This window comes from Eptesicus fuscus, chromosome 6, assembly GCF_027574615.1.
Source record: "Eptesicus fuscus isolate TK198812 chromosome 6, DD_ASM_mEF_20220401, whole genome shotgun sequence".
In the NCBI taxonomy this organism is placed as follows: domain Eukaryota; kingdom Metazoa; phylum Chordata; class Mammalia; order Chiroptera; family Vespertilionidae; genus Eptesicus; species Eptesicus fuscus.
The window spans coordinates 105,748,968-105,888,279 of NC_072478.1; the positions used below are offsets into that span (position 1 = coordinate 105,748,968).

A 139,312-nucleotide genomic window follows, 5' to 3' on the forward strand; every position below is an offset into this window, starting at 1 on the left:
GTTTTATGTGACGTGTATTTTACCACAATTTGAAAAAAGAAGAAGAAGGCTGTGGAGAAAGGAAACTTGGGAGTGAGATTACCACTTTAAAGAGGCCTGTTCAGCCCTGGCCGGTTTGGCTCAGTGGATAGAGCGTCGGACTGCGGACTGAAGGGTCCCGGGTTCGATTCCAGTCAAGGGCATGTACCTTGGTTGTGGGTACATCCCTAGTAGGGGATGTGCAGGAAGCAGCTGATCGATGTTTCTCTCTCATCGATGGTTTCTAACTCTCTATCCCTCTCCCTTCCTCCCTGTAAAAAAATCAATAAAAATATATATTTTTTTAAAAAAAAGAGGCCTATTCATACACCTATGGGTACTCACTCGGTAAGAGGATTTGTCGCTGCTCTTTAGAGATGGAATTATGTTATAAATTATTGGGGAAGGGGAAAACATCTGTGCAAAGAAGATCATTTAATTTCTATCCTTCTGTTATCCAGAATAAAAGAAGGTGATAGATTTTCAAGAGCTATGCCTTCTATTGCTGAAACATTTTCCCCAAACTTTTCTAGAGAAATACACCGAGTGGCCAGATGATGATGATCTCTGAATGCATAATAATCTGGCCACTCAGTGTATATCCTATATAATAAAAGGCTAATATGCAAATTGTCCCCTTGACCAGGAGTTTGACCAGCAGGCAGGCCGGCCAACCGCCCATGTCCCCTCCCTCTGGCCAGGCTGGCCGGACCCCACCCATGCACGAATTCATGCACTGGGCCTCATACACATACACACACACACACACACACACAAACACACACACTGAGTGGCCTGATTATTATGCGTTCAGAGATTATAATAATCTGGCCACTCAGTGTATGTGTAAGTGGGGACTCCTTAACAGATACACTATAGTTAAGTAAGTTGTTCACAAGAGAACAAATCCATTTTATTTATTCACTTTTCATCAAGTTCCCATCCTTGGACGCAGCACCCATGGCTCTGTGTCCCATGGCCTGAGCAGGAAGGCCGCTTTGGGATTTAGCACAAACCGCCCGTCTCCCTGAGCACCTTTCCCCAGGTGACCTGGCCCTGTTCGGTGTGCCCCCAGGAGTCACTGTGATGATTTCTGCTTCGTACACATAAGCACAGCTCCTGCCCGGATCGAATTCAGTTCCATCCCGAGCATACACACGTTCAGTTTTAAGAAGAGCTGTGTGCTCCCTCTGGTTCCGGAGACCCCGCTTAGAGCAGCACAATGGCCTTGGAGCACAGCCTTCCAGACACATCTGTCCTTACAGAGTCCTGTTCCCTCCACAGGCCCCCAGGCAGGCCTAATGGTTGCCAGATGGGCGGGGGGTGGGGGATGGACGAAAAAGGTGACGGGATTAAGAAGTAAAATTGGTAGTTACAGAATAGTCATGGATGTAAACTATAGCATAGGGATATAGCCAATAATCCTATATAATGAAAGGCTAATATACAAATTGACTGAAGGGCGGAACGACCAGTCGCTATGATGTGCACTGACCACCAGGGGGCAGACGCTCAATGCAGGAGCTGCCCGCTTGTTGTCAGTGTGCTCTCACAGGGGGAGCGCTGCTCAGCCAGAAGCCCTGAGCCGGGCTCACGGCTGGCGAGCGCAGCAGCGGTGCCTGGAGCCCCTCCCACCTCCGTGGCAACGCTAAGGATGTCTGACTGACAACTTAGGCCCGCTTCCCGTGGGGAGCGGGCCTAAGCCATCAGTCAGACATCCCCCGAGGGCTCCCAGACTGCGAGAGGCGCAGGCCAGGCTGAGTGACACCCACCCCCCCCCTCCGCTCCAGTGCACGAATTCTGTGCACCAGGCCTCTAGTATTCTAATAACTGTGTATGGTGTCAGATGGCTTCGAGATTTATCAGGATGATCACTTAGTAAGTTACATAATATCTAATGACTGCAGTGTACACCTGAAACTAAGAAAGAGTGATAAAATTTTAAAAGAAGAAAGAAAAGAAGGAGGAGGAGGAGGGGGCGGGGGAGGAGGAGGGAAAAGAAAAGAAGTGAAGCCAGGAGTAAAGACTTGAAGGGTGAAGGAGTGAGCCAAGGGGTGGGGGGAGGGTAGGAGGAGAGAGGGAGGGAGGAGGAGGTAGAGTGGCCCAAAGCAGCGCAGAGTGCAGGCCTGCAGCCCACCGTGAACCTGGCCTTGGGGAAGGTCAGGTGGCGGGTGCGGCTGGAGTCAGACAGGAGGCCAGAGCGGCGGTCGGGGAAACAGGGAACAGAGGACACAGGCCTGGGAAGCAGAGTTGGGACTTTGACTTTTAATCTGAGTCCCACGGAGAGGCAGGAGCTTTTGTGCCAAATATCAGATCCATCTCCACAAAGTAGCGAAGACAATGCCCCGAAGCTGCGTCCCCGGGCTGAGTGCGGCTGGGCACCGGAGCTGCGTTCCCCGGTGCTTACATCACACCGGGGCCCGAGGCTCCGGGGGAAGCTCGAGGAGAGGAGGGAACAGCCCAGCAAGAAAACGTGACCAGTTACGAAGGTAAGACCCGCGCTGGGATGGCAGAGGACTTTCCATTCCGTATCGGATAAATCTGGAGTGCTGGCATTTAAAAAGAATGAGCATGGCCGTAGCCGGTTTGGCTCAGTGGATAGAGCGTCGGCCTTCGGACTGAAAGGTCCCAGGTTTGATTCTGGTCAAGGGCACATGCCCGGGTTGTGGGCTCGATCCTCAGTGGGGAGCATGCAGGAGGCAGTGGGTCAAGGATTCTATTTCTCTCATCATTGATGTCTCTCTCTCTCTCTCTCTCTCTCTCTCTCTCTCTCTCTCTCTCCCTTCCTCTCTGAAATCAATAAAAAAATATATATTTTTTTAAAAAGAATGAGCATGTACTATCTCTGTAATCAGAAAAGGCAATGAAGGTGTTTTAATGGAATATCTAGGACACAAAGTCTCTCTCAAAATTCAACAGTAAGGAAACAATCTACATAATAAAATAAATAAACAACCTAATTTTAAAATGGGCAAAAAACATGCACAGACATTTCACCAAAAAGGATCTACAGATGCAAATTAGCACATGGAAACGTGTTTAACGTCGTTAGTCAGGAGGGAAATACTGCAAGTGCAGACCGCGGGGAGACAGCACGATGCATCTACCAGACCGGCTGCGATGAAAGAGCAGCAGTACCGCACGCGGTGAGGAGGTGGAGGAACGGGTCGCACACACACTGCTGGTGGGGATAGGAAACGGTACAGTCCTCAGTGTGCTGGTCTGGTGATTTCTTACAAAACTAATACGCACTGACCATATAAGCCAGCAATTATACTCTGGGCCTTTATCCAGAGAAACGGAGATCTATGTTCACACAAAAACCTGAACGTGCACAGCAGTTTAACCTGGAACCAACCAAAATGTCCACGCGCACGTCAATGTTTACACAAACTGTGGCGTATCTATTCCGTGGGATACGATGCACCAATAAAAGTAATGAAGTGTTACTACACTGCAGCACCCTGGAGGAACTGCCAGGGAATTACGCCCAATGGAAAAAGCCGATCTCCAAAAGGGACAGACTGTGTGATGCCAGAAAACAGACTAGGGCTAGTGGTTGCAGGGCTGGGAACGGGGCAGGGAGCAGGGTAGGGAGGTCCCGAGGCACCTGCGGAGTCTGGTGGTGATGGGCAGCTCTGTCTTGTGATATAGAAAGCCGGGTGGAGGTCAGGGACCTCCCTGTGTATTTTTGGCAGCTTCTTATGAGTCTACTATTATTATCTTTAATCCTCACCTGAGGATATGTTTTTATTAATTTTTAGAGAAAGAGGAAGGGAGAGAGAGAAACATCGATGTGAGAGAGAAACATCAATTGGTTGCCTCCTGTACGTACCCTGACCAGGAATCGAACTTACAACCTAGGTATGTGCCCTGACCAGGAACCCCCAACGGTTTTGGTAACAGGACAATGCTCCAATCAACTGAGCCACCTGGCCAGGGCAAACCTATAATAATAATAATAATAATAACAATAATAATAACAACAACAATAATAATAACTTTTAAAGATATGTTTTGTTTCATTTTTTATTTGAGAGAGGAAAGGAGAGGGAGAGAGAAATAGAAACATCAATGATGAGAGAAAACTCACTGATCTGCTGCCTCCTGCACACCCCTATTGGGGATGGAGCCTGCTACCCGGGCATGTGCCCTGGCTGGGAATCGAACTGTGACCTCCTGGTTCATAGGTCGATGCTCAATCACTGAGCCACATGGGCCGGGCTATAATTTTTTTTTTTTAACTAAAATAATTATATCGGGGCAGATAGAACGTTCCTCTGGTTTAACAAAACCCACTTTCATCAAAAATGTTCAAGTCTTTCTTCCATTTTCATTTAGCATATATTTTATGGTGATGGATTCTCTGGGACTTGAATGAATTATTTTAAACGTATCTTTTAGCGTAGTATGTCTGTAACAGTTCCATCATCCGATCTGATGGGTTTTTACTGGGTAATTCCGACTTCTGTGTATGCCACTGATTCAGGAGGGGCGCACGAATGCATGCAGATCCCTGGGCCCCCCCCCCCCCCCCCCCCGCCTGTCGGGATCGGCGGCCTGGGGACCGGGCCTGGCCATCCGTCCTGCTAGGAAGCACTTCCAGTGGCTCCTACGGCCAGGCCAGCTTGAGAGCTTCTGGTTCAGTTTATGCAACTGAAGTCAGAGAAAGCTCCAAAGAAAACAAGTAGTTTGCGTGGTTGGGGATAAAATACTGGGGAATCGACCAAAGTGACAACGACCTTATGTAACTTTCTGATGTGAAGAGCGAGCACAGGTCTTCCAAATGTCAGATATAAGAAAGAACCCGAGGCGGACAGAAGTCCCTCAGGAGTCATCATTGACAAACTCCCGTCTAGGAACTGCAGGGCAAGGCGTGTTCACTCGCTGAGCCTCATGTTCGACAACTGTCCTGGCACACAAAGGAGAAAAGGGGCAAGACGGGTGCAGGCGGGGGCATTCTGGCTGCCCGCCGCCGTCAGCACGGTGCCCAGGGCCAGTCAGGCCGGCGGGAACCCCCGAACGTGCATCAAGGGATGAAGGGATGTAATCTGCCCACACGATGGAACATTATTCATAGGAGGTGGGTGTCTTACCTCCAGTAAAAAGAATGAAGTCTTTTTTAAAAAATATGTCTTTATTGACAGAGAGAAGAAGGGAGAAACATCGATGTGAGAGAGAAATATCGATTGGTTGCCTCCGACATGCACCCGGACCTGGGACCGAACCCGAAACCCGGGCATGTGCCCTGACCAGGATCAAACTGGCGACCTTAGGGTGCACGGGACGATGCCCAGCCAGCTGGGCCACACCGGCCAGGGCTGACGTCCTGAATCATGCGACAAGGTGGACACTCCTCGAAAACACTGCCAAGTGAAAGACGCCAATCACAAACGCTCACGTTTTACATGATTCCATGTGTAAGAAACACCCAGGTAAGTGAATCCACCGGGGATGGCTGCCAGCCGGAGGTGACATGCAGTGCATCCGCCTCCTGGCCCGTCTCCCCGGGGGGCGACGGAAGTGTTTGGAACAAGACAGAGGTGCTTGACCAACACTGTGAATGTTCTAAACGCCACCCAGTCATTTACTTTAGAAATAAACATTTAACATAAAAAGTTAATTTATGTTATGTAAGTTTCACATCAATTTAAAAAATTAAACAATAGCCCTAGCTGGTGTGCTCAGTGGATAGAGCGTCGGCCTGCAGACCGAAGGGTCCCGGGTTCAATTCCGGTCAAGGGCACATGCCCGGGTTGCGGGCTCGATCCCCAGCAGGGGGCGTGCAGGAGGCAGCCGATCCAGGATTCTCTCTCTCATCATTGATGTTTCCCCCTCTCTCCCTCTCCCTTCCTCTCTGAAATCAATAAAAAAAAATATTTAAAAAAAATAAAAATTAAAAATTACACAATAATGTAAAGATGTTCTGTGGGCCAAAAGGAATCTGTTTAAGGAAAGCATCAGCTTACCCCTCACTCCTCCCAAACTGAAATGGACACATGCCTCTTGCCCTGAATAACTCTCTCAGATATTAAAGCTCATGCAATTTCTTCCAACTTCTAGTTATTTTTAAAATATGTTTTTATTGACCTGTAGAGAGGAGGGGAGAGGAACAGAGAGACAGAAACATGGATGAGAGAGACACATGGATCGGCTGCCTCCTGCACGCCCCACGCTGGGGATGGAGCCTGCACCCCGGGCCTGTGTCCTGACCGGGAATCGAACCGCAGCCTCCTGGTTCATGGGTCAACGCTCAACCACTGAGCCACCCCGGCCGGGCTCCTCCGCGTCTAGTTTTATTGAAATGTCAAATGGATAGAGGGACAGGCCGTCCGAAGTGAGAACGGATTACAGCGGAGCTCTTGATGCTAAGGTACCGGTCAGTTCAAAACCTCCGCGGCACTCCAACTCCAGCCAGCGGGAAGCATGCACACGGTCACCTGGCGAGGACACAAGCTCTGTTTTAGGTGGTTTGGGTCCCAGCAGGCCTCGAAGCTCCTGTCCAAATCCACACGGCAGACCTTCTCCAGGCCCCTGACCTTCAACCCAGAAACGGATTGAACCCCCTGAGCTGAACCGACAGGTACACAGGGTTCACCGAAGAGGTTAGCGGACCATTTCTTGAACATGAACTTCGGGGTGGGGGAGATGCATTTTGGGTCCGGTGTATGCTGTTTATCACTGACGAAGGCAAGCTTTCTGGTTAAAGAAGAGCAGACACAAGGAGGGAACGAAGGGCTGCTTCCAGAAGGACGTCCCAGCAGCCCTGTTATTCCTCTCTCCTGCTCTCACCCCAGACAGGTTCACGGAACAGACGTAGCGCCTGCCTTTTCCAGATTGAAGCTATTTAACAAGCAGCTATTTTTGCTAATCTTTTGGATTAGTCTCTAAAACTGCCAGAGAAACAGCGCCTTAAAATGGAAATGTTTCTGCCTTGGAACTTTCCGTTGAAAATAGTCATGATCCGTTTAAAAAAAATAACGCCGCCTAGGAACCCAAAAAGACTTACCTCAAAACTGGTCCGGCTGCGGAAAAATAACCGCTAAGCAAGGAGCAAGCCCTGGGCCAGGCCCCGTGTGAGAAACCAGAGCTGAAGACCCTTCCAGAAGGATGAGCTCTGGGCGGCAGGACAGACCAGCTCCCGGCTTCGTCGGCTCTGGTTCGAGGGTGGAAAGCGGACGCGGGCACCAGAGCAGAGGCACCGGGAGCAGCAGCCAGCCCGTGGGGCCACGTCACACAGGCACGCCCCGCACAGCAAAGGAAACCACGGCCGAGCCAGAAAGCAACCGGCCCCACGGGAGAAGCCATTTGCAAGTCATCTATCTGGGTGAGGGTTTCATATCCCAAAGTATAAAGCGCTCAAACGATAGACAACAAAGGAAATCTGATGGAAAAGCGGGAAGAGGCGCTGAGCAGCTTCCCGGAGACGTGCAGAGGGCCGGGAGGGCGCGTCCGTGCCCGCTCTGCGCGGCCGCATCCTTCGCCGTCCCGTTTGGCAGCAGCGCACCCACCAGCAGCAAGCCCAGTGCCTGTGGTCCCCCGACTTGTCATCTCAGGCTCCTGGGGTTTTGCTTACGTCAGAACTTACAGTAAATTACTTCGAGCAGCAAAGCAAACTCTGGCTCCCGTTTCTTGTCCTGTTTGTTTTCATTTTGTTCGTTTTAAACAATTGGGTCCCGGTGAGAAGGGTCTTTCTTGAGCAAAGAGAAGAGGAGGGGACGGCCCCGGGGCAGTGCTAAGGGCTGTGGCAGGAGCTGGCCATCGGTCACAGAGCTGATCGGAGGGTTTGGTTCAGACAATGCAGTGAGGGTACTGGTCAGGCACAAAGCAAGGCCAGACTTTTTATTTTTTTATTGTTTGTATCGATTTGAGAGAGAGAGAGAAAAACATCGATGAGAGAGAATCTTTGATCGGCTGTCTCCTGCACACCCCCAACTTGGGATGGAGCCCACAACCCGGGCATGTGCTCTGACCGGGAAGCAAACCAGCAGTGACCTCTTGGTGCAGTAACGACGCTCAACCAACTGAGCCACGCCAGCTGGACAGGCCGGACCTCAGTCTGTCTGCTTTACAGGGCAGAGACCGAGCGGCTGAATTCACCTGCGGCTGGGGGTTCCGCCCTTACGAGTTGGAGAGACGAGGAGCTCAGGGGTACTCAGGTCTCTAACGGGATCTAATCAGGAACGACTGGATCTCAAATCTGTACCTTGGGAACCACGGCCCCTGGCGCAGGCCTGGCGGCACACGGCCGTGCTCAGCAAACCTTAGCGGCCAGTCTGCTGGGCTGAGGGGAGGCTGCTGTGAGGACGCCTCCGTGTGGGCAGCGGGATGTGCAGTGGACACGTGTCTGAGAGCCACTTCCCCAGCCCTGGGCTGTCTCCCCGGCCCCCGGGGACAGCGCGGCTCTTACGGGCGGTCTTGCCTTAATGCTGGTTGGGTGTCACTTTCCTCCCCAACCTGTGGATTCTCAAGATCCACTCCTGTCTGGCTCACCTGATTATCCATCCCTATAGTCAGGCATGCCGTGGCAACGAAATGGAGACTCGATTCCTTTTTTTATTTTTTTTTTTTATTTTTTTTCAGAGAGGAAGCGGGGGGAAAAGAGGGACAGAAACATCAATGATGAGGGAGAATCATTGATCGGCTGCCTCCTACACGCCCCACACTGGGGATCGAGCCAGCAACCTGGGCATGTGACCTCCTGGTTCAGAGGTCGATGCTCAACCACTGAGCCACACTGACCGGGCAGGACATTTGATTCGTAACTGCAGATCCTGGGAAACCAACGTGACTACGGCGGGGCGTTTCGAGCCGTGGCCTGCCTGCTTCGGTCTGCTGCACGATCCATCGATCGATTGCAATCACAGGTTGGGTCTTGGAGCCAAATCCTGTTGTCCGCCCTGATCATCGGAAGGATAGGAGGGTGTTTCCCTGATGAGACCACCTCCCCTCCCCGCTTCTACGGCCCCGGGAGCCCAGGCAGAGGCGGGGGGAGGGGAGGGCATCGGCCCTCGCCTTGGCCCATGTTCCCCTTGTCATCGCCCAAACCCAGCGGGTCTCCCCGCTCCGGCCGCCCCGTTCGGAAGAGCGTGCCTTTGTGTTCAGGCCGAAGAAGCGACCTTCCATCAGCGCACCGACATCCCCCCGTGAAAGAGGACAGACAAGGCACATCCTCCCGCCGCCTCCCGGCCGCGGCAGCTGGCAGGAAACGCTCTCTTCCTGCTGTGGCTGTGGGATCCATGATGTCACAGGGGGACAGGTTCCAAATCCTATTTCTGGAGGCGCCGAGGGGGAAGGCCAAGCCCAGCCTCCAGCTGGAAGGACCTCAAGGGTTCCCCGCTGAGCCCGCAGACCTGCGGGCACAGCCACCGCCGAGGCCGGCCTCCCTCCCTCCGGCTGCCCTCTGTCTCGCGGTTCGGTTCGAGTCCCCCAGCGGCTCTCCAGGGGGCAGCACCGGATGTTCTCATGAATCATCTCAAGTCCAGCGAGCGAGGTCAAGCTTTAACCCTGAGCGTGCATGCCTCGGAGTGGCTGGACGGCGGCGTCTCCCCGCCGAGAGCCCGGGCCTGGGCGACAGCCTCAGAGGTGACGTTTTCCGAAGGCGCGAGCTGAACAGACGTACGACAATGGCTCCGGGACAATGGAATGCCTAGCATTTAAGAGCGTTCAGGGGCTCTGCGTCTGAAGGTATGTTTTCTAGCCCAGCTGGTGTGGCTCGGCGGGACGGCCTATCACCGTGCACCCAGGTAGCCGGTTTGATTCCCGGTCAGGGTTGCGGGCTCCCACCCCTGGGGGTGTTCGGAAGTCAGCCGATCAATATTTCCATCTATCTCTCCCTCTCCCTTTCTCTCTAAAATCAATAAAAACATTTTTAAAATAAATTTTTTTTAAATAAAAAATAAAATTAAAATGTATTTTAAAAATGCTACAAAATCACATAAAATAAAGAGAAGGGGAGGGTGCCTCTCTCTCCGGGAAGACCCTCCGTGTGCCTGGCACTGTGCCAACCCTCCCATCTCTCCGACAACTAGGGAAGGCCTCGGTGTCGTGGTTCCTTTGTGTCCGCCCCGCTGGGCTGCGGGCCGCCCGGGCAGCTGGGGACACGCTGTTTCTGGGTGAGTCTGGGAGGCGAGAGGGAAGAGGTGAGTGTTTCTGAGACCTGCCCAGACCAAAGTGGGCGGGCACCATCACCCACTGAGGGCTGCGGCGGACACAGGGGGACCAGGGGCAACTCCTGCCCTGGGGCCGGGACGCCTTCTCCCCGCCCTTGGACGCAGCACGCCCTGCTGGTCCCTGAGTGCTCTGCCCGCAGCTCCCGACTCTCAGCTCTCGGCTCTCAGCTCGTGGACGGCGTACCTGGCCTAGCCCAGCCTCTCCCCGCAGCAGCCAGTTCCACAGGGAGCGTCCTCACTGATCTCGGCTGTTTCCCCGGAGAACCCTGGCTGACACCCTCATGAATAAGATAAAAGCGAGACTAAGACAATTCCTTTTTGTCCAGCCAAAGCTCACAGAGCATCATGTGGGAACGCGTGATCTTTCCTCCCCACGTCAAGAGAATGGTGTTTTGTCTTCTATTAAAAGGGGCTTAAAAGCAAAAATACCACGTACTCTTGATATAATAAAGCTCTGCAAACCCTGAGGCGGGGCCTGGTCAGTGTGACAGGCTGCCCAGCAGCATCTCTCCGGTGACAGAAACAGCCTCGCTGTCCCGTTAGTTCAGCCGCGCTGCCCAGGGTTACCGAGCACTGGACGGTGGCCAGCGTGAGTGAGGAGCTAATATGCACGTTTTATTTACGGTGGGGCCTCGGTTCTCTAGCTGAGTTCGTTCTGGAAGGCTGTTCGAAAACCGAATCGTTTTTTTCCCATTAGAAATCATGCAAATTGAACGAATCGTTTCAGATCCCCAAATGATTCCGCTTTAACCTTCCTTATATACAGTACATATCTAATGTACTGTTTAAGCTATAAATTAACATTTTAAAAACAAGGAGATTAAATTGTAAATGAAAATTTAACAAAAAGGAAATGAAATGTATAGTAAAAAAAAAAGGAAGTTTAATAATAATAAGCAGCAACAAAGCAAGAAACACACAAAAATATTCACAAGACAATTTCCTGAGATGTTAACAGGGTAAGGTGACTCCTACGCGCATATTCTCTCCTTTTTTGTCGCCTGAGAGAAGCGTGACATACAGGTATCCGCATGAAACGGTTGTCGGGTTGAGAAGCAAACTGTTCGAGATGGGAGATGTCCGAGAACCGAGGTTTGATTGTGTTTCAATTAAAATGTAGTCACATGAGATTAGTACCTAATTGTTCAGGCACAATTTTCAAGATCCATTCATCTTTTTTCTTTTTAAAAAATATATTTTATTGATTTTTTTACAGAGAGAAAGGGAGAGGGATAGAGAGTTAGAAACATCGATGAGAGAGAAACATCGATCAGCTGCCACCTACACACCGCCTGCTGGGGAGGTGCCCGCAACCAAGGTACATGCCCTTGACTGGAATCGAACCTGGGACCCTTCAAGTCCGCAGGCCGATGCTCTATCCACTGAGCCAAACCGGTTAGGGCCACCTTTTTTCTTTAAAAAAAAAATAAATATTTGTATTGATTTCAGAGAGGAAGAGAGGGAGAGAGAAACATCAATGACGAGAGAAAATCATTGATTGGCTGCCTCCTGCACACACCCTACTGGAGGTCGAGCCCGAAACCCGGGCATGTGCCCTGGACTGGAATCGAACTCAGGACCCTTCAGTCCGCAGGCCGATGCTCCCTCCACTGAGCCAACCAGCTAGGGCTTTTCTTTCTTTCTTTTTTAAGTCCTGGACCCCGGGTGGGAAAGTCTGAGGCTGAAGAGGCTGGCACCGCCCGGGGCTAGTGAAGTCCTCGTGTGGAGCGGAAGGCAGGCCTTCCGGCCTTGAGGGGCTCAGGACCACACAGCCCAGCCTCCCGGGGACCAGCTGCGAGGCCGTCCCCGGATCTCCAAGGCCGAGCAGCTTTTCCACATCAGGCGGAGAGACGGAGCGGCGGCCTCGCAGCTGGGCCCCAGGAGGCTCAAGCGGAAGCAGCTAGCAGAGGAAGCCTGCAGCTTATCCCCACAGCCGGCTTTCTGTTAAGTCTTAAGTGGTGCCCAGAACATTTCCAAGAAATTAAATGGCTCGGGAGCTATTTATACATACCCTATTCTCACAAGTTATCTTTTTTCTTTCTTTTTTTTTTTTTTAATTCCCTGATCTTTTGCAAAAATGTACCGGAAAGAGCAATAATTCATTAACATTGCAGAATAGCAGTTGCCAGGAGTTTAAGATCCCGATGTTTTAAGAAAGTTTCACGATGAGACACCAAAGCAATCTCAGGTTGTGATTTCTGGAGTGAAACACGGACGTGTTCGCAGAATTCCCTACACGGGCCTCCAAGGGGCTCGCGCGTGGGGTGCGGGCTCAGGACGAGGCCCTGTGGCCTGAAGGGAATCAGGACTGACCAGACCCTTCCGCAGGGGACCCTGGGGGTCAGCTGCTCGATACAGTGTGAAAATGTGATTTCCGACTGAAAGTCACTCTCCAAAATAAAACACAAATCCACCACGGACGGTTTCTCACACCTTCGTCTTGTGTTAAAGCACCATCTATGGGTGCTGAGTTAGCTAGCCTCTTGTAAGGTTTGATCTATCCGTCACCGAGCTTACCAAACCACCCTGAGCTAACTCCCACCTTTTCATGTTCATTTGGATAAATAACTAGACAGAATAAAGGCCTTCCCTGAAGCAAGACACTCCCTACGTGAACACGTGGCTCCCTCTTGTGGCCAAAGCGAACCTCACACGCACAGGCTAACGGGGCTGTCTTCATGCCTCACCTAGTCCCCCAAATGAAGCAGCTACATTAAAATTAGCCTCAATTGCCCCGGCCAGCGTGGCTCAGTGGTTGAGCATTGACCTATGAACCAGGAAGTCACAGTTCGATACCCAGCCAGGGCACATGCCCAGGTTGTGGGCTCGACCCCCAGTGAGGGGCGTGCAGGAGGCAGCCAATCAATGATTCTCTCTCATCTCTGATGTTTCTCTCTCCCCCTCCCTTCCTCTCTGACATCAATTAAAATTTATTCAGTTATTGATCAATAAAAATACTTTTAAATAATAAAGTAAAATAAAATAAAAATACCCTGAATTACTAATGTGACTAAATGCACACCATGCAGGCAGCAGCGTCCCAGCCACTGGGGATGGCTTCAGCCGCGCACCCCCAGAGGGAGGCGAGATGGCCCAGTGACATTGGCGCAGGTTACCAAAGGCCATTTAATAAACTTCACCTTCTCACGATGCATTTCATCTCATGTGCCAACTAAAGCAAAGATGCTTATCTCCACAGCTCCGCAACCAAGTGTGACCTCATCGGAGCCTGTACGGATGAACTGGTTTTAAAAGAAATCCCAGGTTCTCCGGTCACGCCAACAGCCAAGTCAAAGCCTTGGGAGCATGGGAAGGGCGCTGCACTATCTGCTCTGAGAAAGAAGGGGCCTCGGTGGGAGGTAAGCCCTCCAGCCTCTTACTCACCTGGGCAGGGAGGTCCCTTGGCCCGAATGAGTCTCATCTACAGTGACGTCGGCATTTCCGTGCCCTTCTCCGGACCCCCCTTCCCCCTCCCAACAAACCCAACCCAAAGCCACCATCTGTTAAGCATCTGAGTAGCGAAGGGCAAAACTCACACAGCATCAAGGTCAGGTCTGAAAGCGAGTCCAAGAATTTTACCCATTTTGTGGTCCAGAGACAGACTCATCGCCCCCGAAGCAAGCTGGCGGGAAAACAGCGGCATTTTTGGTAGAACAGTCTCCATATTAAATGATGCAAATGTTAAAAAACAAAGCGGGTGATTCTGACCTCCTGGGCCCTTCCAGACCGTGTGACGAAGGCAGGGCGTAGGGAGACAGTATGTGAAACACAAGCACAGGCGCCCCTGGACTTAAAGTGGGGTTCCCTCCATAAACGCGCCCAAGTTAAAAATACTGTAAGTCCAACAGGCATTTAATACCGCGCTGCCGAGTGTCGGCTGCTGACTCCGGATCACGGGGCTGACCGGGCTGCGCTTGCTGCCGCTGTCCAGCATTAGGAGCGAGTAACGTAAGCATATTGCTAACCCAGGAAAAGACCAAGATGCAAAATTTGCCTGGCCGGTGTGACTCGGTAGTTGAGTGTCGACCTATGAATCAGGAGGTTCGGTTTGATTCTGGGTCAGGGCACACGCCTCAGTTGCAGGCTCGATCCCCAGTAGGGGGCGTGCAGGAGGCAGCCGATAAATGATTCTGTCTCGTCATTGATGTTTCTATCGCTCTCTCCCTCTTCCTTCTCTGAAATCGATAAAAAGATATTTTCTTAAAAAAATAATAATAGAGAACAACATAGACTGATGAACAAGAACAGACCCGGAGACAAGGAAGCATCAATCAGACTGTCGGACCTCAGAGGGAAGGTAGGGGAGGGTGGGGATAAGGGGGAGAGATCAACCAAAGGACTTGTGTGCATGCAGATGAGGCGAACCAGTGGTCACGGACAACAGGGGGGTGGGGACATGCGTGGGGAGGGGTTTGGGATGGGAATGGGGGGATGAGGACAAATACGTGATACCTTAATCAATAAAGAAATTTAAAAAATAATAATAGAATTGTTTAAAAATATGCAAAATTCAAACACCTATTACTTTCGAAACATCATAAAATCAAAAGATCGTAAGTGAAGCACTTAAGCCAGGGGCCATCTGTACACACACTTCACATGGGCCCGAAGGGAGTCTGGCTGATGTTCTTGGTGAGAATCCTAATAAAAGGGGGAAAGGAGCAGCAGATTCTCACAGAAACTCAAGGTGTTTAAACGTTCTTAAAGCCACGTACCCCCAAACCTTGATCTCAGTGGAGCAGGAAACGTGAACGCGGACTTGACAAGGAGCCTTCCTGCCACTCCCCCGATGCAGGGAGCAGAACCCTGCTCCTCTTTAGAAAATCAATGGTCATGAGAACCATCTACTTCACTGCAGGAGTTTCTAAGTTTTTTATCCTCTGTAGGCCTGCAACCTCATAATTGCTTCAAGACCTCAGCACTCATTCCAATGTTAAAAGAGAAATTATGACTTCCAAATGAAAATAACTAAGTCCAAGACTTTGTTTCTAAATTTAAAATGAATGTGCTGTTCTATCCTGAAGAGCAGAACCCATGGAGGCAAAAAAGGAAATGCAGATAAACCTAAGAACGTCTTAGACAAGCTTCCCTTCGTTTTCCCTGCCAAAATGGCACAACTAAAGTATTTCAAATGAGTGACTCCTTTTGTAATTCAACCATGAAGCAATTTATCAAAATATCTTGTTTCTGTACTAACTGCCTCAAAAAGAAAAATGTTTACTGACCCAGAACATTCCACCCAGACAGGAACTGGACACAACCCAGCACCAAAGGGGAACATTTCAGCAACGTCTTCGTGTACTAAGAAATTAATGTGAAGAAAAAGTTACTGTGAACTTTCCCCCCAAATGGCTCTTAGGGGAAAAAAAGCACACCTTATTCTAATATAACTACACGAAAAAACATTTCAAATTTATTCATTTAGCATTTGAAGCCAAATGGGAAATCCCTGTTTTTTCTTTGCAATTGGTTGAAAAGTTATATACTTGCAATTTATAAACCAAAAGAAATAAAAGGAGTCATGGAAAGTTCTATCCCAATGGAGCAGACTTAGTTTAAAAAAAAAAAAAAAATAGGGTCAGGCGAGAAAGGCTTCACAGAACAGCTCTCGTTTTAAAACCCTGAAATGTGTCCTCGGCTCCTTTCACAATCCGTCAGTGACTGCGCCGGAGTGCCTGCCGGCTGGGCCTGAGTTGCTCAATAAGACGCTGTCCTTTCGGACCGGCTGGCGACTGTTCCCTCCCCAGGACTCCCACTTTGGGACTCGGAGCTCCACCCCAAGGACCACACAGCGCAGATTTCGCCCATCCCAGGAGGCCGAGCTGCGTGCCCAGGAGCTTCCCGTGGTTTTCCGAGCTCTGCCCTGGCCGCCTAGTCTGGCCACTGCGCTGACAGACTTGTACGCACGAGGAAGGCAGCATTAATGAAAAGACCAGGTGAACCGAGACTGTACGCATAAAATCAGACACTTACTGTGCTAAAGAACAGATTTTATTTCTCATTTCCCCAAAACACTAAAAGCACATGGCACGGTGACCTAGCACACAATATAGACTGATATACGCAATCCATCGTCCGGAAATGGCTGTCTGGCTTTGGACTCCTTACAAATGTAGGCTCCCAATGACCTCTGTCCAAGTTACCCACAAACAACACAGCAGGAGAGGCCGCGGGAAAACCCCCGCTGAGAGGCACTAACTCCTGGGAGCGGCCAGCCTGCCGCAGGGAACCACGAGGGGCCTCCCTGCTGGGCCTCACGCTCGCTTCCGTCTCAGGTGACGCTGCCAGGGTTCCCGGTTTGAGAAAGGTTTATTCTAAAGGAGAGCTTGATATTGCAACTTTCACCGTAGGGCCTCCATTAAAATTTCATTTCAAGTGGGAGGAAAGGAAGGCGAGAAAAGAAATCAAATTTTTCTCCCGACCAAAATGATTCTACAAAATGCAGCACATCATCAACTCAGCAAGGCCGCGGGCAGGCAGAGGGGCCGACGTCAAACACCCACTTCCTGGAGACGGTCAGCCAGCCAGGGAGACAGCGTCCGGGACAGGAGCCCTTCGGACGGGTGATGGTCTGTAAGGGACTTGAAGTCACATCTTTACGGTCTAATCTGACATTGATGCAGGTTATGATCCTGTTCTCCCCGAAATGGCCTCCCGATCCTGCAGGGCTTTCAAGCACAACTTAAAACACGCTCAGAACTGTCCTTCCACGCCACCAGCTTCCCACGAGTTCAGTCCCACTCGCTGACGTCCGTCAGGACACAGGAACCCGGGCAGGAGCCTCGGCTGCACTGCTCGCTTCAGGCAGAATGGGAAGGAATCATTCTAGGACAACTTGTAAATGAATCTCACTACTTTTATTGTGCAGCTTGTACCTCAGCCACGGCATAATGGCTTGGCTCCTTCAGAAGCCTGCCCAGCCCAGGAGCCGGGGCCGGCGGCAGGTCCGCGGAGGTCCGGGGTGCGCTCGGCAGCACCTCCCTGCGCTCTGCTGTTTGCTCCGAGGGGCCGGGGAAACGCGCTGCCACCACTCGGGAGTACTTCGGGCCGCGCTGTGGACAGGCCCGAACGCCGGCCAGGCGGGTCCCGCTCAGGGACTCTCCCCTCCAGGAGAGCCCCTGCTGCACCCGCAGAGACTCCCGGTCCTGACCGCAAGCCGCATGGCGGTCCTGCCCCCCCAGGCTCTCCTCTGCGGCACCGGCCTCTGTGGCTGTTGGTGGGCCTGGGCCCGCCTCCCAGCCAGTCCCTCACCAGGGCCGCCCCGACACCACAGGGCACCCCCGCACGGCACTCCTCCGCAGGAGCAAAGGACAGATCCACAGTCTTGCCCGGAGCCGCCGTGGAAGCCGAATTTCTTCTTAATGATTCTTTCCAACATGCAAGCACTTCGGTGCCACCGTGAAGCCAGGCCTCACGCAGGTCACTCTTCATTTCCAATGATGCCGGCTCACTTGGTGAATTCCCATGAACAGCCCCCGCAGGCGTCTTCGCCCAGGGAGGGACGCCTGGTGGGCGCGGGCTCTCCTGCGTTCGCTTGGCCGAGTCCCCGCGCGGCACTTTGGCGAGGCAGGTGCCCAGGGTCCCTGTCCCGTCCCTCATGCTGCGTTTCTGCTGCGGGGCCCACGGACACGCCTGTGCCGGCCGGCGGGAGGTCCTCAGTGGATCTCGATATGAACCTGGAACAGACAACCACATGGAAGTGTCACAGTGGCGAGGAGTCCAAGTCACACACAGCTACTTCCTAACCAACGGGAGGTCTCGTACGTGAGCCCCACTTTTGACAGAAAACAGGACAACCTGCCAATGAAATGACAACGAAAAGAACAGCACTGCGGTAACGCAGCTTCCTGACAGCACTTTAAACACAACCACGGGTTTGTATTTTCCACGGCAGCAGTGGTTTGCTTTGGTTTCATAAAAGGCTGCCCTCCCTTTGACCAGGATGGGGCTGGACGAGGCCATGGCGCCGTGTCCTCGCTGAGACGGCGCTCGGTGGCTCCGCCGTGACGAGCCACTCCAAGGAGCCGAGGCCGACGATCCTTACGGGCCGGTGTTCACCAAGCCCTCCCTCTGAGTGACACGGACAGAGCCCACGAGCGAACAGTCGAGAAGCAACACCACAGGCACCCAATTCAGAGACAAAGCTGTCACCGCGAGCAGCAGCCGCAGCGAGGGTGGCCGGCTGTGGGCGTGGAGCAACAGAGGCCGGCGGCTCACCAGCCCTGGGAACTAGGAGACCCTCTAGCCAGTGACGGGCAGCCTTCTGAGCTTGGTGTGTCAGACTTCGCCAAAAAACTGAGCATAACTCGGGTAGTGTGTCACTTTGAGGAAAAAACATTATTTCGCAAATGTTTCATCCTCAGGAGCAGCAAATGTTTCATCCTCGGCATGCGGCCGCCTCAGTGGCCGCGTGTCATCAGAAATGGCTACGCGTGTCAGTGCTGACACGCGTGTCATAGGTTCGCCATCACTGGGACTCTAGGCTGTAAGACTGCCTCCGTGTGCGAACTGTTTTAGAAATGTAAGGCGAGCCCTAGCCGGCTCGGCTCAGTGGATAGAGCGTCAGCCTGCGGACTGAAGGGTCCCAGGTTCGATTCCAGCCAAGGGCACATGCCTGGGTTGCAGGCTCGATCCCCAGTGGGGGGCGTGCAAAAGGCAGCCAATCAATGATTCCCTCTCATCATTGATGTTTCTCTCTCTCTCTCCCTCTCCCTTCCTCTCTGAAATCAATAAAGAAATATATATTTTTTTAAAAAAGAAATGTAAGGCGAGCACACCGAGAAGAAATGAAACAAGTCTGTGGAGGCTGGAGGGGAAGGCACAGGGCCAAGGATGGGGAGCCGACCGGGGAGGCACGGCCACCGGTGAGGCACAGCCGCCGGCACAGGGGCTTGGACGGCCGCTGAGGGGTGGGAGACGCAGGATCCCAGCCGCATGCTAGCTTGCGTTTCAGATGAATTACTCTGGCTGCAGGGCGGAGGCTAGACTGGAAGGAACCGCATGAGGCCAATTAGGAGGCTGTGCCACAGCGCAGGGAAAGGACGGCGTAGGGCTGTGAGAGCAGAGGAGAGAAAGTACTTGGTTATGGCTGACCCGATGCAGAAGAGGGCGCGATAGCCCACAGGTTTCTTCTGGCTTTAGCTCTGGGTCACCAGGGGCCACTCACTGAAAATGGGGAGGCGTTCAGATAGGGACACACCGAGACCTGGACGGGGGCTTCGCTGAGCAGCTAGACTGATAAAGTCCTCATCTCGCCCTAGCGGTGTGGCTCAGTGGATGGAGCATCGAGCTGCAGACCAAAGGGTCCCAGGTTCGATTCCGGTCAAGGACATGTACCTTGTTTGCAGGCTCCTCCCCGGCCCAGGCCCTGGTCAGGGCTCATGCAGGAGGCAACCCATCGATGTGTCTCTCTCACATCCATGTTCCTCTCTGTCCTTCCCTCTCTCTTCCACTCTCCCTAAAAATCGATGGGAAAATATCCTTGGGTGAGGATTAACAAAAATAAGTAAATAAATAACTACATACATCCTATCCTATCCTATATAATAAAAAGGTAATATGCAAATCGACCAAACGGCAAAATGATCAGTCGCTATGATGCGCACTGACCACCAGGGGGCAGACGCTCAATGCAGGAGCTGCCCCTGGTGCTCCGTGTGCTCCCACAGGGGGAGCACTGCTCAGCCAGAAGCCGGCTCAAGGCTGGTGAGCGCCTCCGCAGCAGCGCTAAGGATGTCTGCCTCCCCGGCGGGCCTAAGCTGTCAGTGGACATCCCCTTAGGGCTCCCGGACTGTGAGAGGAGGCCGGGTTGAGGGATCCCCGCCCCCGAGTGCACGAATCTCGTGCACCAGGCCTCTAGTAAATATATAATAAAGACCTCATCTCAAGAGAGGTCAGAGCTGGAGGACGGCACTCTGAGGCCAGCCTTGGGAGGCGGTATCGCACGTGAACACGGTCATGCTGAGGGCACAAGGCCAGGATCTCCAAGACCTAAAGACCAACAGACCAGGGCCACCAGGGAGGGAGATGCCAACTGCACTGAGTGCTTCGAAAAGAGGGGTTACACACGTGTGTTCCTGCACAAACAGCTTAGTGAGCTCCAGGCAAACCTCGAAAACTACACACAACCTTCTAGCCGTTATGGGGTGAACCCGCCTCAAGGAGCATGGGAGACTGTATCAGAACATGTCTGCTTAGTTCATTTCTATCTCACCCCCTTTTAACTTTTTTTTTTTTACATTTAAATATGTTTTTATTGATTTTTTACAGAGATGAAGGGAGAGGGATAGAGAGTTAGAAACATCGATGAGAGAGAAACATCGATCAGCTGCCTCCTGCACGCCCCCTACTGGGGATGTGCCCGCAACCAAAGTACATGCCCTTGACCGGAATTGAACCCGGGACCCTTCAGTCTGCAGGCCGACGCTCTATCCACTGAGCCAAACTGGCCAGGGCCCCTTTTAACTTTTTCTATGCTTTATAATATATACCATATTTTGGTAGAGCAAAATATATAGTTTATAAATAGTATATATAAACAGGGTGTCCCCCCAAAAAGTATACACACCTTAACAGTGGACAGTTAAATTGATGTTTCTTTCTTTTCAGATTTAACCCACTGGAATTAATAATGGGAGCCAAAGTGTATATACTAGTACATTTTTTGGGACATACTTTAACAGCTGATAGCTCAATTTTGAAAATGAAATATACTTTAATAAACACTGCCTTTATAATTATGCAAAGTGTGTGTATACATTTCTTGGGGACACCCTATATATATCTGTGGGGTGTGCACAAAACTTTTTGCTAGCAGTGTGACCATCCTACCTAATAATCCTACCTAATAATAGACAAATATGCAAATTGACCATGCCTCCAACACACCCACAAGTCATGCCCACTATCCAATCAGAGCGAGTATGCAAATTAACCCAACCAAGATGGCTACAGCCACAGAGAGCAAGGTTTCCTAGGTAACAGAGGAAGCCAAGCTTTCCGTCTGCCCTTGCCAGGCCTAAGCCTCCACTCAAGCTACAAAGTTTCAATTATAGAAGGTAAACAAATTCAAACAGAAATGGTGGCAGAATGGAGCTTGCGAGAGCAGGCCAGGGTTGCCCCCAGCAGCAGGGGAAGCAAAGCTTTCCGCACACCCTGGCCGGGCCCACCGGCTTAAGGCTACAAAGTTTCAATTATAACCCCAACACAAATGGCTGCCAGCCTCAGAGGGAGCCCCAGGCTTGGCTCCGCTCCAGGCTACAAAGTTTCAATTGTAGAAGGAAAATAAATTCCAGATACCAGGGCCTCTGCTTGGGTTGCCAGGGGGCGTGGCCAACCTGCAAATCACCACAGGCCCCTCGCTCAGGCCGCCCCACGCCCCAAGGGAACCCCACCCTGATCAGGGACACCCTTCAGGGCAAACCAGCTGGCCCCCACCCCTGTACCAGGCCTCTATCCTATCTAATAAAAGAGTAATATGCAGATTGATCATCACTGCAACACACAATATAGCTGCCCCCATGTGGTCAAAGATCCTGCCCCCATGTGGACACAAGTTGGCCACCACAAGATGGCCAGCAGGAGAGGGCAGTTGAGAGGCACCCGGCCTGCAAGGGAGGGGAGTTGAGAAGGACCAGGCCTGCAAGGGAGGGCAGTTGGAGGTGATCAACCCTGCAGGGGAGGGCAGTTAGGGGTGACCAGGCCGGCAGAGGAGGGAAGTTGGGGGCAAACAGGCTGGCAGCAGAGTGGTTAGGGGGTGATCAGGCTGGCAGGCAGAAGCGGTTAGGGGCAATTAGGAAGGCAGGCAGGCAAGCAATTGAGAGCCAGCAGTCCTGGATTGTGAGAGGGATCCCAGATTAGAGAGGGTACAGGGTGGGCTGAGGGACAACCCCCCCTCCGTGCACGAATTTCGTGCACCAGGCCTCTAGTTACTCTATATACAACTGGAAAATATAAAGCAATATACAAATGTAAGGTGCAATCTTTCTTAAGTTGAGATATAAATGACATAACATTCTATGAGCTTCAGGTGTACAACATTCCGTATCTGTGTATATTGCAAAATGATCACCACAATCAACATACATCACCGTAGTTAGAGTTGTGGTGTTTTTGTTCTTGTGATGAGAACTTTTAAGAGGTGGAATTCTTTTTTATTTTAATACGTTTTTATTAATTTCAGAAAGGAAGGGAGAGGGAGAGAGAGCCATCGATCAGCTGCCTCCTACATGCCTCCTACTGGGGATCAAGCCCGAAACTAGGGCATGTGCCCTGACCAGGAATTGAACCAGTGACCTCTCAGTGCATGGGACAACGCTCAACCACTGAGCCATACCAGCCAGGACAAGAAATGCAATTCTTCTTTTTTAAAAATATATTTTTATTGATGTCAGAGAGGAAAGGAGAGAGAGACAGAGCTAGAAACATCAACGATGAGAGAGAATCATTGATTGGCTGCCTCCTGCATGCCCCCTTGGGGATCGAGCCCGCAACCCAGGCATGTGCCCTTGACCAGAATCAAACCCGGGACCCTTCAGTCTGCAGGCTGATGCTCTATCCACTGAGCCAAACCGAATAGGGCAAGAGATGCAATTCTTGTAAGTGTGAATTCTGTCTACAACTCAAAACAATACTTTAAAAATTTACCAAGTCAAATATAATTAACTTCTCTTGACAGACTCTCTCAAATTAACTTCCAAACTATGTCAAATCTTACATTTAGTTTACTAATTTGAAATATACTAAGACTGAACATTTTCCTGAAATAGAAGCATTCCCTAATATGCCTTTAATACATTTTAATATAGGTTTTAAAAATTCTTAAGAAAAGCAGGTCATTTAATATGGGCCAACTCTCAGGAAAATTAGTTTCTAACCACTTCTATTATGTCCTTGTACAAGGACTGAGTACTGTTCAGAAGATGAGGTATTCCCAGAATTGTGCTAAAACGTTTTAAATAAGGCACCATGCATGGAATCAATAAAGTAATGATGTATTTAAGGACAGAATACATCTTTTGCTGAAGATCTTCTAGTTCTTCAGTAAGTTCCGTGATAAACTATGTACTTAATTCTATTAACAGAAGCTCCAGCTCAGGGAAGACATTGGCTCTGAGCCCTCCTCCAGCCCGCTCGCTGACATCAGGCTGTCACACGCACTACTTCTATCTGAGAGCCATACAATTTCCAGACAAGCCATTTATAAAGCATTTTTGTAGTTTATTCCACTATATTACACATATGTTGGTACACCACGTTGTACCAAATAAAGCACACATGATCATGTAATGAACTCTCCTTGGCCCCAGCTATGCCATCACCTCCCGCTCCCGTGTTACGCCTATAACGTAATAAGCAGCATAAATCATGGCGCACAACCTTATCCCCCAAAACTGAGCCACTAGAATGAAGGGAGGCGTCTATTTTAAAGCTCAAGACTGTATGATTCAGGAAAACTAAAGTGCAGGACTGTGAGTGGACTCCTGAACTAGTTCTCCCCCTCCTCCCTTCCCCCCAATGTATGGCAAAGGTTGGAAACGGAACCCAGAGGCTGGAGCTGGTGAGGGGCGCAGAAAACACGCCGGTCTGGTGCGGCCAGGTCCTCGGTGCCGCCATGAGAAGTCACCTTCCACGGAAACCCCTCCCGCGGGAGGCAGCTGGGCCTGCGCAATGGCCTGACCCCATTAGGCAGCGGCACCTTCCCTTCCCTGACCTGCGCTATTAATGGCCTCGGAACCTGCCGGTCTGGATACTAAAAATATCCCGGCCTCGAAGCTTCTCAATCCCAGCTGGCCCGGCTGCTCCCGGCACGGCTGCTCCCGGCACGGCTGCTCCCCGGGGCCTGGCGGAGACAGGGCCACGCGAGCGGGGCTGCTCGGCCGGGCGGTGCCAGCGGGCTTGGAGCAGGGTCCTGCCGATGCCGGCGCGCAAACACACGGCAAGACCATCCCTGCCTCCGCGGCTTTGAGACGTGACCATCATTCACCTTAACACCTCGCACCCGTGACTAATGATCAGGCCAGGGTGTGGCTGAAACTGATTCCGCAAACTGCTCCCCAGCTTCGGGCGAAGCAGGAAGGACTCCGTCCTCTACAGCAAGCTGAATCATGACCACAGGAAGCACCCCAGTACCAGCTCCTGCCACTCACTCGTCACTGAGCACGTCCCGTCACCCCGGCCCTCAGAGAGCCAGCTGTGCGCTCTCCTGAGCCACCACCCGCTTCCTCGTCCCATCACCTGGGTGCCAGGGGTACGCGGCTCACGGCTCACACCTCCGGCTCACACCTCCGAGTGGACTCCTGAACTAGTTCTCCCCCTCTAGGGAAGGGAGGAGGGGGAGAACTAGTTCAGGAGTCCACTCGCTGGGGACCCGGGCCACGCCCTTTCCTCAGAATGTGGAGGCCCCGACGTGTGAAAAAGCACCAGCATCTTTCTGACCGGACCCAGAGCATCGAATGAACAGCAGCGACCATGGCATCCAGAGTGTCAGGGAGCGAGTGACAGATGCTGCCCAGGGGATCTGTAGAGCAGGACATGGAAGTGTCCACCTTTTCGTGGGTAACGGGCCACTTATAGCCATTACCAGCTCAGGTTAGGGAAGGGAAGGTGAGAACTGTCTTTTCCAATCCTTTGCCGGTGTTAGAATTGGGCTGTTTTTATTGTTGTCGAGCTGAGTTCTTTCTATATCTGGATATTAATCATCAGATACAGCGTTTGCCAATACTTCTTCCCACTCTGCGAGTTGTCTTTCTCACTCTCTTGATAGTGTCCTTTGATGCACAAACGGTTTTAATTTTGATTAAGCCTAATTTTTTGTTGTTGTTGCTTCTGCTTTTGGCAAGAAATCACTGCCAAATTCAATATCATGGTTTTCCCTGTGTTTTCTTCCCGGACAGTTTTACAGTTTTGGTTCTTAAGGTTAGGTCTTTAATCCATTTTGAGTAAATTTTTATATAAGGTATAAGGTTAGGGCCCACCTTCATTTTACTTTTTAATATGAAAAAAATAAAAGCTTTAAACTTGTTTTGCTTTTTTTAAAAATATTTTTTTTTTTATTGATTTAAGAAAGGAAGGGAGAGGGAGAGAGATAGAAACATAAATAATGAGAGAGAATCAGCTGCCGCCTGCACACCCCACACTAGGGATCGAGCCCACAACCCCGGCAGGTGCCCTGACCAGGAACTGAACCGTGACCTCCTGGTTCATAAGCAGACGCTCAACCCCTGGACCACGCTGGCCGGGCTACACGTGCTTTCCTTTACTTACATGTGGTGGGTAGGTTTTAACATAGCACGTATCGATCTAACTCGTACACTTTAATATCTGCCTGCACTTGTAAGACTTTAAAAACCTCCCTGACCGGGTAGCTCCGTTGGTTAGTGTTGTCCTGGCACACCAAAGGTGCGGGTTCGATCCCCGGTCATGGCACAATCAAGAATCAACCAATGAGTGCATAAATAAGTGGAACAACAAATCCATGTTTCTCTCTCTCTAAAATCAATTAAAAAAAACAACAACAAATTCGTCCAGCTGGTGTGGCTCAGTGGTTGAACATCTACCTATGAACCATCCCGGGTCAGGGCACATGCCTGGTTGCAGGCTCAATCCCCAGTGAGGGGTGTGCAGGCGGCAGCCGATCAATGATTCTTTCTCATCATTGATGTTTCTCTCTCTCTCCCACTTCCTTCCTCTGTGAAATCAATAAAAATCTATTTAAAAAATAAATAAACCTGAGTCAAGGATACAGGTGTTCCCTGTAGCCCCCTTTCAGATTTTACTAGGTTGAAAGTGTTTCAGTTTATGAACCGTGATTAAAGCATTCAGTTGACAGAAAAGATTCCATAGTATTTCTATGCTTCCTATGTTTGGTATTTATCACCCCAAAGTATGTAATTGTTCACTACCTCAGAAGCCAGGACAAACTATGTTTAACTGAGCTCCTGCTTTTGACTTGGTCCATTAAGCTTCTGCAAAGCTTATAAGCTTTTATAATGTTTTCTTAATCGTCTATAATTTCCCCCAGTTCTCTTCTAGAAACCTGATGTAAATCGAGCAACAGAATAAAATTCATGTCAAACTGCAACTGACCCTGGGACTAGGGTTTTGGAATCTTTACTAATTTTTGAAGTTGTTCAGTCCTAAGGTCATTTCATCAGAGTGGAAGCCAAAGTCCTTTCAATGCCTATAAGACACCACGTGAGCTTACCCTACACTTCAGTCTGAATCGCCTGCCACCTTCCTTTTTAAGAAACATATTTGTATTGATTTCAGAGAGAAAGGGAGAGGGGAGAGAGAGAGAGAAACATCATTGATCGGCTGCCTCCTGCACACCCCCCTACTGGAGATTGAACCTGCAACCCAGGCATGTGCCCTGACCGGGATTCGAACTGTGACCTCCTGGTTCGTATGTCGACACTAAACCACTGAGCCACACTATGCGGGCTCCTGCCACCTTCCTCCTCAATGGCCAGCTTCCTACTGCTCCGGAACACGTGAGGCTTGTGCCAGCTACAGGGCCTTCTCTGTGCAAAGCGCAGTCCTCTTCTGACCCAGACATTTCTGAGGCTAAAAGCCCTCACCTCCTTCAAAGTTTTGCTCAAATGCCATCTTATCAGTGAGGTCCCCTCTGACTGCTTCCCCACCCTTACCTGCCTTCCTGAACTATTTTCCTGGTTGGAACGAATGAATGTGGTTTTCAAGTGATGGAGCTACGGATTTAGACAGTCATTCAGAAAAAGACGACTATGAAGAGCAGTCAGAAGCGGAATGAGAAGAGGGAGGGGCCGAAGGGAGGTTCTCAGGCCTGGTCAGCACAGGGCAGGGTGGCATCGTAGGAACACAAGGACACTTGACAAGGCCGTCTGACAGCTATCATCGACCTGCACATGCCTTCTGCTCTCCAGCGGCTCTTTTTTATTCCCTCCCTCTTAGGCGTTGTAAGGATCTGGGGGAGCGGGGCTGACACCTGATTCTCCCTGCAGGCCACACAACGGAGGTGTGGGCAGGGCTTATCAATTACAATAGGCTCCCAGCGCAGTTTCCTACCTTGCTTTTACTACACTCAGCAGTTCATGTGAATTCTGTGTTTTCACTGCCATGTATTTCAGATTCTGTACAAATAAGTAGGATGCTAATGGCTCTTGATTAAGGCTTGCTTACACACAGCATTTTAAGATCATAACCCTTCTCGGTTTATAAAACCTTTTGCAGCTGTTTTCTCATTTAATCATCTTTCACAGGAAAGAGATGACAACCTCCTTAAAATGTGCTGCTGCCCTCCAAATGAGTTGGGGGTTCTAAGTAAACCCGGGGGAAATGGAGTCCTTTATTCCTTATTGCTTGCAAAACAGATTCCAGCGCCCGGGCAATGGAGGGCACGGGGACGGTGTTCTGAGTCAAAGGAAAGTGGGAGCCAGGCGGACCCCTCACTCAGACTCTGTTTTCTGCGGCACTTCCCTTTAGCAGAGGCCAAACAATTAACCCGCAATTCAGGTACGTTAGTGATTTTCCACAAACGAACAGAAACCCTCAACCTGCAGGGGAATTTAAAGCAGCAGATGTGAATATTACAGTAACAGAGAGACACCCCGCTCCCCCGTCCCCCTCAGCATGTGACCTGGCCGCGGCTGCACTGGATGGAGCCGAGATCAAACCTAAAATCCCCACACTGTTCTGAGCCCTTCCCTGAGGTCCCTGGCGACAACCTTGTATGCCCCCCACCCTCCCCACCCACCCCTGACCCGACTACAAGGGCCCACGGTGGACTCTAGAGCATTCGACTCCCATGATGCACTGAAGCTGTGCTGCACCTGGACTCTCACGTGGCATCAAGTCCACCAAGCGCCCTGCGATGGGCTTGGGGACCGGTGCGCCTAGCTCTCCTGACTGTCCACGCCGCTGGGACAGAGCCAATTCCCTCCTTCGAAAGGCACTGCCCCTCAACCATCAGCCTGTAGGTCCCTCGTGATGAAATTTGTATCGGAATAACCTCTGCAGGTTACTTCACTGCCCTCCACACAGTGAGATCTGGATTCCTTACTTCCTTATCGCACAGGAAACTGACAAGCCTGCGGCGCTCTCGCAATGCAGAGAGCAGGTGCAAGATCACCTCCACGGGGCTGGTGACCACGCAGGTCCTCTCCGAGATGAGAGCTGAGGAGGGAAAGGCACCAGCACCCAAAAAGCCGGGGAAGAGCACGCAACGTGGCGCAAAACTGCAAATGGCCCTGGACGGTGTGGCTCAGTGGATAGAGCGTCGGCCTGCGGACTGAGGGGTCCCAGGTTCGATTCCGGCCAAGGGCATGTACCTTGGTTGCGGGCACATCCCCAGTAGGGGGTGTGCAGGAGGCAGCTGAATTGATGTTTCTCTCTCATCGATGTTTCTGACTCTCTATCCCTCTCCCTTCCTCTCTGTAAAAAATCAATAAAATATATGTAAAAAAAACAAACACAAAACTGCAAATGTCCTGGGGCAGGACAGGCTTGGTGCGGGCAGCCGGGAGGTCGGGAGGTCGGAAAGTGTGAAAAAGAAAAGGAAGCAAGAAACAAGCTAGGGATCGTCTAGAAAGAGGAAGCGAAGTCAGGTCTGCATTCTGAGTGCAATGCCGAGTTCCGTTTTGGTTCTGTTTCTGGGAAGAATGACACGACCTTCCACCTGGAGGAAACAGACGGGAGGCGGAGCGATGGTCCAGGTGAGTGGCCGTGGTGGCCTGGAGGAGACAGGTGGTCTGACATACACGTGCACAGAGAGAAAGGTGACTTTTTAATGGTACAAAACTAATTCTCAGCGTTATGTACTAAGTTTTCTTTCACAGTCACGTATGACAACACACGTAGAAAGGAGTAATTCTCAACCTGACAACTTTTCGTTCCACTAGAAAAAGGCATCTGTAATTCAAGGGATGTAGAAATGTCAGTCGTTTATAACACAGGCGGTCTCCAGGTGCCGTGTGTGTGTGTGTGTGTGTGTGTGTGTGTGTGTGTGAGTGTGTGAGTGTGTGTGTGTGTGTGTGTGTGTGTGTGTGTGTGTCTGCGGTTTCCCATCTGACTTGTTGCTGGCCTCTGAACCTTCGGCGTCTCTGCCTCCTCCACCTCCTCCTCCCTCATCCTCACCCTCACCCCACGCCCACCTCGCGGCCAGGGTCAACGAGAGGCATCTATCAGAACATGAGTTAACATTCATTCACCCGATTTCAATTTCAAGGGTCATTTTCTCCGAAGCTTCTTAAGTTTGGGAACTACAACAGTCAACCATTAAAGCCACTGCCCCCCCCTTCGCCCCCCCAATCCAAATTTGTCACTTTCTGGGCAAAATTTCCTCTTCAGGGCCAGGCCTTCCCAGCCCGTGCCAGCAGCATCCCCACCCCACCCCGCTCCCCCACCCCCGCCCCCGCCTCTCCGCGGACCCGCGCCCGGGCAGCCGGCCCTGAGCCAAGGCGAGCGCTCCCGCTCCCGCCCCCGGCCCCGCCCCCGCCCCCCGCCCCGGCCTTGTGTGCAGAGCGGGGACAACAATGCCCGCAGCGGGCTTGCTCCCGCGGGGCGGCAGGAGACGTGCGCGGAGCCGGGCAAACACTCAGCATCCGGACTGGCAGCCGCGACAGCACCTGTGTCGCCCCGGGCGCGGTGGGCGGGCCCGCGCGGGGAGGGTCGGGGAGAGGGGCCGGCGGGCGCGGCGCACCCACCTGCAGGCGGACGTTGAGCATCATGGAAGCCACGATGTAGAGGTAGGGGAAGTTGATGCGCAGCCGCCAGGCCAGGTCGAAGAAGATGAGCAGCGTGCGGGTCAGCCCCTTGCAGAAGACCCCATAGGAGCGGGCGGCGGCCGAGCGCGAGAGGCGGACAGCCAGGCCCGACAGAGCCGCCGCCATATAGACCCGCGCCCGCCGCCGGCCCGCCGCGCACTGCCCGGCCGCGAGCCCGAGCTGCCCGGCGCCCTGAAGCCCGCCGCCCGCCCTCCAACAGGCCCCGCGTCGCCCCCGGGCCTCCGCCCCGGCCGCTGGCCCGCGCTCTGCGCGCTGAGGGAGCGAGGGAGGCGGCGGCGAGGCGGCCGGCGGGCGGGCCGCGGGGAGGGCAGTCCGCGCGTCACCCTGTGGGAAGCGCCGCGGGGAGACACCGCCCGCTCCGGGCCCGGCCGCCCCGCCTGACGTCACAATGCCCTGCCGCGCCTGCGCGCCACGGCCCCGCCCCAGGCCCCGCCCCCGGTCACCTTCCCGCAGGTGAGTCGCGCATGCGTGGGCGGTGTCTCCGGGAGGGCGGCTGGTGTGCTGGCTGTGGCCGCCCCCTACTGGTGAGCCAGAAAATAACAACAAAGGGAGGCCAGGAAGAGGGAACTGGAATTGGAGAGGCACTCAACCCTGAACGCACTTGGTGCTCTGTTCGCTTAAAAAACCAGCAGGAGAGTAAATGTTATGTTATGAGTCTTTACACAGTTATAAAAAGCAAACAAAGCGAAGCTTCTGGGGGCCAACGGACAGCACATTCGCCCCCTGTAGACCGCTTGTGGTCCCAGCCATTCCTGTTCAGTGTCCACTTATATAAAGTTTGATTTTTTTTTTTATCATTTTTATATTAGTTAAAGCCCCTGATGTGAAAAGTAAAAATATTAAAACTTCCAAAACTTCTGCTGGTCTGGGTCTTTGGGACGGGGGGTTGGCAGTGAGGGTTTACATTCCTCCTCAAGCATATAGGTTCCTAGCAAAGGTTTGTGTAGTATTGTATGTCATTACTTCTGCCTACCAAGGAGCAAGTCTGGGCATTTGGTACAGGAGGGACAAAAGAGTTTCACTGGTAATGAAATGCAAGCCTTAGGTCCTTTAAGGTAGCAAGAACAGAAAGCAAGTGTGAAAGTGGATCTAAATGTAAAAGTCCTTTGCCCCAAAATAAGTTTGCAATAATTTTTAAAAGTCATTTTAAAATTCTCAACATTAAATGAATTTACATTCAAAATCATTTTCTTATAATCTTCATTTTATTCATCTATAATCTATTTAGCATTATAGTTTCTCTTTTTTCTTTTTCATGTATATTTTTATTGATTTCAGAGAGGAAGGGAGTGGGAGAGAGATAGAAACATCAATGATGAGAGAAAATCATTGATTGGCTGCCTCCTGCACACCCCCTACTGGGGATTGAGCCTACAACCCGGGCATGTGCCCCTGACTGGAATCGAACCGGGGACCCTTCAGTCCTCAGGCCTATGCTCTATTCATTGGGCCAAACCGGCTAGGGCTATTGTTTTTCTTTAGATGTCTACTGTATAAAAGAATTGTTCTCTTTTTATAAAAAAAAATATTTTATTGATTTTTTTACAGAGAGGAAGGGAGAGGGATAGAGAGTTAGAAACCTCGATGAGAGAGAAACATCCATCAGCTGCCTCCTGCACACTCCCCACTGGGTATGTGCCCGCAACCAAGGTACATGCCCTTGACCGGAATTGAACCCGGGACCCTTGAGTCCGCAGGCCGACGCTCTATCCACTGAGCCAAACAGGTCAGGGCAGAATTGTCCTCTTTAATGCTCAGTCATCCTATATATCCTATCCATTGTATTCCAGGTCAAGACGATCTTAAATAAATATTTTGGAGTTTTTAGCCTTGGACTAGTTTTACTATTAAAGAAACTAGAGGCCCAGTGCACAGATTCGTGCACCGGTGGGGTCCCTCAGCTTGGCCTGCGGGGATTGGGTTGAAACCAGCAGTCCAACACCACCTGCCACTACTGCCTGCCGCTCCCGCTCATCCTGGCCCCGCTGAGCCTGCTGTGGGCTTGCACCCAGTCAGTCCCTGTTGGGAGAGGCTCGCCAGCCATGAGCCCTGTGTCTGGCGCCCATCGGTCAGCTGAGCGCACTGACCACCAGGGGGCAGCTCCTGCACTGAGTGTCTGCCCCCTGGTGGTCAGTGTACGTCATTAGCAACCGGTCGTTCAGTCATCCAGTCATCTAGTCCTTGGGCTTTTATATATATAGATATTTTTCAAAGTATTGGCACAAACCTTTAGTTTCCCTTATTTTTCAGCCTTATATTTCCCCACATGTGTTGTTGACACTGAGAAGCTCACTTCCCTTTTCTTGTAAGCTATTTTTGCCTTTCAGTGCACAGTGGATACTGTCTTTGAGGACCCCAGAGCACATGCCGCTGAACTATTTATTATTTTTTCAAGCTACCCTTCCAAAAAAGCAAAATGAAAACTTCTTTATACAGTTTTTTTTTTAATATATTTTTATTGATTTCAGAGAGGAAGGGAGAGGGAGAGAGAGATAGAAACATCAATGATGAGAGAGAATCACCGATCGGCTGCCTCCTGCACGCCCCACACTGGGGACCAGCGGCAACCCAGGCACGTGCCCTGACCGGGAATCGAACCCCGACCTCATGGTTCAAAGGTCGATGCTCAACCACTGAGCCACTCCAGCCGGGCCTTTATACAGTTTTTAGGAAAATAATTGAAACATTTTAATGGCTAGAGTCTTATAGGAAAATTTTGCCCCAATCAATCTAACAATGAATAAACAGGTTTGGAAGTCAGCTGAATTTATTCTGAAGCCTGTAAAGATTTTCACAGGTGGAGAATGGGCTGTCCTATTCATTAGAATTATGCTCAAAGACCAGATGGGCTGTGTGGATTTGAGGGGTGCGTGCGTGTGTGCGTGTGTGTGTGTGTGTGTGTGTGTGTGTGTGTATGTGTGTGTGTGTGTGTTCCCTGGCTACTCATTCCTTTGTCTCTAAATGCCATTGAGGCCCTGAGGCATTTTTAACAAGCCATTTAAGTGCCATAAACAATGACAAACAAAATTCCACAAAACTAAACTGAGCAAGGTGAGAAGCCTGTTGTAATTAGACATAATGAGAGATCAAAGAGAACACAAAGGAGAGCAAACAAGACTTCCGGCTTAATATATACCTATCAAGGTTAACTAGCTCCAAGCCATCCAGTAGGCTGGTGAATCAGTCTAACCGCTTCATGTAACATTGAACTCAGCCCCTCAACTTTCTGGCCTCTCTGGGAAGTCCTTCTGCTAATTATAATTTGAAAAACTAACGGGCAGAACTAATTATAAGTCAGTGTGAAAAGTATTTTCCTACAGGGAGAAGAAAAAAGGTTGAGGCAAATAAGGAAATTTATTCACCTTTGACCGTCAGGATCCAGGGGATTTGCCTACAATCGTCCCTCCTGTGATCAGAGCAGCAAAATGAATGAATGAATGAATGAATGAATGAATGAATGTAAAGTCTTTTTCCTTCCAAGTTAACCTGGTAAGAAAAGCACAGGGGAGCCAGGTTCCAGTTCATCAGCTTCCCAGCTGGTTCTGTAAATGAGGACCAGGACCCCATCCCACAGAGTTTCTGTGAGAAGTACAGGAGAGCAGGTCTGCACAGCATCCCGCACAGTCCTGGGTGGAGGGAGGGCGCCCGGGAAGTGTTCGCTATTTTCCTAAGCGGAGCCTTCGAGCCCTTTGAATGCACGTTTAATGGAACCATTAATGATCATTATAATTAGTAATCTTACACTATGGACCACAAGCAACCCAAAGAATGAGGCAACTTGATTATGCTGCTGGAAGAGAGGATGGACACAGGGATCCAAAATGTTGGTCGGAAATTATTTCTGTTCCTTTGCTCATTCCCACGGAGGCTTGGCAGGGAGGGGTGGATGTAAACAGGTGAGCTCAGTTTCCATGCTGAGAAAATGCAGGTTTCCAGTCTCCCACTCAAGGGCTCTTTCCAGGAGCCTGGTGCATTATTTCAACAGATCGAGGTCAATGGGAGTCATTGACACATTTACTAGTGTGGGGTCGTTCTTAGTGAAAGGAGTAAGAGGACGAAAAGTATGTATTGAAAGACACTATTTACATATACATGCAAATATATGTACTAGTGGCCCTGTGCACGAAATTCGTGCATGGGAGGGGTGTCCCTCAGCCCGGCCTGCACCCTCTCCAATCTGGGACCCCTTGGGGGATGTCCAACTGCCGGTTTAGGCCCGATCCCTGTGGGGCCTAAACCAGCAGTCGGACATCCCTCTCACAATCTGGGACTGCTGGCTACTAACTGCTCACCTGCATGCCTGTCTGATCGCCCCTAACCACTCCGCCTGCCAGCCTGCTTGCCCCCAACTGCCCCTCCCCTGCCAGCCTTCTCACCCCCAACTGCCCCCGCCACCAGCCTGATCACCCTCAACTGCCCTCCCCTCCTGGCCTGATCACTCCTAACTGCCTCTGCCTCGGCCCTGCCACCATGGCTTTGTCCAGAAGGATGTCCGGAAGGTCTCCCGGTCTAATTAGCATATTGCCCTTTTATTAGTATAGATTTCTAGGGTTGTGGGGGTCTTTTGTTTGTTTATTCTTTAAATAAAAAAATAAACCATGAATTTGTTTTAAAGTGGTTACATGTAGTGAGGGAAGGAATAGGGACAAGGATATAGACCTAAAAACTATACTTCTCTATTTAGAGAAGAAGTTGAGTTTGGAGCCATGTACATGTTTTACATAATTATAAAACAAAATTTAAATCCCTAAAACCCCAGAGCGAAATGGAACCAAGGAACCTGTATATCCAATCGGTGGATCACACTCAGAGAGGAACCATTCCAGGAAAAAGCTCAGCTGTCACTTGACTGTACAACAAAAACTTGCAATACACATCTAAACTGTTTTCAGTGTCGTATTGGTGGTGGTGGCATTGGTGTTGTTTTTCTGAAATATTTGTGTTTGTACTGAAATGAGTATTGTGTTGGTGTTATTGAAAAGGGGTTTGGGCACGAGAGAAAGGAGTTTCCCTATAAGCTTGATGAAGTTAAACAAAAATGCTATAATCCTGAATTGGAATTGGAATTTTGCCGTGAATTTATATGTATTTATCTTAAAAATATGAGTGTGTGTATTTTCCAGTTCTACTCACTGAGAAGGCCTCGGTATAGTGGCCAACCTAATAGCCGTGAGCGCCCCCAGAGCCCAGTGGAATCTCCAAATACCATTTCCCACTGAAAGGCAGATAGCCAATCTGGGGCAGACAACGTACAAGATGAGCCTTGAACTTGTAAAGAAGTCCTCATAGACTGAGTCAAAAAGACTCCGGAGCCAACTTAAAGAGGTTCCCACTGGCCAAAAGTGAGCCTATTTGAGCACCAGTCAGGAAAATAACTACCGTGGGATGAAACATCGCGAATATGGGCAAATCCCTGCGTTCATTATGGTATTTGTAGTAGGTTCCTAGGGCTTCCATACAAGTTAACACAAACCAGATGAAAACAACAGAAATGTATTCTCTCAAAGCTCTGGAGGCTACAACTTCAAAATCAAGGTGCTGGCAAGGCCATGTGCACTCGGAAGGCCATGTCCATTCTCCATCGGAGAACCCTTCCTGGCCTTCCCAGCGTCCAGCGGTTGCCAGCACTCCTCGGCGTCCCTTGGTTTGCAGCTCCATCGCTCCAGTTTGCCTGTCTTCACGTGGCCCCCTCGGAGTGTGTACCGGTGCGTCCTCTTCGCTGCCTGTAAGGACACCCCCTAGTCACTGGATTTAGGGCCCACCCTCTTCCAGCGTGGCCTCGTCTTAACTAACTCCATTTCCAGACAATGTCACATTCTGAGGTCCCAGGTGGGCATGACTTTTCTAGAACACTGTTCAACCCAGTACAGTACTCACTTACTAAACCAAACAAAGAAAACAGCCTCACTGGGCACCTTTGAAAGATGCTTGAAGACAAACTCATTTTTGTAAAATAGTAAATAAAGGGGGGAAAGGAAATATATATCCTATTTTACTTGAATAAACTTGCACTAGAGGTAAGCAAGTAGTTGATAAGGGTATGTTCTCTTTGCAGAGGGGTCCAGCCAGTGTCGCTCAGTGGTTGAGCGTCAACATATGAACCAGGAGGTCACGGTTTGATTCCTGGTCAGGGCACATGCACAGGTTGTGGGCTGGATCCCCAGTAGGGGGCGTGCAGGAGGCAGCTGATCAATGATTCTCTCTCATCATTGATGTTTCTGTTTCTCTCCCTCTCCCTTCTTCTCTGAAATATATATATATATATATATATATATATATATATATATATATATATATATATATATATATGTAAAACAGGGATGCTAGATTCAGAATATCACCATTTTGTAGCCTTTAATGAATTAATGAATCTAGCAATGATCATTGATGACTGTTAACATCACAAAATGAAACAACTAGGCATGTAACTCTTGATGAAATATAATGGGGGGGGGGGCGGAATTGAACCTGGATCTGTCAGGCCTGTAGATCTAATTACAGAGGGACATATTGGACATCCACAATGATGCAGCCAGCAAAATCAAGATTGTGAAACTAAAAAAAAAAAAAAAAAAAAAAAAGTACTTATAAAAAAAGACAGTGAAAGGGAACTGATACATTTTAAAAGAGACTTGAGACATTTCTCTACATTTAAATGTCAACTGTAGATAAGGGGGTGGGAAATGGTCATTCTCCATGGCCCTTCGTTACTAGTATTCATTGTTGTTGTTGTTTTGTTGTTTTTAAATATATTTTATTGATTTTTTACAGAGAGAAAGGGAGAGGGATAGAGAGTTAGAAACATCGACGAGAGAGACACATCGACCAGCTGCCTCCTGCACATCCCCCACTGGGGACGTGCCCGCAACCAAAGCACATGCCCTTGACCGGAATCGAACCTGGGACCTTTCAGTCCACAGACCGACACTCTATCCACTGAGCCAAACCGGTTTCGGCATTCATTGTTGTTTTACACACCTTTACACTTGGGAGTCATTTCTTACTCAGTAATAGGTGAAGATTTAAAAAGATACCAGAATCCCTACCTAGGCTGGGCCATGGAGAGCTCAGACCTTGGAGCAATGAAGTTTTGAGCAAAGAAACTGACTGACTTAGATGCTGGCCAAAGGCAGGGGCTGTCAGAAAGGGTAGTGAGAAGGGGAAACGATGATGTCGGCCACAGGCTTGTGACTGTGGAAATGGGGAGTGTACACAGTATCCACCCGCATCTCCTTGCTTGCATATCATATTATTGTTCTTTAAAATCTTTCAGATCTCTTTTCTTATCCTTTTCCTCGTTTAAAAACAAAACAAAACACTTTTAAGTATTTTTATTGATTTCAGAGAGGAAGGGAGAGGGAGGGAGAGATAGAAACATCCATGATGAGAGAGAATCATGGATCGGCTGCCTTCTGCACGCCCCACACTGGGGATCAAGCCCACAACCCGGACATGTGCCCTGACCGGGAATCAAACGGCAACCTCTTGGTTCATAGATCAACGTTCAACCACTGAGCATTGGCCAATGAACGGCCGGGCGTTTTCCTTCTTTTTGGTGTCAGACTCAAGTTGGTGTCAGACTCGAGTTGGTGCCGGTTAAACTTAGGTTTGGTCCGCAGGTTGCAAACATCGAGGTGGGACTGAAGGAAGCTGTCCTGACTCGGAGCCATGGCAGCGCCTGCACCTGATTCTGTGTTTCTCTCCTGAGGACGGTGCGTGTGTGCTTGCTGAGAGTGAGATTATGACGGCCACATTATGATGGATGGGAACATTAAAAATATTAGATGTGTGCATGTGAGTACCAGGCAGCCAGATGGCATGGGGTGGGTGTGGCAGGACCTGATCATTGTCCTTTGGGGTCCACTCTTCTCTTCCTTAGGGGGGGGGTCATAGAATTTTCAGCAGGGCCTATATTTCCCAACCTGCACTGCAGCTTTGTGATCAGGTGACGAAGTTCTGGCCAATGGGATGCAAGGAGTGGTTTGTCTTCCCAGAATCATCCTAAAAGACGCCTGAGCACACCCTCCTTGCTGCCTTTCACCTTGTTTCTTGGTCCTGTGCTTGGAACTTGGATGTGCCTCTGGAGCTCCGTCTTGGGACATTAGGGAGGAGCTGGGCCATGAGACTCCCTGGGTAACAAGGACATCCTGGCCCGAATGACTTACCTCTGGATTTGTACACAGGGAGGGGGTAAACCGACCTTGTTTAAGCCGCTGTCTCTTAGGTCTCTGTCATGCGCACTGAGCCTAATCCTAATGAACACAGTAGCTACCCTTCGGTTTTGCCTGCCCAGCCACAACTTCCCATTCTTTCGGGGGGACTTCCTCTACCCCATTCCTTGCGGTTCTGGTGGGCTGTGAGTCACCGGGTCCCTCCCTCCCGTTTTCCCCCCACAGGATGGGTAGCTAACCAAACCACACCCACCAGAATCCCCCTCCCTTTGCCAGGAGGGGAAATCTGAGTGGAGTGGCATCCTCAGGCAGGTGGGTCTAAGTTCGTGTGACATCAGTGTCCCCAGCATGGCCCTGGACCCCATCCTTTCTGAGTCCTGATTACTCCACTTTCCCTGTGGTTCTGTGAGCTCACCAGTGTTCTTCACGTTCCTCTCTCTCTCTCCCCCGAATCCAGAGGAGCTTTCTGTCCCCATCACCCCAAGAGCCACAGCTGAGGCTGCGCCATCAGCACGCCCTTTGCCTCCCCATTCCTTCACCTCTGGTTTGCAGGCGTCCCCACCTGGAATCCCTGACACGCCTTAGTTCCCGTGTTCCCATAACAGATCGCCCCGTAACCCAGCGAACGGATACTAGTAAATGCTGTAGGACAACAACCGTTTTATCATCATCCCTACTGCTCGGGGGTGAGTGGGCACAGCCAAAGGGCGGCTCCCTTGGGAGGCTCAGGTGTTTGCAGTCGGACGGTGGCTAGGGCTGCTGTCATCTTGAAGGCTTCCTGAATTTTCCCGCACAGCCAACAGGATGGCCAACAGCTCGACTCCATTCTGACACTAACTACCCGGAGTTACCGTCAGATTCCACGGGTTCCTGTGCTCGGTCCCACAAGATGACCCCACTTCAGAGGCCAGCCACCAGTCATGGGGGCCATTCAGACTTCTGACAGCCTGGCTGTAAGTTCAGGGGCTCCCTCAAGCCCGGTTCAGGTTTGATAATTCACTGCAATGACATACAGACTTAGGAAACCACTATACTTATGACTACTGGTTTGTTATAAATGAACAGCCAGATGAATGGGATACAATGGAATATTATTTAGCCTTAAGAAAGAAGGGAATGCCACTATTTGTGAGACAGGTGCTGAGCGAAATAAGCTAGATGCAGAAGGGCAAAGACTACATGATACCGCTTTTCTGAGGAATCTAAAATAGTCGAACTTATAAAAGTAGAGATATTATACAGGAAGAATAAGTCCTAGTGAGCTTCTGTACAGCATTGTGCTCATAGTTAACAATACTGTTTCATATACTTAACATTTTAAGAATGCGGGTCTTGTGTTAAGTGTTCTTATAACAAATAATAATAAGTAAAGAGGCAGAAACAGACAGATACAGAGAACAGACTGGTGGTTGCCAGTAGGGAGAAGGGTAGGGGGACTGGGTGTAAAAGGTGAAGGGATTGAGAAGGACAGATTGGTAGTTACCAAATAGTCCTCAGGATGTAAAGTATAGCACAGGAAATACAGTCCATAATATTCTGATAACTGTATAAGGTGCCAGTTGTGGGCCGGAAATATGAGGGGCATCACTTTGTAGATTATATGACTGTCTGACCAATACGCCGTCCACCTGAAACTAATACAAAATAATACTAAATGGAAACTGTAATTGAAAACAATTTTAAAATTAATTTTTAAAAAACTGGAAGAAAATTTAGAACAACGAAGTATTAAAACACACGTACACACACACACACACACACACAAAGTAAAGGAGGCAGGGGGAACCTTTCGGAAGTGATGGGTATGTGCGTGACACAGACTGTGAGAATGGTTTCACTAATGTATCCTTGTCTACATACTCATCTTGTATCCATGAACTAGGTGTAGCTTTTGGCCCGGCCGGGTAGCTCAGTTGGTTAGAGCATTGACTGGATACTCCAGGTCATGGGTGCCACCCCCAATCAGGGGACATACCCAGAAGCAAGCAGTGAATGCACAGGTGAGTGGAACAACAGAGTGACCCTTCTCTCTTTCTGTAGGTCAATTCTACTTCTGTCAGGTGCTGAAAAAACAAGGTCCGAGGCTGGGGAGAATGAGAGTTAGAATCCTTGCGAATTCTGGGCACACCACCCTACCAGCACCTAATACGTTTACCAGCCCAGAAGTTCCCGCACCCCCCTGTGTCAGGGTTTTCATATGGAGTTCCGTCTCACAGGCAGGGCTGATTAAACCACCGGTCACCTGGTTGACCTCCATCCCCAGTCTCTCTCCCCTCTGTGGGGGCAGGGAGTGCTGCTGAAGGTTCCAGCCCTCTAACACAGGTTGGTTTATCTGGCGCCCAGCTTCCACCCTGAAGCTATGTGGGGACTGGCTTTGAGTCACCTCATTAGCATAAACTCAGGTACGGTTGAAAAGGTTGTCTTGTCTATGAGTCATAAAAGACACTCCTGTCACTCGGGAAATTCCAGGGGTGTTCGGAGCTCCGTGCCAGGACCTGGGGACAAAGACCAAACATATTTCTGATTGTACTGCACGTCCTCACTCGAGGCTGCGGCCACCGAAGCTGGTATTGGCGGGGCCCTCGGCTAGGCTGTCAGTCAGAGCGCCTGTGTGTGGTCTTGTCACGTGGCCTGGCCTTCCTCACAACTGATGGCTCCAAGAGCCAGCTTCCAGGAGAGCCCGGGGAGACCCCTGGCCCACCACTGCCCAGACACTTCTGCCCCAGACACAATGGGAGGATGTCAGTATCACTTTGTAGGAAGGACAGGTACGATAGAGACCTCATTGGTTGCGGCCAACTTGGAAAACACCATTTGCCACGACTAGAGAAACCCACCCAATAGCTGGCCTTCATTCCAGGCCGAAGACCAGGTCCTCCTTTGGGCCAGTCGGAGTTCTGTCACTTCTTTTTTTTTTTTTTTTTTTTTTTTTTTTTTTTTTTAAAAATATATTTTTATTGATTTCAGAGATGAAGGGAGAGGGAGAGAGACATAGAAATATCAAAGATAAGAGAGAATCACTGATCGGCTGCCTCCTGCATGCCCCCTTCTGGGGATTGAGCCCCCAACCCAGGCATGTGTCCTTGACTGGAATCAAACCTGGGACCCTTCAGTCTGCAGGCTGATGCTCTATCCACTGAGTCAAACCAGGTAGGGCTTTTTTTTTTTTTTTTTTTTTTTTTTTTAATTTCTTTATTGATTAAGGTGTCACATATTTGTCCTCATCCCCCCATTCCCATCCCACCCCTCTCCCCACGCATGCCCCAATCCCCTGTTGAACTTAACCGTTGGATAGGCTTATATGCATGCATACAGGTCCTTTGGTTGAACTCTCCCCCTCCCCCCCACCCTCCCCCTACCCTCCCTTATCCTCCCTCTGAGGCCCGATAGTCCGATCGATGCCTCCTTGCTTCTGGTTCTGTTCTTGTTCCTCAGTCTATGTTGTTCATCATTTCCCCTAGATGAGCGAGATCATATGTCACTAGATATATACTAATAAGAACTGAATGTGAGACGAGCAATAATAGTTATGCTGACAGGCAAATGAATCAATCTGTAGCGAGCTTCCCCCTGGACCAACAGTTCTTTTGAGACCCAATTTCGATGTCCAGTAGTTCCCTATGTGTACATGTCAGCACTGACCCCTCAGCTCTGGATGGTGGACAAATGGTGGTAATGGAGGTCCGACTCCCTCTGGTTTGGTCTCGGCCGAACCCAGGGGCACGGCGTCACCCGGACTAAGGGGCACGTGGCCTCACCCATACCCAAGGGGCGCGTGGTCTCACCCGGGCCTGGGACCCAGCCTCACCCGGATGGATCCAGGGGCGCACGGCCTCACCCGGACCCAGGATCTGGCTTCACCCGTACCCAGGGACGCTTGGCCTCTCCCAGACCCAGGGGCACGTGGCCTCACCCGGGCTTAGTTGCACAAGGCCTCACCTGGTTCCAGGGACACATGGTCGCACCCGGACCCAGGGATGCTTGGCCTCTCCCAGACCCAGGGCCACTTGGGCTCACCCGGGCCTAGGTGTACGAGGCCTCACCCGGATCCAGGGACACATGGTCTCACCCGGACCCAGGGATGCTTGGCCTCTCCCAGACCCAGGGCCACTTGGGCTCACCCGGGCCTAGGTGCACGAGGCCTCACCCGGATCCAGGGACGCATGGTCTCACCCGGACCCAGGGACGCTTGGCCTCTCCCAGACCCAGGGCCACTTGGGCTCACCCGGGCCTAGGTGTACGAGGCCTCACCCGGACCCAGGGATGCATGGTCTCACCCGGACCCAGGGATGCTTGGCCTCTCCCAGACCCAGGGCCACTTGGGCTCACCCGGGCCTAGGTGCACGAGGCCTCACCCGGATCCAGGGACGCAAGGTCTCACCCGGACCCAGGGACGCTTGGCCTCTCCCAGACCCAGGGCCACTTGGGCTCACCCGGGCCTAGGTGCACGAGGCCTCACCCGGATCCTGGGACACATGGTCTCACCCGGACCCAGGGACGCTTGGCCGCTCCCAGACCCAGGGCCACTTGGGCTCACCCGGGCCTAGGTGCACGAGGCCTCACCCGGATCCAGGGACACATGGTCTCACCCGGACCCAGGGACGCTTGGCCTCTCCCAGACCCAGGGCCACTTGGGCTCACCCGGGCCTAGGTGCACGAGGCCTCACCCGGATCCAGGGACACATGGTCTCACCCGGATCCAGGGACGCTTGGCCTCTCCCAGACCCAGGGCCACTTGGGCTCACCCGGGCCTAGGTGCACGAGGCCTCACCCGGATCCTGGGACACATGGTCTCACCCGGACCCAGGGACGCTTGGCCTCTCCCAGACCCAGGGCCACTTGGGCTCACCCGGGCCTAGGTGCACGAGGCCTCACCCGGATCCAGGGACACATGGTCTCACCCGGACCCAGGGACGCTTGGCCTCTCCCAGACCCAGGGCCACTTGGGCTCACCCGGGCCTAGGTACACGAGGCCTCACCCGGATCCTGGGACACATGGTCTCACCCGGACCCAGGGACGCTTGGCCTCTCCCAGACCCAGGGCCACTTGGGCTCACCCGGGCCTAGGTGCACGAGGCCTCACCCGGATCCAGGGACACATGGTCTCACCCGGACCCAGGGACGCTTGGCCTCTCCCAGACCCAGGGCCACTTGGGCTCACCCGGGCCTAGGTGCACGAGGCCTCACCCGGATCCTGGGACGCATGGTCTCACCCGGACCCAGGGACGCTTGGCCTCTCCCAGACCCAGGGGCACGTGGCCTCACCTGGGCCTAGGTGCACGAGGCCTCACCCGGATCCAGGGACCCATGGTCTCACCCGGACCCAGGGACGCTTGGCCTCTTCCAGACCCAGGGCCACTTGGGCTCACCCGGGCCTAGGTGCACGAGGCCTCACCCGGATCCGGGGACACATGGTCTCACCCGGACCCAGGGACGCTTGGCCTCTCCCAGACCCAGGGGCACGTGGCCTCACCCGGGCCTAGGTGCACGAGGCCTCATCCGGCTCCAGGGACACATGGTCTCACCCGGACCCAGGGACGCTTGGCCTCTCCCAGACCCAGGGCCACTTGGGCTCACCCGGGCCTAGGTGCACGAGGCCTCACCCGGATCCAGGGACACATGGTCTCACCCGGACCCAGGGACGCTTGGCCTCTCAGACCCCGGGGCACGTGACCTCACCCATGCCTAGGTGCACGAGGTCTCACCCGGATCCAGGGACACACGGTCTCACCCGGATCCAGGGACGCCTGGCCTCCCCCAGACCCAGGGGCACGTGGCCTCACCCGGACCTAGGCGCACGAGGCCTCACCCGGATCCAGGGACACACGGTCTCACCCGGACCCAGGGACGCCTGGCCTCCCCCAGACCCAGGGGCACGCGGCCCCACCCGGGACTAGGTGCACGAGGCCCCACCCGGATCCAGGGACACATGGTCTCGCCCGGACCTAGGGGTGCGTGTCCTCTCTCAGACCCAGGGGCACGTGGCCTCACCTGGACCTAGGTGCACGAAGCCACCCGGACCCAGGGGCGCGTTACCTCTCTCAGACCCCTGGTCGCGTGGTCTCACCCGGATCCAGGGGCTCACGGCCTCACCCGTACTCGGGACCCAGCCTTACCCGGATCCAGGGGCCCACGGCCTCACCCGGACCCAGGGTTCAGATTCGCCCGGACCCAGGGGCACATGGCCTCACCCGAACCCGGAATCCAGCTTCACCTGGACCCAGGGGCGCGTGGCCTCACCCAAACCCAGGGGCGTGAGGCCTCACCTAGACCCAGAGGAGTGTGACCACATCTGAGCCCAGAGGCTCGCAGGCTCGCCTGGACTCGGGTCTCAGCGGGGTTTCGTCTTCTTGATCCCAATTCCTGTTGGTCAATTCCCTCTCAGCAATTCCTTCGGTCATTTTCTCAGAGCTCCAGGGCGGCTGCCGCAGAACTCGTTGGGCGGCGGGCTCGGCAAGGCTCTGGTGTGCCCGGTGCCCGGCGGTGGGCTGGTCCGGTGTCGCTGCGTCGGCCCTTGGGTCTGCAACGGTGGCCAGTCGCTGAGCGTGCGCACCTGGCCACTTCGGGGCATTGAGATTCTTGAAGGACTCGGAGGTCAGCAAGCACGGAGTCTCCCTCCCCATGTCTCCCAGGGGCTCGTCTGTCCGTGCTCGGCAGCGAGTGGAGCCGTCCCCTCAGCCGGAGACCGCCGGGGGAACTGCGCCGAGCACGTTCCAGGCCACCATTGTGTCGCCTGAGCCATAGTTCTTAAAGTGTGGACTTTGGGTCACTGGCATCAGCATCATCCTGCGTACCCCTCTCTTTTATTCTAGTTGTAGAGCATCTGCTCAGCCAGCCCCCCGGTCTTTCTGGCTGGTGTCTGCTCTGCTCTCCCGTCGTAGTCTCAATATTGTTGTGGTAGGCAACGATCAGGCTGCCGCCCTATGTCTCCATCTTGGTCCTCCTTTGTAAAGTTAAGTCTTGATTGTTGTTGGTGTCACTGGGAGGAATTGTCCTCCAGGCCAATTGGCCGTGAGGACCCTCTTTGTCTATATAGGAAGAGTTGCTGTGCAGGAGACATGTTTGTGGGCCGGGTCTTGATGCAGCAATGCCTTGGCACTCACTGAGTCTGCCTCTAGAATGCCTCCCTTATGCAAGTGATTGAAATCTGGTGTCATCTCCCACCAACCACTAGATGCCCTCGTTTCTGGGTCTCCAATGTAGTGTGGGTCAGCCACTACCTGAGGCACTCAGCAGGAAAAAACTTCTGCTCAGCTTGGCTGGGGCGGAGCTACAGGGTGGAGCCTACAACCTTGGCTTCCTGTCAGCCCCGCCCTATGAGGCTCCTGTGTCTGTGTCCCTCTGTATTCCTTGCAAACACCTCTGAGAGAAACGCGCCCTGGAGTTTCGCCCACTGCCAAACAGTCCAGTCCCTCCCCTAATGAATCTGGACTCCCAGATTCTCGCCTGGAACTGGGTTTCAGTGTAGTTGGAACTGGGTCTCAGCGCAGTCTGGCGTCCCTGTCTCCTTCCCAGCAGGGCCACCCAGTGGCGCAGGCAAAAGTCCGTCCTCTGCGCACCTTCCAGTGCGCGCGTCTGGAGTCGCCGCTTCTCTGTGCCTCCGCCACCACAGCCCAAATTCATTCCCCCAGCGTGCGCCTGGCTTCCCAGGGTTTCGCCCGGAACTGGGGTTCAGTGCAGTCGGAACTGGGGTTCAGCACGGTCCTGAGCTTATGTCTCCTTCCCGCTAGGGCAGTTCAGTGGCGCAGGCAACAGTCCGTCCTTTGCGCCCCTTCCCGTGCGCGCCTCTGGAGCTCTGCCTTCCCCCGCTCCTCTGTGCCTGCGCCCCACAGCCCAGATTCATTCCCCCAGCCTGCGCCTGGCTTCCCAGGGTTTCGCCCGGAACTGGCGCTCAGTGCAGTCGGAGCCGGCGCTTAGCACACTCCGGAGCCTTTATCTCCTTCCTGCCAGTGAACGCCGGCCAGGCCGTCAGCTGCCCCTTCCTCTCCGGCTCCATCCTCCCCACAGGCGCGCGTGCTCGTGTCTCCGCCAGTTTCTCCATACCTCAGGCTTTTACGGCTCCCCCGATTGTCCCCGTGGCCTTCTCCTTCCCCCCAGCTGTGGGCATTTCAGTCCGCCAGCTCTCCTGTGGTTCTGGACGATGTCCGTTCTGACCTCTAGTTGTGCCTTTGAAATTGTTGTGCCCGGCTGCAGGTTAGGTGTTTCACCTATGCCGCCATCTTGGTTTCTCCAGTTCTGTCACTTCTATCTTCCAAACCAAAACTGGTTTGTTTTTGTGACAGCACTTGTGGCTTTACTATACTGGAAGCTCCTTGAGGGCAGGGACCAGCTTTTTCAAACTACTTTCATTCCAAGTGCCATTTGCCAGAGAGCTGACCTTGTGCAAGTTACTAAAGAGAGTGCAAAATAACATAGGTAATACTTAAAACAATAAAAAAAAAGAGTGCAAAATAGCTCAATAGTTTTTATGTTGATTACATGTTAAATGAAAATATTTAGCTATCTTGAGTTTCATAAAACTTATGATTACAATCACATTATTCCAAACTCATCAATTTGTATACATTAAATATGTACAGCTTTTTGTATGTCCATCACACCTCCATAAATTGGTTTTGAAAAATTAGTTGTGCCCTAGCTGGTTTGGCTCAGTGGATAGGCCTGTGGACTGAAGGGTCCCGGATTGGATTTCAGGCAAGGGCACAGGGCACATGCCCGGGTTGCGGGCTCGATCCCCAGTAGGGAGTGTGCAGGAGGCAGCTCATCAATGATTCACTCTTATCATTGATGTTTTTATCTTTCCCTCTCCCTTCCTTTCTGAAATCAATAAAAAATATATACTTTGAAAATTAGTTGCATTTGTTTCCTTTTGCTTTTTTTTTTTTTAATGCTGTGACTGGGACATTCTGTACGCCTTGCATTATTTTTATTATTATTAATTTGCTTGCGTTATATTCTATTGGACATTTCCTGGTGTGACACACCATCCCCACAAACTTGAGCAAACAAAGGAGCAGTAGCAGCTGGCTTGGGTCTGGAGGGTGTGAGGTAATCTGGACATCTCTCCTGCCTGATTCTGGGCTGCCCAGACTCCAGGGACAAACAAAACTGGTGACTCCGCAGGCCGGGGCCCAAGCCAGCAGCCTGCCTTTGGGTCAGGCTCGCACGCTGATGGTGCCTAGGCCCTCTGTAGCTTCTTCTATGCTAAGCACTTCCTTGTTTCATTGTACCCAGCTTTGATAAATGTGTCCTCAAAATAAAAACATAAATATAAATAAAAATAAAGGTGCTTCTTTTTTTTTTTTTAATAGGGCGCTATTCATGTCTTTGAATCTTTGATCCAAAATGTTTTGTTTTACTTTCTCAGACTTTAAAGTTGGAAAGACATCTGGATTCTTTAAGAAAGAAAAAAGAGGTACTTCCCTATTGCCGCAGTGTTCTTTCTCCCTGTTATCTCCTTGCCAGCCATCTGCGCTGAGCTGGTCACCCTGAGGGTAGTAGCGGGGAATGCAGACCATGTGTGGTTTATGGCTACGAAGGATCCAAGTGGGCTGGTCCTACAACAGGCACCCGGGGGGAGTGGAACCCTTCTCCCTGGGCTGTGTGGGACCTCCCATTTCTGCCTCTTTAGGTTTATTTCCTCCTCCTGGAGGAACTGGCCTGCCGGGAGCTTCCTGGGATGTGGTGTGTGGGAGGTAAAACAGTTTTGAGAACTTCCTTGGCTGAAAACACCCCTATGTTACCCGCCCACTTGATCAATGCTTTGGCTGTTACTGGTCGAAAATCATTTTTGTTCAGAAGCGTGAAGGCGCGGCTCCACTTTCCACTTTCTGTTTCCTTGTGACTGTTCTCTGTGGCGCTTGTAGGATCTGATCTGGCCCGGCCTGCTGTTTCACGAGGCGGGGCTCAGGGCTCAGTGCGTTTCCTTCACTTGCTGGCACTTTCCCTCGGCAAACTCCTGTGGCTCCGCACCGGGAAGTTCCCTCCTCTGCCTTTTCCTTGTTCTTTCTTTTCTGGGTCGGGATCTTATTCGGAGGGCTGGGCCTCCTGGGCTGGTTCCCGCATAGTCTCACGGTTTCCCATTTTCTCTCTCTCCAAGTCTCTCAGGTCTTCGGAGAGGTTTCCTTAACTTGATGTTTCAACCTTTGTTTTGTTTTGTTTGTTTTGCTAGCTTGCTTTTAATCTGAGTTCTTCTTTTTTAAATCATCTGAATGTTTCTTCTTAAAAAAGTAGTACTCCCTTCTTATTCATGATGAATTATCAATGAAGGTATCCACAGACTTAAAAAAAGTTTCCTTCTCCCTGTTCTGGTTTTGTTTTTCCTCAAATTCCCTTATTTTTTGTGTTATCTGATTTCGAGCTTCCATTCTGGACGTTTGGTTCATGTCACCTGTAGCCTATGTCTGCTGCCAATCAGAGGTGGGAAACCAAGAGTTAATGGGAAGCTCTAGGGGAGTTAGGAGGATTCGGGGAGACTCTCCCCATGGTTTTTTGTTTGTTTTTAATATATTTTTATTGATTTCAGAGAGGAAGGGAGAGGGAGAGAGAGATCGAAACATGAATGATGAGAGAGAATCATTGATTGGCTGCCTCCTGCACGCCCCACACTAGGGATCCAGCCTGAAACCCCCGGGACCCTTCAGTCAGCAGGCCTACGCTCTATCCCCTGAGCCAAACCAGCCAGGATTCTTCCCATGTTGACCTCTGTTCCTGAGCAGAGCCCTCCGCTCTCCGCTCTCTGCCCTCCTACTCTGAGGACAACTGCCATGAGGGAGGGGCTGGAGAGGTTCAGGACTCAGCCTAGGCTACGGAATATTCTCTGGGTCTCCCTGCCTGGAGGGAACCTGCAGTCTTCTGCAGGGGCAGGGGCAGGGGCAGGGGCAGGGGCAGGGAAAGGGGAAAAGGAAGCGGGTGGGGAAGGCAGCCCCCTTGCCTGGTCCATGCTAGGAAGCCGTGTGCACTGCCTGCTGCTGCTTCTCAGCTTCATCCCATCTTCCTCATCCCACTCTCCTTCCCCCCAGTCCCATAGGTGCCTGGGGCTGCGGGTCCCCAGCACGTGGTGTGGATCAACTTCCCCCATGGCTGGTCTAGGTGGCTAAATCAGTTTTCATGAGTCTGACCCCTCACTCCAGCTTCTAATATCGCTTGTCTTCTTTTCTGTAATTTCTGTTCTAGGATTACGGGGCCTTAAAAAAGAAATCCCTGTCCTGAAATTCTAGTGGTGCTTTGGGTTGAAGTGAAATTAGATACTTGCATGTAATTCCATCATGTCAACCTGGAAATGAATACTATATGTTCATTTACCTGGTAAGCTTCTCCCCCACTAGAATGTAGGTTTCTGTAGAATGACGGCAGGGGTCTGTTCGGTCCGTTTCACACTTCCAACACCTACACAGCGACCGGAACATAATACATGACTGACCTGGAACGAGGGACATGATTGCATACACAAAAGGCACTTGAGAAATAGCTACATAGCACATGTTACACAGGGCCTAATATTTAGTTTTAACTATTTTGGACTATCTGTTGCCATGGAGAACATTACAAACAGACGCTCAAAGCCAAACTTGGAGAAGTTTTAAATGAACTTGTTTTAAATTAAAGCTAATTTCCATATGTGGGTTGTACATTAATTTTGTTATTTTATAACTAGGAGCCCAGCGTGTGGTTCAAAATCGCGCGGCGCTGCCCACCCTCGAGTCGCCGGTCCGGCCCTGCCTCCCTCCCGGCCCTTGAAGCAGCCTGTTACAGCGTCCCGGTTAATTAGCATATTTCTCTATTTTATATAGATATAGATATAGATATAGATAATGATCCAACCTCTTATAGGGTGGACTTTCATTTTATCAGTCTAGATAAATAATGATCTGAATGTGGCTGTGCCACCTATTGGCTCAAGACTCATGTCCTGTCCAAATACAGTCCATCCTCAAGGCAGTCTGTAACCCAGCCGGCGGTTATCTCTGGATCTAAACCTGAAGCAACCTGGCTCATGCCTGGCTCACCCGTGTCACATCTGAGGACTCTAACTTCCAGGACTTGGTTCTCTGTGGAAAACCCTTTTCTTCTTACTCCCTCCAGACCCACCATAAACCGACCCAGACCCATCTTTCAACGCTCATCCCTCGGGGGAAACCCCTTTTGTTAGCGTGAATATCATTTTTTGCCTCGTGATAGATAAGCACTGTATTTGTACCCTCCTTACAGCACTCACCAGTGGGCCTGGTATCCTGGCAACTGGGTCGCTACCGGGTTCATTTACTCTCGGGCCGGGATGGGCGGGCAGCAGTCACATGTTCGTGCACTTGAATTAAATTACTGACCGGAGGGCCCACACTTTTATTTGCTTCTGCCCTAAGGACATGAGGGTAATTGTACTTAGTGGCTTAGGTTTGTCATAGATGTACTGGGAATTTTTATCAGCTCTTGACATTTTAACTCCTTTTCAAGGGAGATCTTTATGAACAGAGCAAAAAGGAGATGTCTTCTGCCCTGGGAACATGTTTATTGTGAAATAACTACAAGACAAAAATGCTTTAAAAAACTTGTGGAGAAAAGATCTGATTTCAAAAAACCACTACAGCCCTCGCTGGTTTGACTCAGTCCATAGGACTGGGGACTGAGGGGGTCCCAGGTTCGATTCCAGTCAAGGGCACATGCCCGGTTGTGGGCTCGATCCCCAGTAGGGGGCGTGGAGGAGGCAGCCGACCAACGATTCTCTCTCATCATTGATGTTTCTATCTCTCCCTCTCTCTCTCTGAAATCAATAAAAATATATTAAAAAAAAATACACCAAACTATCGGCACTTGAATGGGCTGCTAACAGCACATTGTCTCCAGGACTTGGTACAAAGTGACAAGAGAAACAACATTCTCCCCTACTGACATGTTCCCAATTAAATTACGGAGGGCCCGGCTGGGGTGTGGCTCAGTGACTGGGCGTTGACCTATGAACCAGGAGGTCACAGGTGGAGTCCCTGGCAGCTGCCCTGACCTCTCCGTCCCCAGGGTGGGGCGTGCAGGAGGCAGCCAGTCAATAATTTTCTCTCATCATTGATGTTTCTCTCCCCCCCCCCCCCTCCCTTCCTCTTTGAAATCAGTAAAAACGTATTTTAAAAAATTTATGGAGGGCTGAGTGAAAGGGACAGACGGGCTGCTAATGGCCGGGGGCCAGCGGACAAGACGGGTCCCGTTCCTGAGAGTAGGTGGGCACCCCGGATGGCCTGCAGGTGGCTCTTGGCGCCATTACCCAAAGGGGACAGCCAGGTGCCATCCAACCCTGGGCTCCCCCTCCTCGTTTCCGTGTGAACTTTCTAGGCGGGCGCCTACCGCCCACCCCAGGGAGCAAACCCTTCCTGCGGACAGACGCGGCCCTCTCCTACCCGGTGCGAATGCTTTAAAAATATATTTTTAATTGATTTCAGAGAGGAAGGGAGGAGAGAGAGACACACCCCTGATGAGAGAGAATCATTGGCCGCTGTGTCCTCACGCCCACACCCTGGGCTTTGCTCTGGGCCTGACCGGGACCGACCGCGACCTCCTGGTTCACAGGTCGGCGCAGCCCCTGAGCGCCCGCCGGGCCAGGTAAACCCTTCCTCAGCCTCCATCTTCCTTCCCCAACCTGTCTCCGTAAAAGGCCAGTCGGCTCCAGGGCGGCACGTGGCCTTTTCCTCCGGGCGCTGCGGCAGGTGGTCAGACCGCACGCCCCGGGCCTGGTCTTCTTTTCCGGCTGGAAAAGGCCCCACAAGCCGGTCAGCCGCGGACGGTGACATGTCTGTGCAACTAGAAATCATCGAGGACGTACACGCAAGGGACAAAGCTCCGCACAGTTTTGGTTGAATGAACCTATCCTGTTTGAATAAAGGTGCGATGTATGGTCTGCATGGCTTTGGGTTCCGAATCTTCTAGAAGGTGTCGTCATCACTTAAGTGACTGTTAACACACAGGAAGGACGACAGATCGACGCCCTTCTGCGGGCCTCGCATGGGAGTGGGTCCGGGATACAGAGGCTGCTCTCCAGGCCGCCTCCCGGCCTTCCGGGGCAGGGCAGCACCGCGGCCTCAGCGCGCCAAGATGGCGGCCTGCGCGCCCCGCCCTCCGCCCCTGGCGCCCGGCCGGAGCCGAGCTCTCCCGAGCGTGTCCGAGCGTCCTCGGCCGCGCCCGAGCGCTCCCGAAAGGCCCCGAGCGCGCCCGAAGCCGAGAGGAGCTCCGGGAGCGCGCGGGCGGGAACGCCCCGCCCCGAGCCTGGGAGCGCCGGCGCCGGCGCGGGGAGGGACGGCCGGATATGAGTGGAGCGGCCATTTCCTGTTTCTCTGCAGTTTTCCCCAGCTTTGGGTGGTGGCCGCTGCTGGGCTTCGGCTTCCCGTTGGAGGAGGGCGAGGCGGCGTGGACAGCGGCCCCGGCACCCCACGCCCCGCCGCCTGCAGCCGCGCGCCCGCCCGCCCGCCGCGCGCCGAGCCCGCCGCTTCCCTCCTCGTTCCCCGGCCGCCGCTGCCGCGGCCCCCCGAGCGGCCCAGATGCAGGCCATCAAGTGTGTGGTGGTGGGAGACGGGTGAGTGCGCGGGCCGGGCCGCGGGTGGGAGCCGGGGGACCGGGGCCGGGGCTGGGGCCGAGGGCCGGGGCGGGCGCGCGCGGGGCCTGGGCTCCGGCCTCTCGGGGGCGCGGGCCGCCACCCCTGCCCGGGACCCCGCGGCGCGGGCCTGGCTCCGGCCCTGTTCTCTCTTTTTGGTGGGGGAGGGAGTCGCCGACGGCGGCCGGAGGGAAAAGTGAACTCCACCCTCGGCTTTCTCCCCGCGCCCGCTGCCCGCCTGGCCACACGCAGCCGGCGGCGCTCCGCCACCGCCTCGCAGGCTGCGGATGGGCTGCGTGGGCCGGCTGCCTTTCCTAAAAAAGGGCCCTGGGCTGGCTTCCCCGCGCACCCCGGGGCCCCCTCTGGAGCGTCCGTGCGGCCCGGCCGTCGGTCACCACTGACGAGTACTGCCTGGCTGGTTTGGGGGACCCCAAACTGATTTACCAGGGTGTCCACTTCCGCCACTTGGAGGATTTAAGAAATGACTACTTTTGCTCTTTGCGTGGAGAAACTTCTCAGACCCCGTCAGCGAGGAGCGGGGGGTGATTAAAACGGGTTTTTGGGGTTTGTTTCGTGCTTTGAGTGTGGTGTGGTCCTCACGAGAGGGGCCGTGGCCGTGGCTTCTTGCGCCGGGTCCGGGGTGCAGCCGCGCCGGCAGCCCCGGGGCGGGGCGGGGCGGCCCGGACTCGGGCTTTGCTTTTCATGACTGTGTGCGGCGGTCACGGGCCTGGGACACAAGACTTGTCTTGTGCAGCCTTTTCCTCCCATCGAGACAAGCCCCTCAGTGTGATCCGAGCACCAGTGTGCGTCCCGGCGTCGCTCGGGCAGCTCAGCGCGAGCAGGGGAGCCGCGAGCGGGGCTGCCAGCCCGTCTCCTCCAGCCCGGGCGGCGGCCGGTCCGGCCTCGGACGCGGGCAGAGGCGGAGGAAGCGCTCCGGCCTCGCTCCCCGCACGCGTCCCCGGGGCCGGTGTCGCTTTCTGCCCCGTGAGATGAGGAGCTCCCAGCGCCTTTCGGTCATTGTTGTGTGGACAGTTGACATTGTTTCTCTGCGTTTAAAAAAAAAAAAAAGGTCCAATTGCTGATGTCTTCATATAGTGCCACAGCGTGTCATATTCCCGCTGGGAAATGTTTAAAACGAAGCCGTAAGCACGGCAGGTGGGTTACAGGTTAATAAATAAAGGTGCTGTGGGGCGTGGCCGGACCGGTCCGAGGACTTGTTGAATGCCCGTTTGGGGCCTGGGTCCTTCAGCCCCGGCCCCGCCACCGAGGAGGAGGCCCCGGAGCCGTCACTCGTCCCCCAGGGCGGGGCCTCCGGGGAAGTCGTGCGGGTTAGAGGAGATGCTGGACGCTCAGTGCCCCCCGGAGGCTCCGTAAGGGCCCGCTGCCCCAGCTACGGTCGCTGTTTCCGATGCCCCGAGGCGCTGCCGGGCTCTGGGAAGCGAGTGTGGGGCCTAAAGCACAGTTCCTAGCCTGGAGTTTGGAGGTTTTTAAATACCGCCTTTGACGTGGTGCTGACAGCGCTAAAGGAGAGGGGGAGCGGGGTGCACCTTTGCAAACGGCTGGGAGCTGTGCTGATCGGTTAGCGGACAGCATGTGGCAGACATGACTTCCGGACAAAACTGAGATACCGGTTTTCCATGCCCCAAGTGTTTTCCTGCCTTTACCCAATGAAATATGTTCCTGGTGATAAAGTGGGAATGTTCTTTCATTAACAAATGGTTAAAGCCTTAAGTGGGGTCTACGTGGAGCTAAGGAGTCACACAGTGGACTTTCAGGCAATTAAGGGCCGTTGAAGCAATGAAGGCAAACAGGTTCCACAAATTTCAAGCTTCCTCATTTTCAGAATGTTCTTGGGAATTCTGGTTAAAAGCTAAGTCATAACCACGGGGGTTTTGTTTGTTTTATTATTTCCAGTGTTTAATTGGGTGTCCACGCCAACATGATGTTGGTTTGGATTCATTAAGTCCCATGTCATGACCATGTTATAACTTGGGTGAATTAATCCATATTCTTCTAATGGGTTATTTCCTATATTGTGTGTTTTAATTGCATTGACTCTAAACTAGGAGATAAAATTTGGTACTTTTTTATTTGAAGGCAGTCCCTTCCTGAACACGGGGTCGTCACTTTTATTTGGGGGACCTCTGCCCTAAGATTTTCGCTCAGCTTGACTTCTGTAAGGCAGCATCTCACAGTCAGACACTTAAAAACGATCTTTAATAGTGTTGCTCTGGCTTTGTTTTACTAGAAGGCGAGGAGCGAGCGACTTGAAGCCCTCATTTCACTCATTCTACAAACTGGTGTCCAGATTGGGCTCGTAGCCTCTTCAGCCCAGTGTCTAATTTAGACATTGCGGCCAGGGATTGTTTTTAATTGAGCATGAAAAATTCATGTATGCATCATGCCTTCCATGGAATAATCTTTTTCTTTTTAAGCTTCATGGTTTGTCCTTAAGTATTTCATTTTGAGGCATAGGGTGCCATGTTTTTGACCTGTTGTAAAGATGTTTGAAATCCTCACTGACTTCCAAATTCAAGTTTAGTATACGACTGATCTTGGTTGGTAAAATGACACATAATGCCTTTTTTTTTTTTTAATGTGTCATCCTTTATCATAGCCATAGCTTATTCAGTCATTCTATCGGATAGTTAGGTCGTATATGATTAAATTTTTTTCTTTTGTGAACTGATTTTTTAAATTCGATTTATTGGGGCGACATTGGTTAATAAAATTATAGGTGTTCAAATCTATAATACATCATCTGTATATATTACATTGTGTGTTCAGCCTCCCCCCCCCCCCCTTTTTTCCTCTGGTAATCACCATACTGTTGCTTGTGACAGTTTTTAAAACATTTTTTAAATATATTTTTATTGATTTTAGAGAGGAGGGGAGAGGGAAAGAGAGAGAAACATCTATGATGAGAGAGAATCATTGATCGACTGCCTCCTGCACACCCCACACTGGGTTTGAGCCCGCAACCCAGGCATGTGCCCTGACTGGGAATGGAACTATGACCTCTTCGTTTATAGGTTGATGCTCAACCACTGAGCCACACTGGCTGAGCTAAGTGTTTGTTTTTTTTTTTAATTTTAAATTTTGCTTAATCCCTTTACCTTTTTCACCCAGCTTCCCAATACCCCTCCCCTCTGACTGCTATTTCAAATTATAATCGCAGTAAAAATTTGGTTTAGTGGAGGAGGGTCAGGAATCCATTTTTAAAAACCTCAAATCCACCTTTTATGATGTTCTGTCTTTGCATTAGTCACTACTGTTTTGGTACTTAACTGCTTTTCAGCTCTGCATGGCCAGGCAGCTGCGTCTTACTGGTCTCACCGAAAGGAGCTGCTTGGTCAGGAACCCTGATCGGTTCCAGATCGGCAGTTAACAGATGTCGTCAGAAGGGATGTTCTTCCTCCAGCATCTTAACATGAACAATTCCAAACACACAGAAAAGTTGAAAGAAGTGTGCAATGAACTACATGAATACGTGGATACTACCACTTGGATTCTGTCATCAACAGTTTGCTTTGTCCGTGGCTTCCCATTATTGGAGGGAATGTTTGAAGACGATGTACTAGGGAAGCTGACTTTGAAGGAGACAGGGTGATAGTTAGATATAAATTCTTGTTTTGAGCCTGGCTGGTGTGGCTCAGTGGGTTGAGCATTGTCCCATGCACCAGGAGGTCACTGGTTCTGTTCCTGGTCAGGGCACATACCCGGGTTGCAGGCTCCATACCTGGTAGGGGGCATGCAGGAGGCAGCTGATTGATGTTTATCTCTCATTGATGTTTCTCTCTCTCCCTCCCCCATTCTTTCTAAAAATCACTAAAAACATATTTTTAAAAATTCTTGTTTGAACTCTTACCTTCAGCTGACTCAAATATCAGCTTATCCCAGGGTTAGGCTTGGCGGTCTGAGTAAAGGCTGCTCAGACTTAACTCTGTTATCGGCAGTTCTTCGGCTTTGACTGTTCCAGAAACTACACAGAATGTGAGTTTTTTGAAGCCTCCAATGGTGATAATTAGTGGCTTTCTATAAGTTGGTTATGATGTCTTGTTAGTAGCAGAACATGAGAATTTCTGTTAGTGTTTTGTGTTTTTGTAGCATGAAATGACTATTCATGTATTTTCTAAACATGTTCTGTGCATAGTTTTGCCTTTACTGAAGGCTTACTGCTAGAGTCTCATTCCCATTTCCCAGTGCAAGTTGAGGCCTTTCAATTCAGGATCTTTAAATTTTTTTTTTAGCTTCCTGGGTTCTTTACCTTTTTTTTTTTTTAAACATGAAGGAATTGCTAATGTTTCTAGGTTATTGATCATTAAAAAAAAAAAAGTTTTGGCCCTGGCCAGTGTACTCAGTGGTTGGAGCGTGGGCCCGTGCATGAACGGGTCTCGGGTTCGATACCATGGTTGCAGACTCAATCTCTATCCCTGGTCGGGGTGAGTTCTGGAGGCAATCAATTGATGTGTTGCTCTCACATCCATGTTTCTCACACCCCCGCCCCCTAACCAATGGAAAAAAATACTCTTTTGTGAAAGTTTTGGTTTATAGATTTCAGGAATTAACAGTGGAATTTTTCCAAGATATTTTTAAGTAAAGTTTCCTTAAAATTCTAATGGAAAAATGAACATTACAGGAACAAGTTACTGGGTTTATTTTATTATTATTTATTTTTTAAAAAATATATTTTATTGATTTTTTTACAGAGAGGAAGAGAGAGGGATAGAGAGTTAGAAACATCGATGAGAGAGGAACATCCATCAGCTGCCTCTTGCACACCCCCTACTGGGGATGTGCCCGCAACCAAGGTACATGCCCTTGACTGGAATCGAACCTGGGACCCTTGAGTCTGCAGGCCGATGCTCTATCCACTGAGCCAAACCGGTTTCGGCAAGTTACTGGGTTTAATCTTAGTTACTTCTGTTAGATGGGGCAGGTGCACAGGTAGGTTAAAGAAAAAGTGCTCATGTGAAAGTCCTTCCAGTAGACTCAAGTTCATTTTCTAGAGTTGAATCTTTCAAAGATTAAAAAGAGGTTGAACTGAGCAGTTAATATATAAAATTGGAAATTCCAAAGCAAATAGTAACTTCCTGAAATTCTGCAGCAGCATCAGTCCAGGCTATGACCAAATATGGCTCCGTTCTTCCTGTGGGGAAATCTGTGATTCTCCTAGAGCCAGTGTTGACTTTGGCTTCTGGCATTTATTTGTGGATGTGTTTAAAAGGAGTGAATAAATACACTAATAGGAGGTAAATAACTGTTTCCTTTTTCTTTTTATCTGTTTTTAAAAATTAAATAAATATTTAAATAAAAGGTTGGACATGTACTTATTTAAAAAGTTATAATTTTATAGTTATCTTATAGGATGCAGATTTGTAGCAAATAACTGATTGCTAATAAAATTTCAGTCAATATCAGGTAATGTCCTTACCTTGAATTCCTTCATAGTTCAACCTTTCAAAAGATACTGCCTCAGCTGAAGACAAAGTTTCAGGAAAAGAAAGTTCAGGGTGCTTAAAGCACTGTTGGCCATCTTTACAGTAATGGCTCTGTTCCTCAGATATAGAGAAGAGACTTAGGCCAGGATCTTAAAGGAAGTGCTACTACATTTTAACAGGGAAGTAAAAAAAAATTTTTTTTAGAATATATTTTTATTGATTTTTAGCGAGGAAGGGAGAGTGTAGAGAGCGCCTGGGAAGGCACATGAGCTAATTGTCGGCTGAGTCCAGTGGCACCGGCAGAGCCATGTCCTGGGAAACATACCGTGCCAGAGACAGGTATGTTGTCAGCCTGACCCTTAGCTCAGGTGCCAGGGGGTGGGTTTCATTATCTAAGTTCAGCCAGGTGCAAAGAGCCAACCTAATTATCCGTGCTCAGCCAGGAGTGACAATTACAAAGAAGCCACAAGAATGAAGAATTGCAGCTTGTTTTTTAACCATGATTTCACATAATTTCCTTTGTTTTAAACTCTAGTAAAACTTCCTGGAATCATGTTGTATGTAATAAACGTGCTGCACCAGCTCTGGGTCACTGTCTCTCCATCAGAGGGCAGTGTCCCACCCGGTCCCAGCTTTCCCTACTGTCTCTGTCTCTCCCTCTCTCTCAGTCCCCAGCCGCCCCTACTCAGGAACTCGTCTGCTCTCTAGCAGTGCTGGTGGTGGTAAAGAGAGAAAACTTATAGGAGAGGGAGAGACATTGATCGTCTGCCTCCTACACGCCCCCTACTGGGGATTGAGCCCGCAACCCAGGCATGTGCCCTGACTGGGAATGGAACCTGCAACCTTTCCGTGTACAGGACGACACTCAACCAACTGAGCCACACAGGCAAAGACGAAAGTTAAAATCCTCATAGCTGCTTATCCTGGACATTAAGTGACAATAACTGAACATTTTTGCACAACAACATTTGTAATTTTGAAAAGAGGTCCATTTATCATAGCCCTAGACTCCGCTCTCTTCCTCAGCTACCACATCCAACCCATGGCCGAGCCATGCTTGTCCTGCCTCAAGTCTAGGCAGCTTTTGAAATGCCCCCTCTTCACCCTGAAAGCCCCTCTTGGTCCAGACTACCAGGGGTGGTGACTGGAATGGAGCAGCTGCTGCTCCTTCCTTTTCCTGCTTCAGGGTCCCAGCTTCCTCAGTCTTCTCTCCAAGCAGCGCTCAGTCTTCTGAAAATGCAAATCTAATGGTTTCTTGGCAACTAAAAACATCTGTGACTTCCCAAGTAGGATAAGGTCCATGTTCCTAGCAAGAAGAGATGACAATCTCTTCCAATTTTCCTCTACCACTTGCTTCTTTTTCCTGTGTTCTTTAGTTATTCTGGGCTTCTTTTAGTCCTGGGTCTCCCCATATGCTGTTGCTTTTGTCTAGAACAGTGGTCGGCAAACCGCGGCTCACGAGCCACAAGTGGCTCTTTGGCCCCTTGAGTGTGGCTCTTCCACAAAATACCATGTATTTAGCAAAGGCCAGCTTAGGAGTACCCTAATTAAGTTAATAACAATGTACCTACCTATATAGTTTAAAAAATTTGGCTCTCAAAAGAAATTTCAATCGTTGTACTGTTGATATTTGGCTCTGTTGAGTAATGAGTTTGCCGACCACTGGTCTAGAATAATCCTCCCTGTCGTGTCCCTCCTTCCCCTAAGTCTCAGCATACACTGCAGCCTCCTCTAACTGCCCCCAAGACTAGGTTAGCTCTTGCTGTATGTTTCCAGAGCATCTTTGATAACACTGTAGCACCTGTAATTTTTTGTCATGGCTGTATTCCTCATTTTTTAACTAACTGCATACGTTCCATGAGGTCTTACTTGTTGCAGCACCTAGTCTACTTGCTGGCATAGCACACAGTTTGTTGGTATAGGTTCCAATTGAATTAAGGAATGCTCACAGTAGTTTGTGATGGAGTTGGTAGTTTGGCATCCATATTACAGTTGAGAAAACTGGAGGCATAAGGAAGCTGAAACTTTCCCCAAAGTTCCAGCCAGTAAGTGATAGAGTTGGCCATGGGTGGATCTCAGCTCAGGGTAATGACTGCAAATCTTAGGCTCCTGCTCGTACAGGTTTATTTTGACATGCTAAGCTTTTAACAACATGTATGGCCAGTGAGTCATCTCTGTTTAGAAAGCCTTTGGGAATTGGAAGCTACCTCCTGATGATATAATGTTTGACTCTGTGAGGGCTTTAGGGTGGGGAGTCCCAACTTTTGTTAAGCCCTACGTAATGTTACCAGTGAAACCAGTACTGGCAAGACTGGATGGGCCTGTAATCGGCCCTCGTTGAGAGGTTTTTGCCTCAAACGAGGAGTGCAGGGAAAATAGAAACGCACCCAGCTTCGTATGGTGAGGCCTCCTTTGTAGTAGCTGAGGTTGGACAACAGCCTTACAGCTCAGAGTGCCGGTGTGTCCTCGGAACTGGGTAAGCCTACTGAGCACGGCAGGGAGGTGGGCATCTGCTAAACTGTTAGGCGGCCAGGGACATGGGCTCTAGCGGCCCTGAAGTCATCCTAGGAATGTACAATTTTGGCTAATGGTGCAGTAACTTTAAATTTTAGGTGACGTTCTCTTGAAAAAAAATTATTTTTTAATGATTGGGAGACTTCCAATCCCAGACTTGTGCGTGATGGTGCGCTGTACCCGTTACCAGCTAGGAGGCCTTCCTTCTGTGGAGTATTTCTGCAGAGTCTCTCGCTTTCTCCTCCTTGCCGCTGCTGGGAAGTTTACTCCAGCATCCCTGAGCTATTCATTAACGTCCGGATTATACTGCGTTAGCTGCTCTAAAAGCTTGTGGTGATACGTGAGGACAGAGGGTGGGGAGGTGGCAAGTGAATGCAGATGAGTTAAAGTGAGAACAGTTCTGTGTGGTGGTTATGACTGAGCACTCTGTTGAGAGAGCAGTCGTTACTGATTGCCAGAGGGACGGCGTTAGGAAGGGGGGGGAATTTGAGCTGCCACTCAGAGGTCCCACAATCTATTACTTAGCAACACATTAGAAGTGGCAGGGGAGAGCTGTGTTTGCATATTAGTTTCATCAAATAACTTCCGTTTAGAATTGAAGATTCTTGGATGAAAGATTCTACAGATGGTCACAGGAAAGAATTTCCATTTTAAAATAGTGCTTCTCTTGAACCTTATTGAAGAGCGTTTCCTGACTGCGTACCTAACCAGAATGTGACGGCTCCTGACTGCCTTTCTGAAAAATTCTAGTTCGTTTAGTTTAAATTTCAAGATAAAAATGCATGTGTAATGTCAAAGAAAAGGTTACAGAAACAGTTTTCTTTAGTGCTAAGTACTGGTGTATACTTGTTTTCTATAAATTATTTTAACAGAATAATGAAGACTAGGATTACATTCATGTTAACCAAGCAACTTATACCTTTTTTTCTCTCTCTCTCTAGAGCTGTAGGTAAAACTTGCCTCCTGATCAGTTATACTACCAATGCATTTCCTGGAGAATATATCCCCACTGTGTAAGTATCGTAAGTTAAACTGGGAATCCACTCATCTGTGATGTTTTCAGACACCTTTGACCTTTGTTTTGCTACTTACATGAACAGATATGATTGCTTTTCCTTTCAAACATTCACCAAAATCTAGGTATTTGGGCTTTAAAAAAAATACCTAATATAATGTAGTTTCCACACAGTCATGAAACACACAGCTTTTCTAATTGATTTTTAGACGTTTGGGAAATACAAGAAATTTAAACTAACTGAAGTATAGAGGCTGGGTGATGTACGTCTCATGCATTTGGCTCTCTGGGCTGTGTGTGCAGGCTCAGGGCATTGGAACATGACCTCCTCCGTTATGTTGTAATTGGTCTTTTCTGGCAAGTTCTCCACTGGTTCCATGTCACTGTTGAGTTACGGGGCTTTGGAATTTAAACCAGGGTGTGTTTGGGAGTGAGCGTACAGGAGGGTGGAATTGGCTACTGAGCTGCTCATTCCCTGTTGGCAGCAGAATTGGGTGGAGATGGAAAAGCGCTTTTCTAATGATGGGGTTACTAGGGAGCCCCATGTAGCCTGCCTGGCCTCGCAGCGCCACCCTGTGGTCACGCTGAACTCTGTTTTCCCGGCTTCCCTCCCAGTGGAGAGGAAACACCTCACGTCCCATCTCCTCAAGCACAACGCTCACACTTAGGTGCTCCCTGAAGTGTCTTGTTGCATATTTTAATACTAGTGGTCCGGTGCACGAAATTCGTACGGGGGGGGGGGGGGTCCCTCAGCCCAGCCTGCACCTTCTCCAATCGGGGACCCCTTGGGGGACATCCCTCTCACAATCTGGGACCACTGGCTCCTAACCACTCACCTGCCTGCCTGCCTGATCGCCCCCAACTGCCTCTGCCTGATTGCCCCCAACCCCTCTGCTTAATCGCCTCCAACTGCCTCTGCCTGATTGCCCCCAACTGCCCTCCTCTGCTGGCCTGATCTCACCCCAGACGGCACTCCCCTGCCAGCCTAGTTGCCCCCAACTGCCCTCCCCTGCCAGCCTGATCTCGCCCCCAACTGCCCTCTCTGCCTCAGCCCCCCACCACCATGGCTTTGTTCGGAAGGAAGTCGGACGTCTGGAAGATGGCTGGTTGACCGGGTCTAATTAGCATATTACCCTTTTATTAGTATAGATAGATTATATAGGATAGGATTGCTTAAATGGGGAGGAAAACCCTTTTACTGCAGGAGGAGATGCTCTTGGCAGACAAAAATACATAATCCCATGTTGCCAGCCATATACACTATGCTGCCAAACCGGTCATTACAAAATTGAACTGTTTTCTTACACCTTATACCAGTGATCGGCAAACTGAGGCTCTCGAGCCACATGCGGCTCTTTGGCCCCTTGAGTATTCTAACGCCACTTCTTCAAAATAGACTCACCCAGGCTGAAAACCGACTTCTAAGCATGGGCCACAAAGTTTCAATCACACTGTACTTGAGCGCCCGCACATGGTATTTTGTGGAAGAGCCACACTCAAGGGGCCAAAGAGCCGCATGTGGCTCTCGAGCTGAAGTTTGCCAACCACTGCCTTATACCAAACAGCTGTTGCCTTTAAAACCCTCCTCAGCCTCCACCTTAGGTTCTCCCTTCCCAGTTCACCCAGATTAGGTTCTGATTGGTCGGTTTCTATGCCAGTCAGCATCAAAAACTCTGCCTCCTAGGCAGCCATTGGCTCCTCCCACTTCACCGAGATTTGGTTCTGATTGGTTGGTTTCTATGCCAGTCAGCATCTCCAGGCCTGATCAGAGAAGTGGGGCTGATCAGCAGCCCCCACGAGGCCTGGAGAGAAAGAGAGAGGCAAGGGCTGATCAACAGCTGCCACGGAGGCTACGGATCAGACCCTGCTTCTCTGTCCAGGCCTCTCTCTGGCCTGATCCGCAGCCCCCTCGGCAGTAAGTGCTGGGTCGTTCCCGTGGCTTCCGGTCGGTCGAGCCTTCGGTCATTATGGACCCTGGGTTTTTATATATTAGGATCAGTGGAATCACACTGTCCGGAACCTCTGGTAGGGACTGTCCTTGTCCACACATGTAGATAGAGCTGAGTCCTTAACAGCTGTTAGGACTTTGAACTGCTATAGCTGATGAACCCTGGTCATTTTCTTGGCATTGCACACAGTGCTGTGTTAAACATCATTGCATGTGTGTTTGTGCACATGTGGAATTGTACCAAATTTTAAATTTTCATAGATACTACCCATTTGTCGTCTAAAAGGCTATCACTTTGACCAGCTGTGACGGAAACAGCCCCTTAGTACGTGTGGTGGTCCTCATGAATTGATAAAGTTACCTTACCATTGCATTTCTGATCATCAGTGAAGTTAAAATCTTTTGAATGTTTACTGTTCATTCATAGTCTTCTGTGAATTGCCTGTTGAAATTTTTGCTTATTTTTCTACTGAAATTTTTTTCTTACCAATGGAACTTCTGTATATAAGAAATATTAATTCCTGTCTCTTCATTTTCTTTGAACTTTGTTACGATGTCTCCTATGAGTGATGCGAAAATATTCTCTAGTAATTTTTCTAGGATTTTTGTGGTTCAAGTTTTTATCTTTAGTTTATTTAGGGTGTATTTTTAATGTTTATTTATTGATTGATTTTTAGAGGAAGCAACACACACACACCCTGATTTGTTGTTCCACTTACTTATTAATTCATTTATTGCTTCTCTTACGTGACCTGAGCAGAGACCAAACAAGCAACCTGGGCCCGTTGGGAGGACACCTCACTGACTGAGCTGCCCGGCCAGGGCCTCGAATGTTTTTTTATTTTCGTGTGAGACCGGCACCTGATTCTTCCCCAAATTGGAGGTGGGGGAGTCACCATTCAGTGAATAATCTATCCTTTTCGCATGAGGCAGAATTACTACACATCAGACCTACAATGAAAACTAGTTTGGTCACTAAACTTTACAAACCACATTAGCACTTTAGACCTTGACTTTGCTGCCCCAGTGTAGTAAGACCTTAAGTTTTAGTCTTCAGAGTATGTAAAATGCATTCTGGAGCTCTTTTGTTTCTGTTTGGTTTGAATTGCAATGCCAGGTTTTTATGTATGAACTACTTACTCTGTGATACTCGTGATTTTTGTCAACCTTATTTTCCCCTATTGGCCTGTAGGCTTCTTTGTCTTCCTCCTTCAGTTAACCAGTTTTTGTGTAGCAACTTCAGAGTAATTTAAACGGATGTGTAACCCAGTACATTCACTTTGAAAACGTTAAGCGATGGCTTCTCAACCCCTCCGCGCTGCGCTGGTTGCGGGTGTGGGTGATCAAGCCTTGACTCAGCCCAGCCTGCACGGTGGGTCTGCGGAGGCCCAGCCCCGCCGTGTGCCGTCTTGTTGAGAGTGAGTCAGACGTCTGTGAAAAGCTCAGCAGCGGGATTTGAAAGAGGGACCAGGTTTACATTCTATTTCTTCCTGGGGAGGAAAGCCTCAGTGCTCTCTTCAGTAAAGGCAAAGCTTTTTATTGCTGACAGTAACTGATTTCCGTTACATTAGTAGCGTTCCTTTGTTTCCCAGGCATTTTCCCAAGCTGTGCATTATTTCCCTCACACTCCACCCCGTCTTCCCTCCACTTCTTAGCTCACAGGTGTCTCCTTGTGCCTGCAGGAGGGGTATCTGCTGGCCTGGCGGCCTGCAGCCCCCACCCCCCACCTCCGCTGGCCTTCTCAGCACCACTTCCTCTGGGACCCCGCTGGGACAGCGACTCAGGTCCTGGACCTGGGCCTTACGCTCCAAGGCTAGAGGCTAACAGTTTTTCTCCCTGTTTTACAGCTTTGACAACTACTCTGCCAATGTTATGGTGGATGGAAAACCGGTGAATCTGGGCTTATGGGATACTGCTGGACAAGAAGATTATGACAGATTACGTCCCCTCTCCTATCCGCAGACAGTAAGGACCACGAGTGATTTTTTCTTTTTTAAGATTTTTATTTGACTTTTAGAGGGAGAGGAAGGGAGAGGGAGAGAGCCACTTGTCTTTAAATATGCAAGTATCTTACTTGCATCATTTGCTTATCTTGTTACATTTTGTTCTTCCTTTTAAAAGTGCATTTAAAACAATTTCGGAGGCTTAGTCACTAACTGACAAACATGGTATAGAGGCAGTTGAACAGATTCCTTGGGTTCAAGCCCTGCTCTCCCTCTTACTGTGTAACCTTGGGCAGTTGTCTTCATCTCTGGCCTCACCTCTTTCCTGTAGGATTAGCGGAGTCAATGGCGGGAAGCATATGGGACCGTCCCAGGCACATCAGCGCCGCTCCAGTGCAGCGGCTGGTAGACCCCCCTCGTTCACATGCAGGTCTGGAGACCTCAGCTCAGAGTCACCCATCCTCCCAGCAAGCCAGATGGCCAGAGGGTTAAGGGTCAGGTCAGGGAGACAGCTGGAGAAGGCAGCTTTGATCCTTTGATTGACCTTCGCTTGGTTTACCCATCACTTTTCCTTGGTGGGCAGTGTGGGTGAAAAGACTAATTCGTTCCAGTCTACCCACATCTTGTTTTTGTTTTTAAATGAACTTCCTGTTTAGTAGCGATAGTTTTAAACTTCTGAAAACTGCCTTTCCAGGCAGCAGTCCTTGATTGCCTCTTTTGTTTTCCGCTGGAGAAATCGCCAAGCACTGTTTCTTTGAGCTGTAGATTTTTGCTGATTGTTCTTGAGCTAGATTCTGGTAACAGACAAAAACTATAAAATGGGAGGTTTGAATTGTATGATTTTTTAGTTTATCTACAACTAAAAATTAACAAAGTATTAAAAACCAGCCAAATCAATACGTTTAGGAATCTTTTCTATGCCAGTGGGTGCTTAATAATTGGAGATTTTAAATGGGTTTGCAAACATACTGAGCTAGCAGTCTCCTGGCCCACTGGCTACGTCTGGAAGGGTGGGTAGGGTGTCCCTCTACCTCCTGTGACTCAGGGTGGGGCGTGGTCTTTTTCTCAGGGAGGCACTCCGGTGTGTCAGAGGTGACTTGGCCAGATTTCCGCTTGGTGTGCTAAAGAACACAGATAGCCACCGATTAGCCACTGATGGACTCGGGCGGCAGTGAGGTGGCTGACAGCGAGGGGGTGTTGTCCTTCGGGGGAGTCTCGTTCCCTCTGTGGGGAAGAACTGTGTCCTAGCAAATGCTGAACAGCTAAAGGAGTAGGGTGTGATTCTTGCCCTCAGGTAGCTCACACATACAGTGAACTGTAGTGCGCCACGTGTTACATGGAGGGCGAGGGGCGTTCCTTAGGAGCAGAGGGGGGGAGCACCCAGCCAGCAGGCAGGCACGCCCGCGGACTCCTGGCAGGTGAGGAAGGACGTCACCCTTGGCGGCGGAGGGCGGGTGGAGTGTGGAGGTGCCCCGCCTGGAAGGTGTCCTTCCGCTGAGCCCTGCTGGCCTGCCGGGGGGAGCAGGCCCTTGAGGGGCCAGGCTGGCTCCTTGGCTCCTGTTGGTGCTCATGGAGCACCGTCTCCAGCTGCCGGCTCTCTGGGCTGCACGCCTGCTCCCGTTGCTCATCCGTGACCGCGCTCAGGCCACTCTGGAAGGGCCCCTGGGAAAGGATCCTGTCTGTGGGTCCTGGAAAGAGACACTCTGTTTCCCGAGGCCACTGGGTGCGGCGCCTCTCTCGGCAGCTGTGGAGCTCAGTTCAGCCTTTGAAACCGTTGGTTTCTACCTCGTTCTCCAGAAGGCGGTGAGCAAGTAGTCGTCGTTTTCAGTGTAGCTTGCCCTTCACGTGTTTATTTTTCTAAATTAAGTAATCCTCAGGGCTTTTCTCCCCTCCGAGAAGTTACCGTGACATTCTCCTGAAACATGTTTGTAGCTTCTGCACATGCACCTCCACCTGGCGTGCTCAGCATGGAGGTGTGCGCACCTGTGTCCGCGCACTGCCTGTGCCTGCCTGTTCCAGTGCTTAGTGTGTGAGCGGGAACAGGTGTGACTTGTCAGTCACACGGCCCGACCCTGTGTGGGTCACCCAGGTGGGGCGTGGCAGTATTTCGGTTTTCTGCATGTGCCCTGACTTGAAAAGGGTTTGTAAGCACTGGCTAGCTTACTGCCACACGAGAGACAAGCGCCGGGGTGCGGAGCGGGGCTGTGTGATGGCCACACGGCTTCGAGCGTGGCCAGTGGCCGCCGCAGCATCAGCGCCCTCCGGCCAGGCTCTGGGCACACGGCGGCGGTGAGCTCGGAGGGGCTGGCACTCTGTCCTGAGGGACTCGCACGCCTCGGCGACGGCGATGAGAGTTGGGCAAGGGCTCGAGGAAGCGGGCTGCCCTGGCGGGGTGCTGGCAGGAAGAGGGCCGTTTTGTGGGGCCTTCCGTGAGTCCTGCCTAGAAGGTGAGGGTGGAGTCGGCCCGGGCTGCGGGCTGGTAGCTCCTCTCCTCGGCTGGGAGGGCGGCGGGGCTTTGCAGTTTGCACAGTGACCTCCTGTGCTTGTGCTTGGACAGCTGGGAAGTGAGTGGTCTCCCGTTTGCTTTACGTTTGGTCTCCAGTTCAGCATGGCGCACACGGCCATGGCGGCCTTCCGGGAGATGGCTTGATGCCACACAGACTTGCCGTGGCGGAGCCGTGGGCCAGCTGCCTCGGCGGGGCTCCAGCTCTGCGTGCGGGTGCCTGGTGTTTTTCTGGTGCGTAGGGCGCCTGTATTAGAGAACTGCCCCCGCCTGCAAGGAACAAGCAGGGGGAAAGCACTGGGAAGAGACGGAGTGAAGGAGAGAAATGACAGTGCTGTGGGCCTGAGAGGCCGCCATAGAGGCCTGCCACCTCGTTCTGTGGGCTGTACCGCCGAGCGGCGGGCGGGCGGGCAGAGGAAAACGGCTGTGACGTGGGCCGTGAGGACAGGGTTAGCAGCGGGAGTGCTCACGTCCCCGAGCGCCTCTGGGCCCGGCCGTGGGTCAGGAATGGCCTGTGCTGTCGGCAGGTAGCGGCCACGCCCAGGGGAGAGGTGGCTGTGGCCCGGGAGCGCGCAGGTGGAAGAAAGCGGCTGCAGGACACAGTGACCTGGGAGGAAGGAGTGTCGTGTGCTGCCCACAGGTGGCTGCGTGAGGAGCTCCATGTCACAGGGACAGGCTTGTCACAAGGGATGGGCCGCGTGACACTGCGGCGGCAGGTGGAGAGCAAAGGTCTGAGCAGTCAGTGCGGAGAAGGTCTCAGCAGGGGAAGGGTTGTCGGCGGGGAGGGAACAGGCAGGGGGTGGGACGTGAACGGAGGTCGGGAAACATCCTTCTCCATCACCAAAGATGTTCTTAAAAATGGAAAAGGTGCCGGAGATGCGGGCAGAGGCACCTTGAACGGCACTTCCGTGGCCAGCCCCTAGGAGCCCCGTGTCACAGTGAAGATCTGGCGTCACGGCAAGTTCTTGGGAGGACGGATCTTCCCCAACAGCCACAGGGTACAGGGGGGCTTAGGGAAGCTTAACTGGGCTCTTCAAGTTGGAAGTGAGAGCAGCTCGAATGAGACGAAATGAAGGTAATTCTCTGTCCGTGCGTCTGGAGAGCCAGGGCTCGGTGTTGCTGGAAGAGCCAGTCTCCCCATTTTATTGGGACAGGAGTGAGTGGAAGCCTCGTAACCAACACCCGCACGCTGTCGCTCTGGGCCACTCTGTCCACAGCCGCGGCCGCAGGGGGTTGAAGGTCTCTGTGCAGCAACGCTGTCCCCAGAATTCACCCCGGCCCCCTCCCGGAGAGCCTGTCCCCCCGAGGCCTGTCCACAGCGGCCTCAGCCGCGTCTGATGGCTGGACGGGGCTCTCGGGAGGCGTGCCGGCCGCCGATGGGGCCGTGGCAGGAAGGACACGCTTGAACCCCTCCCTGCTGCGCACCAGCTGCTGGGCGTGTGGCCTCGGTGTGCTGCGTGGGGAGGAGGGTGCCCGTCTCCTCCCGTGTTTGCCTGCCTCTGGCTTCACCATCCCCTCCCCCAGGGTGGTTAACTGGCTTTGGCATCAGAGACCTCTTAGACCAGCGGTCGCCAACCGGGGGTCCCCGGGGGTCCGTGGGGTCCGAAAGGGGGGGGACCGCGGGGTTAGACCGTTGGCTGCTGTTGGACCAAACCTTGGGCGGGTGGACATTCTGGTGCGGAAGAAATAACAGGCTGTGCTGATGTATTTCCTCCGTTTTTACTAAACTCAAACCAAGTTCTCATGCATTACTAGGTCGGAGAAACGTACGGTAAGGATATAACCTCCAGGGGCAAAGACAAGCCGATTGCCGTATGTAAACCTTTCAGTCGCCTTCCGTTTCCGCTTCCCCTCTCCTCTCGTGTCTAGCGTTCCCAGGGCCCCTGTCAGCCTCGCGTGTCGGGTGTGCTGGATGAACGAGCTTTGGCTAGGGGTGCCCGTGCTCCACCAGCGTGAATGAAAGCAGTTCCTCCTCCCGCGTGAAGGGGGGCTCCCCAGGCTGGTGGAGATGGAGACGGGGCTCCGCCAGGAACCCCGCTGCGGGCCCAGAGCCCAGCGGTGAGACTAACCGGGCTGCCAGGGCCTCCTGCTGGTGCGGGGCCTGTCTGGGGGCGGCTGTGCGGCTGGCGAGCTAACCCCTGCTTGGTCGTGTCGTCAGCGGAGGTGGCTCTTGGACAAGCTTGTGCATGTGCTGCGTTAGGAACGTTCGCAGGAAGCTGTTTGGTGGGTCTTTCCCTTTCAGGTACGAGATGGCCGCGGGAGGACTGAGAGGGTTAGCTTGGGAATTGGGCCTTTCACCAAGTAACATAGTTGCCTCTTTCCAGGAAAATGTTTTATAAAGTTAGCGTTCTAGAAACTCGGTATTTTTTAACTCGAGTAAGTATTTAGACTTGTTACACCAGGCAGAGTGGGAGGGAGCGCCCACGTGTCTCTCTGTAGCCCCCCATTTTCTCAGGTGTTGGTTCTGCACCTACCCCGCCCGGAGCCGCTCGGACACGCGGGCCGCCTCCGCGGGAAGGTGCTCCGCGGGGGGTCTGGGCAGCGGCAGCTCAGGGCGCGGTCCCTCAGGCGCGGAGCTCCTGCGGCTGCCGTCTGTAGACCAGGTTTACGGGAATATCCTGGGTGCCCTGACACGTGACTTTGTCCCCGTTAGCCTCCCAGTGGGATTGGGGTGACGGGAAGAGGCCTCCCCGGGCTCGGACTCGGTGCCTCCAGAGCCTCAGTAACTGGGAGCCTGTTCCGCCTCCGCGCCCCTGCTCACCGAGCCGGAGCCGTCGGCCCGAGGCCCGGGTGTATCCGGGGAGCCGGCTCTCGACAGGCGGCGGGGTCCAGCACTGCCCCTGGTCCGCCCGCTCGTCCCCAGCGGCACTTAGAAAGCAGAGTGCGCTCGTCACGGCGAGACCATCTCCTAAACGCCACCTGTGTTCCCTCTTCCAGGACGTCTTCTTAATTTGCTTCTCTCTCGTCAGTCCTGCGTCCTTTGAGAATGTTCGGGCAAAGGTAAGTGGGTTGTTCTTTTTGTTTGTTGTTTTTAGAAAACCTATTTTGTTACGTAATGTCACTCTCAGGAAGGAACTTTAAGAAATAAAATACCATTCGCTGATTGACATTTTCGGTTGTTAAATGGGGTTTAGTAATTCTATTGAAGTACACCATCGGGGTCCTGAGTGTCTGACTGCAGCGCGGGGAGTGGCAGCCTCCGGCTGACTCAGTGCCGAGGCAGCCTCCAAGGAGGGGGGCCCAGCGCCCCCCACCCCTGCCCCTCTCAACCTCCAAGGAGGGGGGCCCAGTGCCCCCCCCACCCCTGCCCCTCTCAACCTCCAAGGAGGGGGGCCCAGCGCCCCCCCACCCCTGCACCTCTCAGACTCGGCCCTTCCTCGAGGCTCAGGGGGTGATGGCAGCGGAGCTGAGACCTTGGTCAGATCTTGCTTCTCATCCCTGAGTATACAGGGTGGGCAAATGGAGGTGACAGTTGCGAGTACACTAAATACTGTGTGTTATTAATTATTGCATTATTTACTTGTATTACATCTGTCAACGTACTTTTGCCCACCCCTGTATGGAGTCTTTTCTGAGCGGACCTAAGAACTTGACTCGTTTTACTAAAAACAAAGTGGTTTTAGGGGAGCCGTCCCTGTCTCTTCCCCTCTCTGCTGACAGTAGTGCCTGCCCTGTCGGGCACGAGTTTGCCTGCTCGCTGTGGGGTTTAACCTGGGAGTCCTGCTCGCCGTCACATGTCCGCGGGAGCCCTGTGGTCCAGGCTGCCCCGTGGTCCTCGGAGGGAGTGAGTGGGACGTGTGAGCTCGACAGGAGAGCAGGTGCCGTTTCCGCGTGAAGGCCGTCGGGCACAGTGACTAAAGGGCAGTGACATTTTGTCACTGAGGATGTGACTTGGGAGAAGGAAGCCAAAAGGGGAGCGTCGTAACTCTTTTCCTTTCTTCGCATCCAGTGGTACCCTGAAGTTCGACACCACTGTCCCAACACGCCCATCATCCTGGTGGGGACCAAGCTGGATCTCAGGGATGATAAGGACACGATTGAGAAGCTGAAGGAGAAGAAGCTGACCCCCATCACCTACCCGCAGGGCTTAGCCATGGCCAAGGAGATCGGTAGAGCTCCCGCGCTTTTCGTGTTTGCTGTGCACTTGCTTCCATTTTCCTGAGACGAGTCCCGCCTGGGACGGGGAGAGGGTGTTCTCCAGCTCGGGGTCTGGCTCACTTTTGGGGAACCAGTTGGGTGGGCCCCGCCCATAGTGTTCAGGGAGGCAGTGGGGTTAGGGGTTGCTGTGCTGGGTCTCCCTGACGGAAGAAGGTGGCGGGCCTGGGGGAGCCTGTTCTGTCGGAAGCGGCCGATGCCCTAAGAGGCTGTTTCCCGCAGGTGCCGTGAAATACCTGGAGTGCTCAGCGCTCACACAGCGAGGCCTCAAGACAGTGTTCGACGAAGCTATCCGAGCCGTCCTCTGCCCGCCGCCCGTCAAGAAGAGGAAGAGAAAATGCCTGCTGCTGTGAACGCTGGGCCTCGCCCCGCGGCCCTGGCCCTGCGAACCTTTGTATGCTTTGCTCAGAAACGATGGAGCCTTCGCACTCAATGCCAAGTTTTTGTTACCAATTAGCTTTTCCATAAAACCATTTTGAACCAATCAGTAATTTTTAGGTTTTATTTAAACAAATAAGTGTAAGGATTCAAACTTTCACATTCTATTAAAATTTAGCCCTAAAATGACAAGCTTTCTTAAAGCCTTATTTTTCAAAAGCCCCTATTCCTGCTCAGACAGAGAGTTGCCAAATTCCTGGTGAACTGAGTCGCATTGTTGTGCTAAGAACACTAAGCACTAACCTGTTAAAGGCCTTTGTCTTACGGAAGATGAGCCTCTGGCGTTAGAGAAGGCAGAGCTTACTAATGAGTTTCACACCAGCCTTCTTTACGAAACGTTGCCATTCGTAATTTACCAACCCATGTTCCTCCTAACATTGTACTGTACAGCAGCTCCACTCTGGATTGGTCTTTATTTCGTAGTGAGACTTTAAACAATTCGTATGTTAGCTTTCGCTGAGATCGTGAGCAGAACCCTTCCTCGAGTTCCTCTGATGAAGTATTCTGCTCTCGAGGGCACACTGGGGTGGAGTGTGGAACACCATGTGATCAGAGGATGAAGACAGTATTTGACAAAAGATGAAGTGGAGATTAATTCACACTACATTGTACGCGTATCAAACTGAATGAAAGGGTCACGGGTAAGATTTGAAAAGCTAGTTTCTGTCAAATGCAGTCGATGGTGAAAGTTGGTATTAATCAGTAAGTGTTTTCTTAAGATTTTCCTTTTTCTTAAACCTGTAATCCCTCCCACAATTGGGCATTTAATTCATCTCGGAACTGGTCATTCCTTAGTTGCTAACTTAGTGCTTTTCTTATAGACCCCTTTCTCAATGAGCAATATGCCTCCTTGTATAAAATCTTTCTTGATAATAATGCATTAGTTTTTTTGTAGATTAGTAAAGTGCATTCCTGTTTTCACGTTCTTTCATTCAAAGCTAATAAGTGCTTTCCTTAGTTTTCTAGTAACTAGATGTAAAAATCACGTGTTGCATCTACAGTTTTTTAAGTATTTTAGATATTCTTAAACTACGAACCTTCTTACCACCACTGTCTTGCCAGATCCCAGCACTGGACCTAGGCCGCTGCTGGCCCCCCCGCCTCCCCGTGTGGTCACGCTTCCTGTGCTCTGCCTAACCATGTCCCTTTGGGTGGGAGGTTGTGACCTTGTGCTTGTGCTAACGACGTTCTGTACAGCTTACCCACTGGCAAGAACACAAAATTGGACCTTTCAACCACTAGAACAACATTTTTTAAATTGACATTTGCAGACTTGTGGAGTGTTTTTACATTGATCTTTTGCTAATGCAGTTAGCAGTATGTTTTGCATGTATGACTTAATAAATCCTTGAATCATATGACTGGTAATACTTGAGTTCTTGAGAACTTGGGGAACGACCTCCTGGTGTGTCCGTGTTCATTTGCCTCACTTTACATTCCTAGGCTGTTGAAGATACTCCTTTTCAATAGCCCTTGTCATGCTGGGGACCAGGGAGGGCCCTCCAGGCGGAGACGAGGCGTGGGTGAGTCCGCCAACAAGGGTGGTTGGTTTCGCCCTGTTGGTCGTTGGTGAGACACTCCCGTGATGCCCACCTTGGGGCGTGCGTGCGTGCATCGCATGTGCATCTCGGGCCAGGGCTCGGGGCTGACAGTGAGACGCTGGGGTCGCAGGTGGCGTTTTGCTGGGCGGAAACACTGACCTCAGCCCCTTTCTGGAGCCTGAAGTTGTGCTGTAAGTAGTTAATGCTAGAATCCGGTTCCTGAATATTCTTTTTTATTGCTTTGGAAGACTTATTTTTGAGTTTCTTTTTAACCAAAGATAAATATGCTGTTTAAAGGACAAAGAGTTCTAAAAGCTGGCTACAGAAATAGCAATCCTCCCCTTGTACACCCTCCCCAGAGGCAACTACTTTGAGTACTTTAGCAATTTTTTTATATTTGCCCCCATAATCTAATTCCAAATGCTCTTTTTGTTCACTAGATTACCAGCTTATTACAGAAGGCTGTAGCTCAGCCAGATGGAAGAGATGCATGGGACAAGGTATGGGGAAAGAGTGCGGGGTTTCCATGCCTCCTTCCAGGGCCACTCTCCCCAACTAGCTACATGTTCACCAGCCCAGCAGCTCTCAGGACCACCCTCCGGGTGTTTATGGAGGCCTCATCGCACGGCAGGACTGATTCAACCAGTTGGTGATGAATCAGCTGCCGGCCCCTCTCCAGGGGTCAGTCTAAGTCCTGTGCTTTTATTAGTGGTTGGATTTTCCTGTTTCAGCCATTACCATCAATATTCCCACCGCGGGAGATCTGAGGGCTCTGTTTCCCAGTTATACCTCCGGCCCAGCCCCTTTCCCATTTCCTCAGTATGGCTATTGTGGTTGGTGCTCATTATTGAGTGTCTGTATTATTACTGTGTAAATGCAGCCGAGCCTCCTGTATGTGCCTTGACTGGGAATTGAACCGGTGACCTCGGTGCATGGGACAATGCTCAAGCAACTGAGCCGCACTGGCCAGGGCAGGCTCATGTTGTTAGTCCTCACCTGAGGCTATTTTCCCATTGCTTTTTAGGGAGAGTGGGAGAGAGGAAAAGACAGGAACACATCAATTAGTTGCCTCTTGCACAAGCCCTGACCAGGGCCTGGGCCAGGGAGGAGCCTAATACCAAGGTACGTGCCCTTGACCGGAATTGAACCCGGGACCCTTTGGTCCGCAAGCCGATGCTCTATCCATGAGCCAAACCGGCTGGGGCCAGGCTTATGCTTTTTAAAGAAATCTTTACCCTCGTTTTATGGGCTTTGTGGGTTGGAGTGAAATCAGATGTCCATGCAATCTCCAGTCTGTAGCCGTGTAAGCGCTTTATTAGTGACCTCTGAACCCATCCCGACTCCCAGAGCCAGAGGCTGTTTACATCACCTGGGGCCTGGGCGGGTGAAGCAAGGCCAGCGTGTGAGCGCATGTGAGCGTGTAAACAGGGAAGGGCTGCGGCCCGCGGGCAGGAGCTGTCCCCTCACTTTCCTGACCGGGTCTGGTCTTGATTCCCACTAGGAGCTCAGGGCCAATCCTTAGTGCCACCAGGAGCAAACCCCGGTCTGCACCCTCCCAGCTGAGGACTGAGTGTACAGCCAGGAGAATCCAGTTCGCTAAACTGCACATCTGGGTGCCAAGCTCAGGCTCCTCTGAGCAGGGACAAGGCCCTGCCATGGGAAGTGGCGGGGGTGGGGGTACAGATCAGACCTGGCTGCCAAGTCGCGCGCTGTCCTGGGCCGTCCTCAGGTGCGGGAATCCGCAGGTCCCGGGACGGGCTCCTGCGAAGCTTCGTGTGCGTTCAGCCTGCTGTGCTGATAATATGATAAAATGGCTTCTCGGACCGCTCAGCCATTAGCCTCGCGTGCAGTGCCTGTCAAACGCCTGTCGTTGCACTGGCATCACAGGATCCACTTGGATACCAAGTCTAAGAATGACGGTCCGCGTCTGCAGTCCTGGAGCTCTCCAGTCGCTGTGGTTACACCACGTCCACGTTATGCGGAGCCTCCTGGGGTGGGACAGGAAATGCAGGCCTCCCTGTTGGACACCACCCTGTCCAAGGCTTTGATCAGGATGTCCGGCAAGTGGTCTGTTAGCATCTTTCCGCCGATGAGGATTTCGCTGAATTCTGACTCCTGTGACCACTTTGCAGAATACTGGGCACTGTAACAGGAACACCTGAGAGACAATCAATTGGCAAAGCATCACTTGGACTTGAACTCCACAGACGCGTGTTTCATTACGGACGGTGTGTGGCCTGAGCCAGGTCAGGGCCCCCAGCCCACGGCTCACCTCCCTGAAGTACCCTCTTCTTCCAGGTGGATGATCCTGCCAGGAGGGTAGAGAGGGGGGTACTTGGTGGGGGACCCCAAGGGGGAGTCGTTGGATCTGTATCCTGGGGACTTGTGTGTCAGCAGGCTCTGCTCCCCGAGAAGTGGCAGGGTCAGGTCTCTGTGGTCGCCCCCGTCCAGCTCTGTTGGAAGGTCATCTGTGTCCTCTCCAAACAGCCCGTACCAGCAGCCGCGCAGCAAAATCTTGTACTAAAGGGCGAGACCCGAGAGGCGGCGTTCTTGTTACTCGGGCTCCCCTCGCCCGGAGCTGGGGAGGGGGAGCAGCTCTCGGAGCGCGGGCAGGTGCCTCGCGTTGTAGTGCAGTCGATCTTAGGAGTGTGGAGGCCACTGGGCCTAAACTCGGGTGTCTCTTGGGCAAAGAAGCCATCATACTAGAAGCAATATTTAAAAACCAAATCATGCAGAATTTGAGGCGAAATTATCCTTAATTCTTTTCAGGCAACTCTGCAAACCAGTTTCACTCTTCCCTCAAAGGTGGTAGGTACTAATAGTTTTGAATTGGGGGTGGGGGGTAGCTGATAAGGAGAAAGTTTATTTTCAGTTCTTAGTATTTTTTCTGATTAGCAACAACAACAAAAAGTCAGAAAACAAAGGTTAAAGAGAGATTAAGATTTTTTTCATCAGCCCTAACCGGTGTGGCTCAGTGGATAGAGCGTCGGCCTGCGGACTGAGGGGTCCCAGGTTTGATTCCGGTCAAGGGCATGTACCTTGGTTGCGGGCACATCCCCAGTAGGGGGTGTGCAGGAGGCAGCTGATCATGTTTCTCATCAATGTTTCTAACTCTCTATCCCTCTCCCTTCCTCTCTGTAAAAATCAATAAAACATTTTTTTTTAATATTTTTTTCATCAAAGCTCATGTATCTGTTATTTATATCCTGTGGGTTTAACTTTTCAGTCCATCATGGATAGCCTTCTCTACATCACCATTCTTTTTTCTAATCCTCACCAGAGGATACTTTCCCATTGCTTTTCAGAGAGAGGGAGGGAGAGAGACACAGACTGGTTGCCTCCCACATGTGCCCCAACCTGGGGTGGGAAGCGAACCCACAACCCAGCTATGTGCCCTTGACGAAATTGAACCCACAGCCCTTCGGTGTGCAGGCCGGTGTTCTAACCACAGATCACCAACCAGGGCTCGTGTCCCCACTCTGAAAGGCTGCCTACTACTCCCCAGGACGGCCCTACCATTGCGTCACACATTCTAGCTGGTAGCCTTGTTTTCTGAGCTTTGGGGCCAAAGGCATCAGGATATTGTGGGTCACAGACAGGGCTACGAAGTACAACGGCAAATCGCAACCAAGTCTGCGCAGCAGCAGCGTCACCTGCACTGGGCTGAGGCTCTGAATTTAGAAACAGCCTCCTCAGGCCCCTGCAGGCACACATTACCTTGGGCTTGTTAGAATGGGCAATCAGCCGCAAGATTTTCTTCTTCAAGTCCTCCATGGTGGTCACACTTAGCCTGTTGGTCAAAAGATCAGATTGGTGCTCAGTACTCGGTCTTTTCAGCGACCCAGCCCCAGACGAAGCACCAGCAGACTGACCTGGGAACCACATCCTTGCCCAGGACAAGGGACACAGTGAAGTCCTTGGAGTATTCATAAAGGGATTTGCTGGAATTCCAAAAAAAGAACAAGTGAAGTTTCATTTCTCCACCGAACACGTTCGTGCGTCACAGTAGCCACAATTCGGAGACAACGGAAGTGCCCACTGACAAGTGCCATTCAGGCGTAAGAATAGTGAAACTTCGCCATTTGAAACAACGTGGATAGGCCTGGGGCATTGTGTTAGATGAAGTAATTCAGCCGGAGAAAGACAAACACACATGATCTCACTCACATGTGGAATCTAAAAAACAAGTTCACAGATACAGAGAACAGACTGGTGGTTGCCCGGAGAGGGGCAGGGGTGGCAGAAGTGAGCAAAATGCACAAAGGGACTCAAAGGGTAGAAACATCCTATATAACAAAAGCCTAATATGCTATCTGGTTGACTGGTCAGTCAGCCGTTCAACCAATCAAAGCGTAATATGTTAATGACATGCTAAAGGCTCAACTGCTTGCTATTATGTGCACTGACCACCAGGGGGCAGATGCTCCGACTGTTATGTTAGCTTGCTGCTGGGGTCCGGCCAATTGGGACTAAGTGAGATGGCCGGTCATGCCCTGGAGTCCTCCCGCAGTCTCTTCCCCAGCCTGGCCAACCTCCCATGTCCCTCCCCTACCCAGTCGTGCACCAGTGGGGTCCCTCAGCCTGGCCTGTGCCCTCTTGCAACCCAGGACCCCTCAGGGGATATCAGAGAGCTAGTGCTTACCATAGTGCTTATCTTTATATATAAAAGGCTAATATGCACAGTGTCCCCTCAGGAGTTCGATGGGAGACAGGGAGTTCAATTGCTCGCTGTGATGTGCGCTGACCACCAGGGGGTGGCATGGAACGAAGAAAGGCCCCAGCCGGCAGCTGGAAGGCCCCAATGGGCCCTGATTGCTGGCCAGGCCTAGGGACCCTCCCTGTGCACAAGTTTCATGCACCAGGCCTCTAGTTCAGTTATAAAACAAGTGGACTGTAGTTAACACTGTTGCATATTTGAAAGTTGCTAACAGTAATCAAAGTTCTCATCACAAGAAAAAAATGCATGGTAACAGATATTAACTAGACACCGTGGTGATCATTTTGCAATATATGTAAATACTGGGTCACTGTGTTGTGTGCCTGAAACGAGTAAAATAGGGTGTATGTCATTTGGCATTCCATCGTTGAGGAAGTCAAAGCCATGGTCGGACAGACCACGGAAGGCTGGTTAGGCCCTGCTGCGTGGCTCAGTGGTTGAGTGTCAGCCTATCAACCTGGAAGTCATGTTCGGTTCCCAGTCAGGGCACAGGCCTAGGTTGTGGGCTCCATCCTTGATTGTGCAGGAGGCAGCCGATCAATGATTCTCTCATCACTGATGTTTCCATCTCTCTGAAATCAATAAAACTATCTTTTTTAAAAGAAAGGCTGTGTAGTCTTTCTTCAATTAAAGAGGACTTGAAGACACTTCTGAGGATGAAAAATGAAGTCACCAACACAAGACCAGTCTCAACTCCAGACTTCCCCGCCCGCTCGTTACCTCAGCAGCCCCCTGGGCGGGGAGAAGGCGTAGCACCGGACGTGGGGGTAGGTGCCTCGGAGCATCATGGCCAGCAGGGCTGCCGTGCCCGCGCCCAGGCTGTGCCCTACAATGACCAGCCGGTACTCCTAAAGGACAGAAGTGGGATGAGGCGAGGTCACAAACCCAACAGCTAAGGGCGGAGAATGAAAGGAAGGAGGGACCATCTCACAGGAGCAACGCTGAAGGCCTGGCTCAGGATCCCATCGCTGACGAGGCGGCGGTACAGGTACTTGGCAGCTTGAGACATCCCCTGAAACAGAGGCGGCGGCTAGTGACGGCCGGCAGGCCGCTCCAACACGGCGACGGCAGGGTGCACGGCACTTGCTTGTGACGGTGCCCCCAGCAGAGCAGCGTTTGGGCAGTGGCCATGCCCGCTGCTCTTGTGTTCCTGGCACCCGGTGCCGAGGTGGGCACGTGAACACATGGGTGACATCAGGAACCTCCTGCTGTACCAGTGGGTATTTCTACGGCGTTTTCTGTAGCTACGGAGTGTTCTGCCATGTGGATGTACCAGTCTAGTCTGGCCAAGTCCCTATGGTTGGTCAGATTGAGATCATGAATGACTCAGGTTTCAAAATGGCATTAAAACAAAGTTCTGAATCAGTGACATTGATTAAGTGTCCCCTGTTCCTGCAAAGGCAAAACGTAGACCAGCAGAAGTGAATTTTAGGGAGGGCGGGCTTTGATTTAATTTCAAAAAATAAAATGTAAGACTTCCTAATAAATACAGCTACCTCACCGCTTCCTGAACGGCAAGCAGCCCCGACGGGGGAGACTATGCGATCAAACCTGGGAGGTTCCCACGGCCGAGGCCGCCGCCCTCCGTCCGGAAAGAGAGAGCTGGGCAAGGCTGACGGCACTGACAGGCCGCCCAGGTCCCCTCCCCAACGAGCATGGGCGCCGTCAGCTCCCTCTGCACCACGGGCACCCGTCCCGGGTCTGGTTCTGGGCCGTCAGAGCCACACAACCTGGCCCACACCTGCTGCTGGTGTCCCCCTGGCACACGCCTCACAGACAAGGTGCCAGGGCGTTCTCAGGCACAGAGCTTTCAACTCCAATTACTACGGACAGTGCCAGGGCGACGCTGCTGCCGACGAGCCCAGAGCAGAGGGCAGGTGGAGGGGAAGGGCTGCTGCTGGAGGAGCCGGAGCGGAGGCCTGGGGGGGGGGGGGGGGTCAGCCAGGCCCCAAGTGCCACAGCTGTGGCCTCACAGCCTTGACCTGCAGGCGAGGCAAATCCTGTAGGAACCGAACCGCAGCCAAGCCCAGACTCTGGCTGGCCCATGTTCCAGAGAAGGTTTACGCTTTCCTCATACGCACCCAATAGTGGTCAACTAGACTCACGGGTCGGGGCACAAAAACTTAGCCCAGGGTGAGAGGAAGGTCATTCACCCTCCCAGCTCCGCCCGCTTCTAGCTGGTGGCGGCGAAACACCCCTCAACCACTGAGCCACACGCCTGCGAACACGGACTCTGTGAGGCTGGGCGTTTTGTTTGTAAGTGACGGCTACTGAGGGACACGTTTTAGCTGGAAACACATGCAGTGTGTGAGACAGCACAAGCCCCCTGCCCCGCACCCTCACATCCCTCCTGGTATCGTCTCAAACTCCCCTCAAGGGCTCAAGCCTCCGCCCCGCAGCCTCACTGGTCACCAGGGAAACGCACATGGAACCACAGTGAGGCCGCCCACACCACAGGAGGTGCCGTACAGAACAGGAAGCGCGGCGTGGAGAAACAGGAACTGGCATACGTGCTGGTGGGATGTGAAACAGTGCATCTGCTGGAGAACGGTTCGGGTTCCTCAAAAAGTTAAATCCAGCCCTGGCTGGTGTGGCTCAGTGGATAGAGCGTCGGCCTGCAGACCAGAGGGTCCCAGGTTTGATTCTGGTCAGGGCACATGCCCGGGGTTGCAGGCTCGATCCCCAGTGGGAGGCGTGCAGGAGGCAGCCGATCAATGATTCTCTCTCATCATTGATGTTTCTATCTCTCTCCCTTCCTCTCTGAAATCAATAAAAATATATTTTTAAAAATGTCAAATCAATACCCAGCAATCCCACTTCTGGTCTACACCCGAAGGAAGAAGCCGGGACTTGAGCAGACCCCTGCACACCCCCGGGCACAGCGACATTACCGCAGCCCCACGCCCGTCTGACGGACTGGGTGGCCCGAGGGGTAGGTGTGCAGCAGTGGATCCTGTTCAGCCTTGAAAAGGAAAGAAACCCTGACACGTGCTCGGTGTGGACGGACCTTGACAACAGGGTGCACAGGGCAACAACCCCGTCATGAAAGGAGGGACACCGACTCCTCTGACAGGAGGTCCCAAGAGCAACCAAACTCACAGACAGTGGATGGTGGGGTGGGGCTCGGGGAGGGGAGTTGGGACTCAGTGGCACCAGGGTTGATGGGTGGCATGGAGGTGATGGCCACGGCGCTCTGAATGTCTAACGCACTGACAGTTAAAGTGAAAAGTGCCGTGTGCATGGAAAGCTTCAGGCCGTGGCCAGGCCCTGGCGGCGGCGGCTCAGCCGGGGAGGCGCGCTGCGGTCGGGGCCCGCCCTGAGAACGCAGCCCTTTGATGACGAGGGAGGCAACGTCCGCGGGTCCAGGCGCCCGGAGGCTCCTGGCAAGTGACCCTGGCTCTGAGCCCGCCTCTTACAATGCTGCCCCCCAGCCGCTGACAGGCTGCCAGGGAACCTGCACTGGGAGCCAAAAGCACCCACTGCGCAGCCCCTGGCGCGAGCTGCTGTTGGTTAGGCGGTGACAGGAGACTCGGGGTTGGGAAATCCTGGCCTCCCCGGGCTTCTACCTTATGTGCCGAGCAGTCCTGCACCTCACACCCCAGGTCCAGGTTCTCGGTCTCCGCCGACAGGTCCGTGAGGACGTCCTGTAAGAGCGCGGGGAGAGGGGCGTCAGGCTGGGCGGGCGGGGCCCCCTGAGGGACAGTGGGGACGGCGGTCTCCTGGGTCAGAAGCAGGTGGCGGGCCTGGCCCAGGGGCTCCCAGCAATGGACACAGCAAGGGGATCCGGGCAGAGGGGCCTGTGAGGCGGGTGTGTCCCTAGGACCCGGTGAGCCCAACCGCGGGCGAGGGGCCCCACATCTGCGCGTCACCAGGCTGCACAGGTGACCGAGGCCGCGGGCTCGGAACGGGGCCCCTGAGCTCCCGGCACCCAGGGGGCCGGGAAGGCGCTGGGTCAGGTGGGAAAGCACCAGCGAGCTGTGACGAGAAACACGAACTCCGCTGGGCTTCCTGAGAAGGAGGGGAGGTCTGCCCAGGCCTGGAAAGAGGGTCTGTGGACAGCGCTCAGGACAGACGGGGCGGTGAGACGAGGGGCAGGCACCACGGTGGGAAACCACCCCCGGCCCAGGAGAGGCAGCCGGGCCAGGGCGGGCCGTGCGCTGGGAACGGGGAGGAGATGGGCAGAGACGCCGGGCAGAAAGGGAGGAGACGCTGCAGGCCACGTTGTTAGAAGGAAGGGGGGCCCACGGGGAGCAGGCTGGAGGAGGGAAGGCTCTGGACTCTGGGCCAGGTCCTGGCCACCAGCTGAGCTGCAAGCCGTGCCCCAAGAGCCGGGCAGAGGGCAGAGGAAGGGGCTCGGGCTCTGGAGTCGCCTTCAGGCATTTTCTGGGCCAGCAGAGTCGACGGGAGCCAGGCAATGAGACAGGAACGGCCAAGAGACCAACATGAGACAAAGGGAGAGGGGGCCGGTCCCACAGGGCAGAGGCCAGGTGGCCAGGTCCGGGGCTGGGGACACCAGGAGGTTCACGCAGCCCCTGCAGGGCAGCCCCTGAGATCCACACAGGACCTCGGGCCGCGAGGGCGTGCCCACAGCGTGGTGCAACTTCGGCCAGCACTGCTCAACTTACTTCCCGTTCTGGCGTTGGGGTGGGAGTAAAAGTTCGAGGGGTCACCCCGGTTGGGGGCCAGGCCAGGCGCACCAGGGGAGTCAACGGGCACCCCCTCGAGCGGGGACCCACCCCCCTGGTGTCTGTTTCTGAGTTTCTCCACGAAAAGGAAATGACTTGGCCGTTTTTCAAAAGGAGCTTTCACAGCCTGGACTCGCGTCCCCTCTCCCCGCCCGGGGGTTCCCGTGAGGCGGGAAAGGACTGTGGCTCCTGGGCTGCCACTGGGGGCTCCCCGGCATCTGCGCCCCGTTCCCAGGCCTCAGGTCGGCTCCTCACCTGCAGAGACAAGGTTCCCCGCACGGCCACCACCACGCACTCCTTCTTGTGATCCAGAGCCACCAGGAAGGGCAGCTCGTAGACCTGCGGGAGACGCCGCGTGAGGCCCAAGGGCGCGCCCGCCCCGAACGAGGCGCATGCTGTGCGCAGGAGGCTCCGTGAGCTGCCTTTGCTCCCGGGAACACGTGCCTGGTCTCCTTTCCCGCCTCTGGCCCGCCATGTGCTGCGGGTGTGCCCCCCCCCCGCCCCCCGCAGCCCGGCACCAGCTCCGCACTAACCAGCCAGAGGGCGCCCTCTGGGCCTGGCCCCACAGCTGCTGGTCCCATGGCCTTGGGCTGCCCTGGGCGGGGCGGGCTGCCTCGGTGGGCAGGTCAGAGCCCCTCCCTGACGTGCGAGCAGACAGAGGTCTGGGCCAGGCACGCATCCCTCTCGCCAGCACCAAGCACCGGTGAAGCTGGGACTCAGCTCCTGCCTTCGGAGCCGGCCCTGCAGGACACGGAGTGCCCGGTCCTCTGGGTCTGCTGCTGCTGCTTCCCGAGGAGAGGACGGCCCGGCTGGAGCGCAGACACAGCGCCCGGCTCGCACGGCCATCGGCCAGTGACGGCATGCCGTGAGGACGGCCCTGGCTGACGGTGAGCGGTAAAGACAGACTGCCGCCTTCACTTCCCTGGTTCCCAGGAGAGGAACACGCCGACACGGGGGCTCCTGGGCCGGGTCCCACTGCCAGGGCCTCGGAGTTCCCGGACCCCGTGGCCTGGACCTCCGGGGACTGGGAAGCTCCAGGACGTCCTGTGCGGCAGCACCCGAGAGCCACCACACGGGGCCACGTGACGGTCCCTGCAGAGCCGCGAGCCTCAGAGGGCAGGCCACAGAAGCTCCTGAGGGTCCCCAGTGCCGTGCTCCCGGTCCCCTCCGACTGCACGCCACACGTGGGTGGGCGGAGGCCCCGAAACCAGTGTTAACCAGCTCCAGACACCGCGTGGGACTAACCCCCCACTGCCGTTCACTGGCCGGTGGGCCGGGTCGACACAGGGAGCTCTGCTGGAGGCTTCCTGCTCCACCTCAGGCTAAACCTGTGTGGGTTTGGGGGGCTCAAAAGCCCCTGAAATGACATGCAAAACCTGGGGAGAGTGTGCGGTAGGTGTGTCTACGCACATTTTTCCAGGGGAATCCTATATAATAAAAGCCTAATATGCTAAGTGTCAGACCGTTCGACCAGTCGCTATGACATGCACTAACCAGATGCTCCGGGGGCAGATGCTCCGACCAATAGGTTAGCTTGCTGCTGGGGTCCGGGCGATCGGGACCGAGTGAGACAGGCTGGACATGCCCTGGAGCCCTCCCACGGTCCCTCCCTGGCCCCGACTGTGCACTGGTGGGGTCCCTTGGCCTGGCCTGTGCCCTCTCACAATCCGGGACCCCTCGGGGGATGTTGGAGAGCCGGTTTCGGCCCAATCCCCGCAGCCAGGCCGAGGGACCCCATTGGTGCATGAATCCGTGCACTGGGCCTCTAGTAATTTATAACTTCCATCAGCATCCAAAGGACTCTGAACCCCGAGGCAGTCCGGAAGCGCTGTGCACGCTACCTTGTCGTGGAAGCTCATGTGAATGAAGTCCCTGTGCTGGAGCCCTGTCACCCGCAGGACGGAGCCAAAATGGCAGTGCAGCTGATCGCCTCCAACCACGTCATACTCTGTTGTCCTGCTTCTGCAACTAAAAACACGGACAACCTGAGCCCCTCCCCCAGGGGTCTCAACCCGTCTTGTTTCTCTAGCAAACTCGAGGACCAGAGTTTACAATTTCCAGGACTGTTTGGCTAACGTAGAATGGCCCTTAGGAAGTAATATATTTCTGCCTGGCCGGCGTGGCTCAGTGGTTGTGTCTCAACCTGTGAACCAGGAGGTCACGATTCGATTCCCGGTCAGAACACATGCCTGGGTTTCAGGCTTGATCCCCAGTGTGGGGCGAGCAGGAGGCAGCCAATCCATGATTCTCTCTCATCATTAATAATTCTCTCTCCCTCTCCCTTCCTCTCTGAAATCAATAAAAATATATTTTAAAAAATATCACTGGGACAATTGCAAAAATTTGAATACAAGTTTTAAAGAGCTAATGATGAATGATGAGTTTTATCTCTGCGCTGTAGTTACAGAAGAGAATGCTCTTGTTCTTAAGAAATCCAGGCTGAAGTACCTGGAGACGGAGGGACGTGGTGTCGTATCGCCAGTGTTCAGGGGCAACTATGCAGAGCGCACAGCACACGTGACCGAAACGAGCCCCACTGGCGGCTCCCCATCACGGAGACCGGGAATCTTAGTGCTGCGCTGGCAGTTTTTAAAATATTTCAAAACAGAAAGTTTTTTTTTAAAGGGAAGGAAGGTTATTTTTAGAAAACAATGTATGGGAGCCTCAGTAAGCGACATCTAGGAGGGGGAGGCCACCCCTGCCGACCTACCAGTCGCCCCCGAGCCTGCACAGCCCGGTGAACGGGTTACTGTAAACGTAGAGGGGCCAGCCGTAGGCAGCGGCCGCGAACGGCATGTAGTGGCGGAAGTTCTCTAGCTCTGCGTCCAGGCCGTCCTCCTGCGGAGAGAACAGCGTCTGGTTTAGGGGCCCATTCCAGAGAGGCCCACACACTGACCCCTGACCCTGAGCTGCAGGCCCTGCGCCCCTTCCTCTCCGAGCCGCCCACAGGGAGAACTGGCCCTTCAGTGCGGCCGAGACGGACCCTCACGTTACAGGACAGCACGTGCAGTGAGCCGGCAGCAAGTCCCCAAGGACCTTCCGGCGCCCGCTGCCCGGTGCCAGGGCCACCGACTTCCTGCCCGACGCAGGTGAAGACCGGCGATGTGCACGCCGCTGTGACCGCCAGCTGAGAACTGGGTGCCCGGATGAGGTGCAGAGAAACCATGTGTTTATGTGGGAAGTGCTCTTTCAAAAGCATAAAACCCGTGGCAGGAACTCTCATCAACAAAACTGAGCTGTTCCGCTCCCCAGGCCCAGAGCAGAGAGCACCACGTAACCCCGGGGAGTCAGGCCCCCCAGGAGGAATGTTTGAAACGTGGGCTCGTGGCCCATTTCCTGAGAGAGTGCGCCGGCGCAGTGGCCGGGCATGGCCCTCTCCCTGACTCCGGTGACGGGAAGCTGCCGCACCTGACGGTGACAGGTCACAAGCAGCACGAGGCACAGATCTGGTTCCCAGCCAGCTGCTGGGACTGCTGCTGGCGAGGTTGTGTGTGTGTATGTTCCTTTAAAAAGATTTACAAATGGGTGTCAATGTCACAACTGTACACCCGACAGACATGGGCTCACCTGGGAGGACCCTGGGGAATGGCTGATCACTTCCTTCGGCGCCTGGTTTTTCCTGACTCTGTCCTGCTGCTGGTGGAGGAGGGTGAGGCCCGCCACGAGGTCACTGGGCACCAGGTCTGTGTCCTGGACGGGGAGCCACATGGCCTGTCGTAAAGCTCAGCAGGATGGCCCCCGAGTCCCTTACACCCGTTTACACGGTCCCCACGTGCGCACACACACACACACACAGGCACACACAGCACACACACAGATACACACAGACACACACACACAGGCACACACACAGGCACGCACACACAGGTACACACAGACGCACACAGGCACACACAGGTACACACAGACGCACACACACAGGCACAGGCATATGTAAAAAGGTGCTTTAAAAAGTTTCCTTTCGGGACTCCTCCTGTATGTGAGCTCAATGTGTGTTACTCTGCCCTCGGACAACTCGACTGGAGAACATAGGACTGGGTGGTTCTCCATTTTAAAATTTCTCTTCAAGTGACTTAGCTCTTTTTAATCTACTTCCCATCTTTGATGAAGCGGGGGAGTCAGTGGGTAGATTTGCCCCTTTTGTAGTGGCGGCCAGCGTCAGCCAGGGTCACCCTCTCAAAGCTGAAGCTGCTGCGAAGGCTTTGTGGAAGGTCCGTGGGAGGGAGGGAGGGGTGAGCCTGGGCTCACACCGCCAGGCACAGCAGCCTCAGGAAGAACCGTCGCTGGGGAAGCAGCCGAGTGGCCTAGGCCCGCCCTTCCTGGAGGGACCCACCAGCTGACCTCTCAGCTCTCAGCTCTGCCCGTGATGCAGGCACGGCCTCCTCCAAGGAGACCAGATCCTCCTTCCTCCCTCCACCGGTCTCAGACCAGGCTGAAGCACTCCTCTCAGATGATTTCGGGGACACACTCCTAATCCCCACACAGAGGCTGCTGCTGGCTACAGGCCCAGCCTGGACAGAGAGCTGAGAAAGGCCCCGGGTGCGGGATGTCAAGAGCACTCTCCCTGACGTGGTCTCGCGTGAACATAGGGCAGTTTATCGGGCCATTTTATGAAAAGACACACATTAAGTGCGAAAGCAAAACGAATGTGTCCAAGACACTGAGAAGCCACTCTAGGGCGGTGACCCTTCCGCATGGAACAGTCTCCTCCAGCTTTCCTTCGGAGGCAGGAACCCGGTCGTGTCCACCACGCTGTGCAGAGAAGCCAGTGCCCGCCCCCGCCCCCACGTCTGCTCACACAGCTGGCTGGAGGGTGTGAAAAGACAACTGGCGAATTATGAATTATTCGCAATGTGTAAAGGTCCTTGAAAACGTATTCAGTTCATTAAAAACTAATTCAAAATCTTGACAGAGGAACGAACAGGTGTCAACACCAGGAGGCACTGACCAGGGGCAGGGTCACACACGCAGGGCCCCCCGTTAACGCCCTGAGTCCTCAGTACTCATCCAGGGAGCAGTGTCCCCCCACCCCCACAGGTCGCCTCCGGGACCTATTTTATGTGTGTGTGTGTGTGGGGGGAGCCCAAAGTGCAGAGCCCTCCTCTGACGTCAGAAGCACGGGCTCCGCAGGCGGCTGAGCCGCAGCTTACGGAGAAGTAGGTGGAGAAGAGCTCGGCGGTGCTGGAGAAGGCCATGCGCGCCTGGTCGTCCTGCTCCACGCAGCAGCACAGCAGCCTCATCCTCCTCTCCCACACGCTCGTCGCTGCCGTCTTGAGGCCACCGACGAACTGGCTCGCCTCGGGGTTATACGCCAGGGTGGGGCCCGCAGAGGAGTACCGCGCCACCTTCCGCCCCAGCGGGTCGAAGACAACCATAATGGTGACCACCGTGGAGCCGATGATCATCCAGCTGCAAAACAGAGAGGACCCGGCGATGAGGCCGCAGAGGGCGGCCCAGGGCCTCCAGGGAGACGCAGCTCTCCAGGACCTGGCTGAGGGAGCAGCGTGTTCCCCTGGAAAGTTCCCGATGAGGCCCGAAGACCACAGCCCCGAGGACAAAGACATCACAAGAGAAAGGGCTGCGTGGGCAGAGGTGTAGCCCGACCAGGACCCGCCCTTACTCCTCAGGCCTCAGGGTTCTGGCCGGTAAAACCAAAAGAATTCTGCCGGAGCGCGGCCCTGACAGGCCTTTGGTTCGGTGTTTAAATCGTCCCAGGCTGTCCGATGCGCGAGCTCTGGGTTCACAGCGAGCCTCTACTGGAGGTGGCCCTGAGGGGGGCTCTGCTGCCCCTGGGGGCGAGGCCAGGAACGGCACCGTCAGCATGGCTGTCCACTTCCTTACATATAACACGGGGACACGGCAAGTTCACTTCAAAACATTTTAGCCTGGGAAATGCCAAAGTCTTATTCTAGTGCATTACACTCTGTCCAGTGCACTCCTTCCCATCCTGCCTTAGTGTCTGCCCTTGTTTTGGCCTCAGGCCCTCCACCTTCTTGTGTGAGAAGGGAGGGAATAGGAAAATGGGAACCGGTAAGAAAGAAGACTCCATCAATAAATGCCTAAGTCCGGCTGATGAGGCTCAGGGGTTGAGCGTCGACCTATGAACCAGGAGGTCACAGTTCGATTCCCGGTCAGGGCACATGCCCAGTGTGGGGCACAGACCCAGTGTGGGGAGTGCAGGAGGCAGCCAATCAATGATTCTCTCTCATCATTGATGCTTCTCTCTCTCTCCCTTCCTCTCTGAAATCAATAAAAACCTATTAAAGATGCATGCTGGGAGGTGAAGTGTTTCTCATGTGTGAACAGGTGGCTCTGGATGTTTCCATGTCCTCAGCACGGCCAGTTTCTAACCGCTGGGAAGCCTGGTGACGCTGGCCTGTCTGTCGCCCCTCAGGAAGCTCTGCTCACCTACATCTCAAGTGCACGTGTGACAGTGTGACAAGAAGCGGGAGAGACGACAGGGACCGCTCACCTGACCACGACGGTGGCGATGATGGCGCTCACCACTATCTTGTCACACTGAGTGCTCTCTGCCACCCACATGGCCCCCAGGGAGGCCCAGACGATCTCGGGCAGGAAGAGCGCCAGGCGGATGTACAGCAGCTTCGACATGGACTTCCGGGGTCCGGGGTTGCAGATGGTTCCTAGGACAGAAGACACTCAGGCTGGCCCCCCGCTTCCTCGGAGACGCAGGGCTTGCCTTCTACAGCAGCACGGCCGCCAGGGCGTCCCCGGCACTGCGTGCACCCCACCTGCTGTTCCTACTTGTAACTGGTCACCCAGGCCTGAGACTGCGCACGTGACCACGTAAGGGGGGAGCTGGGACAGGCAGCCTCAGATTCGCTTCCTGGACTTAGCCGGGTTTAAAAACGCTTCGGGGGCCTAACTAGGGTCCAAATTGGGATACTTCTGAGAGCAAAAGAAGGTGCTATTGGTAATTACGCTGGGACGAGCATAAACAGGATGAGTCCAGGCAGACACAGAGAACCAGTTCCGCGCTCCGACAGACAAGCTGAGCTGCAGTCCCGGAGCCCTCCGTGGCCACAGGCACCGCGACGCTGTCTCCGTTATCAGATGACCGTGAGACAGGCACCTCCCCGCTCACAAACGAGGAACCCGAGGCTGAGCTCAGAAGCTACTTTCTAAAGTATGACCCGTGACTATGACCCTGGCTCTCTGCCTCCCTTCTGGGAAGCAGTAATTCTGAGGTTCAAGACCACTGAGAGAAGCCTGACATTTTAGACACATGTGTGCTGTGTGTGTAAAACACATCCGAGCACCAATAGAGGCCTGCATGCATCGTCAATCCTCTCCCTTTGAGAAAATGTTATGATCAACACTAATTTAAGTGACACCAAAATACCATATGATTGAAACAAATACAATAAATCCAAGTTCTAAAGAATGACTTGATAAGGAAATCACTTTTAAAATCCAAAATTATCTTCCATTAGAATGAATTATGTAGTCACATTTTATTTTATTTTAAATATGTTTTTATTGATTTCCAAGAGGAAGAGAGATGGAGAGAGGGATAGAGACATCAACGATGAGAGAGAATCACTGATCAGCTGCCTCCTGCACGCCCCCTACTGAGGATGGAGCCCGCAACCTGGGCATGTGCCCTGACCAGGAATTGAACCATGACCTCCTGGTTCATTGGTCGACGCTCAACCACTGAGCCATGCCAGCCGGGCTAAAGTTACTGTTTAATATATTAGACACCATGGGGTCTCATTCTGGGCACAAAGACAAATCTTACAAGGGAACTGAATCGGCAATCTCTCCGAGGGACGGTGAGTGCAGCATGAAAAATCCAGTCCTAAGTTCGGAGCCGTTATTGGATAACAACAGCCGATCACCGAGGGGAAAAACAGGAAGTTAGTACTGCACACGCCCCTGCTTCCTCCCGGGAGCACGGGGTCCCAAATAAGGGAGTAGTGCCCGACACCCAGCAGCCCCCAGATCGGCAAGGCACCTGTGGCTGCTGCGTGAACAGAACAAACGCACAAACAAGGAATCAGGAATGGAGTTCTGGGTAAGGCTCCAGAAGAGAAACGGACACTGAGAAAGTCCCCTCTACATAGTTGTGCCTGCCCAGAAAACATTTTTATCTTATTTTATTGATTTTTTACAGAGAGGAAGGGAGAGGGACAGAGAGCCAGAAACATCGATGAGAGAGAAACATCGACCAGCTGCCTCCTGCACACCCCCCACTGGGGATGTGCCCGCAACCAAGGTACATGCCCTTGACCGGAATCGAACCTGGGACCCCTCAGTCCGCAGGCCGACGCTCTATCCACTGAGCCAAACCGGTTTCGGCCCAGAAAACATTTTTATCTTACTGAGGTATTTATTTTCTTCTCAAGAAAAAGCATAGCTGGTGTGGCCCTGGCTGCTGCAGAGGCCCCATGAGGCAACGCGTCATGATTAACAAGAAAGCTACACCCCTGGATGTTATGTCCCAGCAGTCTCGGTGAAGTAACCCTTCACCAGGCACAAGTCTTTGGATTCAACACTTCTACCCACTGTAGAACCTTCTCTGGCAGGAGATGAGCAACGAGCTTTTGAGATGCAAATGCAGAGATGCTCAATGTCCGGGAATCAGACACAGGGAATGGCAGACCTCTCACATCGAGGCTGTTCCATCAAAAACGTGGGAGTCAAGCCCGGCTGGTGTGGCTCAGGGGCTGAGCATCAACCCATGAACCAGGAGGTCACGGTTCGATTCCCGGTCAGGGCACATGCCTGGGTTGTGGGCTCCATCCTCAGTGTGGGGCATGCAGGAGGCGGCTGATTAATGATTCTCTCTCATCACGGATGTTTCTGTCTCTCTCTCTCTCCTTTCCTGTCTGAAATCAATAAAACTACATTAAAAGATGTATATACCTAAAATTTACAATTTGTAAAACACTTGTTTTTGTGCAGGTAATGCATGGAAAGGTAAAAAGTACAAACAGTTCAAATAGGTATAAAGCATCCGCCTCCACCGCTGACCCGATTCCAGTTAACTTCCGTAGCCTCCCGCAATCCGTGCGTGAACAGAACGTGAGAGTGGACAATCCGCGTTAGAAAACGGGAGCACGTTAATGCCACGTCCTGTCCCTTAGCCGAGTGGAGACTCCCTGTGTCCACGCAGTTCCCGACTTTCCCTCGGGGCACAGCAGGCATCACAGGCCTGAATTACACTTCCCCTGCCAGTGGCCCCGACAACACTGAGTCTGTTCCAGCCTTTCGTCCCTATAAACGACCCCACAGGGACATCCCCACGAGGACTCTGCGCGCCTTCAAATATACAGGACAGAGCGGAGCCGCACACACAGCCCGACGGGGCTGCCCAGAGATTCAACCGAATGACATTCCCACCACCAAGACGAGCCGCCTGTTCCTGCAGCCTCCGACTCCAGGCTTGATCCACGGGAACTTTTCCTGCGTGATGGAGGCTGAACTATGTACACGTTACTGATGTTTATGTAACTGTTCGTGATCTCGGCCCATGTTTCTACCAACTATTGGTCTTTTTCTTATTTGTCACAAAAGCCCTTTTAATGAAAGAGTCTGGCTCTAAGTCTCATATTTTTATCCCATTCGTCCTTTTTTTTAAACTTTCTGTATGGTATGTTTCACTAAAGCTTACATATTTATTCTACGGCACGTGATGTTAATCATTTGGAACAAACTGGCAACTGAGCTAGCAGGTTTTTATGAAATACACACTGTTTTCAGTTCAGCTGCGATGTCTCTCACCACAAGCAACAGGAAATCCAACTCAAAGTGGCTCCAAACCAGGAAGACCTGCCCGACTGCGGCCGACATCGTGCTCCCTGTCCCCCCCACCGCGCCGTCCCCCCCACCGCGCCGTCCTCCCCGGTGTTGGTGCTCATCCCTGGCCTGACCGCAGCAGGAATTCAGCAGCTCATCCACGCACAGCATCATCCAGAAGGGGTGACAGTCCTAGGGGAGCAAGGAAGGACTTCTCCAGAAATTCCCAGTAAATTCCCTGAATGTCATGACCCCAACTGGTCACATGTCAATTCCTGAAGCAGTCCCTGACACACGGACATCGTTCCTGAGCTGGGCAGAGGGCCAGGCTCTGTGACACATGCACTGGCATGTGCAGGGGAGGGGGGTGTCCTGAGTTAAACTGGGTTTTGTTTGGAGGAGGCTGCTGGGCAGGCAAACCCCCCTCCCATGCTGTGATGGTGAGCGTGTGCCAGTGCCTGGGAGATGTGGCCATTCATCACAGGGTGTGACTGGGCCCTGACTCCCCAAAACCTATCTGAAGGAAAACATTCTGGGGGAAAAGCTTACACTTACTGCTTCACATCTGAACCCATGATTACAGCTGTAAACATGGTGTATTAATCAGAGCGTGACCTGAACAGAAAGGGCACAGAGGTTAGGTAATGGTATCTGAAATGAGAACCATCTCGATACCTCATCTCTCAGAAATCCTGGCTCACTAACGTGGCGGTGCCGCTCCAGCCGGTGCGCACACTCACAGCTCCTCCTCCTCAGCACCAGCACCACTGCCAGTCCGGACTCGGGACTGAGCCACAGGACCAGCCGGCTCTGCTGCAGACCCCACGCTTCCGTCCTCAGAGCTGTTTTCTGCCACCTGCCCCAGTCAGCGGGCGCACGCCATGCTTCCTGGTCATCCAAACCCCAAGACTTTCCCCATGAAACACGCTGCCACTAACACTTCTCTCTGTGTGCGTCTTCACGAACCACCATTTTGTACGTCTCAATCTATCATTTCAAAATGCCAGTTTCTTGCCACTGTATCAGCTACGCCCCCGGTTTCGTCACCTGCAAGCATCCTGAAGCAAGCAGTGATAAGACCTGGGCCACGACGCGGGGGCGGCCACGACGCGGGGGCATGCCCGGCCTTCGCGGGGCAGTGTCACTGAGGGAGCCCCGCTTTCTCAGGCCCAGAGCACTCAGCTCCTCCTGTGAACCGGAGCATCGACAGGGAAGTTTCCACCCTTCCCAGCTAAGTGTCTGTCTGCAGAGAATGGCGACATGGAGGGGGAAATGATCATTAAGAAGAGATGTAACTCATTAACGAGAGGACAAATAACCCAATTTAAAATTGGACAAAGCACTGAAATAGACATTTCTCCAAAAATGATACACAAATGGCCACTAGGCATACAAAGACATGCTTGATATTGTTACTCATCAGGGATGCAAATCAAAACCACGATGAGCTACTATTTCACGCCCACTGGGATGGCTGTGACCAAGAGGCACGTAGCTCCGGCCGGTGTGGCTCAGTTTGTTGGCGTGTCATCCATGCACCAACAGGTCACTGGTTCCATTCCCAGGCAGGACAATGCCCAGGTTTTGGGCTCCATACCCAGGAGGGGTGGGTCCCCAGTAGAGGTACATGAGGAAGGTACCCTATGGGTGTTTTTCTCTCACATTGATGTTTCTCTTTCTCTTTCTCAAAATCAATAAAAACACTTTTTTTAAAAAGAAGTCATATAGCCCTACCCAGTTTGGCTCAATGGATTGAGTGTCGGCCTGCAGACTGAAGGGTCCTGGGTTCGATTCCAGTCGAGGGCACATGCCTGGGTTGCGGGCTTGATCCATAGTAGCAGGTGTGCAGGAGGCAGCCGAGCAATGATTCTCTCTCATCATTGATGTTTCTATCTTTCTCTCCCTCTCCCTTCCTCTCTGAAATCAATCAAAATGTTTTAAAAAAGAAAAGAAGCCATATACAGGCAGTCCTCGGGTTTCGTCCGAGTCGTTTTGTGGTTACGTCGCCATCTCCCATTTATTTATATAAAAAAAAGTTCCATCATTTCGACGTATGTACATATGTGCTTTATGTGTCTTATTATATATTTACCACAAGTAAAGGTCAGGAATTGTTATCTTTTAAATTCTTTTTACTGCTTCACTTCATTACTGCTGTGTGTGTGCTCCATGTGAGTGACGTAGATGCTTATGTAGGTGGGTTCCGACTTAACAGCGAAAATCGCGTTTTATCATCCGTAGGAACGGATCTCCGACGTAACCCGAGGACCTATGTAATAATAAGTGTTGTTCAAAACTGGAACCCTTATAAGCTGCTGGGGGGAAAGGAAAATGGTGCAGCTGCTTGGAAAACAGTCCAGCCGTCCCTCAGAAGGGAAGCAGCGCCATCATAGCAATCCCACCCCTCGGCACATAGCCAAGAGGATTTCCAGTGAACTCCCTGAAGGTCCTGGCCCCATGTCTACACAGAAACATGTGAATGTTCACAGCAGCATTATCTGCAACAGCCAGAAAGTGGGAGCCAGCCACGTGTCCCGGACTGAGGAATGGGTGAGTAAAATGAGGTGCAGCCATTCACTGTAACGTTCCTCAGCCACAAAAAGGAATGCAGTACTGACACACGCTACCACCGGGTACGTGCCCTGACCGGGAATGAACCTGCCACCTTTCGCTGCACAGGACAGCGCTCCAACCAACCGCGCCACGCCAGCCGCGCAGCCTGCTCCTCCTTACCTCTCGTGCTGACGTACACGATGGCCAACATGGTACATATAATCACCGCCAGGAGAACCATGAGCACGACCATGTAGTTGCTGAGCAGGACCCCCCGAGCACATTCCAGCTTCCCTCGGTACCTGAGGTACAAGGCCAGGATGCCGAGCCACCTGTTGAGAAACAAGGAGGGTCAGCCGTCAGTCCAGGAGCGGTTTTGCCAAACACGATAGAAAGAAATAAAAGGAGCCAATCGTTCCCTTAAACAGGCGAGGCTGGCTTTGGAACACAGTGCTCATCGGTAAAAGATCTACAGAGTCACCCAGGCCCATGACTTTTTACAACGAGCTTTCTACTCCCCGTGCTTCACAACTTCTTACTCTGTGCCCGCTGCAAGGCAGTAACGGCATTTCCGGCCGAAAGAAGGCAACAGCACGCCTCAGAAATGCACGAACCAACACACTGGGCGCCTGCTAAGTTACTAACGGGAGAAATCTGACTTCTGTGGCTCAACAAGGCATGGATTGGCACACACTGCAGCCTGCTGTGTCTAACACAAAAGGCCCGGGGGGAGACAGCAAGCCTGCAGCCGCGTCGGTGGAGAGCACGGTGAACTGCAAAGGAGAAGCACTGTGGACACACGAACGTTTTGCAATTCGGTGCTCCGTGATGAAAGGTGGCAACCGCCACTGGAGCTATCGCAGCAGAGGGCACGGCCGCCTGGCAAGAGCCCGGCATTAGGACTGAAGCCCGAGGATCCTAGTCCCCGGGGAAAGGGACTAGGTAACGCACGCTTTTGTCAGTTCTGTGACATTACGACCCCGCGGCTAGAAAGAGTGGGAACTGACCTCGGAAAGGCTTAGCTTCGAAAACTATGAAACTACTCAGTAGCAGGTCCCAACGTTTCGTGTTTTCCTTTCTTTCCCCTCGAGAATCTACTTTTAAAAATAATAATAATAACAACGGTATTATTCCTTGCTGAGCCCTCTGAGAACAGACCTCAGGGCCCCAATTCCACTTCCCACGGATCCCAGGCTGTGCAAGACAAGAGGGCATGTGCCAAGCCCGTCTGCTGGTGGCGGAACGCGGCCCCAGGCGGCTCAGGAGGCTCCGAGCCGCGCGACTGCGCCTCTTTCACGGGCAGGTGCACCTCGAGGTGCTGGGCGTGCCGCGCGGCGTGCAGGCAGGTGCCGCGGCGCCGCTGGCTGAGGACGCAGGTCCCCGGGCCATGGCTTTCGGGAGGCAAGGGAGTCCCGGCGGCTCTCAGCCAGGGCTCGGCACCGGGGCCGCAGAGGCCGGGAGGGAGGGGGGCTGCCGGCGCCCCGCAGCGCCAGGGCCCACCTGGGCGGCGCGGGCACGCCTCCCCGCTCTGCCCTCAGTTTGCCGGCTGTACAATGGGGAGAATAACAGCACCGACCTCCTCGGGCGATGGAGAGGACTAGACAAGGGACGCAAGGCCAACTCTGGGCACCGGTGACCTGACGACACTGCCACTCACTCCTCTCGGACGGCTCGCCAACCCGGACCCCCGCCCGCCCGCTCCCTCCTCGGCGGGGCCGCCCGCAGAGCCCCGCGCCCTCACCACAGCACCCGCAGGAACAGCTCGAACAGCCCCGGGAAGAACAGGTCGTCGCTGGCGATGGCCCAGCGCCGGCCGAAGAGCACCATCCCCGGCATGGCGAAGGTCGCGCCGCCCGGCCCCGGACAGCCCGCCGCGCGCCGGTCCCCACTCTGTGCCCCACGCCCTCCCGGTTTCCCAACTAAACTGACCGCGACTCGGCGCAGGCGCACGCGAGCGAGGCCGGGCGCATGCGCACGCCGAGGCCGAGCCTGGCGCGCGCGGCGGGGCCCTCTGCGCCTGCGCGGGTGCGCTGAGCTGGAGGACGCCGGCCGGCTCTAGGGCAGGTGCGCTGGAGGGTGAAGTCCGTCCTGCTGACCTCCTCCCGGTGAGGACCCGGCAGGCCGGAGGGGTCGGTCAGCGCCGAGACCCTCGGCTGTTAGCGCGGGTCTAGGCTCATCCGGGCCCGTGGGACTCCAGGCCTGTGGCGCTGTTGCCCGCTCTGTGCATCCCGCCGTCTGGAGGAGGAGCAGGTGATCCTTCTAGAGTTGAGTGCCTGAAACCACCTGGCAGCTTGGGGCTGGGCCTCCCGAGCAGGCGTCGCTCAGTGCCTCCTGACCCGTCTCAGCACCTCCAGTCTCCTCCTCCCTGGTCCGAGCGCCTTCATCTCAAGCCCGGCCTGGACTCACACCGCCCTTCCTTCTGCCCTGCCTCCCCGCGCAGGCACCTTGTCGCACCGTCAGACCAAACCCATCCTCCGCTTGGATCTTGCAAGCCTTCACTTTGTCTATTAAATGGGCTCCGACCTCCAACCCCCAGGCCTTTGCCGAGTAGTCACACATCACAAGTCTATAATGAGGGTTACTACTCTCTCCCTCCACCTGCCTCCTAGTATTCCTCCCTGAAACTCGGTCTCTCCCGGCTTCTTACAGTGTTTCCTCTGCCTGGGACGCTCCTCCCTCAGGCATTTCCATGTCACTCGCTTCATTCTGGCTTCAGCTTCATTCTGGCTTCAGCTCGTGTCACCGCCTCAAACAGGCCTCCCCGGCCACCTTATCTAAAACAGCTCACCCGTCGGTTCCCATTCCCTTCCCACGCTCAGCTTTCTTCCCAGCACCTTACCACTCCCTGCCTCTCATGGTTATTGCCTCTCCTCCCACCCTCCAGTGTAAGTGGCATGAGCATAGGCACCCTGTCCATCGCTGTTCACATAATGGAACACATTACATATTCCATGAATGAATAAACAGACTTATTAAAGCTTTCCGAGTCTTAAGTTCTTTCAGGGTTCCTCTAAAGGGCATCATTTCAGGGCTAAAAATAATATTGAAATTGTACTGATGGTTGTCAAAATGATAGAGAGACTTGTAAATAGGGAAGTTAAGAGGTTTTCATAGAAAAAAGCCATTCATCCTTTCACAAAATCAGTATTTACTGGGCACTTGGTTAAACAATGAGAGGTCAGGGAAGGTACCCCTGAAGGAGATATTGAAATGAGATCTGAAGGAAAGGTAGGAATTAAGGTGAGAGGGTGATTCAGAAGTTAGAAGGTTACACCTGTGACCAGACATATTCTTAAATGTAATTGTTCCCTCTTGAAAACAGGATTTGTGAGGCTTAGCAATAAGATAATGCTTCTACATAAACTTTTGTTAGTAAAGGTACATGTGAAAAGCATATTATTCCCTTATTTTAAACACAGGTTTTTTAATTTTCTGCTATTAAAAACAGATATTTTAGCCCTAGCCGGTTTGGCTCAGTGAATGGAGCGTCAGCCTGGTGACTGAAGGGTCCCTGGTTCGATTCCTGTCAAGGGCATGTACCTGGGTTACGGGCTCGATCCCCAGTAGGGGGCATGGAGGAGGCAGCCAATCAATGATTCTCTCTCATCATTAATGTTTCTATTTCTCCTTCTCCCTTTCTCTCTGAAATCAATTAAAAATATTTAAAATAGATATTTAAAAATAGATTTATTAAAAAAGATCTATTTTAAAAATAACTTTCTTGTTATTTCAAAAACGGAACTCCACGGCAAAGCACAGCTCCTGAAAGGGTAAGCGACCGTCCTGGCTGTTTTTAAATGATGAAATGTTCACATACAGAGATGCGGGACACCCAGGGCCCAGCATCCCGATGTAGTGAGGGGTAACAGCCTGCCGTATTTGCTCCAGCTTGGATTTTGGGAGAAAAAACCTTTGGTATCCTTCTCTGCTGCTGTTTCAGATTAATTTCATCATTTAATTGCAAACTATAAGTATTTTTCAGAGATTTTTGTTGTTGTTACATCCTCACCTGAGGATATTTTTCCTATTGATCCCTAGAGAGTGGGAGGGAGGGAGGGAAAAACATGGATGTGAAATGTGAGGAAGACACATCAACTGACTGCCTGCCGCATGCACCAGGCGGGGATCCTGCAATCCAGGTATGTGCCCTTGACCGGGAATCAAACCCGAGACCCCTTGGTCCATGGGCCGATGCTCTAATCACTGAGCAAAACTGGTCAGGGCTGTTCAGAGACTTTCTTGGCATTTCATCTCATCTTCATATTAACTTGAGAAACTGATCTTTATTCTCACTTTCCCAAATCCCTGGGTTCATCTCCTACTCTATTTCTTCCTTTAGGACTTGATTTTCTTTGACTAAATTTCTATGTCCAGAGTAAAATGAATATCCTTGCATTTAAGGTTTGCTGCTGTTGTTACATAGTTGGGGGTGGGCAGTGTTAGCCAGGCGAGCTCTCTTTGGATCGTTGCTTCTAAGCAATTCTTTACAGACCCAAGATCTTCAGTTTTCAGAACTTGAAAGTCACTTTTTTTAGTTTCAGGGCAAACCAGTTTCCCTGTTACAGAACCATTTACTGTCTTAGAAACCTTGTGAGTAAATAGGTTTTGTATTTTCATTCTGTTTTGGTAATGGAGTCAAATGTCACGAAGTGTTTGCCTAAAGACCTCGCCTTTTGCCCAGCTGGGCGTGGCTCAGCTGTTGAACATCCACCCAGGAATCAAGAGGTCACTGGTTTAGCCCCAACTGGTTTGGCTCAGTGGATAGATCGTCGGCCTGCGGACTGAAGGGTCCCAGGTTTGATACCGGTCAAGGGCATGTACCCTGGTTGCGGGCACATCGCCAGTAGGGGTTGTGCAGGAGGCAGCCAATGATGATTCTTTTTCATCATTGATGTTTCTATCTCTCCCTCTCCCTTCCTCTAAAATCAATAAAAAATATTTTTTAAAAAGGACCTCACCCTTTAAGTGCCCAAAGTGAAACTAGAAGTAGAGGTCTGGAGTATTCTAGTATTGTAAGAAATAGTGCCCTTGTGTTGTGGAAAGGGAATAGTGCTATGTTGTTTCAATTGACTTCTAAATGGAATGGGTAGGAGACACACCCACAGCACCTGTGAAGCCCCTGCTGCAAAGGCCAACCCAAGTCAGGAGTCGGGGGAGGGGGAAGCGGTGGTACCTACTGGGCGGAACGCAGGATCCTTGGAAATTCCACCCTTAGCTCTAGAGGGCGAGGCACACAGAAAACCCCACCTGGAGCCCCACTGCCATCCGCCCCCAGACCGCACTGGGATGGGAAGTTTGGGCAAGTACCTAGGAGTCATTTCTATTAGATGCACTCTCCCCCAACGAGGGCAGAGCTGACCAAGGCCATCAAATGGGCGAGAGGGACTCCTGACCGAATGGTTCCGCCAGCTTTTGAGGCAGCTGTTCCCAGCTCAGCACAAAGGGAGGGCAAGGGGGCGCCCTGATGGCGAGCACCTCCAGTGCACCAAGCTGCATCCTGAGCTCCCCGACACGGACTGGTACTTCACCGACATTGGAGGCATCTAACCGACCGCGGACGAGGCTCATGTTCCACCCAGGGTCCCAGAGCCGAGTGTGGGGGGCCAAGGCTCTGCACACGGGCCGCCCGAGCTTGTGCTGCTCTTCCTCAGGTCCCCCCACGGGCCGCTTCCATTGAAAGGCAGTCATTCGTGACCTTCCCAGGAAGCTGACCAGCCCAGCGGCTTCTCTGGAAAGGCTGGCTCCTCCTGCAAGGCCTCCCACCTGTCTCTCCACCTCTTTTGACCAGACTGAAAAGGAGCAGGAAATGCCATTCCAAGACGGACTGAAGTGGGCAGGGAACGGACTGGTCTTTGTAAGCAGCCAATGGCCAGCAGCTTTTCTTAGTGGGCAATGTGTTAACTTGGCTTTATTTCTTTATGCTCACATTTTTAAAAGTCCACACAAACAAAACAAAACAGCTCCATAAGAAAGATTAGTTACCTGCCAACCTTTATTCAGGAAGTGAGAGTTCCTCTGAAACAGCGCTTCAAAGGGCGAGGCATCCCAGGCCTTTGTTCCGCCGTGTGCCGGGCACTGCCCGAGTCCTGCCCTCCCACGTAGGCAGCCTGCTTATTAAGGTGTCATTCCGGTTGGGCACAACATGGTGATCACATCTCAGCGGCTTTATTTTCACTTGGGCAGCGGCCAGAGAACACGTACTTCATCCGTCAGGCGGCATGCTGGGGTCCCAGACCAAGGTCTGGGTGCTGTGCTGTCCGTGGTCGAGCCCCGCTGGCGTCTGGGTTAACGCACGAAAGCCTTCGAGATCCCCCACCCGTCCCAGTCGGGCAGCAGCAGTCTGCTCCACTAACGACGGGACTTCCTCCCCTTCCTCCAGGATCTTCCGAGGAGGGTGAAAACAGAAACTGAACCCAGACGAGGAGGCTGGAAAGAGATACTGATACACAAAAGCTAAACCATGAGGCAAGGAGGGAAGCGAAATGAGAGGTAAAGACAGGAGGTTACACCATGCGGTCACAGCCAACTGAGGAAGCTGCTGAGACCCGGATAAAACAAACCCGTCCATCTCCCTTCCTCCATGAGGAACTGTGATGCAGCAGCAAGCGTATGCCCCTCTTGTGGTAAGTGCTGTTAGTGTTCGATACTTTAACATTAACTTTACGGTGCATTCATATGCTTCTGCTTAAGTCAAAAGAAAGTAGCAAATCCACCTAATGGCAAAATCAGGATGAAAAATTCCAATTTTTCCACAAACTACAGAAAGTTTCAGATTATTAAGTGGACAACAAACGTTTGCAGCCCTGTATAGAGCTTTGGTTGCCAAATGAAAAACAAAAAATAATCCTGACACAGGATGTTCCAAAAGCCTAGTTCATGAAAAAGAGACAATTTATTCTATGTTTAATAAAATGTTTATTAAGGTGGTAACACAAGATAAATCATGCAAGAGCTCAGTAAAAACAAAAAAGTAAGAATATAAGGAATGGTAATTGGTGCTGCCAATTTAAAAATATGTCAATCATTTTCCTACCCGAAGTGATTTGAACAAGTGTTGGAATCTGAGCATGGACATGGTTGTAGCAATCTTGCGGAACTGTAAACTAAAGTGATAGGTGACTCCTTGCGTTCTAGTCCTCAGAGGAGTCAAGTCATAGATCCAAAATCGTCATCGGTGCCCCTCGCACCCTGCACTCACGTGGCAGCCAGAACCCCGGGGACAGTCTCAAACGCAGGCGCCTTTGGTAACTCTCAAATGAGACTCGGTCCACAGTCAGACTCTTAATCTCTGTGGTGAGAAAACCATGGACTGCATGTCATCCTTACCAGCCTTAAAAGTAGTGTTGTGATGTCCAAGGGAGGGCTTTCATATCCGGTGAAGAAATTGGAACAGATACACCAAATTGAACATAGCGTCTCAGATTTCAAACAAATATGACTCATCTTTTGGCAAAAAATAAATATAGTGGAATGCAAGTTTGATAGATGGAAGAATATATAATCTACCAACTGTCAAGGAGTACGATTTCATTGCAGACACAAAGAATCAAAAGTTTCAAAGAATTTAAAAAAAAAAAGAAGTTTGCACTATTTCTCACAAAATCTTCACTTTTGGAACTACCCCAATAGAAGCTACACACTGAATTTATTAATACAGCATTAAGTTTCTTTGTGTAAAAAAATCTTTGTACATAGTAATAAAAAAAGATAAGGCAAGATGCATTAAACAGAAACCTCCTGGTTCTTTTCCTCTGGTTCTCACAGAGCCACTGATGACTATCTGCAACAAAAGAGTGAAGTTTCTGATTTTCCGTGTCGAGCATCTTGTGCCTTTGCTGTGGTAAGAATTCTGTCCGAGCGCCCTGAAGGACAGATGCTGGTGATGGTCTTTGGCACTTACGCTGGCAGACTGAGCTTCTTTCCCTTGAGGACTAGAATTTGAGAGAGAGGAAAACCAAAGATTACTGACATGGACAAGCTCACGGTTTCCTTCCTCCCATTCCCAGGGGTCAAGATCAGGTTCAAGGAAATAAGCTTTTGGCAAACAACAGTCATTGGATTTTGGTGTCAACAAACAAAGCCCGCTCAACTATGAAAATGTCACGCACACATATACCGGGGTTTTCAATTATAGTTAAGAAACACAAACTTGACTGAAATTGTTGCTACATTCACAGCAGTTGTTATGACTTTCTTCCCTAGTCAACATATATTAAGAAGTAACTATCACTATGTCTAAAAAATTTGGACCTTACAAAAGGGATAAGAGCCCGGCCAGTGTGATTCAGTGGTTGAAGTCAAGCCATGAAACAGGAACTCACGGTTTGATTCCTCATCAAGGCACATGCCAGGGTTTCGGACCCAATCCCCAGGGCAGGGGGACGGGGGTGGGGGCGAGGGGGGAGGGGAGCGCATGCTGGAGGCAATCAATGGTTCTCTCTCATCATTGATCTTTCTCTCTTTCTCTCTCTCTCTCTCCTCTTCCCTTCATCTCTCTCTAAAATCAATAAAAACACATTTAACAAAAAAGGGGGGATAAATATGCCCTGGGACCAGCAATAACAACACCATTAGGAATTTACTATATAGCATCTACAGCTGGGTTCAGGGGCTCCTGAACCCCCTAAAACTATATGCATAAATATGCATATGCATTTTTTTTCCCTCAGCAAGGACCATAGTTTTCACCTGAGTTTTGTGAAGTTCACATTCCTACATTCACATAAATGCAAAAATGTACATATACAAGGATGCTGACTTAAGCACTGGATTTTAATAGCAAAATAGCAGTGGTAGTGTGAATATCCATCAACTGGCTGAGTAAGGAAATTATGGTAATACACATAATGTTGAAAATCACGTACATTCTATTTACTGACATGAACAACTGTGAGTGGGAAAAGGCAGATTAGGTGTAGTTAACCATGTATCTGTGTATGCGCACAGAGAGATCTGGAATTCCATTTACTGAAACAGTAATAAGGATCTCTGAGTGGCAGGATTTCAGGCGACTGTTTTCAGAATTATTAGTTCTGACTGAATTTTTGACAATGAAAATATGCCATTGTAAAAAAATACAGCTACAGCCAAAAGAAGAAAGACTTAAAACCGGATCCAGACTGAATTTCACAGTCCATTAAATGCTTTTCTGCAGCCGGTTCTGATTCATAAAGCTAGTGCCAGAGCAAAAGCGTGCGGCTAGGGAGCCCTGAGGGAACAGGGCAGGGCACAGGGCGTACCTTTTGTGATGTACAAGTAGAAGAAGTCGCAGTAGAGGATGGTCTGGACAACGCCGGCCACCACAGCGATGAGATCAAAGAAGCCCTCAAAGTAGAAGCGCCAGATCCAGTTGACGAGATAGAGCGCCCGGTAGAGGCCCAGGAAGAACAGGTAGTGGGTGGTGATGGTCTCCGCCTCCCCGGTCTTGCTGATCATGAAGAGCTGCGGAAGGATGGCCACCGATTCCAGGTAGATGGAGAAGGTCCACAGAATCTGTAGGGAAAGCAGAGGCTCCTTCAGCACCCAGCGCCCACCATGGATCACAGGAAACACGCTGGTGTTACTGTGAAGAGTACAGGAAGCGGGGAGTCGGGGTGCCTGAGCCCAGGACAGAGCAGCTGAGCAATTTCCTAAGTCACGGACACTCCCAGTGACAAGCTGGGTCACCTTGGACACCTCTACCTCTATGAAGGTTCATTACCTCGTCTCTCCAGCGTCGCATTCTTCCCTGTACAAATCTCCGCGAATCTACACGGAGGATGTTTCTCCTGGATAAGCTTGTCCCAGTCTGAATCTAGGGTCGCGAGTCAACCCTGCTTCCTGCCAGGGTGGACCACACTGATACCCAGGCCCCTTCCACTCCCTCACTGCCACTGTTCCTCCCCAACTGGCCTCCTTTCCAGTCTCTCCACATAGTCCATTTTTCTTATTCTTCAGGCTCTCTTGGTGGGGTTAAACCAAAGGAGGGAAGAAATCGGAGTTGTTATTATGCAAACTCTGCCCAACACGGTACTTTATGCACGCTGACGGCAGGACTCGGGAGCAGTCCTTGGAGTGTTTCACGAGCCCAGGCCTGCAGCACCATCAGAGAACCAAGAGCAGCGCAGTAACTGACCCCCAGGTGCTGAGGGAAGGCCTGGGCACTGAGGGGCCGCCACAGCCTCACAGTGCCAGGGCACCATGCAAACCCCTTTTCCTCAAGTTGAGGAGCAGAGCAGCAGTGCTGCTTAGGGGTCACCGACAGTATCGACGTGTACATTAAGGGAAACAAAGCTGGTTAGAGTGGGGACAAGATCCTGTCCAGCAAACATGCAGACAGGCAGAGTGTTTGGTACCTCAAAAGCCGACTACCTGGGGTTAACTTCTGCCCACCATTTCTGTATACCGAAGAGTTTCTGTTGCACCAGAAGCTTGCCAACTGAAAAAGCACACCGAAACCCACATTGTCTACAAACAGGTCTATTTCCCTAGGGAACGAGACGTGTCCACTAAATAACCTCTTAACTAACCTCAAGAGGAGAGAAATCATGATTGACTAGAAATGAGAGTCCTCCCACAGGGACCACCAGAAACTCCACTCGGAAGGTATCATGGTTTCCGTCGTAAGTTGCCTTAAACTTCATGTAGATCAGGTACACTGTGGCGTAGGAGCAGGCAATGTAGATAAGCTAAAGCAAAAGAAAAACACCAGGTCATCAATGCTTCCAACTCTCTTGTTGTCTACATCATTCATTCATACACACACACACACACACACACACACACACACACTAGAGGCCTGGTGCACAAAATTCGTTCATGGGGGGGGTCCCCTCAGCCCAGTCTGCACCCTCAGGGGATGCCGGCAGACAGACATCCCTCTCGCAATCCGGGACGCTGCATGCACCAGTGACCATACTTTTCATGCAGGTGAAAGGCATCTTGCTGTTGTGTGGGCAGCTACACTTTTTCGCCCTGATTATAAAAAGTAATACATAACATGATCCTTCTGAGGCAGTGGTACCATTTTCCCCTCGTATGGTGGAAAAACTGAAGCAGAGAGAATTGGCTTTGTCACACAGGTATAAGTGTCAGAATCAGGGCTGACCACAAAATGTGCAAGCCAAAGTCCATGCATGTCATCACTGCATCATCCTGTTTTTTCAGTTAGAGTAGCCTTGTCAGATTTTAATTTTTAAATCTGAGACTGTTCCCAATATATAGGGTAGGGTCCCTAGGCCTGGCCGGTGATCAGGGCTGATCTGTGGGGTGACTGGCGAGCGGGGCAATCGGGGGCCCCCTCCTGGCACCTGCCTTGGCTGGCAGCCTGGCACTGCCTGCTCACTAGCCCAGCCCCTCCTCCCCACCTCACTACCGCTGGTCGTCTCCCTCTGTACGTCTGCCCCCTGGTGGTCAGTGTGCGTCATAGTGACTGGTTGTTCCACCAATTGTTCAGCCGTTTGGTCGTTTTATTATTAGGGTTTTATTATATAGGATTATTTTCATTTAAAATTTTAATATAGCCTGGCCAGTGTGGCTCTGTTGGTTGAGTGTGGTCCCATTCACCAAGAGGCCGCAGGTTCAATTCCCATCAGGGCACATGCCTGGTTTGCTGGCTCAATGATTCTCTCTCATCGATATTTCTCTCTCTCCTTCTCCCTTTCTCTCTCTATAAAATCAATAAAAACATATCTTAAAAAATTTAAGTATAGTAAAGTTCACTTTTTATTGGGGGGGTATACAGTTCTATGAGTCATATAATCACTGCCACAATCAAGAAACAGATCAGTACTGTCACCCCACAAAATTCCCTCATGCCGCCCCTCGGTGGTTAAGCCTTCCCCCCAGGGCCTGACCTCTGGCAATCTCCGATCAATCCTTGGTCTCTGTAGTTTTTACTTTTCTAGAATGCTGCAAAAATGGAATCCTACAATATGCTGACTTTAAGACCAGCTTCTTTCAATTAGCATTATGCACCTGAGATCCATCCATGTTGTTGGAATATTAATAAAACAAGCGACTCTTTTCTGCTGTTGAATAGCAGCAGCAGCCCACTGTGCGAGTTGCCAGTCTGTTCATCCACGCACCAGTTAAGGACAGGTGGGCTGTTTCCGGCTTGGGGGATAAGAGCTGCGATAAACATTTGTGTACAGGCTTTTGTGTGATTGTTCATTTCTCTTGGGTAAGTATCTAGGAATGGGATTGCTGGATCATATCTTAACACACTGCGGACCAGTAGTTTTATTGCTAGCTTTACCCAGTGGTCAGATAAGTTTCTATTGAGTGAGTTCAAAAAACGTTTTACATAAACGTTAAAGGCACGCTTTAAAATTAAATACCCATTGCATTTTGAAGTTATTTATTACATATTCTTACAAGCTAATATCTTTTTAAAGAATTCTCATGATTGGCCACAAGCCTTAGAACAGAAAACACGAGAATTCTCATGATCCGTCCGCAATGTGTTAAGTATAAGTGTAACTATAAGAAACTGCCAAAGAATGTATTTTAAATCCCATTTTGAACTATTAGAATGTAGCTTAAGAAAAAAAAGGAATGCAAAGTTCAATGCAGTTCAAAACCAATGTACTTTCTTTCAGCTTCGTAATATTTCTTAATACTGCTTTTTAAAGATAAATTAATGTAACTCATCTTAAACTTTATAAGATGATGGTTTTTACTTAAATTATATTCCTTTAACACTGAACTTCAGATTGTTGCTATGAAACTTTGGTAACATAACAAAACCAAAACCAAAAGTAAGTGTAGGCAGTAAAACACTGCTGCTTATGCCCTGACCGGTTTGGCTCGGTGGATAGAGCGTCGACCTGTGGACTGAAGGGTCACAGGTTCGATTCCGGTCAAGGGCATGTACTTTGGTTTCGGGCACATCCCCAGTGGGAGGGTGTGCAGGAGGCAGCTGATGGATGTTTCTCTCTCATCGATGTTTCTAACTCTCTATCCCTCTCCCTTCCTCTCTGTAAAAAATCAATTAAATATATTTTTTTAAAAACCTGCTGCAGGGAGTGATTTCAGCTGCATCACTCAAGGTTTGTAATTATGTAATACTAGTGGCCCAGTGCACGAAATTCATGCAAGAGTAGGCCTTCCTTCCCCCAGCTACTGGCACTGGCTTCCCTCTGGCACCCGAGACCCAGGCTTCCCTCGCAGTCCCGGCTTCATCTGGAAGGTCGTCCAGAAGGACGTCCGGTCTAATTAGCATATTATGCTTTTATTATTATAGATGTTCCTGCACAGTCATCCAATCCAAAAGAAAACTCTGACATTCTGAAATGACACCAATTTTCAGACAGCAGAATTTTAGGCTCAGGAACCAAAAAGCAGGGTTAGCCTGTGAGTAAAGACAACTGGGATACCAGCTGCACTGCATGTGCTACTCCTTAGGAAAAGCACCTTGCACAACTTAATTAGGGGCAGCATTTGGGCAAATGACATAACAGGACAACGAAAGCCATCATCAAGCCCTTTGGTTTTGCTTCAAAACAAAACAAAGACACTAAACTGTCCCTGGCACCTTGTCATGAGTTGTATTTGCAAATAGTAAATATTAAAATTGTTGATCATACCCATCCAAACACCAAAGAACTACCAAAAAAAAAAATCAAGATCAATCTTATACTGTTGGGAGTTCTGGCCACACACAAAATCAATGTACACAGAGTCCCCACCAGCAGAACATCTGGCCGAGGAACACGGCTGCCAGGGTTCCCGCCAGCATCCAGGCTGTGGCCAGACCAGATTAAGTCCATAAGGGCTTAGCAGCCTCTGGGGAGAGCAGCCCCTTTCCTCCACTCATCAGTGTTTTGGTACTCAGAGTAAAAAGCTATGAGCACATAAAACTCGACTCGTACTTCTCTGATTCTTAGGATGTGCTTGGAAACTAGAACCAAGCAGGATTCTTCTGAAGGCTAGGTATCCTGAGGGGAAGGGAGAGGGAGAGGATTGCTCACACACTTCTAATGCCTGCAGTTTTAACTTGCATGGACAAGCAGGGACACAGGCATTTGTAAGTAAGCCAATTTCCTAATGACTAAGCGCCCATCACTTAGTGATGAAGAATGGAATGATTACAGGCGGCTCCAATTTGCTTTTTAGTAAAGATGACAGGCTCAAATATTGCTGTCTACTCTGACCTGTGCTTATTAAAATGCTTTTGAACACAAAGTGCTGGGGAGTTGTTTCAAATAAAACACCAAGTCCTAGCCGGCTCAGGTGATAGAGCCTCAGCCTGAGGACTGAAGGGTCCCAGATTCCATTCTGGTCAAGGGCATGTACCTCAGTTGCAGGCTCGATCCCCGGCCCTGATCAGGGCTTGTGTGGAGGCAACCAATCAATGTGTCTCTCTTACATCCATGTTTCTCTCTCTCTGTCTCTCCCCTTCCCTTCCACTCTCTCTAAAAATCAATGGAAAAATATCCTCAGGTGAGGATTAACAAAAATAATTTAAAAAAACCCAAAACATAAATACCACATCAATAAGCTTCAGCTTAAACATTATTTTCTTGGCTGTGCTAATAACCAAGTGCCTACAACAGTGCCTGGCACACACTCACTAAGCACTTGAATGAATGAATGAATGAATGAATGAATGAAATCAGACTCCTTTTCACACCCTGAGCGCCCCCTACTTTCCCTCCATAGTACCCATCACAAGTCACAGCCATTCATGCAGCTCTGGGATGACCACCGGTGGCCCGTGAGGTCCGAAAGGTTGGCGACCGCTGGTCTCCTTTCCCCACCAGATCTTGACCTCTGCTTGCTTCCTGCCCTGTCCTCGGTGCTGGGGAAATGCCCCACCTTGTGGGCACTCTGCTTCTCCTAGTGTGGAGTGGGAGCCCCCAGTGCTGCACAGGGTGTTAAGTATATGAAAACGTTTTGTATTTTAATAGTCATACATTTGTTTAATGTGAATTGGGGAAAATATACGGACACTAAAGGTAGCACTGATGCTAATGTGAGGATAAAGTAAAAGGTTTAAATACATATTTAGTAAATTATGGCACATTTAAGCTCGGCAAAAATAATAAAGATGGTGCATACGGCAAAGTTTATGAAACAGGGACTTGGTGGGGAAATAAAAGTGGTAAAGGCCTAACACAGGCCCTCAGCAGCAAAAAAGGCCCCGCAGCGGAGCCCGGGCTTTCCTTCCTCGTCCTGAACCAACTTGCTGGGTTTCCCAGGAGTCTAATTTCCCGCTACATGAAAACATAGAAGTTACCCTCCTTCTCTCTCTCTCTCTCTTCTTTCCAAAGAGTAATTTATTGATTTTTGGAGAGAGAGGAAAAGAGAGGGGGAGAGAAACATTGATGTGAGAGCACATCATCAATCAGCTGCCTCCTGCACACCCCCTACCAGGGATGGAGCCTGCAACCCAGGCATGTGCCCTTGACCAGGAGTCGAACTGGCAACATCTTGGAGATGATGCCCAACTAACTGAGCCAACTGGTCAGGGCTTACCCCTCTTTCTTATAGGGTTATCAAGAGCATTAGAAATTTGTCATACTCAAGGAACTTAAGATTTAAAAATTTCTAAGTGCAAAACATTTAATTAAATAGATACTGCTCTGAAATGGAAAATAAATGCTCAATGATGTTTCCATAGGTCTGTGAATTATGGATGAAATACATCCCACTGGATGCCATACCTACCTTCATAGATGTGTTATATAATGAAATGAATGAAGTAAAAAGGTCCAGGTATCGAGTTGTGAAGACCAGTGCAAAGAGAAGCTGGCTTTTTCCGGAAATACCTACAGAAGTAAAAGGAAGTGTTAGAAAAGCCCCAGAGCGTGGGTCCATGTAGGTGACACTGTGCAGAGAGCAGATCTGGGAATGGGACACCAGGGGCCACGGCTAACGTCTGGGATGACTCTAAATAAGTGAGTTTTCGTTTTTCTCACCCTTCACCTTCTTGAACATGCTCCTCTGGGGAGGTTCTAACAACTGTTGTCTTAGTATGATGGGGTGACTCAGGAAAGTGTCTTAATTAGGCCAGAGCCAATATACCAGGATGCACATTGTCCAAATGAACATTTATTTCTCAAATATGTCACTTTAGTCTGCTGTTATTTAGTGTTGTAGCTCATCTGTCACCTTTAGCACCTCTCTTTCCATTAGGAAACAGGGCCTCGTGGTGACAAATCTTTCAAGGATGGAGCTGGACTCTGGTCGAGGCAACGAGGAACACTGCTTCAGGTAGGAGTCTGAGCATCAGCCCGGGTATGGCCCCAAGGCCACTTCTTTTGTGAGGGCAGCACTGACTTGGACACGTTACAATGTTTTAAAATTCCATCTCTTAGATTCATCATACAACCAACCTCACGCTCACACAGCCAGTCTTCAAAAGCAGCAGTCTTTTTTTTTAACCCCTTGAAACTGTTTCCACCTCCAGAGTACTATTGTAGCACAACTGGAGTCAGCTGGGGAAGTCTAGGTCACACACAGCATGCACTGGGCTTTTCCGATATCGACATTTGGCCAAATATTTGTGATGAAGGACGTGCACTAAGGGTTTCAGATGTTGGAGACTGAGTGAATTCATTAAGGAAACAGAACCCACCCCCCCTCATCAACACTGCAAATCTCACACCATTAAACTTATTTAAGCATGTGCAGATCTGTTACTGCACGGAAATTAGCAATACACCTACAGAATGTAAAATCCTTGCCCAAGAATATGTTTATTGATTTTAGAGACAGAGGAAGAAAGAGAGAGAAACATCAATTGGTTGCCTCCTGCATGTGTCCCAACCAGGACTGAACCTGCAGCCCTGGTATGTGTCCTGACAGGGAATCACACCCACACCCCAACGAACCGAGCCACCTCTCCAGGGCAAAATCACATTTTAAAAAATAGTGTTTTACAGAACAATTTTGCAGCTTGTTGAAATTAAATGCCTGGATCAAAGGATGTTACTTCCTATGTTTGAATAACTGCAGTTCTAGCCTATTCACAAAAACACCTAAGTAGAAATGACGCCAGACCCATCAATAGTAACCAACCTCAAGGCTAGGAGTGGAGCTATAGACAGTAAGACTGCTCTTTTTAGCTTTTTCTCCCAGAAATGAGAAACTTAATTTTCCTACTAAAGTTCAATGTTCCACAGAAGAGGAGAACCAACGAAGCTGCCGCTGACCCAGAATAGGAGAGATGACACGATGGGAAGGGGGAGAACAGGGGCTCTGTGATTCCCATCTGGTGTTTGTAGGAGCCTTGAAAGATAAATGTTAGTGAATTTCCTATACGATTCACTCCAATATTTTAAATAAAAGAATTATAGGATACATATGGGCAAATTTTGCTGCAAAAAGTTTATTCTAATGAAACTTTGAAAGCCATTCAGACTTGAAATTTGTCTTCCAGTTTCAACATTCCTATACTAAAGACCAGGGACTATCATGTTGCTTTTCCCCACTCCCCTTTGCAACCCAACTTAATATCACTCCCTCTGGAAGTCATCTTTGAAGACCCACTCCTCAGTGCTGTTTATTACATAATGGGAACTGCTTCACGCCAGCTGCTGCCCAGCTCCTATTACAGTACTTATAAAATACAGGGTGAGGACCTGGTCACCTGTCCCCCTCTCCCCCAGCCCCTACTAGACACGGACATCCTCAAAGGCCCAGGATGTGCCTTATTCCGTTTGGTATTATCTGTGTTGAGCACTAAGCCTGATACACAGCAGGTTAAGAAAATATTTGCTAAGTCAATGAACAAATGGACAAAAGAAAATGAAATTCATTTTATTTTCATGTCATGGGGTAGATTCTCATTTTGTGATAATACTTCCAAAGAGTTTCTAAGTCATACTGTGTCTCTGTGACTGCAAGTGGGCAATATGCTCCGGGCTCTGCCCTAATTTACTGCCACCCGGAGGGTGGGAGAGCCCGCCCCCCACCCCCACCCCCAGCAGAGCATGGGGCAGAGGACAGGGACGGCAGCGTGGCTGGAGCTTGCCCCGCTGTGCAGAATCCAAGCAGGAACTGCTTCTGTGGAATTTGAGGACACTCACACAGTTCTCCTTTATTCTTTCTGGCCTGGGATCCCGATTAGGAAGTAGCAGCTTTGTACTTATTAGGTACAATAAATGTCTTTATAATTATATAAAGTTTACTCACACACATTACAAATTTTGTTGTTCAGATTCCCTAGCATTGCTGGGATAAAATATATGCAACTTGAAGTGTGGTACACTGTCAAACTTCCCCTAGAAAGGCTGTGCCACCTTACCCATTCACTAACACCCGATGAGAGTACCCTTTATTTCACACCCTGCCTTTCCCTTCTGTGAACTGCCAACTTTGTCCATTTTTCTAACAGTTTTTTTTTTTTAATTGTAGGAGTATCTTAAGGGTTTTAACCCTCTGTCACTTAGATATCTTGCAGATTATTTCTCTCAGTTCATTGTCTTTTCACTTTGATGATATTCTGAATAAGTTAATTTGGGGAGACATATGTTCTTGCTTCCTCACCAGTCTGCTTGGTCCCACCCAGAACTAGAGTTTGAACGTACATTCAGCTCATCTTCTATGTCCATCAGCAAAGTCCGATACCTTTCTTCTAGAGGTTTTATACACTGCTTGTTGTAAAACAGACACAGCACTATTAAAAACTATCAGCCTACAGGAAAATGTAGCTACAAACCCAGGCTTGTTCTCTGGAGGCTATGCGGGTCAGTGTTTAGGAAAAGAATAAAGTGATAACCTGAGCAAACTGTGGATCCAGTTGCAACGATTGTTCAGGAATATGAGAAACTCACATTTCCTGTGGGCACCCCTCTGTAATGACAATGGCAGACACAGACAAGGACAATGCCAATTCAAACAGAGCTAAACCAAGATCAAGTCCTCTGCCCCCACTTTAAGATAGGTCCTTTAAGGCAGCTGTTCTCAAATTAGACTGTCAGGAAAACAATCTCCAACTTCCTTACTAGCCTGTCTCATCCCTGACCTGAGAGAAAAAAGCCCTCTGGTTCTATAACTGAAGGAATGTTCAAAACAGGTGCCAAATTCCTAAAGTGAGCCCCAACACTAGTATTTTCAAAGTGAGAAACACAACCTGGATGTACATGTCTCCTATTCCAGTTATTTGAGAAACTCATATCAAATTCTTACTCTTTCAAAAGTCTCTAAACAACTTTTATAATTTAGGATGGAAAAACCAAGCAGCTAGTCAAATTTAGCATTTAACTCTGAAGAAATAATCCTCATGATTGTGGTTTTTAAAAGGTTAGGAAATCTCAAGTATAAGAACTAAAATGATCCTAAGTCTGACAAGGGCAATAGTTTCATAATGCCCGATAACTACAGGTTTAACTGTAGGAACACTTGACAAACACACACGAATGGAATTCACCTATTTATCTCCCTAATTATTTTGGCTGAAGTATTTTATATTTTCCTAAATGCTCCTCAATCTCTCAAATGAAAATAGTGAATATTAAAAAACAAACAAACAAAAGAGCAAACTCGTTTTTTCTTTATTACTCAAGGTTCCCTTAAGAATTTTCTAGCCGAAACGGGTTTGGCTCAGTGGATAGAGCGTCAGCCTGCAGACTCAAGGGTCCCAGGTTCGATTCCGGTCAAGGGCATGGACCTTGGTTGCAGGCACATCCCAAGTAGGGGGTGTGCAGGAGGCAGCTGATCGATGTTTCTAACTCTCTATCCCTCTCTCTTCCTCTCTGTAAAAAATCAATAAAATATTTTTTTTTTTTAAAGAATTTTCTAGCCCTAGCCGGTTTTTCTCAGTGGATAGTGTCAGCCTGCGGACTGAAGGGTACTGAAGGGTCCCGGGTTTGATTCCGGTCAAGGGTATGTACCTTGGTTGCAGGCTCCTCCCCAGCCTGGGCCCTGGTCAGGGTGCATTTGAGAGGCAACCAATATGTCTTTTCCACATGATGTTTCTCTCTGTCTCTCCCCCTCCCTTCCTAAAAATCAATGAAAAAATATCCTCGGGTGAGGATTAAAAAAGAATTTTCTATCTAAGGTTGTCCAACATCTTAGTTTACATACACATTTAGGAGACATCATGCTTCATCTTCATGACTTGACAGAGGCAGGGATTCTGAGAAACAAGTGAAAGAAAATGAAGAGACTCATCCAAAAATTTTGGAGTAAAAATAAAGATTAAAAGTAACATTTCCTGGGTGTGTGTGGGAGGGGTGTGCAAAATGGGTGGTGTTCTAAAGGTATAAATTTCCAGTCATAAGATAAGTAAGTCCCAGAGTGTAATGTACAGCACAGTGTCTATAGTTAACAATACTGTGTTGTATATTTGAAAGTTGCTAAGAATGCAGATCTTAAAAGTTCTCATCACAAGGAAAAAAACTGTAACTACCCGTGGTGGTAGATGTTAACTAAACTGTGATCACCATGTTGTACACAAAACACAATATGTCAATTATATCTCAGTAAAGCAGGAAAAATAATTTTGAGTGCAACAAAAAATGACCTAAGCAACTGGTCTGGCATCAAACATTTACACTGAAATGACTTAGAACAAAATAAACAGGTATTTCAAAATCCTTAATTTCGAGTTACCGATTGCCTGTTTTAATCCTGGCTCTACCACTAAGTTTCTCACCTCCCCAGACTCAGTTCCTCCTCCACGGAACAGGAACAATAGCACCTGCCTCAGAAGGTTATTTTAAGGACTACAGGGGATGAGCCACCTCAGGCACTGAGCTCACTGCCCAGTGCATAGCAAGTGCTCAAGTGTCAGCTCTCCCAGCTATTACTTTGCTGTCATCGGAAATCATACAACCGGACCTCTAAGAACTAGGCATAAACCGAGGGATCGCCTCCAAGCCTGATACGCTGGTTTCAGGACACGGACTTTGTAACATCCATTTTGACTGCTCAAAGGTCTTTTTTGTTTTTGCTTACTTCCTGGATCTCAGCTATGTGCCAGGGGGAGAGGTGAGGCCCGAGGACAGCAATCAAAGATGGGGTGTTACTTTAGATGTGGACATTTTTAGGAATCCATCCCGGTAAATGGAATCTCTGCCACCCAGGTCCTGGAGGACTCCATCTTTTACTGCCTCCGCAACAATTAAGTTCTAGAATCCACCAAAAGTTACTTCACGGAGGCCATGGCGCCAAAAATAAGTCTGACAAGTCATTTAAAAAGCGGCCATTCTGAAATGCTTAGGCTTGATCAAGTGCAGGAGTCCCCGGCGAGAAGGTCTGTCTGTCTGTCTGTCTGCCGCCAGCACCGCAGGAGAGGTGCGCCCCGGGGAGGGAGCCGCCAGCTCACTGGTGACGTGGAGCGAGGGATCACAGCGACCACAGAGACCCAGGCGGTCCCCTGCGGGCGCCGCACGGCGGCCTAAACCCGTTATTAGACGGAGGCGCTGGGAGTTTGACAAACTAGTCCATGTCTCAAAGCAGCACGAATGGTCCCCGAGCAATTCGTTCGAGCCCTCCCCACACCCCCTTCCCGCGACGGGCGCGACCCCGGGCCCGAGAGGTGCGGCAATGCCCGCAGAACTCCCAGGCCAGGTCGGACCCGACACCCTGACCCAAAGGCCGGTCCTCCCAGGGGCAGGGTGCGGGGCGAGGTGACCTCTCTCCACGCCGGCGCCACCGACCGCACTGGCCCGGCTGCCACGTCAGGCCGAGCCGGCCGCGGTCCTGCCCATCCTCCTCCCGCCCGTCCCATTGATTCGCGGGGTCCCCGCACCTCCGGACCCCCGCCCAGGCCCCCGGGGAGGCGCCCCCTTTAAGCCGGGGGCGAGGGACACGCCTGCCTGACTGCCCCCCGCCCCACCAGCCAAACTTTTCAGGCAGAACGGGGACGCGCGCGGCCGGGGTGGCGCCTCCTCCGCCCCGACGGCTCAGGTTCAAGTTCGGGAGCGGACCCAGCGCGGAGCGGGGCCCCGCACCACGCCACCCGCCCCGGCCGGAGCGCCCACCCAGAGGGGGTCGCAGGCCGCCCGGGGTCCGCCGCCCGCCAGGCCGGCCGAGGGGGCGTGTCCGGCCGGCGTAGGCCCGCGGGCCGTGGGGCGGCCGAGGTCGGCGGGTCCTCCGGGGGACCCGGCCCCGCGCCCGAGCCTTCCCGGGGCCTCGCCCGCCGCTCACCGGCGCAGGAGCGCGTCTTCCAGATCTTCAGCAGCAGGATGACGATGGCCGCCAGGTGGGACAGGTCCCCGGTCAGCCGGAAGATGTTCATGGCGGCGGCGGCGGTCGGCGCGGCGCCCGGGGGCTCGGCGGCTCAGGCGGCGGCGGCGGCGGCGGCCCCTGAGAGGAAGCGGCGAAGATGGCGAGAGCGGGCGCGACGTGGCCGGGGACGTGGCCAAACTGCCGGCGCGCGCGCGGGGCAGCCTGGGAAAGCTAGCCGCCGCCAGGCCCCGCCCTGGCCCCGGCCCTTAAAGGGGACGCTCCGGAACGCAGGCCGAGCGGGGAGCACTCGCTCCCGGGCTCGCTGCGGAGGACCCCGGCTTCTCGCCAACTCCCCCATGCTGGGTTTCCGGCTTCTCCTGGGGTGCCAGCGATTTCCTTTAATTTTTGAAATGACACTCCCTTGTGAGCGATTTTTCCCCTCCCCCTAATAGTAAGAGCTCTACAGGCTTACTGTATGAAAAAGTGTAAGAGAAAAATAAAAATTAATCCGTGGTGGCATCACAGAGGATAAGGCCGATATTGGGGGTGTCTGGGGAGGGAGTCGCCAACTCACTTATGAGGAGGTCTGAAGATTTTCTCATTCTGGGAACTCCCTTTGAGAAAGAGAGCAAAATTAGGTAGAAAAGTGAACAACTCTGTAGGATGAGAGAATAAATCACAAGAAATTGCCAAGGGAATGAAGCTGACAAACAGGATCTTCTGCATAATTTGTGGGGTCCCGTGCAGAAATGTGGGATCCCCAGAGGAAAGCAGGGGGAAATGCTGTTAAAGAGACTAAAATATAAGCTTGCCCCTGACTTGCGGTCTCTCCCAACTTGGGGTGTTTCCTGTTTACTATTTACTGCCATTCATTCTAAGTAAAGAAAAAATATTTAAATTGTGATCATGAATTTTATCGTTTGTCTTTATATCGGGCAACATCGGTTTTGAATGCAAGTATCCGAGCATTTACCACGGACGCGGAATCCCTGAAAGCACACGATCCGTATGTCATGGCTTGTCCTTGGGTGTCCGAGGACCCGCCTGGAAGAGATGAACACAGGACAGAGGCAGGAAGGTCGGAAGGAGGAGAGGGGCCCCCGGGTGCAGTGCAGGCCAAGAGAGCACGTCGCTGGGCATGGGGATCCGGGATGGGCCAGCGCTGTTGCTCCTGTGAGCCGGGGCCCGCCTTGGGCTTGGTGGAGTATGCACGGGGCCTGGTGCCTGCTGGTTCCCTCTCCCTCCAGCTGGCATCTCCTCTTTCCACACCACCACCTCAACCCCTGGCAGAGGGCACCCTCAAGGGCATGACAGACTCGGTGCCACGATATCCCTGGATCAGGGATGGGTGAGAGTCTTGACCACCAAACAGTGGGATGGCCACTGCCATGCCCTGCTCATATAGGCCACAAGGCACACACGTTCAACCAGACCCACTCCACACCTACCCCCAGGCTCCCACCTCAGCGGAAGGTGGCCGTGTTCACTGGGCAGAAGCAGAAGGAAGGAGGCTGGGCTGCCAGGGATGCAGGAGAGCAGACAGCCGAGAACCCATCCTGATGAGGCGAGAAGGCGGCAAGAGTGGAACCACGCAGGGGCCACGGACGTCACATGCAAAACACAAATTCAAAGTTAAAACTATTAAGAATTTGAAGACGGTCGCCCTGGAGCATTAAGCCTTGAGTGTGGGGCCCTCTGTCCCTGAGAAAGTGGTTGCTTACCATGAAGCCAGACCCGCTGACAGATGCCACAAACAGCACAGAAGCCAGAAAATTACACAATACTTTTACTGGTTTTTAAACACTGATATCATTTACTTGAAATACTAGAGGCCTGGTGCACGAAATCCGTGCACAGGTAGGGTCCCTAGGCCTGGCCGGTGATCAGGGCTGACTTGTGGGGCAACCGTCAGGGACCCCTGCTGGCACCTGCCTTGGCTGGCCTGGGGCCTGTGGGCTGAGGGCAGCTCCTGTGTTGAGCATCTGCCCCCTGGTGGTCAGCATAGCGACCGGTCATTCCCCGCCCCCCAACCCCCCCGTCATTCTACAGTTCGGTCGATTTGCATATTAGGCTTTTATTATATAGGATTTACTCCAAGAAATATATATATTTAAAAAATAAGGTAATTACAGCACTAAACCAGGCACCTTCGCCAAAATCACAGCCGCTTCTTGGATTCCCCTTCACTCTAAGCCTCTTCCAAATTCTCCATCCTGGGCTGAAGACACGGCAGACGCCCCGAGGGTCGGTGCCAAGCACGCTCAGCGCGGGTCACTTTGTCCCTTTCTCTTGGAGTGCCAGCCCACCACCCCCGTCCTTGTTCTACATTAGTTTCCCCATGAGGAAGTTCACTTTAAACCTCTTCGCCCAAGGAGCGACTGTGGGCGAAGAGAGGGCAGTCTTCACGTGGATGGTACCTCGCTTTCCTGCCCCAGCTCCCGGGAAGGGGCTCTAGAATCCACCGGCCGGCGGTGGGCTTCAGCTTAGTCCCTCGGATGATCAAAACCCTGCTTGGCCCAGGGCAGCTCCTGCAACAGCCAGGACCCAGGCTCCCGCTCCCGCCACTGGCTCTGTGACTGCACGGCGCACGGGAGGCCATGTGGGGCCCAGCAGCACAGGCACCGCACCCCATCCCAGGAAAGACACTTGTCCAGGGAAACATATGGAAGCCTGAGTTAGAGATGGCGGTTTGGGGTGATTTGGACGAATCAGGCTAGTTTGGCAGGAGCTGTGACGTGGCCGAAGCGCCTGCGCTGGGCTGTTGGCTGGCACAGGCCAGCAGAGATGAGTGCGCAGTCAGACCAGATCTTCGGCACAGGCCGGCCTCCGGCGCAAGGCCTCACAGCGCTTTTCCTAATGAACCACCTCGCACACGTACGAAATACTCCTTCTTTCCTACATTTTTGTCACTGCACCCTCTTCGGTCACCTCTTCATGTGATCCTGATTGTGTGTGTGTGTCAGTGTATTGGGATTAACAACTTTAATAATTCAGAGCATTGTAATGTCTCCATTTTTGCTGAGATCCAATTACATTAGCTTCAGGGCTGCAACATGGTGATTCAATACTTGTATGATGAGGGCGTGTCCAGGGGCCATGGGCTGGCCTGCTCCCGGGACAGAGTTCTCCACTCAGCGTGGGAACAAACTGCCCAAATGCTCACCGTCTCCTCTACCTGGGGTCCCCCATGACTCAGCAGTTCAGCTCCTGAGTCGGCATTGGCAGCATCCATTTACACACCGTTTTCCAGAAACATCACCTGGTCCTTAGTCTAAGGAAAGACGAGCCAAGGTTGGGGGATGAATTTCCTGAGCAAGTGAGACATGGCGCTTCACTCCGGCTCCAGGCGTCAATCTCACTTATTCTGGGGCTGTGCCTTGGCAAGCATTGCCAAACAAACGGATGTGTGTGGTGAGATGTTGCCAGATTGCATAAATATTTACATACGGCCTACACCTGTGTGTTTCAGTGATGGGGCTGGGGTCCTGCCACTGTTTTGTGTGTGTGTGTGCGTGAAAAGGGATTCAGAGCCACAGCCACTTTTCATTCCTGGGAATAGATGCGTAGAACAACCTGTGCGGACGATACCAAGTTAAACACGGAAAGGGTCCAGGAACTTAGGAAAAGCTGTCTCTTCGTCTCCCCCCCCACTTAGGGATAGAATGTGTTTATCTTTTCTGGTATAGAAGGGGCTTTCTGAGCTTTTTTTTTTTTTTTTTTTAATCCTTACCCAAGGATATTTTTTTTCATTGAATTTTAGAGAGAGAGTGGAAGGAAGGGAGGAGGAAGGGAAGGAGAGAGAGAGAGAGACTGAGAGAGAGAGAGAGAGAAAACCTGCAACCGAGGTAAGTGCCCTTGACTGGGAATCTAACTCACATCCCTTTGGCGGTCTAGGCCAACGCTCCGACCACTGAGCCAGACCGGACAGGGCTTTTTTTTTTTTTTTTCTGTAAAGAATGACAGCATGTTGCCTCATATCGACCTAGTCACACCTAAGAGAGTGGTCACTTCTTTCCACTCCTTCTAGAGCTGATGCGGCGAGTTTCAGTCTGAGCACGATCAAACCTTCGGAAAAGTCCTGATAGAAAACTGCACGGCGTCGTCTCTCCTCATTTCTTTTCTCAGGTCAGTTTGCTGGGAAGATGTCAATCTCAACGTGCGAGGTTGTGTCTGAGATTTATTTCCGCATGCCATGCATCTGAGTCTATGATGTCTTCAGGAGGACTATGAATTATTCTGTGTGTGTACACATATGCATATATGTGTATATGCCTCAACACACACACACACATGCACGCACACACATGCAGTTTTGAATAATATGTAATTATTTAAGAGAGCCACTTTCTGCAGATTTCTTCACTAGTCAGAATGAAATCAGTCATTCTTTAAAGACTTGGCAACCTGAGGTTGATTTTCTCATGAAGCGATTGGATGGCTGATAGCAGACACTTAGAAATGGCAAAAGAGACATGTATCTCGCTCTCCTCTCTCTTTGCTTCTCCGGCCCACTGGCAAGTCCACATCTCTTTTGTTCTGGAGAGCAGTCCTAGCAAGGCTGGAATCTCTAGGGGTTATTTAAAATCTCATGTGGCAGGATTCCGACTGGCCCCGCTCAGGCCACGGATCCACTGCAATTCCAGCAAACTAGCCACCTGGGCAAAGACACTTGGTGGACGATGGCAGCCAGGGTCCCTGGGTTTCCTGGGGAGACAGGCAATGGGGGGGCCTGTGCAGAGGAGGGAGACGGCAGTCAGTCCTCCACACTCCCGCCCTGGGCACTCTCACTCACTCCACTGAGAACACTGCAGGGGCCTCGGGCCTCGGAATTTGGGCCAGAAACACAGTCTCTCCAGTCCAGCCCACAGCTGGCTCTCCGAGTCCTCACTTCAGGCCCGAGGCTCCCCTTCTCCCGGGATGACGGGAAGTATGAGGCTGGTTCTGACAGGAGCGAGTACCCACAGGGCTGCTCACACCGGTACCGCCCGGCGTCTGCGGGAGAACAGGCCAGGCCAGGCCACGTCGGGATGCCCCACGCAGCCCTGCTTCACTCGTGAAGCGTTCCAAAAGTCCCGTTGTGCCAGGCCGCGGTGGCTCAGGGGTTGAGCATCGACCTCTGAACCAGGAGGTCACGGTTCAATTCCTGGTCAGGGCCCATGCCTGGGTTGGGGGCTCCATCTCCAGTGGGGTGTGTGCAGGAGGCAGCCGATCAGTGATTCTCTCTCATCTCTTTGTACTTGTTGTGTGCAAAGTCTAGAAACAGCTGGGCCAATGGGAAATCAAATTGATGTTTCTATCTCTCCCTCTCCATTCCTCTCTGAAATCAATAAAAATATATTTAAAAGAAAAAAGAAAAAAAGAAGGGTTATTAAAAAAAAAAAGTCCTGTTGTACCCTAGGTCATCTGGTCCCATCCATTTTATTATTATTTTATATATATATATATATATTTTTTTTAATATATATATTTTATTGATTTTTTACAGAGAGGAAGAGAGAGGGATAGAGAGTTAGAAACATTGATCAGCTGCCTCTTGCACACCCCCTACCGGGGATGTGCCCGCAACCAAGGTACATGCCCTTGACCGGAATCGAACCCAGGACCCTTGAGTCCGCAGGCCGACGCTCTATCCACTGAGCCAAACCGGTTTCGGTTATATATATATTTTTTTAATTTTTATTAATTTCAGAGAGGGAGAGAGAGATAGAAACATCAATGATGAGAGAGAATCACTGATTGGCCGCATCCTGCATGCCCCCCACTGGGGATGAGCCCACAACCCAGGTATGTGCCCTTGACAGGAATCGAACCCAGGACCCTTCAGCCCGCAGGCCGATGCTCTATCCACTGAGCCAAACCAGCCAGGGCCCATCCATGTTGTATTTTTTACTTATTACATCATACGCGCCCTCCCATGACCTTAACCACTCCTCACCATTATAATCGCTGTGTTACGTTCCAACCTAGGACTCTTGTGGAATCCGTTCCTCTGATCCCCGAGCTTTTGGACATCCTGGTCGCTTCTGATGGACGCCACAAGGAACGGCCACGTGCCTCCATGCCTCTTCGCACTTCTGACTATTTCTGTGGGGTGCATTTCCACGTCTAGCCTTTCTTCTGGGGTCCCCCTCCTCAGGGAGTTTCTGGGGAATGGCTGAGGGGTGTAGCCCTGTGCTTGACGCTGTGGCCAGCTGCCGAGCTCAGAGCCACCACACCTGCCCACGCCACCTGCGTTCCCTGAACCACTTCCCTCCTAACGTGGGAAGTCCTTCCCACACCGCTAAGGCCACCTCCTGGAGACCGCCCAGCGCTCAGTGCGGGCGGGCAGTGGCAGCTCTCACGGGGCAGGACCCAGCTCACCTCCAGCCCAGAGGGCTCCCCCTTCCGCACCCTACCCAGTCCTTCCTGCCCCTGCACACTGTCTCCTTTTGTGGAAACCCTCACACCAACCCCACATGGTGCAGGATCGCACAATCGCCGTGTTCATCGATGCTGGGGACATCCAGGAGTCAGTCAAACCCTCTTTAGAGATCGGGGCACTCTCGAGGTAAAGAGGTGGCTCATTCGTACAGCTAGCCAGGCCCTGCGCCCCGGCCTGGGGAACAGCACTGGTTTCGCGGTGACTTCAGTTTCCCCCAGAACACCGCGTGGGTCCCGCCTTCTGGGACCCATCGGGGTGACTTTCCAAAACAAGGGGCACCTGCAGAGTAAGGCCGCCAGCACCTTCCCCCCGGACTGCAGCTAGCCCCAGCACGGCCCCCTTGCTCCCACTGGAAACAAACCAAGCCCCTTTGTGGGAGCCCCCTCAAACCCCCCCCCCCCCCGTACCCAGGTGGTATGAACGCATCCAATGACGCAGACGTTTCATTCCAGGGCCTGCAAACTCCCCGCTGGGCTCCCCTGGTCACCGAGGCCTTTTCTTTGGTTCCGATTGAGCACCTTTCTGAAAGCTTTGAATTGGTTGCCAACATTTCAAACAAAAATCTGGGCTTCTGGCTGCCTTTGCGAAAGCCCGAAGCTCGGGCACCACAAGGTGTGTCTTCCCACGTGGGAGTCCGAGGCCGGAGGGATGGCGGGAGGGCCGGGCGGTCCCCCTGCAGCCGGCAGCCGCTCCCCAGCTCCTGGGGCCCAGCCCGCCCTGGTCAGTGGCTTCTCGTCCTTGTCCTCGTTTCCTCACCCCCGCCCACGCCACATGTTTGCACTGCTTGTCTGGCCTCTGCAGACCTTCCTCCGCAGCCTGGTTTTAGGGGCCCGGATACCGGTGGCCGAACTGTTTCATAGGGAGGAGGCGGCACTCTTGGTAGCTCCCTACCTTGATGTCATTCGGTTTGATTTAACGGGTAACTATTGAGCACTTGTTGTGTGCAAAGTCTAGAAACAGCTGGGCCAATGGGAAGTCAAGCTGAGGACAGGGTTATCGGGGAGCAGACAGCTGGCCGCTGGAGCCTGGGTGTGTGAGGATTTGCCAAGGGAGGGTAAACAGTGGCCGGGAGGCTGTCGTAGAGGGCAGTGAAGATAAGGACAGCCGGCCCTCCCGGCAGCTCCTTGTCAGAGGCCGGAGCAGGTCCGGGGGTGAAGAGAGAGAAAGCCATACTGCCCGGCCTGGAGGTGAGTGGATGGCGAGGCTGCAGACGCAGCCGGTGTAGACAACAGTCTGAACAATTTGGCTCCGGAGGGCACCGGCCAAGACTGTTCTAGAGGGTGCGACGGGGGAAGGGGTGCTGCCGGGGAGGGGGAGAGTCAGTGGGGAGTGAGCTGAGGTCCCTGGTGCGCTGAGATGCCTGAGGGTTCGGGGGGGAGGGCAGGAACACAGCACAGACAGAAAATGAGTAACCGGCAGGGCCTGAGCAGCCTGGGAGGAAGGCGAGGGCAGGAGCGTGGGAATGAGCGGGCGGAGAAGTGAGGAAACCCTGCTTCACGGGATCCTTTCTCTTAGAAGCATCAGCTCAGCCCAGGACTCTTCTCCCCTTGGCCCCCGAGAAGGGAGTGTGATGGGCTGAATCGTGTCCCCTCCCCAAATTCAGATGTTGCCGTTCTAACCCCCCGGCTGGCTCCTCAGAATGTGGCTGCATTTGGAGACGGGGTCTTTAAGGTGGTAATCAAGGTGAGGTGCGGTCACATGGGTGGGGCCCTAAACCAATGTGATTGGTGTCCTCAGAAGAGGAAGACACACAGGGATGCGCACACACACAGAGAAGAGGTCATGCGGGGGCGCGAGGGGACGGCGGCCACCTGCACGCCTTGGAGAACAGCCTCAGGACAAACCGAGCCTGCCTCCAGCTTGATCATGGACGTCCAGCCTCCAGAACGAGGAGGAAATAGATTCCTGTGTCTGAAGCCCCTCCGTCGGTGCTATGTTGTCATCGTTGTCTGACCAGGAACAGGAAGTGGTAAGGAAAGAGGTATAAGGGCTTTGTGTTGAAGTCACCAGCACCCGTGGCCCTTGGAACATGACTATTAAAATCTAAAAAGCATAAAAAATACGTAAAGCAAAACAAAGACGATATTTCCACTCAGAGGATGGGCTTTGGATTTAGACGGACCCACGTGTTCGACTGGGCAAGTCACATGACCGTGCTGCGTGTCAGACTTTTCATTTGTAAAAAGGAGCTAACAAAGCCCACCGCAGCGGGTCCCTGTGGAAGTCCAATGGAATGGAATCTGTGGAAACGTCGAGCACACTCCCGGCAACCACGGGCCAATGTCGCTGGGAGAGGCGGTGTGCAATTAGGCTGTGACTCCCTTCGCGTAAGTGAGAGACCAAGGAATTCCTGGGGCGAACGTGCTTGCACTCCCACCACGCTGTTGGGTGAGGAGTTGGTGGGGGATAGGGAGCACATGTTGGCTCACATGTCGGGCTTTGTCCCGACTCGGGCGTAGAGCCACCATGAAATACAGCCCTCGGGAACCACACTCGGAGACGCTGGCCCATACGATGTGTGCGGCCAGCATTACCCCTGGCACACAGGAGGCAGTCCAGAGGTATTGGCAAATGCGTTTATGGAGGAAGAGAATTCGCTGAGAACATGGAAAGGCCGAGTATCTACAACCACCTGCGGACGGGTGTATTCGTCAACACTCTTGGTGATGCAAGGGACAGGACCCATTCAAACCAGCCTAAGCCAAAACATTAAAATAAAATTTAAGAATTTACAAATGGAGGGGGGGGGGGGCGGTTACAAATTGTCTTGGAAACGGACAAGTCCAGATCCTGCTTCAGGCATGGTTGGATCCAGGGACAAGGAGATGTATGGCGTGATCTCTCGTCTGCTCTCCAGCACAGGCTTTCCACCCAGGCAGGTGCACTGCAGGGGGAGGTTCTGAAAGCTCCGCCCAGCCTTCCACCCTCTCTGCGCCCAGCAACTCACCCCGAAGAAAGGAAGCCTCCTTTTCCAAACAGTTCTAACTTCAGCCCTGAATTGACCCGGAGCCAGGAGACCCTCCTTATCCAACCGGCACTGCTCCAGGGCGTGGAAGTGGGGGAGGGATCATTTCCCAAAGGGAAACCAGGGAGCTCCCCCCAGCAGAAGGGACACTGGTTCCAGGCTGGCACGGGCCACTGCTGCCCCCTGGACTGAGTGTGAGTGGAGAGGAGACGGGGCACTCCGGGTGACCAAGTAAGTGGGAGCGAGAAGCATGCCACCTGGAGGGCACAGGATAGAGGGGTAACTAGAGCCGTGCTGGGTCCGGGCGGGACCAGCGCACAGAGGTTAAGGAGGCTGGGGTCTGAACCAAGTGCCCAGTCAAGGGGGCATGTGGTGCATTGATTGCAAGAATGGCCCTGGTTCTTACTCACCAGGGATCCCCTCAATGTGCCTTTACAGCGCCTCTCACCACGCATGGAGTGTATTTCCCGTTCCCCAGACCCCGGGCTGGCTGTCACTGGCTTTGAGGAGACTGGGGTGCCAGTCCTGAGCGTAGGCCACAAGGGGGCTTCTGGGCCTTTGCTTTTCGCTTGGACCCCTGCCTCCACCCTGGGAACCATCCCGGCCATCTGCCTGGAGGACCAGAGGCCGCATGAAAGCACCCCAGCTGCCCCAGGAAGGCCCGGGCATGGGAGAGAGGCCGTGGGGCTGCCCGGGACCACAGGTGACTGCACACACGAGAGCCCGCGGCCCAGCTCAGAGCAGTAAGTGGCCGCTGTTTTAAGCAACTGAGGCTTTTGTTCTGTTTTGTTTTGGTTGATCCTCACCTGAGGATATTTTGCCATTGATTTTTAGAGAGAGTGGAAGGGAAGGGGAGATCCAAAGAGAGAGAAACATGGATGTGAGAGAGAGAGACCCAGGGGTTGGTTGCCTCCCGCACATGCCCAGACCAGGGCCGGGGAGGAGCCTGCATTCAAGGTATGGGCCTTGGACCAGGATGGGACCCAGGACCCTCAGTCCGCAGGCCGACGCTCTACCCACTGAGCCAACCGGCCAGGGCAGCGGCTGAGCTTCGGGACAGCTTGTTCCATGGCCTGTGTGGCCAGTAGGTCACCGATGGACGGCAGGCGAAGCTGTGCTCCCTGGCACAGGGCTGCATCTGCCACGTTTCTAACTCGCAGGGAAATGCCACAGCGGCTCCCCGAGCTATGAGCTGCGGGGGTCACCCCGTGCATGGCCTGGGGGTGTCTCTAATCTCTGAGATCTCCTGTGGGTCTGCACTGGCCTCCTGCCAGCTTCTGACGGCTGTGGGAATGCCTGGAATGCGCACCACTGGCCACCTCTGGCTCCATCCACCCTGCCCTGGAATTAAGCCTTTGGGTTTAGAGATTCCTGTGTGGTAGATACGAGAGGGGAACAAAAAAAAAAACAAAAAAAACCCACACCCATGGCCTCAAAGAGGGGCTCGGGAGCCTGGCAGGAGCGGGAAGGGTCAGAAATCCCCAGGACGGACGGTCCCAATCTCTGCGGGAGCAACATGGGCCCTTCGGCCTCCGGGGGCGGAAAGACTCTGGGGGACGGGCCTAGAGCCCTGGTCAGAGGTCCCCGGGAGAAGGTTGAGGAGAGGCCACAGGGAGCTGCCCGAGGCCCGGGGTCGCCAGCTGGAGCCCGGAAAGAAGCCAACGCGCCCTCCTGCCCGCGCCCCCCTGCGCCCAGGTAGCTCCAGACACCAGGACAACCGCGGGGTCCCAGAAAGTCCGAGACTGTGTCCCTCCCCACGAGCCTGCTTTCCGCACGGGACCTGTTCCAGGGACCGTCACAGCACCCCTCCCGTCGTCACCAAGTCCTGTCCAGGCGCCACCCGGACGGCTCCGTCTCTCCGGCCCTGCCCCTGCGCCCCGCCCGCTGCAGAGTGGCCGACTGCTTCGCAACTGAGTGACGTGCGCCCCCACAAAGCCCCAATGCCCCGCCCCCCACCTCTGGGCACCAGCCCAGGGCAGTTTCCTCCAGCTCCCAAGCCCCGTGAGGCTGGGAATGGGGCTCTCCACACCGCTGGCCTCTTCCAAACAGCCCGAGGCCCGGCTGGGAGAGGGGCCTGCAGGCTCACAGCGCCCCCCCCGGGGGGGGGGCGTGCTCAAGGGCCTCTGCCTCTCTCCAGGGTTCGGGTCCAGGAGGTCTGTGCCCCGATGATGACCCCCAGGGCCCGATGGGAGCCAAGCCATGGAGGAGCAGACAGCAGAGGCCGCCCAGGGGCCTGGCCACGCGCAATTCACCTGCAGGTCGCAGCCCCCACCCCCGAGTCCCCTGCGTCCTGAGGGTTCAGGCAGGAGCCCTTGCTGGCGTGCCTGGGGGCCAGGTGGAGTGAGGTGCGGGGGGCCAGCGGAACCTGGGCACAGCCAGGCCAGGGAGCGATGGCGGCCCTCCTGGGGTCCACCTTCCCCGCGAGTACACGGTGGCCCCTGCACCCCGGCGCTCAGGGCTGGGGCTCGGCCGGGAGAGGGGGTCCAGCAGAACCCCGGACCTTCGCAGTGGCTGACGTTCGGCGCTGAGGTAGCTGGAGACGTGGGCTCCGTGGGCACAGCAGCCCGAGGTCCCAGGCAGGAGGGGCTCAGGGGTGGGGGGGGCGCAGCTCTGGTGTTCCTCTCCACACCGGGCTGCAGGGGCGCGGGCGCCCTGTCACCAGGCCAGGGGCGAAGCCATGCCCGAGCTGCGCCCGCCCTCCCCGGCCTGCAGGTCGCCGAGGGCCCGCTGCGGGGAGGAGCGGGGGGAGGGTTTGTCAGTGGTTCCGGGAGCCCCCAGCCCTTCACCCAACACCTGCCTTGCCAATTTCAGCACCCGAGCACAGCAGAGACCCACACCCCTCCCTGGGGGTCACTCACTGGGGTGCTTTCCCAGCACCCCGCTTCACAGAAGACCCCCCTCTGTGGACCGCTGGCCCTGCCCCTCCCGAGGGCCTGGTGCCTCCCGCGGCTCACCTCGAACTTGCTCATGAACTCCGCGAAGATGCCGAAGAAGGCCTCCGAGGTGGTGGCTTTGGAGTCCTCTCCGAAGAAGGCCAGCGCCCTGCCCAGCTCCTCCACGGCCTCGCGCTGCAGCCCGTCCAGCGCCCGCAGCGCCGGCTGCGCCGTCTCCAGGAAGGACTGGGGCCGCTGCTCAGGAAACTGCCCGCCTGCCGGGTGCCCCCAGACCCAGCCCAGCTGCCCCTCCCAGCTGCCCCGGACCCAGTGCTCAGCTGGGAGCCGCGCCCTGTCCGGCGCGCAGTGCTGTGCCCCTGAACTAGTCCTGGACCCCGCCACGCCCTGTCCTGCCGGGGCCTTTCCCTCGCTCCTCTCTGCAGCAGCTCCCCCCGCTGGCTCTGCTCAGATGCCACCACCCTCTTCCCAGTCATTCACGGGAGTGGCCCCCTGCCCCTCTCCAGGCCTGACCCTCTCTCTCTTTTTCTTTTTTTAAATATATTTTATTGATTTTTTTTACAGAGAGGAAGGGAGAGGGATAGAGTTAGAAACATCGATGAGAGAAACATCGATCAGCTGCCTCCTGCGCACCTCCCACTGGGAATGTGCCCGCAACCAAGGTACATGCCCCTGACGGGAATCGAACCTGGGATCCTTCAGTCCGCAGGCTGACGCTCTATCCATGAGCCAAACCGGTTAGGGCTCTCTCTCTTTTTCTACGGCGTTTGTCACTCTGTGCCCAGTGGGAATGTCCCTCTCTCCCGACTGCCTTGCCAGGGCCTGACAAGCCTCTCTCTGGATCTCCTAACCTAGGTCCGGGCTCTCCTGGGGACCAGGACCTGGGACGAGGCCGCGGCCTCAGCGCAGTCAAAAGAGCGCCTTCCAGGGGCGCCCGGCCTTGGCCCAAGTGCTTGGCTTCTGAACAGCCCAGGACGGACCCTCTTCCAGCAGCCGGGACACACAGCAGCCTCTGCCCAGAACCTCTGTGGGGAGACGGTGGGCACCGGAGCCGGAGCCAGCTCCCCCGACCGCCCTGGGCCCCCTGTGCCCCTGGGCCCGGCCGCTCGGAGGATACCGTCATGACGGCGGCAAACTTGTCCTCGCCAGAGGGGGCCGAGCTCTGGCAGGCAGCCTGGATCTCGCGGATGGTGCCGTGCAGGTCATCCAGGTCGCCGGTCAGAGCCCGCTGGTTCACTGCAGGGAAGGGCAGGGCCTCGTGGGGCCGCCCAACCGCCCAGCGGCAGAGCCTGCCTCCCCCCCCCCCCCCCGCAGCCTACCTTTGGCCGCCAGGGGCACCGTGGGCAGGTCCTGCGCGAAGCCCAGGAGCTCAGGGAAGTGCTGGCTCAGCGACTTGGCAAGGATGTGCAGGAAGGTGAGCTTCCCGTCCACTGTCTTGGTGGAGTTCAGCTGCAAGTGACCCCCAACACACATCCTCCTCAGCCCCGTCAGACCGCTGGCCACACGGACCAGCGTGCCCAGCCCTGCTTCTCTCAGACCGCCTCGTCCCTGCCCTCAGCCGACTCCAACACTCACAACCCGGCCGCTGTGTCCCTTCTCCGGGTCTTACCTGCCGGGATGCCACAGGCCCCCTGGGAGTCTGGAGCTCCCTGCCCAGCTCTCTGAGGCCCGGGAACCAGGCCCGCAGCCCCAGGGAGAGGCAGGCCCTAGGCTCTCCGTCCTTGAGCGTTGGCCCTTGTCCGCAGACAGAGCCCACGCTTCCCTGACTCCCGGGGTGGGGAGCACCACTCCCAGGTCTTCCCTCTTGTGGTTTTCCGGAAGCGTCCGTGGCCCCCCAGCCTCAGACATCCTAAACCATTTACACCTGCAAGTGGAGTTTTCCTTCCTCTTGTTCAACGACAAAAGGCTCCCTGGGGAGAAGTCCCAGGAGCCCTGGGGGGAAGGCTGGGTGCGCAGCCGTCCTGTTTCTGATCCTAGATCTGGGGGTGGGGGTGGCTGGACTGACAGTGTGGGTGCTGTTGGGGGTACAGAACCTGCCCGGTGGGCGCTCCCCTTCCACTTGGAGTCTTCCCTCCCTGCCCCCCCCCACTCCATTGTTCCAGAGGCTTGGGGTGGAGGAGCCCCCCATCCTTTGCTGCAGTCACATCCTGGCCCCTGGGCAGCCAGCTCCTCCTCCTGGGGAAGGGCCCCCGGGGGGTGATGTTCCCTCCTCTGCTCTGCCGCACCCCCCCCCCCCGCCGTCCCCCAACCTCAGTGGCAGAGCGGGGAGGCCCTCACCTCGGTGAGGAAGTTGATCTTGAAGCCGGTGGTCTTGTTGGTCCGGGGCTGTCCGTCGTTCAGATAGTTGCCCATGGCCAGCACGAACTGTGGGAGGCAGGTGGGCGGCGGGCGGGCAGGTACCCCCACCCCCTCTCCCCTGGCCCATCGTGGGCGCCCCAGGGGCAGAGGGGCAGGTGGGGGGGGGCAGGCAGGTGGGCGGCGGGCGGGCAGGTGGGCGGCGGCGGGCAGGTGGGCGGCGGCGGGCAGGCACCCCCACCCCTCTCCCCGGGCCCATCGTGGGCGCCCCAGGGGCAGAGGGGCAGGTGGGGGGGCAGGCAGGTGGGCGGCGGGCGGGCAGGCACCCCCACCCCTCTCCCCGGGCCCATCGTGGGCGCCCCAGGGGCAGAGGGGCAGGTGGGGGGGCAGGCAGGTACCCCCCACCCCTCTCCCCGGGTCCATCGTGGGCGCCCCAGGGGCAGAGGGGCAGGTGGGCGGCGGGCGGGCAGGCACCCCCACCCCTCTCCCCGGGTCCATCGTGGGCGCCCCAGGGGCAGAGGGGCAGGTGGGCGGCGGGCGGGCAGGTACCCCCACCCCTCTCCCCTGGCCCATCGTGGGCGCCCCAGGGGCAGAGGGGCAGGTGGGCGGCGGGCGGGCAGGCACCCCCCACCCCTCTCCCCGGGTCCATCGTGGGCGCCCCAGGGGCAGAGGGGCAGGTGGGGGGGGCAGGCAGGGGGTGCGGGCGGACCTCCAGGATCTTGGCGAGCTTCCGGCTGTTTCTGAGCTCCAGCGAGGCCTGGCGCAGGCACTCCAGGCTGGCCCGGACCTCCTCCGTCCTCTCCTGCAGGGTGGCCTGGAAGTGGAGGCTGCGCAGGCGGGTTTTGTATTCCGGAACCGACAGCATCTGCCGCGAAGGCCGGGCCGGAGTCATCCCTCCGCCAGCACCGCCAGGAGACCCACCCCCCATCGCGGCCTGGGGTCCCGGCTGCTGCCCGGCCAGGGCTTCCCTTAGGGAACTAACAGGGCCCCTAAGGGCACCAGCACCCCATCCAGCTGGATCCCAAGTGGGACCTGGCTCAGAAAGGTGTGGATTGCTGGTTGCGCGGCGACCTATGAACCAGGAGGTCACAGGTCACGGCTGGATTCCCAGTCAGGGCACATGCCCTGGTTGCGGGCTCGACTCCTCCCCTTCATACAGGAGGCAGCCGATCAGTGATTCTCTCTCATCATTGATGTTTCTATCTTTCTCTCTCCCTTCCTCTCAATAGAGATATATTTTTTTTTAGAAAAGAAAGGTGTAAATTGGCACTCAGAGGTGTGAGCGCGGGGGCGCGTGTGGAGCAGGACCGACGGGGCCCCGGACGGAGCGGCGGCCGGCTGGGCAGCAGCCCGGCCCGCGCACCTGCAGGACGAACTGGTCGGGCTCGCTGAGGCGGCCGGGCGCCTCGCGGAAGGCCTGGTAGCGCAGCTCCTCGTCGGCGTCGGGCGCGAAGAGCAGCAGCTGCGCCAGGTGCGCGGGCTCCAGCCGCCCCGGCTCCATGCTCATGAGCACCTGGCGCAGCTCGGCCGGGCTCAGCTTCAGGTGCGCCAGCAGGATGGCTGCGGGCGGGCTCAGGTGAGCCGGGGGCTGGAGCTCCGCTCCGCCGGGCTGCTAGGGGGGGCCTGGGTGGGGGGACCAGGGCGGGGCAGGAGCCGGGAGAGGTGGAGCGTCCCCTTGGTGACGGATTAAAGGGCCAGGCGGGGTTCTCCGGGAGAGAGATCTAGAACTGAGCGGGACCTGGCGATGGCCCCAAGGAACCTCGGAAGGGCCTGGAAGCGGGACCAGAGCCCCGGCCAACAAGAGGGCGGGGCCTGTGGGGTGGACCCAGGGCCGTACCTACCCAGGAGGATGTGGGACCTGGGAGGGGGCCTCTGCCCCGCTGGATGGCAGGTGTATCGTGGGGGGGAGAGGGGGTTACAGCCTAATTTCTGTTTTCCATCGGGGCGGCCGCCTCCTGCCCCCCACCGCCCAGGGCCCCCCTGCCCCTCACAGGTGTTGTAGGCCTTCTTGTGGGACAGGATCTCCACCACCTCCTTCTTCCTGAAGGGCTCGGGCCTGGGCGCTGGCTCTGGAGGGAAATGATGGCTGAGCGAGGCCGGCCAGGCTGAGGCTGCTGTGAGAGGGCCCGGGGGGTGTGGCCACCCCCACAGCCCAGACGCCCCCTTTCTGAGGCCTAGACTGAATCAGCTCTGGGTGTCCACAGGCCTAGCTCTCAGCATGCATGGCGCGTCCCTCCGTCCTCTCTCCCCGCTGGCGGGACTGAGCTGCCCGGGGGAGGGGCACCAACCCCCTCTGGGCCTTGCAGATGCCTCCTGGTGGACACGGCCTTTCTCTTCCATCCGGGGACCACTGTCCACACACAGTGTCCCTGGCTGCCTGCAGCCCCCCCACCAACTACAGGGAGGGACACAGAGACGGGGGGGGGAGGGTCTGGGAGGGGCATGGTGGATGCCTCCTGTCAGCCTCGTTCCGGCTGCGCCTGAGGTCACCAGCCCCTCTGTGCTTCCGCATCAGGAAGTCACCATGTCCCGGGGCTGGTCTGGAAGTGAGGGTGCAGGGTGTCTGGCGCGTAGTAACTGCAATAAATGCCAGCTGTCAGTCCCTCGTTCTGAGGCGGGGAAACTGAGCCCTGAGGTCTGAACTCAGGGACACAGTAAGTGAATGGACGTCCGCACAGCCCTCGGGGGGCTCTGAGCCCTGGGCTGTCACAGCGACCCCGGGATGGGGGTCCCCCAGGGCCCTCAGGCCACTCACTAGCCGGTTTCTGGGTGCCAAAGTGGAGCTCCAGGTCGAGGTATTTCACCATGTCACTCAGCTTATCATAGTCAGAGTCCTCCCCCAACTGCAAGGCAGGGCCGGCTCACAGTGAGGAGGAGCCTGGCAGCTGGGCTGCCGCCCCCCCACCCCCACCCCCCATCCCCAAGGAGAGCCCCCCTCCCCAGGGCGGCCTGCAGAGAAGCCAGATCAGCCGGCTCTCAGGTGGGGAGCCGCTCCTCTGCTGGCCAATCACACACACGCCTGGAACCCGCCCCCACCCCCCCCCCCCCACCCCGCAGAGGCCAGCACTGGGTGGGGCGGGGCAGCAGGGGCTGCAAAGGGGCTGGAGCCACCCAGGGGTCCGAGGTGGCCGAGGGGTCTGGCCCTGCTTTGAGGTGTCCTTTGCAGGGAGTGAGCTGCCCTGTGTTCCTGACGCCGGGGAAACGGAGCCAGGGAAATGCCGGGGGCTAGACTCAGGACAGGGCCGGCCTTGTCCTCAATGCTGCTGCCCAGGCCAACCCCCCCCCCCCAACGCAGGGCACGGGGCCCCAGGCCGCCTACCTGACCCCAGATGGTGCCCTCCGAGTTCTCCACCTGCTCCCACCGAAGGCGCTTGACGCTCATGTGGCTGGTCTCGCTGCGGCGGTGGCCCAGGCCCCGGGACAGCATGGGGGGGGCACAGGGCACGGGTGGGGGCAGGGGTGGCGGGGGCGGTGGAGGGACCGGGTGGCTGAGTTGGGTGAGGGGCTTGGCTAGAGTCTGAGTGGGACCCCGGGGACCGTCGGGGGTGCGGGAGCTGGGCTTCGGGTCGTGGAAGGGCAGGGGCGGCGGCGGCGGGGGGCTGACCGGGGGCGGGGGGATGTGGTCAGACATGGAGGAGTAGGTGAGGGAGCTGCCCTCCTCGCTGCTGCTGACGCACTCGCTGGCGCTGCTCCGCTCGTTGGTGACAAAGCTGCCCTGGTCGTCCTCATGGAAGCTCATCTGATGGGGACAGAGCAGGGGAGGGAGGTCGGGTTGGGCCAGGGACAGCGGGAGGCTAGGCCGGTGGGAAGCCTGAGGCGGAGGGGGGGATGGCCTGGCCGTGTGTGGGGGAGCCCAGCACAGGAGGAGGTGACCTGAGACCAGGCGTATGTGTAGCCTCGGGAAGGTACTGAGTGTCCTACTTGAGTCAAAGGGTGGGACGGCCCTAGCCGGTTTGGCTCAGTGGTCCCGGGTTCGATTCCAGTCAGGGCACAGGCCCGGGGTGCGGGCTCGATCCCCAGTAGGGGGCGTGCAGGAGGCAGCGGGGTCACTGATTCTCTCACCATTGATGTTCTCTCTCTCTCTCTCTCTCTCCCTTCCTCTCGGAAATCAATTAAAATGCATTTTTAACGGGGGGCTAGCTCAAGCCAGGGAGGGGGGTGGCTTGGGCCAGGACCCAGGGCAGCAGCCTCTTGCAGGCCTCAGGGACACTGCCCCCTTGGAGACACCCCGTTCACACCCGCCCCGGCCTCCCCCGCCTCCCCGCTCACCTCCTCATAGTCATTCTCGGGGCTCAGGAAGTCGTCCACCAGGGTGACCCGCGGGCCCAGCTGCTCGCTCAGGGCGTCCAGGAAGCGGTCGGTGTCCCGGCTCCGCGCCGGCCGGGAGAAGGTGAAGCGCCTCCTGGGGCCGGGCTGGCGGCCCAGGTCCGGGCTGGGGGGGCTGTCGGAGCGGGTGGGCCCGGGGCCGGGCTGCGGGGAGGGCGCCCTGCTGCTGTCCAGGCTGGCGTAGGGGTGGGACTCGGAGCTGCTGGGGGAGGCCGGGCCCTCCGAGCACAGCGGGTAGTAGCAGGGGGAGGGCCGCAGTCGCTCACTGGGCCAGGAGACGCCGGACAGGGTCCTGGGCCCTGGGGTGGGGGAGGGCGCGTGAGGACCCCGCTTCCTGCAGTCAGGGCCTGGGTTCCAGGTGCAGGCTGGAGGGGAGGGCCCGGGGCAGGTTGGCTGTGCGTCCCCGGGCACCTTCCTTTCCCTCTCTGGACACGGCACAGGAAAACCGTGGGACCCCGCTCCCCACGTTCTTCCCTGAGGGTGACCAGAGGTTCGAGGTGGGGCACTGCCTAGGACAGGCCAGACCCAGCGCATCCTGGGAGCGACACCAGGGTACCACCCGGGCCCCACTGCACACAGCTCCGAGGGCCAAGGAGCCTTCTCCAGGCCCCGGACCCAGGGTCATGAGCACCTCCCACACTCGCAGGCCCTCGGCTCCCGGGAGCATCGACAGGGGTCCTGTCTTCTGAACTGCAGCGGAGTCATCGTGTGTGTGTGTGTGTGTGTGTGTGTGTGTGTGTGTGTGTGTATGTGTGTGTTGTGTGTGTGTGGGGTGTGTGTGTGTGTGTGTGTGTGTGTGTATATGTGTGTGTGTGTGTGTGTGTGTGTGTGTGTCCTGAGAGCAGCCACCTTTCCAGCTGTGCCGTTCACAGAGCCAGGCCTGCACTTAGACGTTTACCCAGCAGCCAATGCGGGTCCTTGCGGGCAGCCCTCTGCTTTTCTAGATCCACAGCGGGGTGAGGCTCAGAGGGACAGGGACAGAGACAACCCTGACCTTGGTGGCCCCTCGCCATGGAGGCTGCTGCGGCCCCCAGAACTCAAGCCCATGGCCATGGAGCAGAGAGGGGGCTCCAGGGTTGGGCCTGGAGGCGGGCCAGCGCCCAGCCAGGGGTGGACAGAGCCGGTGCTGCCCTCAGGAGCGGGCGGCTGAGCGCCTACCGGCTGTGCCTGCCGGGCTGGGCGCTGGGGGCGAGGCCCGGGACCTGGACGTGGACCCCCTCCTGCCTGTGAAGCTGCTGCTCAGTCTGGACTCCAGCTCCGCGTACACAGCCGACATCTGCGGACAAAGGAGGCGGGGGAGTCCAGCGCCCTCCCTCCTCCACATGACCCTAATGGGGCCTCACAGGCCAGGCGTGGGTGGTCTGAGAAGCCGGGATCTGCCCGGCCGGCGTGGCTCAGTGGTTGAGCATCGACCTAGCAACCAGGAGGTCACAGCGCAATTCCCAGTCAGGATTGAGGGCTCAATCCTCGTGCAGGAGGCAGCCAATCAATGATTCTCTCTCATCATTGACATTTCTAACTCTCTCCCTCTCCCTTCCTCTCTGAAATCAACAAAAATCTATTTTAAAAAAAGAAAGAGCCCTGGCTGGCTTGGCTCAGTGGATAGAGCGTCAGCCTGCGGACCAAAAGGTCCCAGGTTCGATTCTGGCCAAGGGCACATGCCCAGGTTGGGGGCTCGATCCCCAGTAGGGGGCATGCAGGAGGCAGTTGATCAATGATTCTCTCTCATCATTGATGTTTCTCTCTCTCTCCCTCTCCCTTCCTCTCTGAAATCAATAAAAACATATTTTAAAACAAATAAATAAATAATAAAAAGTGGAAAAAGAAGAAGCAGGGATCTGCCCCAGCCCCCCACCGACACCACCAGGAGGGCACAGAGGTCTCACCATCTTGGGGTTGGGGGTCTCGGGGAGGGATGTGCCATCGCCTGCCTGGCGCTCGCCCGGGATCAGAGAAAGAGGCACCTCAGTGCAGTCACTGGGACCTGCTGGGAGTCGGGGGGCGGGGGGCGCAGAGTCAGGCACCAGTCAGACCCGGGGGACCCAGGAGAAAGAACCCGCTAGCCCTGCAGCCCAGGAGGGCCGCGCTCAGCCTGGTCCTGGGATTTCTCCCTCTGCAGGTGGGGAAACCGCCCTGGTCGCGCCCTCGAACCCTCTCCCGCTGTTCGGTCTGGCCCGGGGCCTACCGCAGGCGAGGCCGGCCTCCAGGCCCTGGGACCGCAGGCTGCGGCGGCACATGGAGGAGGCCCGCAGGGAGCTCCGCGGCTGGGGCTCGGGCTCCGGCTCGGGCTCGGGCTCCGGCTCCGGCTCCAGGTCCAGCTCCGGCTCCGTCTCTGCTGTGGGACACGAAGGGGGGATGGGCCCTGGCCCCTCAGCCAGACAAGGAGCAGCCAAACACCGGGAGGGGGA

At 53.1% G+C, this 139,312-nt stretch overlaps 5 protein-coding genes and 1 long non-coding RNA gene across 12 annotated transcripts in view; 2 read left to right on the forward strand and 4 right to left on the reverse strand.

Moving 5' to 3' along the window:
- Positions 1-17,762: 17,762 nt before the first annotated feature.
- On the reverse strand, positions 17,763-30,321 carry LOC129149521 (small integral membrane protein 10-like protein 2A). 2 transcript variants are annotated; one of them, XM_054718234.1, is made up of 2 exons: positions 29,870-30,129; positions 17,763-17,866 (listed from the first exon to the last, which is right to left on the reverse strand). In XM_054718234.1, exons 1-2 carry the CDS (start codon positions 30,053-30,055, stop codon positions 17,846-17,848), a joined length of 207 nt encoding a protein of 68 aa, XP_054574209.1. In that variant the 5' UTR covers positions 30,056-30,129; the 3' UTR covers positions 17,763-17,845. The 2 variants fall into 2 exon arrangements, with proteins under 2 accessions (XP_054574209.1, XP_054574210.1); XM_054718235.1 differs by lacking the exon at positions 17,763-17,866 and adding an exon at positions 28,953-29,075 and having other exon boundaries at positions 29,870-30,321.
- An 8,584-nt stretch (positions 30,322-38,905) lies between these two features.
- Positions 38,906-49,841, forward strand: LOC129149526 (uncharacterized). The gene is made up of 3 exons (XR_008556456.1): positions 38,906-39,074; positions 40,004-40,121; positions 49,778-49,841. It is a non-coding gene; the product is annotated as an uncharacterized LOC129149526 (long non-coding RNA).
- Positions 49,842-52,571: 2,730 nt separating this feature from the next.
- RAC1 (Rac family small GTPase 1) lies at positions 52,572-74,008 on the forward strand. Of its 3 annotated transcripts, XM_054718226.1 has the most exons (7): positions 52,572-52,675; positions 61,590-61,661; positions 65,459-65,576; positions 69,813-69,869; positions 70,995-71,057; positions 72,007-72,166; positions 72,435-74,008. In XM_054718226.1, exons 1-7 carry the CDS (start codon positions 52,641-52,643, stop codon positions 72,563-72,565), a joined length of 636 nt encoding a protein of 211 aa, XP_054574201.1. In that variant the 5' UTR covers positions 52,572-52,640; the 3' UTR covers positions 72,566-74,008. The 3 variants fall into 3 exon arrangements, with proteins under 3 accessions (XP_054574201.1, XP_054574202.1, XP_027987684.2); XM_054718227.1 differs by lacking the exon at positions 69,813-69,869; XM_028131883.2 differs by lacking the exons at positions 52,572-52,675; positions 69,813-69,869 and adding an exon at positions 57,803-57,945.
- Positions 74,009-75,218: 1,210 nt separating this feature from the next.
- Positions 75,219-97,812, reverse strand: DAGLB (diacylglycerol lipase beta). Its single transcript, XM_008155998.3, has 15 exons — positions 97,650-97,812; positions 96,089-96,240; positions 90,066-90,237; positions 88,744-89,002; positions 87,161-87,283; positions 86,304-86,431; positions 85,435-85,561; positions 83,849-83,932; positions 82,475-82,552; positions 79,840-79,920; positions 79,629-79,756; positions 78,064-78,132; positions 77,909-77,981; positions 76,464-76,711; positions 75,219-76,349 (listed from the first exon to the last, which is right to left on the reverse strand). The coding sequence occupies exons 1-15, from the start codon at positions 97,742-97,744 to the stop codon at positions 76,166-76,168; spliced, it is 2,001 nt and encodes a 666-aa protein (XP_008154220.2). The 5' UTR covers positions 97,745-97,812; the 3' UTR covers positions 75,219-76,165.
- Positions 97,813-103,534: 5,722 nt separating this feature from the next.
- On the reverse strand, positions 103,535-118,202 carry KDELR2 (KDEL endoplasmic reticulum protein retention receptor 2). Of its 2 annotated transcripts, XM_054718228.1 has the most exons (6): positions 117,986-118,051; positions 115,919-115,970; positions 111,557-111,657; positions 106,417-106,575; positions 105,148-105,400; positions 103,535-103,839 (listed from the first exon to the last, which is right to left on the reverse strand). In XM_054718228.1, the coding sequence occupies exons 2-6, from the start codon at positions 115,920-115,922 to the stop codon at positions 103,805-103,807; spliced, it is 552 nt and encodes a 183-aa protein (XP_054574203.1). In that variant the 5' UTR covers positions 115,923-115,970; positions 117,986-118,051; the 3' UTR covers positions 103,535-103,804. The 2 variants fall into 2 exon arrangements, with proteins under 2 accessions (XP_054574203.1, XP_008154221.1); XM_008155999.3 differs by lacking the exon at positions 115,919-115,970 and having other exon boundaries at positions 117,986-118,202.
- An 11,845-nt stretch (positions 118,203-130,047) lies between these two features.
- The window catches only part of GRID2IP (Grid2 interacting protein), a 30,000-nt gene continuing 20,735 nt past the window's right edge, over positions 130,048-139,312 (reverse strand). For 2 of the 3 annotated variants that reach the window (XM_054718173.1, XM_054718174.1), the window contains 14 exons: positions 139,090-139,239; positions 138,791-138,888; positions 138,063-138,180; positions 136,848-137,203; positions 135,898-136,317; positions 135,334-135,421; positions 134,570-134,647; positions 133,942-134,138; positions 133,288-133,443; positions 132,561-132,647; positions 131,603-131,732; positions 131,401-131,519; positions 130,347-130,511; positions 130,048-130,119 (listed from right to left, as the gene is read on the reverse strand). In XM_054718173.1, coding sequence (XP_054574148.1) covers positions 130,048-130,119; positions 130,347-130,511; positions 131,401-131,519; positions 131,603-131,732; positions 132,561-132,647; positions 133,288-133,443; positions 133,942-134,138; positions 134,570-134,647; positions 135,334-135,421; positions 135,898-136,317; positions 136,848-137,203; positions 138,063-138,180; positions 138,791-138,888; positions 139,090-139,239 — 2,234 coding nt within the window. The remainder of the gene's footprint in view (positions 130,120-130,346; positions 130,512-131,400; positions 131,520-131,602; positions 131,733-132,560; positions 132,648-133,287; positions 133,444-133,941; positions 134,139-134,569; positions 134,648-135,333; positions 135,422-135,897; positions 136,318-136,847; positions 137,204-138,062; positions 138,181-138,790; positions 138,889-139,089; positions 139,240-139,312) is intronic. The other variant, XM_054718175.1, reaches the window with a different exon arrangement.

Excerpts from the sequence above, each read along its gene's own strand:
- LOC129149521 (XM_054718235.1), bottom strand. The coding sequence starts at position 30,055 with ATGGCGGCGGCTCTGTCGGGCCTGGCTGTCCGCCTCTCGCGCTCGGCC. Across the intron at positions 29,076-29,869 it reads TGCTCAACGTCCGCCTGCAG|ATGCCTTTTTCTAGTGGAAC; the intron begins GTGGGTGCGCCG and ends CTTGAATTACAG.
- RAC1 (XM_028131883.2), top strand. The coding sequence starts at position 57,818 with ATGACCAAATATGGCTCCGTTCTTCCTGTGGGGAAATCTGTGATTCTC. Across the intron at positions 57,946-61,589 it reads AATAAATACACTAATAGGAG|AGCTGTAGGTAAAACTTGCC; the intron begins GTAAATAACTGT and ends CTCTCTCTCTAG. Across the intron at positions 71,058-72,006 it reads TTGAGAATGTTCGGGCAAAG|TGGTACCCTGAAGTTCGACA; the intron begins GTAAGTGGGTTG and ends CTTCGCATCCAG.
- DAGLB (XM_008155998.3), bottom strand. The coding sequence starts at position 97,744 with ATGCCGGGGATGGTGCTCTTCGGCCGGCGCTGGGCCATCGCCAGCGAC. Across the intron at positions 85,562-86,303 it reads TGCAGGCTCGGGGGCGACTG|TTGCAGAAGCAGGACAACAG; the intron begins GTAGGTCGGCAG and ends CCGTGTTTTTAG. Across the intron at positions 79,757-79,839 it reads AGGCCTTCAGCGTTGCTCCT|GAGTACCGGCTGGTCATTGT; the intron begins GTGAGATGGTCC and ends TCTGTCCTTTAG.
- KDELR2 (XM_008155999.3), bottom strand. The coding sequence starts at position 118,076 with ATGAACATCTTCCGGCTGACCGGGGACCTGTCCCACCTGGCGGCCATC. Across the intron at positions 105,401-106,416 it reads ATGATTTCTCTCCTCTTGAG|ATTCTGTGGACCTTCTCCAT; the intron begins GTTAGTTAAGAG and ends CTTTCCCTACAG. Across the intron at positions 103,840-105,147 it reads CTACTTGTACATCACAAAAG|TCCTCAAGGGAAAGAAGCTC; the intron begins GTACGCCCTGTG and ends CTCAAATTCTAG.